The 144179-nt window shown below is 39.2% G+C and overlaps 1 protein-coding gene and 1 pseudogene across 2 annotated transcripts; one reads left to right on the plus strand and one right to left on the minus strand.

Moving 5' to 3' along the window:
• The first annotated feature begins 43502 nt into the window (after positions 1-43502).
• Positions 43503-118764, plus strand: C6 (complement C6). 2 transcript variants are annotated; one of them, XM_008760747.4, is made up of 18 exons: positions 43503-43673; positions 49437-49620; positions 51154-51310; positions 52552-52696; positions 57161-57302; positions 66269-66407; positions 77057-77257; positions 81934-82174; positions 86421-86543; positions 94151-94317; positions 95598-95823; positions 97385-97556; positions 97869-97980; positions 101378-101510; positions 102642-102830; positions 110028-110118; positions 112165-112406; positions 118378-118764. In XM_008760747.4, exons 2-18 carry the CDS (start codon positions 49478-49480, stop codon positions 118557-118559), a joined length of 2805 nt encoding a protein of 934 aa, XP_008758969.2. In that variant the 5' UTR covers positions 43503-43673; positions 49437-49477; the 3' UTR covers positions 118560-118764. The 2 variants fall into 2 exon arrangements, with proteins under 2 accessions (XP_008758969.2, NP_788263.2); NM_176074.4 differs by having other exon boundaries at positions 43540-43673; positions 49452-49620.
• A 12567-nt stretch (positions 118765-131331) lies between these two features.
• Positions 131332-139408, minus strand: Septin7-ps2 (septin 7, pseudogene 2; annotated as a pseudogene).
• Between the last annotated feature and the right edge of the window lie 4771 nt (positions 139409-144179).

Consider the following 144179-nt stretch of genomic DNA (forward strand, 5'->3'; position numbering starts at 1 on the left):
GTCTTTTTAAGTGTGGACTTGGTCTTTTAAAAAGTTAAAAAACCTTCAAATCAACAAGTATATTGCTGCCAACTTCAGTCCAAGGTTTTACATGCCTTCTCAACAGAGACAGTGAGACTCTAAGATTGGAAGTTTCAAGTACATGATCATTACTCTGTTTGTCACATTTAGACTTACCTGTTTATCCTACGGTAAGTATTGGGGAGCTAGTACCATGGAATACCTTCCTAATACATGCTATGGTTTTCATTGTAGACACTTGGCACTACCATGGATGGTCATATTTTAATCTTGACACAACTATAAATCTCAGTGTGAGCTACATGTTCTAGTACATAATACCACAATAACTCTTTTATTATTGAAAATGGATTCTCTCTCATACAATACATCCTGACCAAGTTTCCCCCTCTCCACTCCTTCTAGCTCCCTACTACCACTCTTCCCCACCCCCAGATCCACTCCTCCTCGATTTTCTCCTCAGAAAAGAGCAGGCTCCAAAGAGACAACAGCCAGATAGGATAAAGCAAGATAAATAAGATAAGGCAAGATCCTCTCATATCTAATACTTAGGCTATAAGCAAGAGAAGATAAAAATACTCAAAATGAAGCATAAGCTAGGAATCTGATGTCCATGAATAAAGAATTATGTACATAGAAAAAATTTTTTGAAGGAATGGTGTTCAGAGAGTGAGAAAAACTACTTTACTTTGTAACTTCTACCATTTACTGTCTGATCAGAAACTGATTATTTTCGTGCCATTTTTAGTTACTTTCCTGGTTGATCTGTCAAGATGTCTGACAACGTTTCTTCAAACGATAATAAAGCTTTCCCATGTTTTCTTCCTGTTATTTCATCTGTAGGCAAGTGGGGAAGACCCAGGCTCCTTGAGAGAGCTGTAAAAAAATTTCACATAGAGTTCCTGAGTATTACAGAACATATTTTGTGGTTCGATAATCTGTCATTTATTACACAATACATAATTTCTAGTCAACAATTTCTGAGAGATGAATGGAAATTTCATTTTCAAACTTTAAAAGTTCAGGTCATCATCATCACTTGAAGTGGAGCCTCGTTGATCTAACTTTCTCATATTTTTGGTTGTCTATTTTTTTCTTATTCTTCATGTTCACTAGGTTTCCACACCTATAGAGACTGTCACTTAAAATAAGAGAAATTGAAAAAAATTAAAATATTAAAGAAGCTGTACTCTTCCATTTTATTCTATTTTTAAATTTTTAATTATTTTTTTAACAATTCTGGATTTGTTGAATAAGGAAGCCTGAGACTTTTGAAATTGTGTATTTATAACTCAGCAACTCAAATTTTTGCTGACTTATATCCTTCTACTTCTGCAGAAATTTCAGCAGCCCAAAGATTGTGAAAGATATTCTATTTGTACTTAAAGGGTTATAGTAAGGTTGTGGTAGAAGAGTTAGCCTGTATTATTTGGGGGAACAAAAGTAGACCTAGCTGTAACTTAGAGGTCTAGACACCATCTCCCTATAAATGGTTATAGTCAGTGGATGCATTTGTAAAATTTAGTTCTCCTTCCTCAAAGGCTTGCGTTTCAAGCTGGGAGTGTCTTGTTCCCTTAATGACATTTGAAGAGTATGCAAGACATTTTTATTGTCATAATGTCATGGACAACTTTTGACTCTCTATACACTTCAATTCCTAGGAGGCATTATGAGTTAATAACAGCCTGTCACATCGTAATGCCAATAGCACCCTGTGAAGAGCTGATGGTGTCCTTACCTTTAACAGGAACTACCTATGGGAGATATTAGTAAAAAGAAAGTAAAGTACTTAAGAAACAGGAAGGCCCCATTTCTAAACTTACAGTTAATACCCGCTAAAAGCCATCAATGCCTTAAATTCTCAGACTCTGTACAAAGAGGCTTGCTAGTGGCAATGTGTTCAAAATGTCTAAATTATTATGGCAAGTAATATTATTATTTCATTAAAAACAAAAATTTTATACAAGTTTGAGGGATCCAAAATGGGACAACTACAAAGTTTTGATGGGACAGTGAACCTGACCTGAAAAATGGAATTTGGGAATCAAGATTGATATCAAAAACCTCAAACACCATTATTCACAAGAATGGAATAAACATGAGTCTCTCTAGAAATGCATAAATGTACCAAGGAATGGGAAATAAAAGTAACTTATGTATTGAGCTTACATTTTATCATTTGTCTTCTCCATTAAGACCTATGGTTGACTGGGTATCATTTTTAAATCTCATCAAATGTTTAATGGTTTTTAAATTGAAGAGTTTTCTTTCCAAGTGCATTAGAACAAAACCCCCTAAAGGCAACATCCATTTACTATGTTCTTATTTTGTAAAGCTTTTAAAATATAATTTCTCATCTACATACAAGCATGACCCAGAATCCAGTCCTTTGTTATTAAACTTAAAACCCATGAACATTTAGTATATTTTTCTGTAGACGTATAAGTGTTTCTGGCTACATTCATTCAACATACCTCTAGATTTAAGATCTATTCAATGACAGAGAAAGTGAATCAAAGAGAGAAAGGAATAATGAGGGAAAGGCAGAGATGTAAAGGCAGAAAAATGATGAGGGAAAAGGGGAGAGAGAGGAGGAGTGGAGGGAAGAGAAAGACACAGAGGAGGTAAACCCCCCAAGAAAGGAAGGGATGTGTAGGTCTTAAGTGGGACAATCAACAGTTAAACAGCCACAGAAGAGAGAACAGAATGGAGGCACAGAGCTGCAGGGAGCTGAAGAGGTGTGGAAGTTGTCTGAGAATTGGTAACTTCTATATTCTTGTTTGTTTGTTTGTTTGTTTGTTCGTTTGAGACAAGGTTCTCTGTGTAGCTGTGGATGCCCTGGCACTCCCTCTGTAGAGCAGGCTGGCCCCGAACTCACAAAGGCTCAGAGAATTACCTACCTCTGCCTTCCAAATGATGTGATTAAATGTCACCACCGTTCATACTCTATTCTATTATTATTTTTTTCTATACAACACATTTGACCATGTTTCCCCCTCCCTCAATTGCTTCTAGATCCTCCCCACTTCTCTACTCATACAATTTTATGTTTGTTTTCTCTCTCCCCGTTTCTCTCTCTTAAAAAAAGCAACAAACACCACAAATACAGAAACCAAAATAAGCAAGCAAAAATAAATAAATAAAACAAAGCAAAGCAAAACAAACAAACAAAAACAATAGGAAGACAAAAAATACCCAAAGAAAAATAAGCCAAATAAATAAATAAATAAATAAATATCACAGAAGCTGTTTGGGGGAGGATGGTTTTTGTTTAGGGGTTTTTTGTGTGTTGGGGGTGTTTGTCTGCCAACTATTTCTAGGTATGGGGCTTGCCCCTAAAGGTGATTAATAATACCCATTGCAGAAAACTTACTTTTTTCCTTTGCCAGTGGATTTCAATTGGAGATAGTTTCTTGGTTAAAGGTGGAAGCCTGGGTCCATGATGCCCTCTCAATGCTGGGACCCTATCTGGTTTGCACCTCTGTGGGCCTTGTGTGTGTTGCCCTGGAGTTCGTATGTGCATCAGACCTATTTTGTCTTGAAGATATTGCTTTGTCCTCTCTATTCTTAATATAGTCGGTACCTTAAACTTGAAGCCTGCCCTCTGACTGTCATTCAAAAGGAAGGTATAATAAATAATGAAAGCTCAAGTGTTAACCTCTGTCCAGTTACATTGTAACAAGGATGAAAGCCATTGTTTAAACAATAGAAAGAAAGCCCAGCTCATCTGGACAGGAAATGCAGCTGTTACACTTAGAGTGAGAGATTAGTAGCAGAGCCCCCCTCTGTTATTAAAAATGAGGCAATTGTTCCTCTACTCACTTACAAAGTCTATTCCATTTTATCAAGGAAGTGGTTGTCCTTTAGCAGTTTGAAGAAGTTGATCCTGCAGATGAAGTTCGGCCATTTGAGAAAGAAAGTCTTGTTTGAAATGTGCAACTGTCATTAAGATTATTTTCAGACAAGCATAACATTCTTAAAAGAAGGAAGGAAAGCTTTATGTCATGAAACTTAAATCCAGGATTGAGAAACCACTGTGGGACACAAAAAATAAGCTTTTTGTTTGTTTGTTTGTTTTGCTTTGTTTTATTTATTTATTTATTTTTGCTTGCTTATTTTGGTTTCTGTATTTGTGGTGTTTGTTGCTTTTTTTAAGAGAGAGAAACGGAGAGAGAGAAAACAAACATAAAATTTCCAGTGCAGCGAGCACAGAATGAATAAGGCTGAGCATGGGGTGGGGAGATTGCCGTACATCCCAAAGCCTGCAAAGTCCAGGCTCCAAACCCCTTGAGTCGCATTGAATGGAATATTTCTTCTTATTGCACAGCAACTTTGTGATTTAGAATTTCAAACTAATCAAACAATTTCCCCCTTCTATTAATATGACTCCGCATTGAATGGAATATTTCTTCTTATTGCACAGCAACTTTGTGATTTAGAATTTCAAACTAATCAAGCAATTTCCCCCTTCTATTAATATGACTCCACTCACAGCTATATATTTTTTCTCAATCACTGTCTCTTTTCTAGAAACATTTCCTTGTGCAGAATGCTAACTTTAGGGTTACTCTGTTTCCTCTGCCTTCCTTCTGTGTCCTTACTGAAAAGCACAGAATGTCTTGATCAACTCTTTCACTCCGCCAGCTGCAGTTTTGGCCCCACCCATTGGGTTTGAGCTCAAATGGTCTTCATCATTCCCAAGCATTACTAACAGTTTACCTAAAACACTGAAAGAAACCAGTCTGGGCCTTGAATCAAAGTCCTTAAGCCATCCTGTAAGCTCCATTTCCTGGCTGTCTTACTGAAGACAGACCCAATCAGAGCAATTCTCTCCTCTCACTGCTCACCATAAGAATATATAAACTCCTGTCTGTCAGCACTCCCACTTGACCTTCCTGGTGTCACTGCTTCTTTGACATCCCAACATGGATGTCACTTTGGAGGAATTTTAACTGTGTGTTCAACAGGATGAAACAATAATTCACAAAGATGGTTTCTATGTAAGAATTTCATATTCCCTTTGAACCATGAATGAACAGGACAGACTGGCCACTCATATTCTGTCTTTTGGGTATTAAGACTTAGGTTTTGTTTGTCCTACCTATAAGATTGCAGGAGTAAAGATGAAAGAGAATGTGAAGGGATAGCTAACCAATGACGGAGACCCATGCCATGAGAGGAAGGCCACCCTGACACAGTTAATGACGCTTGCAGACAGATAGCTAGCATAACTGTCATCAGAGACCCTTCACCCAGCAACTCATAGAAACAGATGCAGAGATCCACAGCCAAACAGTAGGCAGAGCTTGGGGAATCCTGTGGAAAAGAAGGAGAAAGGATTGAAGGAGCCAGAGAGGTCAAAGACACCAGGAAAAAAACCTATAGAATCAACTAACCTGGGCTCATAGGGACTCAGAGACTAAGCTTCCACTCAGAAAGCATGCATGGGACAAACCTAGGCCCTCTTCACATATATTTCAGTTATGCATCTTGGTCTTCATGTGTGACTAACAGCTGGAGCAGAAGCTGTCTCTGACTCTAGTGCCTACCTATGTGTTTCCCCCTCTGCTGGACTGCTTCATCTAGTCTTAATAAATACGAGAAGATGTACATGGTCTTACTGTAATTTGATTTGCCAAGGCTTGTTAATACCCAGGGGAAGCCTCCCTTTTCTGAAGATAAGGGGAGGAGGAGTGAATGAAGGAAAGGACTGGGATGAGAGGAGGGAGGCGAAACTGTGGTCTGGATGTAAAGTTAATTAATTAATCGTTAATTAAATAAAATTTGAAAATAAAGAATTAGGTTTGTAGATTTACTGTTATCCAACCTATCGTGTGCAAATTGGGTTTGGGGATGACTACACAGAGAGAGGGCAGGTCAGTGCAGGCTCAGCTTGCCATGATACTTTCCATGACTATATACAATTTCCTTCTCATCAGATATAGTTTCTGTTACTTGTAGCCAAAAAAGGTCAACTTCTACCAAGAATGTCAATGAGAGTGGATCCACTGGAAGCATCCAAGGACACTGATGTTTTAAAAGAGAAATCCCTGGATGGTCCCTCAAAGTACTTGTTCTTTCAGAAGATGATGGGGGATTAGTAAGAATAGAACCTGTGTGTTGAACTTCAGGTCGGTCTCGATTTCCTACATGATTTGGATTTGTACCATGTTTTCTTGATTTAATTTTATATTTATTATTTGATATTTTACAGACAAAACAATAAATTGTGATTCTATCAGTCTCTCAACACCTCCCCAACATCTCTATCTCTCTGTATTTCAAGTTCTATCTTTTTAATCCACTGTACTGGCTGGTTTTGTGTGATAACCTGACACAAGCTGGAGTTATCACAGAGAAAGGAGCCTCCCTTGAAGAAATGTTTCTATTAGATCTGGCTGTAAACATTTTCTCAATTAGTGATCAAGGGTCGGAGGGCCTCTTGTGGGTAGTACCATCCCTGGACTGGTAGTCCTGAGTTCTATGAAAGCAAGCTGAGTCCTTCTGGTTTGAACCTGTTCCTGGAATAGACCTGTGGTGCTGGCTTTGCAACCACTCCTACAACACCCAGAGGAAGCTCAATTCACAGGTTCTCTATCACACCCAGGATCACAGGATTACAGGATCACAGAAGTTTGACTCCTAGGAGATCAGACACACCCTGGATCACGGGAGCCCTGACACACTCAAGATCACAGTTGAGGCCACAACATCTTTCCTAACACCCAGCATAACTGGAACTCCCACACTAACCAGGGAAGCGTAAACCCCTTCCCAGGCAGAGTCACAGTTTTCTTCCAGCTTGAACCTGTACTCAGAGGAGACCCAGGGCTGTGGCTCTCCACTCACTTTTGTAACACCCAGAGAAAGCTTGATTCCTAGGAGCCCTGACAAACCCAGGATTTCAGAATTATAGGATCTCAGAATCACAGGATCGAAGAGACAGCTGGAATCCGAAGAGTTCTGACACAACCAGGATCACAGGAGGGATGGGCTTCAGTCAGAAACAGCAAGGACAGTTAGCACTAGAGATAACCAGATGGCTAGAGGCAAGCACAAGAACATAAGCAACAGAAACCAATGCTGCTTGACAACATCAGAACTCAGTGCTCCCACCACACCAGGTCCCAGAAACCCCAACACACCTGAAAGGAAGATTCATATCTAAAATCCCATCTCATGAATATGGATAGAGGGATTTAAGAAGGACATAAATAACCCACTTAAAGAAATACAGGAGAACATAGGTAAACAAGTAGGAGCTCGTAAAGAGGAAACACATAAGTCTCTTAAAGAAATACAGGAAAAAACAATCAAACAGGTGAATGAATGGAACAGGATCTAAAAATGCAAATAGAAACATTAAAGAAAACACCAAGGTAGACAACCCTAAAGACGGAAAACCTAGGAAAGAGACCCCGTGTGAGCTCCTGTCCTGACTTCCTTTGATGATGAACAGTGATGTGTAAGACAAATAAACCTTTTCCTCTCCAATTTACTTTTTGGTCTTGGTGTTTCATTGCAGCAATAGAAATCCTATCTAAGACAGTACTTCCAATAAAAATTTTTGTTATACTTTTACTGAGTTTATAAAAACAGTATATTTTAAGCTCCTTAAGGTTAGTTAGCCCCTCCAAATCTCTTCTCTGCTTACACTTGCCACCCTTAAAACCTTCCACTCTAAATTAACTGTGCTTTACCACCAACCCCCTTCTCTCTTATACACACACACACACACACACACACACACACACACACACACACACAAGCACACAATTTGCTTCTTGTCAGTTTTATGGCTTCTACAAGTAGATACCTGGCTACTAATTTATAAAATTGCTCAAAGAGATTAAGATGTAGGCATGAGACTCGCAGAGGCAGAAGTGGCTCAGTGATAATGGGAACGGTCAGTGTGTGCTCTTTACAAATCTTGCTTTCCGGGTTGCTGCTACTGTTCAGTAAAATAGTCACAAAAGTTGAATGAATATTCCCAAGGTGCTGAAAATGTACAGCGTTACCGTTTTTATGACTTCTTTACCAAAGGGGACATCTTAAGCTTCGTTGGGAGTAAAAGTACACATGATAAACTCTGATCAACTAGACAGTGATTCAAACCTCTGAACATGCCACTCTCCTAAGAAGCAACAAAGCTGGATGTATATCTGTTTTATCTTAACTAGGCCTAAGAGGATGCGCCCACTGATGTGAGTGCTAACAAACTTCATTGTACTGGTTGGGAAAATATTATTCTTTCTCTCCTATGTAATATATCACATAAAACTAACTTGTAAAATTTGCCCATATTTGTGAATTTTAGGTTTGAGGAGAGCTACAACTACAAAAATTGCAAATTACATATTGCATTTGAACATAATTATTAATTATACATTTTTTCCTGCTCTATATAATGCATCTTCAAAATTCTGAGGAGTCATCTGGAAGAATTGTTGGTTTAATTACAGCTTCTGAGAAAGAACAAAAATGTTTTGATTTACAAATACACATTCTGTTTGTCTATGTTATTGACAACAGCACAAATTATTCACACTCTGGTCCAAGAAGTAGCAACAGATATCACCTAAAATAACTTTAAAATTTTTTTTCTTATTTTTTTGTCTTGAGACATAGGATCTGAGATTACATGGGATGGTAAACCATGGGAAAGGAAAAACAAATTAGATTACTGCTAAAATTGCCCTGGTTTACACCCTAGGCAAAGTTTTACAGAACTCAAGAAGAAACTAATCCATCCTTCGAGTCTCCCAGGGATGAAGAGACAGGAATAAGGCTGGAGATCTCAAACAGAAAACAGAAACAACTGTGGAGGGTCAACCTGCCCAGGCATTCCTCCTCTATGTGGCTAATGATGATCTCTTGTATGAAGAAACCTTGTAAGGGTCGCCAAAGACTCACCCAAGACAGTGAGAGGGTACTAATCAGTTATGACACATGATGATTCTATTTTAATCCATAACTTTATAAGCTTTTTAAAAGTTGTTTGCTAGTAAGTTGCTCTGGTAGAATGAAGGAGAAAATGTAAACTATTTTATTCTGTAGTCTTTATACTCAATTTTTTAACATCCCTACACCAGCTGCTGTGTTTTACTTAAACACTAGTTCAACTGGCAAAACATGAAGTTGAATTTATAACTATGGCAGTGGGGAGGGATTTGTAAGGGTGGGACTGGGAAGAGAGGAGGGAGGGGGTTATGATTAGAATGTGAAGCGAATAAATAATCCTTTTTAAAAATTTATAAATATTAGATAGCCACCCTGAATGAGCAGATTTTAATTGTAGGCTTCAATGTATGTTGAATATTCTGGAACTATGGGAAGAGTGGCTTAGCTGTAGAATAATTATGGCATAGCCAGGGAAAGGCAAGGGCCCTGAGTAAGAGATAAAGGTGGGGTGGGAGGATGAATAGACGGATGGGGGAGGGAAACAGACAGAGAGATAGAAAGACACACAGAGAAAATACAGCCTAGAAAGCAAGCATTCACCACAATGGAGACATGCCCTTGCCATTGGTAGTCAGAAAAAGTGACTACAGAAATTGACTAATTAAAAGAATGTAGACAGAATCTAATATGGAGGTGTCATGAAATGTTGGTGATTTATTCATGAGAACCTTCTCATTTCTGGTTGTTACATTAGATTTTACACAACCACTTCACTCCTATTATGTGACCCTTCAAACCTTGATCCAAATTTAAATGTTATGCTAATTACTCAGATAGAGACTAGTATGACACATTTACAGTGGGTCATCTATCAGTTAAATTCCCCTGCCTCTGATTTACCTTCCTTAAAACCTGTCCTTTAAGATGTTCCCAACGACCTCCAGTTTGAGGAAAATTCTTTTTGGATAAAGAGGCTAGTAATTGTATTATGAAAAGACTTAGGTGTTTGGGCTGTTTGTTTGTTTGTTGTTTGTTTGTTTAACAGTAGAGAAGGCTTAGCCATTCTTGAAGTATTTCAGAATCTAAGAACATCAGAATGAATTATTAGTTGCATATTACATTCACAAAATATCTGTGCAACTTATGGCTTTAATATGAAAACAAGGTCCATTTTCTCATTTCAAATCAGTTAAATATTTTTAGAATAGATAACTTGTTTATGACATTTTAAAATGTTTTTTGAAGATATTGGACTTATGCTTAATACAGACATGTATGCCTTTATGTATTTACAAATGGAACTCTGAAATTAATCTTTTTATTTGCAATTTTATAAAGGGAAAATAAAACACAATTAGGGAAAATTTAGGCTCTGTTTCCAGCTTCTCCACATCTGGTTTTGCAGCTTACCCATTGCCTATCTGAGAGCTATTCTTTTCTTAAATTCCTTTTGGCCTTTTAAGAGCTTGGGTGTAAAACTTTATTCTATGAATAATAACTAAGATGGTTATGTTTGTCATGCAGGAAAAACGATATGTAAGATGAACACAGAGTTTGGATTCAAACACATAGTTACTACATTTGAGCCATAGCTTAACCTTCTCTACTGAGGTGACTTCACACAAGTAGCAAACTTCTGAAACAATTCAGAGGGAAAAAAAATAATGGAATTCCTGAGAGAGTTACATAAAATAAACATGTAATTTTTTTATTTCTTTTTGGTTTTTCGACACAGGATTTTTCTAGGTAGCCTTGGCTGTCCAAGAACTCACTCTGTAGACCAGGCTAGCCTTGAACTCAGACAGATTCTCCCTACTACTGCCTTTCTAATGCTGGCATTAAAGACATGCACCACCACTGCCTGGCCAACATATAATATTTTTATATTATATGAAAATCATTTGTTGGAACATAACCCTTTGCCCACTAGGGTTATGCCCACTTTGTATAATTTAATATATTAGCTTCTATATAACAAAATTCAAACACAAAAATCTCATTTACAGGACTAAGGACTAATAGTGCCCTGGCTAACACAACTGGCCAGCTAATATTTAATGGGCCTTAAAGAGGAGTTAATTGTATTAGTTTGCTTTTCGATTACTTTGATAAAACACCATGATCAAAGGCAACCTAAAGAAGAGAGATTTATTTTAGCTTACAATTTTAGAGGGGATCAGAGTCTATAATGGCAGAAAAAAAGATATAGCAACAAGAGGCAGGGACAGTGGCAGAAACAGATATCTGAGAGCTCACTTCTTGAGCCGCAACCATGACCATGATGCAGTGACCTGATGTGGTGCAATCTTTAAACTCTCCAAGCCCATCTCCAGAAATGCACTCCTCCAACAAGGCCTTACACCCTAAACCACTGGTTCTCAACCTTCCTGATGCCATGACCCTTTAATATAGTTAAACCCTCATGTTGTGATGACCCCCAACCATAAAATTATTTCATTGCTACTTCATAACTGCAATTTTGCTGTTATGAGTCATACAGTAAATATCTGTTATGCAGGATATCTGACATGAGACCTCTGAGAAATAGTCACTAGACTCCAAAAGGGGTCGTGGCCCACAGGTTGAGAACCACTGTCCTAAACCTTCTTAATCATGAACAACAACAGGGGAACAAGCATTCAAATATTTGAGCCCATGAGGGACATTCTCACGCAAAACACTCTACCCATTGTATAGTGGATGGATATGAACAAGAAGCCAAGGGAAGCCTTACCTGCCATGACATTTGAAGCCTGCTCAGATGTGATGTGCTTCAAGTCACTGACTAGGTAGAATGTGCGTTCTTCTTTACACAGAGTGAGCATAGGAAAAGTGGATGTTTGTTTAGCAGGGACATAATTTGACATACTACAGAAAGACAAAGACACTCTTTTTAATCCCAAATGCTCAATATTAAATTAGCATAAATTAAGCATTTAACGGCTATTTTCTCAGTAGTTATGGTGTGCAGACCTATAGATGAATAGACAATCACTGGAGAAGAGTCATTGGAACTCACACTATCATTTTTTAGATTGAAAGTTGAGACTATGACCATCTAGTACCATAACACAACCGATATAATATGATCTCAGAAAACTATATAACAAATAAGATTTCTTAGCTAGTGTCATGACTACTGTCTGTGATCATGATTGAACACCATGAAACTTTAGTCTACTCCTATAACCATTATTCCCAGTTTGGCAGGTAAATTGAAGTGGAAATTGTCCATTTTGTAACGCACAGTTAACTAAGCTAAATAAGGTATGCTGCTTGTTAGGCCAGAACCTTATGCCTCATTTCTTGGTTAAAAGCCATAAAATAAGAATGAAGTGGAAATTTCTGCTTTCGTTAACAACTCAGTTGTGTCACGTGATGTTTTTCTGGACGCTGTCTTTTGAGAAGTCATGTGATATTTGTTGAAAACAAACACCTAAAAGGATGTATAGTGCTTACAAAGAATATAAATGGAAGCCCACAAACAGGGAGAGGATGCTCTTGCACTGTTACACCATGCAACCCTTGGCTGGTCTTTGCTGGTCTTCACTGGCATTCACTACATAGAGAGAAACACACCAAGGAACTTCTTGTGGTATTTTGGCTAATCTGTGGTCACTTCCTCTGACTCATGCCGTTTCAGCAGACTCTTGCTATTTTGCTAGATTGTGCTGCTGCTACTGATTTGTGTTTGGTGTTTGCAATTGAACTGGACTGCTGGTATCCTGACAACAAAGAGTGAAATTGCCCTAAGAAACTACATCTAAACAGGTCAACAACTCCCTTTTCCTATCAACCTTTTCTTCTACTACCTCTGGTCAGAGGATTAAAGTGTTTGGGAACCCTCAATAAAATAGGTTTTGAACAAATCAAACCTACGTGAGAATGACATGACTCCCTGTATAGATGGAGTGGGGAAAATTCAAAATCACCACCACTTAAGGAGCCAAGAACATAATGGTAATATCCTATTGCAAAAGACACTACACATTTTGGTCACAGAACTTGAGAAGATCAAGCTTGTACTGACCTAGCATCTTCATCCCTTGTGATAGTAGAAAGCAGTATGTAGGCTGCTTGCAGAGAGCAGTCATCAGTATACTCAAAAGCCCTACAAGCTGTGATAACAACAAACCTACCAACACATCTCCATTAGTTAGTTAAAAGAGTAACAACAACTCTGAATTTAAGGCCCACTCTACAGAAGTGAATTCATGCCTGACACTGGTTTTTTTTATTTTCGAAATTATTTTTATATGCTCTTTAATATATTACATTTAATACATATATGTGAAGCTCATTATTACGGAATACAATGAGTAAAACTAACCTCTTTGAGACAGCATATTCTTCTCCAGTTTCTTAACAAAAATTCATGCCACTTCACCTTTATTATTCCTTTTCCAAGAGCCTTGGCATCACTTGGAGTTTCTCTTGTAACACTTTGTATTATTTGTTGTTCCAAGTCTTTTTTTTAAGGTTATATGAAACTATTATTTAATTGTAATACAATTTACTCAAAAAACATGATGATTTTGCTTTACATTACTCTAATAATAGTATATACTGGATAATAGAATGATCCTGCTCTGCATACGCATCCTCCATCAGTGTGAGCAAGCAAAGCTTGACAAACCCAAAATACAGAATGGGAGGGAAACAGACATCCTCAACATACAGTTGAAAAACGTAATGCAGTGATGTGCATTCAATTTTGCAGGCACACGTCTGAAACGTGTCATTTTTGCGCAAAAGGGATCACTTAGCTCTGAGCTCCAATGTAAATCCCAACAAATGTAAATGATTCACACAGTATTGACCTTGTTCTCTTGCTTTACTGAAATAAATTTAGAAAAAAAGAAACTAATTACAATTTGAATTCCCAAAGTAAAAGGGAAATAGGAGGCACTCAAAAAGCATCATGCATTTGTACATTTGTGTGGGATTTCTTTCTCTACCACTGATTAAATTGTTTTGGATCAAATTAAGTCCAGAATTTGCTGGCCCATTGCTTACTCGTTCTTTTTTTAATTTTATTTTATTGGATATTTTATGTATTTATATTTCAGATGTTATCCCCTTCTCCCCTCTTCCATACCTCCTCCCCATGTTTCTATAAGGATGCTCCCACTCCCACCCACCCTCTCTAACCTCAATTCCCTGGCATTACACTATATTGGGGAAACAAACCTTCACAGGACCAAGGGCTTTTCTTCCTATTGATGCTGGACAATACCATTCTCTACTACCTATGTGGCTGGAGTCATGGGTCCCTCCAAGTGTATTCATTTGTTGGTGCTTTAGTAGGGAGCTCTGGTGGGGTCTGGTTTGGTTGATATTGTTCTTCCTATAGAATTGCAAACCCCTTCAGTCTTTTCTCTAATGCCTCCATTTGAGTCTCTTTGTTCAGTCCAATGGTTAGCTGCAACCATCCTCATCTGTATCAGGAGGGCTCTGACAGAGCTTCTCAGGAAACACGATAACTGTCAGCAAGCACTTCTTGGCATCAGCAATAGTGACTGAAATTCTTAGGCAAATAGATGGAACTAGAAAATATCATATTGAGTAAGGTAACCCAGTCACAAAAGAACACACATGGTATGCGCTCACTGATAGATATTAGGGCTAAATGGATATTAGCCAAAAAGCTTGGAATACCTAAGAAAAAATTCACAGATCATATGAAGCCCAAGATGAAGGAAGCCCAAAATGTGGATGCTTCATACCTTCTTAGAGGGGAGAACAAAATGCTCACTGGAGGAAATATAAGGACAAAGGGTGGAGCAGGGACTGAAGAAAAGGTCATCCAAAGACTGCTCCACCTGGGGACCCATCCCACAGGCAGCCACCAAACCCAGTCACTATTGCTCATGTCTGATACTGTTATCCTGATCTTGACTCCTAGCCTGGGAGGTCATAGGTCCTATGCAGAGCCTATTACTATCGTTTCACTAAAGGGAAGTAATATGAAACAGCCTTTTGCATACATATCACTATATGATAGATTAGTTCAACTCTCAGCCCTCATCAGAGAAGATTTGTTTTGCAGTAGAAAAGAGTTTTCATGAAGACTCCCAATTGTCCAAAGTTCAGAGAAGTGCAACAATTATGGAATATTCAATCCTAGTTAGACATCTGTACCACACCCTTGGCCCCAAGGCTCAGGAAACACCACAGCAGAAGGACCAAAAGTAGAAGAGGACCACCATGAAACAGTGCCTTCTGGACATCACAGAGCCCAGGCATTCATAAACTCACAGCAGCTGTGGTTGCCTGCACAAGACCTACACAAAACCAAGCTAGGAACAAGATCAATCCTCCAGTATGGATGGAGAAAATGCTCACGAGTCTCGACCATACCCAAGATGCTCTTTGCTGCTGAGAGCTGCTGGGGAAGGAGAGTCAGTTTTCTTCAAGAGTGTGACCCCATTGTGTTGCCATGTGAATACCATTATACCATTCACATTTGGGCAACATAATTGGAATTTCTGTGTTTTAAAAACAAAACCAAATAAAACAATTAAGATATTAACTTTGGGAGGCAATGTGGGATGTGTGGAAGGGAGGTCAGTAGAATGGTGGTATGACCTAAATACATTAAATGCATGTATGAAATTAACAAAGAATAAAGAAAGAACCAAGAGCTTGCAAACATTTTTTTTTGCTTAAGATGTTAACACATGATATAATAGTCTTTATTCTTATCATTTCTTCTTCGAAACACATAGGTTAAAAGCTGTTACCCATAAGACAGGAAAGATATGACTCCAATTTTCTTAGAAGTGTTCTTGTGTGTTCACTGGTACTAACTGCTGAATTTCAGGGCAGCCTATTTGTGTAAAAATTGAATTAACTGGAACATATGATATGCATGACTCTATTCTATCTTAATCGCAGATCTCAGACAAAACATACTTTTTGTTAAAGTAAAACCTCAGGCTGTTAGCAATGAATAAAACACAGGGTGTGATAGATAGCACACTGAAGACAACTGAGCTGGGCTGGGAAGCACATCTGTCTAATCTCTAATCTGACGTCTCATATGCTTTGCTGGAGGGTATGGCAGAGGGGTTATGGATAAAGGTAGTTTTTCCTCTAGTTCTCAATATCTGAGATTTATAGTGCAAAGTGATTTATTATAGCAAAGAAACAGTGATTTGGTAAAAATCTATGCATCAGCAAATACACCAGGGATAGCTCTGTTATCTTCAGTGCTTTCAAAAATCTGATCTTAATAATTATTTCACTGTTGAAAAATAGAATTCAAATATCGTTGCTCCTTTTTTCAAAATTTGAATTTCCTCCTTTAGAAAAGAAGAACCCATCTAAATCCAATCCACAGCCCAGTCAACCAAGTATTTTATTTGGCTTTCAAACACAAATGAGGTAACAAAGTTACTTGCAATTGATTTAAATAAAATTAGAGAATAATATCTCATCAACATTGAATCCTTGGCTGATGTCTGTTATTATTTCATGGACTTAAACACTTTTGAGTCTGGTTATATGTTTATTATCTTAGGACCATTGGTAAATTGGTTTTATTGTTATTTGTCTCTAGAATGTAATGGCGTGTTGTTTTGATTTCTCCTAAATTTTGTTTTTTAAACTCAAACATCTTATCATGACTGTAATACTCATCAACAAACTTGTTTTTCCTAGTCTCTTCTGAACTAAACTAGGGCTGTGTTTAAATTCTTTAGGGGTTCTTTCCCATGACAGATCAGCATAGGGTTAGGTTACTTAGGACAGGTTTGGGGACCCTACAGTATCTCCAGAGTCCTGCAGGAATTTTTTATTCATTTATTTTTTATCTTTTTGAGAGGATCTTACATGAATACTGTCAGTACAAAATTTCCAAACCACTCTTCCCCTCCAACTCCTTCCATGTGGCCCCCAACTCTCTCGGCTTCCCAACCACTTCTTTATTGTTGTACACCTCCATGAGCATGCACACACACAGACACACACACACACACACACACACACACACACATACATGCACACACATACATACATGTACACACATACATACATACACACACATACATGCACACACACATATAAATGCACACACACACGTACACTCATACATCCAACTAAGTTCATTTCATGTTGCTTATATGTACTTCTGTTTATGCTACCCTTGAGACTGGATTACCCATCAGGGACTTATCCCTTGAAAACATGGGTTCTCACTCTCTCAGAAGACTTGGATTACCTGTACCTCTCTAACTGGGGGCAAGGCCTTGTAAACCATCCTCTACCCATATGGGCATGTGGAATCTTTCAAGAATTTATGAATAGAATTCAAGAATGAGCTATGTCTAACGTGTTTGTGAATCTGATATAGAATATATTACTTTAAGGTTGTCAATAAATTATTTCCTCATGAAGATAACATTAGATACTCTTTGCCTACATGTAGCACCAAAAGGGTTTTGTTATACCAATGCCCCCACCGGATATAATGATTACACTTGCTGTCCCTTCAAGAACATTAAGCATAAAACATTAGTGAAGATGTAAAGGACCAGAACCCCAGAACCTCACTTGCAACCCAGCTTTTAGCTAGCAAACTTTTCTTGATCTGAGCAGTGCCCCAAAGATTGAGAACACATCAAAGCAGCCAAGAGACACAGAAAGCAAAACGACCCCGTACTGGCTGGTTTTGTGTGTCAACTTGACACAAGCTGGAGTTATCACAGAGAAATGAGCCTCCCTTAAGGAAATGCTTCTATGAGATCCAGCTATAAGGCATTTTCTCAACTAGTGATCAAGACTGGGAGGACCCAGCCCATTGTGGGCTGGTAATCTTGGGTTCTATAAGAAAGCAAGCTGAGCAAGGCAGGGGAAGCAATCCACTAAGTAACATCCCTCATGGCTCTGCATCAGCTTCTGCTTCCTTTGGTGATGAACAGCAATGTGGAAGTGTAAAATGAATAAACCCTTTCCTCCCCAACTTGTTTCTTCGTCATGATGTTTTGTGCAGGAATACAAACCCTGACTAAGACAAGCCCCAATACCTGAGAGACTGAGATGGGTTTTTAACTGTGAAATGAGGCCAAAGTTCAGGGTTTACCACAAAACACAGTCCTAGTGTAAACATCATAGCATTCAGACTAGTCTGTGCTCCAAACCTCCTGCCCTGCAAAAGCCACAGCTATCTTTCAAACAAGCTGCTGTCTTTGTACTCACACCAGGATGGCAATATAATCCTCACAGCACAATAGCAGTGACTCATTACAAAACTGCAGAACAGCCCCGCCTTCCTCAGAGGCCAAAACACAAACCCCTTAACAAAAACATCACCACACTCTTTTGTAATAGTTGAAAAAAGTAATACCCACAACACAATTCGGTTCGCTTTCAACCATCTGCATTTTGGCATAATGTATGAAAGTCAACCAATGTAATTTGCCACGTTATCGAAAAAGAGAGTTGATGCAATTGATAGAAAAAGGTATTTCATAGAAATTCCTAACCGTCCATAAATTCTTACCCTTTTAAAAATAGAACTGTGAAAATTGAATTCTTAACTAAAAACAATCTCACGTAAAAATAACTTCAAGGTGATCAAGACTGTACTTGGAGTAAAACTTTAAAGAAGAAGTAGGGTTGAAACTATACACGCTTTTCATAAAACTAGATAAGAAGCAGCATTTCCAATTCAGTCCAGTATCAAACTCAAATTCCTTAATTCTAGGATTCACTGTCTTCTCTGAAGTGGCTGGCTGCTTCCACACATTGTGATTTATTTTATCTCCTGTTTGCTCGAAATATTTTCAGTGTTGTGGAAGAAGACATTATATTTGCATTCTGACACAACCAACAACAAGTGCCATCTTGCCAGGTCCAGCTTTTGCATACATTTTCAGATTGATTTTCTTCTATCTTCTTCTCTCATGCTGTCTGAATATTAAGGCTGACCATTATCAGAATATCTGTTCTACCATCAAACTCAAATTCCCTAATTCTAGAATTTGCTATCCAGTCTGAAGTGCCTGGCTACTATCATTTGTGATTTTGAAAGTCCAGTTCCCGTACAGGATTCTTATAATCCCATTATAGCAGTTCTATTTGATTTCCTGTGTTTCGAAGCTCATCTAAACATCCATGGGTAGTATTACAGTGGGACTTCTGGTCTACAGACTGGCCCTTCCCACTCTACTGTCTGCGTGGTGTGCTTTGTCCCAGCAAGTGAGCAAACATTGTTCACAATCAACTGAGCCTCACCATCTGTTCCCATGGGTTTTATAGTAACACTCATGATGAAAGCCAGGTTCTCTGTCACAACATTGAGTTTAGGTCTCTTCTCATCATTTTCTCCTCACCCCATCTGGTCACACAGAGCTTATGGATATGGTAAGAAAGTATCATGTGGTAGATAGAGCTATTCCGGCTACTGCCAGCCTGGCTTCTTTCTTACTCCCAAGCCGTGTCTTTCATAGTGTCGTTCTGAATTTAGGGTTTTTCTAGACAAGTCTGTATCTGTAACCTTCTTAATTTTTATCCAGATAAGGAGAGATTAATCTCTAAGGTTTTATTGATTCTTCCAAACTTAGTTGGATACCTTGTCTTGTTCTAGAAGTTAAACTCTGGAAGAAGAGTGGATCCAGTATCTAACACGGGTGAGTGAGCACCCAGCAGCTGAAAGCTGACTGCTAAAATCTGAGTAGTTTTATCATCCACCTGTGAGACAAAGACATTGTTATCCATAAATAGACTTGGGGCTGGGTAAATGGCTTAGTCATTAAAGTGTTTGCCACACAGTCATGAGTACCTGAGTTCAAAATTTCAAAGCTTCACAAAGAGCCAAGAAAAGTGCCACATGCCTGTGATCATAGCACTGGGGAGACAGAACGGGGATCCTTAGAACTCACAGTCCAGCTGGTCTGGTCACATAGGTCAGCTCAAGGTTCATTCAGTGAATTTCTGTTTCAGAATGTAAGATAGACAATGATAGAGGAAGACACTTGACTTTAGCATTCATACACACCTACACATACAGGTATATATACACATACATACACTATACACCTATACACTGCACATGCACATGCACGCACACACACACACACACACACACACACACACACACACATTAAAACTTTTAAACCATTGAGACCTGAGTTTGGTCACCAGCACTCATGTAAAACCCAAGCATGGTTGTGACTGTTACTTAGCTCTGGATGGGAGTGGAGATAAATAGATTTTTCAATTCAATGGCCATGCCATTTAACCTAGTTAATGAGTTTCAGGATCAGTTAAAGACCTTGTCTCAAAAACAAAGGTAGAAAAACAAAAGGTAGAAAGTCAGTCAAAAGTCAACAGGTACATATATACAAATCACACACACACACACACACACACACACACACACACACACGCACGCATAAACACACACACATTTTCTCTGTCGTGCAGACACTAAAGGAAGGATTGGTGTACAACAAGGATAATGGCCTCCATGTTTTTCATGGCTGTGGAGCCTCTGTGCTGCTTTCTTAATGCTAGTGCTTCTACAGCTCCACTTGCTTGACCATTCTTAAAAGCCATGGTAAGCAGTTAAAAATCCATGAAAAAAATGGACTTGTTTCTTTCAAAATATCCTCTTCTGTTTAACATAATTCTAGTTTTATTTGTGGTCTAATCCACCTTTCTGTTAAAACATAGCAAACTTAATTAATGGGAACTATTCTCCTCATCTTTATCCTGCAGAAGATCTCCCAGACACAGAAATCAAAAGTTTTCACCTCGTTTTCAATGAAATTCATCCTGATTCCTCTTCAGCTAACAACTCGTAAGGTAATAACCTGATTCTTCAGAAATTTTAAGACCTTAGTGCTCTAGCAATGCCCAACTTTGCTTCCACAGAACATACTCTTTCCTTTCCTTATTCCCAGATGTCCCTTCTTCTCTCTCCCAGGACCCTTTGTGATTCATTCTTGCAGGTCTTAAACATCCAACCCAAATACCTATGTTCCACTCTTCAAATCAGTGTCATTAGTGACCACTTTCCTCAAAGCCCTTTGTTCTAGACTCTAGAAAGAACCCTACAAACATAGGTCATAGATCAATTCTAAAATCTGCTCCTAATCTTGACTTCCAAATCTCTTAGAAAGACTGCAATGAGTGGACCAGGGCCACTTCAAGCCAAGAAACTCCTCTTCCATCCCTACATGCTAGCTCTCTGCCCTCACTCCGTCGATGTACTGAAAGTTTTTGCAATGATACATGTGGTGGGAACCTCTTAGGCACCCTAGCTATCACTTATTCCTCTTCATTCAAGATTCTGAAGACAAATTCTTGCTTGATTTAAACTGAAAGAGAGATGTACTGTGCCAACAGATAGAGGGGTAGTTGCATGGCAAGGGTCAACTACACAAAATAAGCAGTACCAGCTGCTCAAATAGAACACAACCCCAGAAACCAAACACAGACTGAAATAAGATTACTGGAAAGTGATTTTAAAAAAAAGTTTTCGTAAGATTCCCAGATGGTTAAATTCCTCACTGTGAGAAACTTGCTTCAGAACACTGGAAGATAACGTAAAGAAAGCATCCGGTGTTAGGTTCTAGGTTCAGATTTCTCTTAAACAATGTAATAGTAAGTGTGAAGTTCTGACCCTGCACCCAAATAACCAAAGGTTCCTGGGTTGGAGAGACAGATTGTCTCACAAGTATGAGGGCCTTGAACCTACAGAAAAAAACCCAGCCATGGTGACGACCAGTGATCCCAGCAGTGGGGAGGCCTAGACAGGCAAACCCCACATATTCACAGTCAGCCTAGCACAACTGTTCAAATATAGGCCACTGAGAGATCCAGTTTCCAGTACAGGCTACTGGAATGACACCTTAAGCCTACATGCTCAACACATAAGGAAAAAAGAATGATTAGGAATTGTGATGTGTCTCGTTAATTTCTCTTTTATACTATGACATAGTATGGACTTCGGATTCACAATGTGAATTGAAGCACCATCATTACTATAATCTTTTTAAAATTAAAATTTTAAATTTTAAAATTTAAAATGATTTAAAACAGTAATGTTATTCTTAAATTAAATAACAAATTTAAAATAGATACCACTTGATGGATAAAAAATGTTGAATTCAAATCATCCTAATTTATTTCGTGCTTCTTTTTGTAGTTGTAGTTGTTGTTGTTTTTGTTGCTGTTGTTATGGTTGTGGTTGTTGTTTTGCTAGTGAAATAGATTCCACTAAGTCCTATGCCATTGGGGTTACTAGTGTTGTGTTTAGTTTTTGTGTTCTCCACAGAATAACATGGACCTGGTAGCTGGAACTATCGAATACACAGGACATTACAGAACAGAAATGAGCAATTGGAAAATTGGTAAACATTTACCAGCACCTTCAGTATATCTGTAGCCATGTGGCAACATTTTTTTATGGTCAAAGACCATTTCTTTGACCATGCTATGCCCTTCCTCCCCTCTCTCTTTTCTTGGTAGTCTTTTCAGTTCTGCTTCATCTTTGAAAACAACTTTCTCCATCTTCTTTACTTAGTCTAAAAAACAATGACAGCATTGGATATTTATTAATAAAGGAGGGCAGCAAAGAGTCCAGACTCCCTAAATTATTCTCATTGTTCAAATACTTTCTTGTTTTTCAAAGCGCATATTCAAAATGAATAGAAGAATAAATCCCAACTAAGACTTTTAGAACACCCCAAACCTCAAATTAATGGAGGTGTGTTAGAGAGGATTTATGAGCACCCACTAGCAATAACTTGTTGGTCCTGAGCTCTGAAGAATTCACAGTAGCAACTGTCTCTCCATACTTGACTTCCTTGGCATTCAGTCTCAACTCATGTAACCATTTTTTTGTTTGAGAGATAGAAATTTGTTTTGCTTTAATTGGTAATTAGTGAACCCAGTCATTGTGTCCCCTTGGTATCTTCTGTAGCTAGAAATATCCTAATGCATAAATCTGGAGTCAAGGAATTTTCTAGCAATTTTCCCCCTCTCTAATCATTTACATGGTAGTACATACCTGTAATCACAGTACTTGCGAAATAGGGATGGGAGGATCATGGGTTAGCGTGGCTACAGAGTTTTAGAGTGGGTATTCAGTGGCATCACGACTTTAAAAGCAACAAAAGGAAACAAAAATGGGAATAAAAATCATACAGAGAAAGGTTTATATGTCTTAAACATTTAATGCAAAAACTATATCCAGTAAGTTATATAAATTATAGAATCTTAAGTGAAAATGTGCATAAAGGGCAGAATTGCTGATGTAAAATGCAATTCACAGATGGCAGGAATGTGCAATACTCTAAGCTGTAGGATTCCTAGATTTACTGAAATGAACAGCCATGGTCCTTCACAGAGGATTTAATAATTTAGTGACAGAGACAAATGCTAATCAAATAAACACAAAGCAAATACATAATTGCACATTGTGAAAAGTATGAGCAAAAACAGGCTGCTATGAATAGCACAAATGACAGCTGATTTGACTTTGTGTCAATTAACTAACACTGAAAAACATTACTACAAGTCCACCTGGTTGAAGATGGTGAAGAAGTTCATGAGTGGTTTTCTGAAGTGCTTTCTTTCCCTTCCTGACTTAACAAATCTCTATGAAATACGTGTTTTGTCTCTAATTACAAGCAAGATAAAGTAGCTGCTTTGTAAAATGACCTTGTCTTATTTCATCTGAATACTTTGTACTGAGACAACCTATTACCGTACATACCATTACAAATGATATTTAAAAAACTATATCCAAGACAAAGAAGAGGAGGAGGAACAAGAAGAGTAGGAAGAGGAAGATCAGAAAAAAAGGAGGAAGAGGAAGAAAATGAAAAGTAGAAGAGGACAAAGTAGGAGGAGTTAAGTCACAAAGAAACACAATGATAGAAAAATCCATCTTTTGGTAAGACAATACCTAGCATTTTCCTTTTTAAAGGAAATCTGTAGCCTTTAGCCTGTGTTAGTATGGAGACCTCACAGGAAATAGCAAGCCCAGGCTTCTGAGTGTCTGTAATGGCAAGAAGACAAGAATAGGGAAGATCCACTGAGGACTCAGACTGGAAGACGGCACAGGAAATGGATAGTAGTGCATCCAGACTCCACTCAGTTCTTTGTATTCAAAGAGTTCCTCCAAGGTTTTAATGGTAAGTGATAGAGAAATCAAACGACTAAGAATTTTCAGAATATAGTTCTTCGGATAGGAAAGGACACATGGCAAGAACAACAGTAAATCTTGAGTCCTCACAAGCAAAATTAGCTTTGAAACTATTATTTGTGTGCATTTGTACAAAATAATGTCTTGGGGACATAGGTAATGCTAGAGCTCTCATCCAGCATGCATGGGGTCATGGGTTCAGTGCCCAGTACAAAGATAAGTAAATAGAACCATGCCCTGGACTACTCATCACCTGATCCCGCCTGCCGTTGGGGCTTCGAGGTGAGGTGGCACAGAGACTCCATGAGCAGGTAGAAACACCACAGCAAGCTCTCTGAACACGGCTGTAAGCTCCTTTGATACCATCCACCTGCGCACCCTGTTGGTCCCAAGAAAGTATCTCTAGGAAATATCAGTCCGTGATTGGCTAGCATTGTTTGCACCAGCGATCCTAGGTCTCTTAGGCAGTCCTCCTGTAGGCGATGCTTTTGCAGCTGTACAGCCCCTGGCATTTCCATAGAGGCACCCCACCATTCCTGCTACATATCAACCCTTTTGATTTTAGATTTTGACAGCCTAGCGGGAGCCCTGGATGCCATTGCCTCTACATTGTTGACCCAACCTCAGAGGATTCCTGGACTGCGTCTGTTCTCAGGTTGCCCTGTCTTCCAGGAACTTACCTATCATTGACTACCACCCCTCAAAGAAATATCACTCTGTAAGCATGTCATACAAGGGGGAGATGAGGAGCAACTCACATGGGGATTTCACAGAAATCTGCCATCCATGCTTTGAGCACTTCCTTAGGGGTTTTGCAATTGGGACTTTTGAAAGCCATTGGCACCAAGAAGGTCTCATTTATGGAATGTTATCTGGATATGTACTGTGTGAGACACTTAAAATAATTATTAGTGTGACCATTCCTCCCATCATAGAATAAGTGGCTATCCATGAGGGGTCAAAAGGCCTCTTAATATTGTTCCCACACTTTCCCAAGAATCTGGCATCTAGGGAAAGCACAGATACCCCTGGTCTCATTGAAGTCAGCTATGGTCTCCCTTAAAAGCACAGAATAAATAGTTAAGGAATTTGTCTGACAGGGTACCTTCAACATATCAAGCCAACTGTTGTCAGACTTCAGTGGCATTATGTATCTGGTAAGGGATTAGGCGGATTGAGTGAAACCTGGGGTCGTGGCCCTAATAAGGGCCAACTCTTCTGCCAGTAAGTCAATCTATTCTTGCAAAATGTGGATGGCTTGATGCCTGCAGCACCTCAGTTGACTTAGAGACAACAGCATTGACAGTCTCCATTGTAGTGGCTTTCTGGGAAAAGGCAACAGCAGCTGTTGTTTCCCCAGCAATGCCTGTGATGATGGCAGCTGTAATAACAAAATATCTCTTTCCCCAGTGTAGGGGTTGTAAGTGAGTCTGGGCCATCAGAGTGACGGCATGAAAGTGGGTGGTATTTACTACACACATCTGAGTAATGGCTGGTTTCCATATCAGGATGGCTATTGTTGAATACCCCATCCAGCACGCAGTTAGGAGTCATTTCTTTTTAAAGCAGTTAAGGCTGTCTCTGACAATGGAGGTATTAGTGACCAGAAAGAAAAAGGGAGGTCAGACACATCCTGGGGTGGCTTTCCCACCAGTCTGGCTGCCAATGGTCACATTCATAAGGCTTGCCCCAGCCACATTTTTGTGGACTGGTTTATGTGGAAATATGTCCCATTAAAGAGATGGCCACATAAATAAAGACAATTAGAGGGGCCACATAAATCACAATAGTTCATAATGGGGTCATATTAGAATCTAATGGGATCTCTGTTAACATAGAAAGAAATGTTGGAAGCATCATATGAGGTAAACTTCCACATACCAAGTGTGAGGTTAGATGACAATATCCGGTAGTTCGTTGTGAATTTTATACCTAGTGCAGACTGGCAGTGCTCCCAAGGAATAAGAAGGCCCACAAAATTGGAAATTTGAGGGACCCTTGGAGAGGGAGGCAAGGGTGGACATGATATACTTGGGGGAATCCTTTGGGGAACATGAAGTTCCATGCTTAACATGGTACCATAGGTTAGATTACCATGAAAGCTCCACTCCCCACATGGTCATATTGTATAGTTCGATACAAGAGCCAAGAGCTGGGGAGTTGCCACGGCAGAAGAACGGTGAGGCAAAGGCTTCAAAGTCCAGAGCTCATAAGCAATTTGCTCTGTGATTGCTTGACCTTGAGGATTATAGGGTATCCCAAAGGAGTGACTGATCCTCCCTCAGGATAGGAAGCCTCTGAACTACTGAGATGAGAAAGCAGTTTCATCGTCAGTTCTGAGTACCCAAGGCTCTCCCATTACCAGCATTGTTGATTTTATGGCCTTAATAGCATGAGAGGCCTTTTCACTTGCCAAGGCCACTGTGTATACAGACTGAGCAAGTATCTACCACAGCATGTACATACCTATGATTACCAAAAGCTGGGTAATGGATGACATCCATTTGCCAGATTGCATTGGGGAGTAGACCTCTCAGGTTAACTCATGATCTGCCAAGGGGAACCAGTGGTGCAAAAGGTGCACAAGTTGCACAGGACCTTGTAAGATGTTTACATTGTGACATAGGCAATTCAGGCAAGAGTTTATGTAAATTCTGAGGAGAAAGGTAAAATTGCTGGTGTAACATTCTGGCTTGTTCTAGCAATTTCATGTCTACAGCCATAATCAGGGCATCAGTTCTCTCATTTCCTTCTGCTGATATGCTGGGCAATTTAGAATGTGATCTTATGTGTGAGATGAACCAGGGATGTGCCCTGTTCTCAACAGCCCTCTGGATAGATCACATGTAAGTATGTATAGGGCTGATTTGCTCTTTAATATAGAAGGACAGGGTAAGAACAACATATACTGCATATTGGCTACTGAGAAAATATTAACTGGCTCCTATTGGCAACACACAAATTTTCCAGGAGTCTAAATAGTTCACCCAGTTGCACTGAGCCATGATTAGGAAGAATATAAGTTGTGTCCTTTCCTCCAGTTGTTGGATAAGAACTCCTTATCTGGCTTTATTGGCATCAGAAAAGGCCATGTTTTTCTTGGGAATGGGTCGAGAGCTAGGTATGCTATGGGGTTTGGCAGCTGGAACAAAGCAGGAAGACACTTGTCTGGTGGCATGTGATTATCCAGTGAGCTTGTGTACCCCACTATAGATTGTTGTCTTTATGCTGGTAAAGGCAGGCACAAGATAAGGCAAGGCCTGTGATTGGGCAGTGAAAAAGTAAGGTCAACACAGAAATTTGAAGAGAGGTGGGAAAGACGAGAAAGACGAAGAAGAACAAGATGGAGGAGGAAGATGTCCCAAATTTGTGTTACCTTAAAGGGCCACAGGTAGTTATGTTTCATAAGGGATAGATAGATCTTTATAGGACAATTTCTCTTATCTGCATGGGCAGTTAATTGGTTTAGAGTTTATTGTGTGGATGTGTTGTGGAGTGAAAACTAAAGATAAAAATCTGATTGACAAATTACAAGCTTACTGAGTTTTGATTTTAACCGGTTACTCGGAGTTGTGACTATAACCAACACTGGTGGATGCTGGGACTGTGAACAGAGTTTACAGCAGAGAGTAGCAAGAGACAGACGGCTGCAGAGCCCAGAAAGTAGCCAGCAACAGTGTGGGATGGAGACTGGGACTTGAGACACTTTGCTGATTGAGGTGAAAATACCCCACATGAAATGTGGCCCTCTGGAGCCAGAACTAGCGAAGATTGGTAGATTCTTTTTTGAATATTTACCACTATACCCTACTACCATTCCTTAAAAGCTGATGGAATCTGCCCATAATGATTAAGAAGATTGTAAGGAGAATAGTAGGATTATTTTGTCTGGTTCCTGTTATAAATTCTCCTTGCTAAACCTCTTGTCTTGAGCGAAAGGTGAAAGGCAATGTCAAATTTTGAGGTAACCTTAAGTAAATCAGAGTGGGCCTGGTACAACCACATGAGGAGCCCATTCTGCCCTAACATTCTAGGACCCCTCAAGGGACCGCGGAATCATGACCAGGAGGGGTTTCCCTGGATCATGCCTTTCCAGAGTTGATACACAAAGGAGTGGCATAACTTTCTGTAGTAGGTTGCTAGTCTCGGGAGTTAGTTTAACCTGGCAGAACCACTACTAGGACCCTCCAGGAAAGTAAAGACGGGCCTCATCTCCGGTCCGGAATAAACAGGAAAGGTTTGAGCCAGTTAACAGTTCCACACAATTATTGTATTTCCACAAGGGAGTAGAATTCTTTCGCCATGATGGAGAAGGCCAGGGGCTTAATCTTGTCAGAAATAGAAAAGCCCAGGAAGGCATGCGGGGGAACTCTCTGATTCTTTTGGGAGCAACCTTTGAGTTGAGTTTTTCTAAGTTAAGCAACAATTGAGAGGACCCCCCACAGCAGGTTCTCTGAACACGGCTGCAAGCTCCTTTAATACCCTCCACCTGTGCCCTCCATTGGTCCCAAGAAAGCATTTCTTCTAAACAGCAGTTCCAGATTGGCTGGCATCGTCTGCACCAGCAATCCCTGGTCTCTCAGGCAGTCCTCAGTTGGGTCTGCTGCTTTTGCTCAGATGCTATTGTGGCTGGCCAGCCCCGGCATTTACATTCAGGAGGCCCCGCAGTTCCTGCTACATAGGACAAAATATATTTTACCAAAAATATTAGAATTTATGGACAATTTTTAAACAGAAAAATAACAGTAGCAATAGATTAGCTGATATATACATACTGATTACATAAAATAACTTTTTAATATACTGTATTAAATTATTTCCCTACTGCTATGATAAAATTGGCCAACAAAAAAAAATCAATATAAAAGAAAAAGCCTGGTATCCCAGAGAAGGGATAACTCTGCCTAGTGGGCAAGGCTCTCCTTCTCGATTAATATATTCTGGGTGACAGCATGTCCAAAGTTCCATCTCCCAGGTAATTCTAGATTCTTACAAGTTAACAATTAACATCATCACAAGAAGCCAAACAAAACTAAGGAGATTTTGTACAACTGAAATTGGGCCGTCATCAGCTGAAAAGCAGTTGATACAATCATAATCTATTGTTGATGGGGATGACTAGAGCTGATGTAGTATTGGATGGGAAGAGAGTCAAAGAATGCACTGAATTAATTAAAGACATCCAATCAGTCAAACAAAATTCAAGATGCTCCTAATTTCAAGAAGAAAACACCGCTGGGCAAAAGTGAAAACAATAAAGCGCACAAGGAAAAAGATTCATTGCCTCTAAAGGAACAACACCAAAGCTGCATTTTTAACCGAAGCTATAGAAGCCAGAAGTAATGACATGATATTTTAGGTGTCAAAAGAGATGAACTGCTAAGCAAGGATTTTATAAACAGATAAAAAATTCTTCAAAGAATATGTTCAAAGAAAGAAAAATGGAATTCCAGGCTATGTACTATCATTAAATATACTGCTAAAATATGTGTTTAGACAAAAGGAAAGTGAGTCACAGAGAAGCACAGAAAGACAGGCTTGGATTGAAATGGTTCATATGTGACTATATTTGAGTAGATATTGACTTGATAAAGCAGTAATAATAATAGTGTGTTATCAAACTCAAAATATATGTAACAATAAGACAGAATACAGCATAGTACAAGTGCTAATTTATGTTCAGTTAGGGAAAGCAAGAGAGTTCATGGTGATTTCTCAGTGAACATTAAAAAATAACAGAAATGTAATTACAACCCTAATAGATAGTCAAATTACTTGACTTATTCCAACTGTTTTTCTAAAAGAAGATTAAAAGTGTATACAATGAGTAAAATAGTACATGGGAGCTAAAATAGAAAATGATGCAATTTATAGGTAAAGGTCTGCTTAAATAAAAATGAACAACTTTATGCTACTTTCAAGAGACATACTATAAAACCTCAAAATAAAAAATATGAAGTGAATAGGTAGAAGGCACCAGTTACTTAAAGAACGAGCAAGGAATTTCTAGCTACTATCACTTCATTGTGATATAAGAGAGTAAGTTTCTCTATGACAACCTCAACTGTGCCAACAGTATAAAAGCCAGAGGACAAAGGGGCAGGAGGAAGGAACAGTGACTAGAGACTGTGGAGGATGGTAAAGCACTTCTCACAGACCTCATGGGAGGGTGTTTTGTACACTGTGTATTCAAATGCTGATTTCTGTACCCAGAAATGTGCTTGCTGTTTGGAACTTCCTATTGTCATTATTATGAAGTACTGACTTAGTATTTTGTAAAGCATTCTTCTCCATCACCTTCTATTGGTTAAATAAAGAGCTGAACAGCTCTAGTTGGGCAGGAGGGGAAAGGTGGGATTTCCTGACAGAAAGAGATGGGGTGGGAGGAGAGAGAGAGTCTCAGGTGTGGACCAGAGGAGTTACCATTAGGACATAGATAAAGAAGGAGGTGCCAGAGAAAAGCTAAAATGGCAGGTAACTGACTATGTGGTTGGGAAGTAGGCCAGGCCAATATTGTTGTGTTAGAACATCTCAGAACCTGCCCAACTATAGTGCCAGAAGCTTTTAATAAATATAAAGGTCTCCGTGTCACCATTCAAAGCAAGGATGTACATAAGAAGCCCATAGTTTTACAAACACACAACTGAATTCATACGGATGCACATACTTGAAGAATACTGTACCCAGACTCAAGAGAAACTAAAATCAATATGAAACTATGACATGAATTCCTCACATATGCTGTAACCAAACATTGTGTCATTGTTTAAGTCTCCATGTACATGGATATATACATAGTCTCACATGCCAGGGAGATTGGCTATGTGTATATATCCTCAAATGTATACAAACTAAAGTTTAAAATATGGATGAATCTATGAAGGGCTAGAAATGAAACTTAGAAATACTTTAATTTGAATAACAAATCAACACTTCAGATATTAGAATAGAGGTAAATTGGTGGTTAGGGGAAATTAAAAACCTAATGTATATGCTAGTGCAAAAGAAGACTAAAAACAAATTATATGAGTATATATTTATTTTTATAACAATTAATTTTAAGATAAACTGGAAAGAAAAGTAAGAACAGAAATTTTAAAAGCAGGAAAAATTCTGAAGAAAAAAATCAACAAAACTGAAAGTTAGATATTTAAAAATACCAACAAAATTGAGACTAAGAGGACAATTAGTAATAATTTAAAATCAAGTAATTATATGAGTATATTTGAATTGTTTTGTACAAAAAGGGTTAAAAGATAAATTTTTGAAAAAACAAAATAGAATTATTGAAATTGACCCAAAAAATAGATTATCTGTTTGGTATTGTTTCTATTATGTGGAACCTACATCTGACTAAGTCTTGAAACTCTTCTAGATAAAGGTATTTAAAAACCTTCTTTAAAAGAAAACAACCACAATCGTATATTAATTGTTGAAAAATATAATTCAAGGGTAAAACATTATAGAACAAAGTTACAAAACTCTTATATACATACTGGGATATTAAAGACAAATAGTACCAAACTGCACTCATTCCCAAAATGTAATGGCTGTTTGAAATTCAAATTTCAATTGATGTGATACTCTCACACAAAGCCAAAGAGAAGGGTTGGTCTAAAAATATCTGACCTTTATTCTTCGAAAATGTCAGATCCTTGAATGAAGACAAAAACTTAGCACACCCCTTCAGAAAAAGAAAAACACAGGCAACCTTTGCAGGAAATGAAACCTGTGTTTTTGAGCTGAGCTTGTGCAGGACAGAAAAAACTCGATAAAAGATGTTATTCCAATCATTAGTTCTAATAAAACATGAATTATACTCTACATGAATGCTTGTTTCTGAATATGTTTATGTGGTTGGACAAATGCAAGGGTCCAAACATTTCTGAAGGAAGACGTCAGACTCAGATAGTACGCAAAGAAGAACCTTTATTCTGTAGAAATAACCAGCATGTAGAACAATCATTCCCCAAAATGGCGACCCCAGATAAAGGCAAGCAGGCCATCTTAGAGAGAACCAGGGGAAATCCCTAGAAGGATTAGGCAATCTAAAATTTCATTGGTGGGTGCTAGGGGATCATAGGTGCTCAGTGCTCCTCATTCTCATGGATGGTTATCCACAGGGAGAGAAATGGCTACCCAGCATAGATGGCCCATTCGAGATAAGGTACTTCCCCATTTTTGTGATTATCCCCAGCCTGTTCTTTGGGAGGGGGTTTTATGTCCTTGTTTCTGGATTTTATGGTCTGTCCCTGGAGCTGGTACCTTACGGCCTTCTTTTCAAAATCAGTCCTGGTCCTTAGATGGAGACAAATGTCATTTATATCGTCCTTTCACAAAGAGTAGACTGGTAAACCGCAATGTTCTAACAGTAGAACATACCTTTGCTATTTTTGACTCATCTATCAAAGGAAAACTTACAAATTTAATTGCGGTCTTGTCAGCTTTTCTTTGCTATAAGAATGGAGCCAACCATATTCTCTAGACCTGAGTGAGAACCCCATAAGTGACAGCTGAATGAGGGCGAGTACAAGGAGAGCGAGGTGAAAACCTGAATGCTCACTTACTCCAGGTTACTCTCAGTAAGAGTTCAAGCCAAAAGGGCTTCATTGTTACCTGAATCATGGGGAACACAATCTGTTTTCAGGAAAGGTTACAGTGGCAAATTGCTTTGTATTGGGATCTGTTTGCTTTCTAAAAGCTTCAGTCTGATTATTTGACATTTAACAAGAATGGGACCGTTTTGTGTGTTGTCTGTTGAACCCTTGTGGAGTTCAATCCAAAACAAAGACCACCAGGAGTGTTTGCTATGACTATGGCTTCCAAGCCTAAGAGAACACAATGATTACAGTAAAGTAAACTATTCACGTCTGCCTTCAGCTCGCCAGTTGGAAAACTGCGAGCCAATCTAATCACATGCTAGTCCATGCTATACATGTTTCATACTGCCAAGAAAAGGAAACTCCAGGCCTCCCTTACCATTTGACAGGGCTATGAATAGACTACATCTAAGCCATCTTGTGAATTTTGCATAATGAGTTGGCTCATGAGCCTTCCCACTCACCTACCCAGTCTATTGTATAATTGTTTTTCCCTGTTGCTTTTCTCTTGAACTATTCCCAAGACAAAAAAAAAATATGTTTATTCAGGGACATTTTCATTCAACTCTCTGGTTCTTGTAGAATAATGAAATCACAGTTCTGTGACTCTAATTTTCTTGTGCTTCCTTCTCTTTCCTGCCTCCTCTGACATATACCTCCCTAGTGCACAATGTGGCAACAGTACCTGCTAATCACTAAATGTTAGCGAGAGAAGAAACCATAGAAACCAAAGCATTTGTTTATTACAGTAGTGCCTGAGGCAAGTTCAGCTTCAGGATAAGTGTGTATCTTTCTCCAACAGAAGCACGAATTTTGTGTGTCTTTTGTGTGTATATATATCTTTTGATCAAAAGAGATTAGAATGGTCAATTCAGAGAAATTCAGGGCCAAAATAATCTAAGCATGTGAAAGTGGTGTAGGATCAGAGAGGGAGACAGGGTATTTCTGCCTAAGTAGACATAGTAAGAGCTTAAATTCATTCCCATTTAAAGGCCGTAAGAATTTCTGGTTGATATGGAAGTTGAAGATATGAGCAATTGTTCATCAATCTCCTGTTATAATAGAACATAAAAAATAGTGTCACAGACCTCTCGGACAAAGAGAATACAGGAAATTCTGTTTACATGGTCCTAAACTTTCAGAGAGTAGAAAGTAAGTGAATAATGCTATCTGGTGGCTTAGGTATGGGAGACATATGTTAAAAGGTGAGCACTGAGGTGAGTCAGTCTTTGGCTGCTGGCTGCTGAGGCAAAGGACCGGGTCACCTGACTAAAACAGGCAATTATCTTCCAATCTTACTCCAGCAGCAAATGCCATGCTTGGAAAATCAGATCTTACCCACATAGAACACCAGAAACAATTTTAAAGTAATCTATAAAAATAAACAATTGCTCTTGTTAATTTTTAACAAACACATAAAATAGCTAAAGTCAACTTTCCACCTTCATTATTTCCCTGAGGAGTCTTTTCAAATGTATTATTTCCTATTTATTCTTTTCCCATTGGGAAGTGAGAGGGGATTGTCTGGGGAAAGAGGCTGACTGTCCATGGAACAGATCATCCTATCTGCTTGATTGTTGAAACCCTCCTCAGCTGAAGTCACTTATGGGCATTTAAATGGGTCATGGGTATCTTCACTCTCTTGACCCATAGAGAGATCTATCCATATATTTCTACCTCAGTTTTCCAATCATGCTCTTTCCAAGACCTTGACCATCCAGACAAGCCATTAGCTACAGCCACGAATCAGTGAACAATCACCTATTTTCCCATTTCTTCTTCCAATTAAAATGTATAACAATGGGTACTGCCCAAAGTTATGACTGCTGTCACTAATTCCCTTTGCCAGAGTCTTTCAGGGCTGGGCAAAAATGGTAATTTGTTATAATGCTGTAGTGGTCTACTTCCGGGTGTTACTGGAATAACATGCAAAATCATCAGTAAACCAGGCCCTACTCTTCTTTTCCTTAGTCAAGTACTCATAAGGAACACCCATAAGGCTGCAGGTTCATGCTTGGTAACAAACAGCATTTTAATGGAAGCAAAAACTATAGGTACTGAGGCAATTTTTTCACTTGCTTATGCCTTCAAGACCTGCTTGGGCTGGATCACAAATACATCACTTCTTTTCTGTTGAGCAGATCCTACTTTTAACCTAGTGGGACACATAACATTCAGCTCATGACAGGAAGCTTGGGTCTCATGGTCGTTGGTGGTCCACAGTCAAGTATTCAGTTTCCACCACTGCCCAATAGCACACATAGAGCTCAAAGGGAAAATGGTTTTTGATTTGGTTTGGTTTGGCTTTTGGTGTTCTTGTTTGTTTGTTTGGATTTTTTGTAGATGATGGTAGAGCCTTCCTCCAAAATCCCAAAAATCCTTGCTGTGATTCATCTATAGGGTCCTGCCATAGACTCCAACAGTGTCCTCATCTGCTGCTGACATATTAAATGCTGATGTGTATGATGGATCATATGATCCAAGTAATATGGCAGCCTACACAGCAGCCTGGGCCTGTTGAAGAGTCTTCTCCTGTTCTAGGTCCTACTCAAAGCTTGCCACCTTCCGAGTCACTTGGTATAAGTGAGAAATATAGTGTCTCTAGACTCTAAACAGGCCCACTAAATATTGTGCTTCTACTTGATGGAATGGCAGGGCAGGTGCCATAACTTTATCCTTTACCTTTGAAGAAATATCTTTGCATGTCTTATACCACTGAACTCCTAAGAATTTCATTGAGGGAGAAGGTCCTTGGATCTTGGTTGAATTCATTTCCCATCCTCTGATGTATGTAGTGTTACCAACAAGTTTGGTGTGGTTGCTACCTCCTGCTCACTTGATTCAATGACCCTAATGTCATCAATAAAATACCAATGTGACATTTTGTGGAAGAAACTGATTATTGAGATCACCTCTAACTAAATTATGACACAGAGAAGGAGAGCTAGAATACCCTTGAGATGAAACTGTAAATGTATACTACTAACCCTGCTAAGTAAAATCAAATTGTTCCTGGTGGTTCTTAGGTACAGATACCATTTGCTAAATCGATAGCTACATACCATGTACAAGGAACTACATTAATCTACTCAAGTAAGGAGATCATATCTAGGACAGGAGGTGCCATCAGACTCACTACTTGACTGAGTTTTTCATATACATGTATAAATGTATGCAGGTATGTAGGTGGCTATGTATGCATGTACGGTTGAATTTTTGGATAGCCAATTGCCATTATCCATTTGTCTTCTGCACTGACCAGGTAGGAGAGTTAAAGGACACTACCATCCTTGCATTTTTTAAGTCCTAGATGGTGACACTAGTTTCTGGAGCACCACACTGTTTTTGATTCACTGTTTTCCCTGGCAAAGACAATTCTAATGGCTTCCATTTAGCCTCTCCAACCATAATAGCCATTACTCTAAGAGTCAGGGAACCAATGTGAAAATTCTGCCAACTACTTATATCTATCCCAATTATAGATTCTGGGACTTGGAAAACATTCATAGAATGAGTTCAGAAATGCAATAGACCTACTGTGAGTCAAACTTCTGTCAAAACTCCATTGGCAACCTGACCTCCATAGGCCCCTAATTTAGCTGGAGGGCCACAAATGTTTCTTGGGGTATAGAGGAATCAGCATCAATTCAGAAACAGTATCAAATAAATCTTGAAAAGTCTGAATGTTTCCTGTCCCCAAGTGTACATTTTCTCTTCTAAAAGGCCTTAGGTCTCTTGGGGGAAGAACTGAAGAAAGGCTAATGGTAAAACTCACATATTTCAGCAAAATTCTTCCTCAGGTTGACCTGAACTTCCCTTTATTCAAGGACTTCTGGATCTGCAAACTGGCTAAAGTCTGGAAATTGGTTCATCAGCCAAGATTCCCTTTTGGCACAATCCAACATAGCCTTTTCTTTTATTTTTTGCGAATTTTACTGCTTACACAGAGCAACAAAAATGAAGTAGGCCTCTTATCATTTCAAGCTTGAATTAAAACATGATTGATTAGCCAGTACCAGAGGTCCATGTGAGTCATGCCACTATAAAAACTACTTTGCCTGTGCTGCCAATTTACAGATCAGGCCATTAAGGACATTGCTTTGTCTATGCTGTTCTCTACGATAACTATGATTACCTTGCCTTGATGATTCAACCCTGCTGCCATCTGTCCCCTGCTACTTAGGAGCTCAATTAAATACATTGTATTTATTTCATCTAACTGAACGGCAGCATCTCCAACCCTAAAATCCTACACAAGGGAAAGTATAGTACAAACAATTTGAACCTATCCCCACTAGCTTACAAGTAAATGAGACCCAGACTATTGTTATTTGGCTTCAACAATTACTGGAGGGTTACCCTTAATCTACTCTCTAACTGCAGGCCTGGCTACCTGCCCAATGGTGTACCCCAGATACTTTCTGTTTCTCCTGGCCATGTTCTCATGGTTCTTCTCCCACGTGGCTGTTTCCTTCTCTTTCCTCATTCCCCTCTTTCCCCCTTCTCTCCAATCAGGTCACTCCAAATCCACCTACCTCTATTCCCTCAAGTAATTGGCTACAGCCAATTTTATTTAACCAATAGTTTTTACTCAAGGAATAAGTTTTGCACAACAAAATCTTGTAATTCCCCTCTTTCCCTCTCCTTCTCCAATCAGGTCACTCCAAATCCACCTACCTCTATTCCCTCAAGTAATTGGCTACGGCCAATTTTATTTAACCAATAGTTTTTACTCAAGGAATAAGTTTTTCACAACAAAATCTTGTAAACATGAGAAGTCACTTGTAGGCCTAGACCTTTTGATACAAGATTTATCATTACAATACATAGCAATAGACTACACCTCAACAATTACCTTTTTGCATCTGAAAAATAAAAGTTATTTCTTTTGTAACAATAAACAACATACCCCAGGCATAATTATGAAATCATTGTGAAAATTATCAAGTAAAAGTTACATTTTAAAAAATCTAGACTGTTCATATTTGGCAACTTCTGAGAAAGTATTTTATTATCTATTCTATCTTGGTGAGTTTAGAGTTCTGTATCTGTACCAATTTCTATCCCAACTTGTGTTGTTCTCCTAAAACTCATTAAGTTCTTCAGTACTTGAGTATACTTCCTTATGGACTACGTGTTCTATCTCCTGTCTAGGATCCTACTTAGCCTTTATACTGGTTATACGTCTAGAGGCAACTATGGATGGGCCATGAGGGATATCGGTACTGTCTTGCCTGGCATTTCCTTCAGGGAATGACACTTCTGGCTTTGCTGACAGAAGAGCCTCTACTCTCTCAGAGGAGAAGGGGAGGGGAATAGGGAGAAGGAATGTGGAAGGGGAGACCAGGAGTGAGTGGGTGAGTGGGGCAGCAATCCAGATGTAAAGTAAAATTAAAATAACAAACAAACAAACAAACAAACAAAATGAAACAACTCACATCAGAATCCATTTTCCTGGTCAAGGAGTAGGATCTTGAGACATGAAGCTGGGTTGACCAGATCCTGAAGGATAAGGTTTTCTAAGTTAAATTGAAAAGATTTTCTGTAAAAATTTATAAATCTATAAGTAAAATATAGGACAAAAGAATGGTTGTGTTATCCATTCCCCAACAGGGCTGACTTGTATGGTCTCAGTGGGAGAGGATGCACCTAATGTTGCAGAGAATTGATGTGCCAGGTGGAGGGAACACCAAGGAGAAAGGGGAGAGGGAGTGAAGGGAGGGACTCTTTGAAGGAGAGACCTGGAGGGGTGGTGGTGATTGGGATGTAAACAAACAAATAAATTTTTGTTTGTTTTTAGAAGACACATCTTTAAATAAATATTTAAAATGCTTCTAAAAGTCATAATTTTCTTTTTTATTTTTTTTCTACTGTAACAGATTGCAATTTCTATGAAGGCAGGATTTTTCACTGAATTTTTTGGTTATTTTGGTTTGTTTTTTATTTTTTGTTTTGTTGTTTTGTGTTTCATACTATTTAAGGGGATGGAATAGGTCCAGAAGTGAACCTGGAAAATCAACTCATTTGCAAAATGAGTTAGTAAAACTATTTAGAAACTGATAATGTTCATAAATATAGTTCCCCGAAGGGTAAGAGAATAAGTGACTGATTACACAGAAAATATACTGTATTTGTTGTTATGATTTTTCACATTTTTTGCTCCTGTTTAATTACCTCTCTATCATTTGGAAATTAAGTTGCTGAGAGAACCAAGCAAAATGATTCACTTTTGAATATTTAGCCCCAGTGTATACCTGGGACCTAATGAAAGAATGTGAATGCATTGGTCAAATGGGTAAATTAAGATGAAGCTATAGAATGTTGCAAGTTACAGATGACTACATGAATGTTGGATGGCATATTCACAAACGTGAAGCTTCAGAGATATGTCCTTGGTAATAGTATTCAAGATACTTGAGACGCTGGAGGCCAAAAATCAAACCTGAAAGCTGACCCCAAGAGTTTACAAAGACCTATCTACCTCAATCAATGTTTTCTTCCCACAGGGTTCTGAGTTAGTTATTATCTAGACCACATTTTTCTAATATACTTGAGGGAATAAAACTACACAACTTTAACTCATTTTTATGTCAATGTAGATTTGTATTAGCTTCTTTTCCTTACTGTAATAAAACACTACGAGCTTTAGTGAGTTCTGGAGACTTTACTTTGGTTTATTATGTCAGAGAGTCTATAACAATGGGAAGGCGTGGCAGTGGATGGCTAGAGTAGGAGGCTGAAAGAGTACATATTTACCCACTGCAAGTTGGGGGGAGGTGGATTCTATAAACTCTCAAAACCTTCCACAGTGACGTACTTCCTTCTGTAAGTTCCTGTGTCCTAAAAGTTGCATAACCTCTCCCCAACTAGTGATCCCCAACTAGAGACCAGTTATTCAAATACATGTGCCTATGGGGAAACAGTCTCATTCAAACAAGCACAGTTGCTATATGAGACCAGTTTTAAATTAGAAGCTTAGATGAATAACATTTCCCAAGAGCCTGTGCGTTAGACGCTTGGATCTAAACTGCAATTATTCGTAAAGATAGGTTCTCTCTCTCTCCCTCTTCCTCCTCCTTCTTTCCTCCTTTCCTCCCCCTCCCTCTCCTTCTGCCTCTCTCTCTCTCTCTCTCTCTCTCTCTCTCTCTCTCTCTCTCTCTCTCTCTCTCATGCTATCTCCTTCCTGGTGTCACCCTTTCTCTCATGCTACCTGTCTCTCATGTTATCTCTCTGTCTCTTATTCTCCCTCTCATGTTATGTCTCTCATAGTCTTACACATACTCTCTCATGCTACCTCTTTCTCATTCTCTCTGCCTCTCTCTCTCTCCTTCTCATTCCTGGTCCATGCAATATCAGTAGTTTTATTTCACTGTACATGCTTCTGCTGAGATGTATCCCTTTACCAGATGCCTGAGATTAGAGGAATAGTCAGTCATAAGTGCATTCAAAATAAGCTTTCTCTTATTATTACTTGCTTCATAAATTTGGTACAGAAAGGAAAAGTTATGTAAAACTGAAAAAACCTATATGATAATATTCTCTTTTTTATTCTAATGAATTATGAAGGCGTTGGCTAATTCCAGTACTATATTATTTATTGTTCAAATTTCAGCAACCATGCAAATAAAATAATTTTCATATTATTTTGTTATAGAAAAGATTGTTGTGTAATACACCAAATTTAAGAAAGCCTTCTTAGTGGAATCTATATGAGAGCATATATGTATACATAAAATGAAAAAGAGAAATTTTTCATAATCTGTTATACTTAATTCAATCAACATTATTAGATTTATTTATTAGTCAAATATAAAAACAATCACTATTCAGACCTGGTTGAGGGACCTAGGCTTTGTTCAGTGGAGTGAAAGAGAGTAGTAAAGCTTCCAGTGGTCATAATAACTCATAATGTTCAGTGTGTTTCATAAGAAATATTCTGAAAAGACATACAAGTTTAAAGGATGAAAAAATGAGATATTTTATCTCTACAGTAATGGTGATTATGAAATACAGACAAGTGTAAGAAAGAAACACATTTGAAATGGTCCATGAAAAAGAAATACATCCGCCTGATAACATGTGCTTACGATGCAATAATGGCATGAATACTGCAGAACTGACCACTTTCTGTTAGGATCCAAGGCTCATTCCATGAGATCCAACCTAGTACCATTGAAAGGACCAAAAGTCTACAGCCAGAAAGATCAGTCTCTATGTGAGAAACGACTACTGTTATTCTGCTAAATGATTGTAGGATTAAAATGACTCCTAGTGACTTACTGCTTTAGCCATAGATCCAAACATCTTTCAACTCTCAGCAGAGAAGTTTCTCCTTGAAGTAGATTACAATTAACAAAGATCTCCAACTGGTCACTGTACAGAGAATAAAAGACTATGAAGTGTTCAGCCCTTTCTGGAGCATCTATGTCATGCTCATCATCACATAGCTCAGGATCTTCTTGGAAGAAGGGGAAGAAACACTCCAAGAGCTAGAGGTGGTGGAAACCATCAAGAAAGCAGTGTTTTCCAGACACAACAGGGCAGTTTGCAAGTATAGATTCACAATGACTGTGAGAACTTATGTAAAACCCGTGCAAACTCTAGCCAAAGTCCAGGCAAAAATCTGTGGAAGGTAAACAGGAAATACATTACTAGTCGAGCAGCTTTTGACATTTCATAGCTGGCGGAAGACAGAGAGTATGCTGTGTTTAGTGATATAACACCTGGTAGATCTACCACATGCCAGGGCATGAAGACTAACTGGTCAACACGAAATAGACTCCATAGTTATAAACAAACAAACAAACAAGTAAGCAAGCAAGCAAACAAAGGAAGGAATCTCAAAGTTGTATGGGAAAATGGGAGGGAGATTATAGAAAGAGTTGTGGAGGTGGTGAAGTTTTTCAAAATATATAAAATTCTCAAGGAATTAATGAAAATGTTTCAAAAAATAAATACAGAATACATTCATGTTTTTCAAGGATGGAACTGGGAAGGAAAACATTCAAGGAAGAGACACAATTACAGGAAAACCTAGAGCAATTATAACAAAGAAGCTGTCCAATTTGGTTAGATGGAAGAGTATGCAAAAGATAAGAGTGAAAATAACGGGCTGATGTAGGACCAAAGTGCTCCAACACTGATGCTCAATGAGAGTTTGCACAGGGCCGTGCTACTTATAGATGAGCTATAAAATGAGCACGTTGGCAGACTTTGGGAATTAAAAGAGTCTGAAGACAGAGAGTAGTTAAGCTATCAAGGTGAACTCCAAAGAGCGAGTCCACAGGAGCTGGAAGTGGAGACGTAGCCATAGATATAGAGGTGAATCAGAAAAGATGGGGAAAGCACATACACTCCAAAGAAAGAATTACAGAACCATCATGTGAAAGGAGAAAATACAATGGAGAGGAAGCGATTGTTGTGATATGTATTTTCTTATGATATTATTAACAGGACCTAGAGTACTGAGACTGGTGAGTTAGGAAACAGCAGAGAAAAACACCGATTAATAAATCTAAGAAATAAGTGATTTTCACAAAGAAATAAAATGAAAGAGAAGAGAACGGAGGAAGGAAAATGGGGTGAAGATAAAACCTCAGGTAATAAAGGAAAGAATCGCGGGAAGGGAATGGGAGCTTCTCAAGTATCCAGCAAAATACAGACATTGTCAGGTCTGGGAAACACAGTAGATTAAAGAGAGGATGCTACAGTTGACAATTTAAATAGTGAAGGCCATTGAAAAACTGGCACACAGGCTAATTGTGTTAATAACCTAGAGCAAAGTGTATGAGCAGGAGGACATTAAATGAAATTAATTTAAATTCAATTTGTAGTAATTTATTTTTCAGAGCCGAGGACCGAACCCAGAGCCTTGTGCTTGCTAGGCAAGCACCTTACCACTGAACAAAATCCCCAGCCCCAAATTTGTAGTAATTCTAAAAGTAACACAAAAAGGAAAAGACAATGATAGTCCAAGACATTCCTATTTCTTCTGTGTCTTCATCTATGGTTTCCTAAAGCAAAACAGTGCAATTTGTCACTCCTCTTTGCCTACTCCCATACTGACTAACTAATTCACTGGGCTTGGGAAGTTGAATGATTAGTATTTTCCCTAATGAGAACTTACAATATTTGTCTGCAATAATGATCAGGTGGCATGTGGATACACGACATGTGGAAGGGTTTCCACTATTGATTGTCTTTGATTTGGGGTTTTCTTGTCAGAATCACTTGACTTTGAATCTATTGTCATTGGGAGAGGGAAAAAAATGGTTTCCAACTGAATAAGTATTCTCTGGGAAAAAAATAACTGTTTATTTTAATTCTTAATTTCCTTTGCTTTCATGCTCTTCCCTTACACTCACATGTTTTCTTATTAATCAATTACCAACACATTATAAAAATACAGAGCATTTTATGTGATGTTGATTCTCAGACCCCTGTCAATACTTTTGAAACCTTATGCTTGCTGAAGCACCTCAGAAAGTTAGCTTCCTAGTACATTGTTTGCTCGGGAGCTAATGTCCATATATGCCTTACAGAGCACTTAAATCCATTGTACACTGAGAAGACCTATGCACAACGTTATACAAGCACTTCACCCTCATCTCTAGAGTAATGCCTCACTCCGCAAGAAAAGTAGAACCACACCTACTTTCCAAAGACTCCTTGCAGCAGCAAGAGCTTTTGCAACAACCCTGAATGTGGAAATCACTGAAAAATAATTCAATACCATAGAAACTGCTATGCTTAGAATTTCAGGGTTTCTGCTTATCTAAGCTAAATATTTCAAAAGTCAGAGTTTCGACACAACGTTTATTCTGTCAACAGTTTAGGTCACTGTTAGGGCTTTCGGACTACACCATCTTGTGTTGCCCAGTAGTATAAAGAAGGGCTCTCTGGGAGTACCACACAAATTGCTTCTTAACGTGTGTGCCTTTTGTTTCTATGGCCATTCAGCTTAGGTTCCTGGACATAGCTAGATCGCTTTAAAGGTAAGTGACCTAATGATTTCTATTTCGATTCTTATACTTCAAAATTGTAGATTATGTGTCCAAAAGACTCTCCATGACAGGAATGAAAGTACATCCCTCAGACTATCAGTATTTCTTTGTCTTTCTTTTGAACTAAGAAATACCAATTATGCTTAAGTCTAAAAACAACATTTGTAGACTTTGAGTCACTTGTGAGTTAAACTGCAGTAAACGGAAGAGCAAACACACTCTTCAGCCAAGGCTAGCTATGTGTGGACTCCCAGCCTACAATTAGCAGTGGTAAATATCTCTTTTAGAGCCTCTGCAGCACCCATAGAAAAAAAATGGGAGCAATGAGAGGTTCAAGAAGTTTGCAAAAAGATGAATGGCCAAGGATAAACTGTAGCATCTGCTGAGATCTGTCAGGTCAAATGCACTGAACTGCCCTGCAGATATATTTTATGTGAGTAATGTGTACCCAAAGGTGACGGAGTACCATGAACTGGTTCTTAACCAGGATTCTCTAATTCTCACAAAGCCATCTTCAATGGTTCAGCAAGACTGCTGACTTCTGGAGAGGTCAAGAGGGGATAGCAATTACCAGAAAACTGCAAAAACAGCTGCTCTTCTATCGTGACCCCAGATTAGAAGTTGTTTCTCAACAAGTCTTTCTCTCTCTCTCTCTCTCTCTCTCTCTCTCTCTCTCTCTTTCTTTCCCTCCCTCCCTCCCCCTCCCTTTCCCCCTCTTTCTCTTTCTCTCTCTCTCTCCAACCAATCCTACTGACCTTTCCTAATTGACATTTCCATAAAAATACATGCCAGTGAGTCAAATATTTGCATTGACTATTAGCTACCCTTAAAGTATTTTTAACAAATTGAGAATCAGCAAATATATGTTGAGGGATGATAACAATAAATTAAAGAAATAGTTCTCTTTGTTTGAGTGAAAATTCCTCTTTTAACATAAAATCATCCTTTTGCCCCTAATTTACTTATCTTAGTGCTTGGGAAACACACCCAGGACCGGGTACATACATGCCAGTCAAGTAGTCAAATGCTGTGCCACTAATCAACACCCAAACTCAATAAGTTTCCATAAAAGCAAAAGTGTTACAAAGGGAGAAGTTGATAGCCACCTCTGTTACTAACATCATCAAATAAGTTTGGAGTCATCGTCTTTTTTATATTGTTGTCCAAATTTCACCTAGCAGAGTTATGACCAAATAACAGATCAGAATATTTTATATTAAAGCTTTGTTTTAGAAATTTTGATGATAATTCTGAAGAAAATCCACCTCTGATTTCAAGCATCTACAAATCAAAGCAGATGGTATTTGCTAAGAACTGAAGCCTGATAATGGGACACATTGCCACTTGTTCCGATCATTCTCATACTAAGTATATAAAATTAAGAGTTTGTTTTCTTTCTAATATGTGTAGGAAGATTCTAGAAGGTGTACAAATCTGCCAAGAATGACTATTTAAGATTTGCAGCATTTACAGGGATAACCACCCAGATTTTCTCTGAACTCTCTCATCCCTGTGCTGTTAAGATGCTGAGGCAAAAAAAAAAAAAAAAAATGATTTCTTACCAGGAAGCAACAGTGAATAGGCAAATTGAGTGGTCTGTAAAGAAGATCCTATTTTACTATCAAAATAGACTAGGGCTACAGAAACTTTTGAGTTGGATTAAAAAAGACTAGACCAAAAGCATGAATAAGATTGTCAACACCTGCCTATCCTTTGCAGACAGTGACGGTGGCTTCCATTTCTTTGTATCATGTTCCCAGCCAAGCAGCAGGTATACAAATGCAGGTAGATTGTCATTTACATTGAAGGGTTATTCAACATGTGGCAGTAGATCTGTTTGCTTTTATTCTAGCCCTTTCCTCTGATCTGTCAGATAAGGAAAAAGAGTTTAACAAGAAAGTCCTCATTTCTGAGTCCATTGGAGAAAGAATTCTGATACCTTCCCTTGGCTTAAAATAAAATCTATTGTCTTGTGTTATCGTTGCTGACATAACCTTTTATCACAACTAAGAAATGTAAGCTCATTACATTAAAATATAATCAGAAAATAAGCTTCTGAGACAGTTAAAAGAACTATAATTCAGTATGATAATTGGGCAATATTAAAACTTGTACGTTTGCACTCCTCCATTGTTGGTGGGATTGCAGACTGGTAAAACCATTCCGGAAATCAGTCTGGAGGTTCCTCAGAAAATTGGACATTGAACTGCCTGAGGATCCAGCTATACTTCTCTTGGGCATATACCCAAAAGATGCCTCAACATATAAAAGAGACACGTGCTCCACTATGTTCATCGCAGCCTTATTTATAATAGCCAGAAAATGGAAAGAACCCAGATGCCCTTCAACAGAGGAATGGATACAGAAAATGTGGTACATCTACACAATGGAATATTACTCAGCTATCAAAAACAACAAGTTTATGAAATTCATAGGCAAATGGATGGAACTGGAAAATATCATCCTGAGGAGCTAACCCAATCACAGAAAGACTATACATGGTATGCACTCATTGATAAGTGGCTATTAGCCCAAATGCTTGAATTACCCTAGATCCCTAGAACAAACGAAACTCAAGACGGATGATCAAAATGTGAATGCTTCACTCCTTCTTTAAATGAGGAAAAAGAATACCCTTGGCAGGGAAGGGAGAGGCAAAGATTAAAACAGAGACTGAAGGAACACCCATTCAGAGCCTGCCCCACATGTGGCCCATACATATACAGCCACCCAATTAGACAAGATGGATGAAGCAAAGAAGTGCAGACCGACAGGAGCCGGATGTAGATCGCTCCTGAGAGACACAGCCAGAATACAGCAAATACAGAGGCGAATGCCAGCAGCAAACCACTGAACTGAGAATAGGTCCCCCGTTGAAGGAATCAGAGAAAGAACTGGAAGAGCTTGAAGGGGCTCGAGACCCCAAAAGTACAACAATGTCAAGCAACCAGAGCTTCCAGGGACTAAGCCACTACCTAAATACTATACATGGACTGACCCTGGACTCTGACCCCATAGGTAGCAATGAATATCCTAGTAAGAGCACCAGTGGAAGGGGAAGCCCTGGGTCCTGCTAAGACTGAACCCCCAGTGAACTAGACTATGGGGGGAGGGTGGCAATGGGGGGAGGGTTGGGAGGGGAACACCCATAAGGAAGGGGAGGGGGGAGGGGGATGTTTGCCCGGAAACCGGGAAAGGGAATAACACTTGAAATGTATATAAGAAATACTCAAGTTAATAAAAAAAAAAAAAAAAAAAAAAAAACTTGTACGTTTGCTAGGACCATACTCGCTATCTTCACGGATATGCATCTAAAGTGTACTAACACCTAATTACAGAGTTACACCAATTGATTATACGGAATTTCCACAATGATCATAATTGTTAAATGCAATTAGTGCATAAAACTATGCAGCCAGCAACAACAAAAAGAAGTGGCCAGCATTGTGGCCCGAGCCTGTAATTCTAGCCATAAGAAGTCTGAAGGTAGAGGATCGTCTGTTCCGGAGCAGTCTGAGCTATTGTTAAATGGGTTCAAGTCTAGAACGGGTGACTTGGTAAGACTTTATCTCTAAATACCATGCCAAAAGAGGTCTGGAGACATAGACAGTGGTAAAATATTTGTTTAACATGCATAAAGCCTTTGGTTGAATTTATAGCACCAGAAAACAAAATGAAAATTAAGGACATAAATATTTCCCTATTAACAGGAAAGATCATTGAAGTGCATTATGTCTTGAAAAAGCTAAGCAGAATCACTTGACTTCTGCTGCTGTACATATTTAGAGCCTGTGCATGCAAATATATGTAGGGTGTGTTCATATATTCTTATTGACGTATAACAAGTTAAACTATTATTTTAGAGATAAATAAACTGAGGCATAGAGAAGATAAGTGAATGTCATTTTTTGTTTTAAGTGAAAGTTACCATATTAGTTTCAAGAGCATTGTATAGATATTGAATGCATTATTAGAACATGTAATATCAACTTACGAATGTCAGTAAGTAGTGGTGACTTTATAAATAACTCCCAGATACTCAAGGCCCAACAACACACCTAGAGAACACACTCATCCTGATTTTTATTCAAGTATTAGTCATGTAAAACTTTCTGGTACTCAGGGTAGTAGAACTCTGCAAATCCCAATGCTCCAGTAATCTGATAATAAGTGTTGCTAGAAAGTTAGCAAAGGGTGCACTTCATTCAAGAGTCAAGAGTTTTGAATGAGCTCTTGTCATGCTACCTCAGTTGTACATCCTTGAACTTCACCGTCAGTGATGTAGAGAATATGGCTTCTTTCGCTCTCATTTTTCCCCTACTTTTTCTTTTATTGAAAATAGATTGTTTATCTAGATTTCCTTTTCCTCTACCCGTTCCAGTTCCTGCCTCCTCTCCCATTCAGATCCACACCCTTTCTGTTTTCCTTTAGAAAACAGTCACCTTTGGAATAATAATGAAATGGAATTAATTAATTAACTAATTAATTAATTAATTAAAATATGACAAAACACACAGGTACAAAACCAAAAGAAGAACAAGAGATGCTGCTGTGACTAGCGCAGAATTTCCTTAGGACTCATTTATTGCTACATTTCTCTCAGACGCTTGGCCATTCAGCAGTGTTAGGTATGGGCTCCATCTCATGGAAAGGCCTTAACTCAAATCATATTTTGGTTGATTTCTCCCACAAGTTTTGAGCCACTGTTTTACTAGTGTACCTTGTAGTCTGGTCAATTTTGTAGATCAAAGTTTAATAGCTATGTTGGTGTTCATGTTTCTTCTTTGGTAGCCTGCAGAGTAACCTTTCAGTATCATGAATGCTAGTCCTTAGGAGTGAAGGCTCTAGGCGCTAGCTCAAGTTCTCCATGCTCAGTGAATGTGTAAGTGCTGTCTGCAGCAGTACTGCTTCATTTTGGGCATTTTGTGGAAAGTCACCAGTAGCCTCGCCTCGGCAACGGCCTGGGTTGTTTAGGGTTTCCTATCGGACCCCTTTAGCCAACAACTCAATTAGATAGAACACTTTTCACATTCTGGAAGTTTCGTTTGGTGATGAGAGATGTCTATTTGGGCTTCTGTTGCCCTCCCTCCCCATTATCGGGCAATTTAATTTACATCACCTTCATCCATTTATACATTTCAGGAAGAGTCTCCTGCATTTGGTTTCCACATGACTTCTCAACTCGCCCTTAGTTTTTCCTCTCCATAATCCTTCCCTTGCCCCCATCCCTTCCCCTCTCTGTTTGATCCTCCTGTTGCTATCTCCCCTCCTCCCCCACCAATAACTATCTATTCTATTCTTATCCTAGAAGTCTCTAAGACATATCACAGCTCTAACTTTCTATGAACTATCTATGAAGGACAAAGGCAGTAAAATCCCTTTAGTACTTCCTAAAGAGTAGCCTAGACTGCTCCCCCAGTCTCTAGAAAGCATAGAAAAGTGAATGTACCCAAAGTAGCACAGCATAAAATGGGTGGCTATTCCGAGAAACATATTATAAAATTTTCAATAATTTGATGAACTAAATGTCTTCCAAATACATACTACATAATTTGTCTTGTTTACTATTACTAGTTATTATAATATAATGAAGGTTATCACTCTGTTAATCTTTAGCCTTCAAATCTTTTTAAAAATTATGCTTACATGAATTCACATATAAATTTATGTGTTAACTTGCCCCATGAAACCTAGAGCAATGAAAATGTTTTCTTTAATCACATGAATCTGTAATTCTCATTATTTATCTATCAGGCCACTCTATTTCAGGGCCTGGGAAAAGGTCCTGTGGAAGCATGACCAGACATCTCCCCTTGTGTTTCATTTTGCTGATCATACTGATTGACAAGAGTGAAGCCTGTTTCTGTGACCACTACCCATGGACTCACTGGTCCAGCTGTTCTAAGTCCTGCAATTCTGGAACCCAGAGCAGACAGAGGTGGGTATGAAATATTCGTAATATTCTGAAGAATCTCAAAGATGGGATAAGTAATATCAAATAGATCGTACTATGCATTGAAGAACAATTATATATCAACCAACAATTTAGTATATCTGACAGAATTTGAGTTCTATTTCACATAAAGTTGAAATGAAGTGTCTACTTTTGTTCTTTCTGCAAAATTAAAGGGCTTCATAAAAATGATTAAGAGACTGCACAGTAAGTTTAGCTTTTTTTCCTTACATCACATAACTCCTACAGTTAGTGAGTTAATTATACAGAAATTTGTAGTCATTAAACAGAGCGGAACTGGACCTCAACTGAACGGCACTGCTAGCTACTTGCTTGATTGTTGGCACAGTTAATGTGGCAAGAAAATTGTGCTTACTTGCAAATATTTAATAATCCAGTCATTTTACAATTCAGACTCCTCACCTACACATCTTGCTTGTATCTGTTAGATTTTTCTGTGCCCTTGATTTGCTCACATGATGCAGAAAACTGTTCTGGACATGACTGTTCTGGAAAGGGATCACAGCCAAAGACTGTGTGATCTTGATGGAATGCAGACAGCTCACACACCTTTAATCCCTCTGGCTGGAATACAGACACACCCTTAGTACACCTTTAAGGTAAAATTAGTTTGTAGAAGGAAGCAGCCATGCTTGAAAGTAGTGTCTAATTGAGGGGCAGACAAAGTGACCAATCAGAGAAGGATTTGACAGAATGAGTCAGAGATAGGATATGTCCATCTCTCATGAGAACAACACAGAATAGAGAAGCTATTGAAGAGTGTCACAGAGAGTCGGGCAGTTAGGAGGCAGTGCAGTGTGCAGTCCAGTGTAGTTGAGTTCATTTATGAGCTCCTGCAGTTCAGGTCAGGTCAGCAGAGGCAGTTGAAGAATAAGAAGAAGCTAGAAGATTAGAAAAAAATGACCAGAATTAGTTTGAGGCCAAGCAGAGCAATTCAGTGAGGAACTGAGAAAAGCCACATTAAATCAATTCACTTGGGGAGGAGTTTTAGGCCAGAACAACTGAGTTGAACTAGTCAGCCAAAGCTCAGAAAAAACTAGAAAGGGTGAACTTATTCATCAGTAAACCTCCAAGATAATTACATCAAGTGAATAAGTTACTTTTACAACATGACCTAAGGAAAAAAAAGCATATTTTACATTTTTACTATTATACTTCTTTTAGAGAATTATTTTTAAAAAGTAGTTTTCTATAGCCCATTAAACTTACCAATTGATTTGAAATATCATGAAGTATGAGAAGAGACTCCATTCTTCAAGAGTCCTTCCATAGCTCTCAACTGCCATCACTGTCTTGAAATTCTCCACTTTGAACTCCCATTTTCATTATGGTCTTGAGCTCTCTTAAGTTGTACAGACTATGCATGCACCACCCTTCTTGATTTCTCTGATAATGTTATATTTTTACTCTTGGTAGGTAATGCCACATATTATTTTTTATTGATATGAAGGCACTGTGAAAACACTGACTCTGAGTAGCATTTTCTCACCATTACAGACAAATCGTAGTGAACGATTACTATCGGGATAACTCATGCGATCAGCTCTGTACCAAGCAGGAGACCAGACAGTGCAACGTGGAGACATGTCCCATCAACTGTGTCCTAGGAGACTATGGAACATGGTCAGACTGTGACCCTTGTATTAGAAAACAGGTACGTGATCCACAGGCACACCCAGATAATCTGAATCCCAAGTCAGTGCCAGTCTCCCATGGTAGATTCAATATCAGAGATTTGCTGAATTTCTGAAAATAAACTGCCTTAATTTTCATTAGAGGAAAATCATGTTTAGTAGTGACAGTCATGGTGGTGACAGTGACAGCTTCACTGGTGGTGATGGTGATAGGGCTCCTTCTTTATTAATTTTGGACATATGAACACCAAAAGGAAAGTCACCTCAGATCCTAACACACTTATCCATATCTGAACTCCACTGACTCTGCCTTCTGACACTTCTGAAAGCAAAAGTAAATGCTAAAATTTTCTACTTTCATCCAGTGCTTAAAACAAAACAGAAATAAGGGAAATGAGTCAAAACCCTGACTCTGTTTTTCCTCTAAACTCTGTCTACTCATGAGAAAATCCCTCAACTTGTTTATCTCTCTCCACTGCAATATTTACCCAGTACATAGTCATTCCGGTAAAGGCCATATCACGTGACGGACATTAACTTCAGTCAGTCCCGTGTTCCCAACAGCTACACATTAGAGAGGAAAATGAAACTTCATTTGTGAAAGGCAAACTGAGAACTGTGCTGGTTCCCTTAAGTAAATCTTGCAAACCACATCCTAGTTTACGTTTATGCACAGTGTGTCTTCCAGCTCCTAGAGGGCTAAGTATTTTAACCAAGAATGTACCATTAATTACTACTATATTTTGAACTGGAGCTTTCCTGCAATTTAAGTCAGCACTGGCTAATTCTGTCATATTTCTACCCTCACTCTCCATCTTCCTCCTTACCAAATTGTGTCAAAGTGTGGAGAATATGTCAAATCAGTTTCCATAGTGACTTTCTTATGCAAAAGAATCTCAAGATCCTTTTCCATTTATCACTTGACACTGTCAGAGATATAAAAAGGCTATTTTATTGCCTGAACACAGGAGACCCTCAGTAAACACTTTTGAATTTACCGTTGGTGTAATTTAGAATTGTTATGATTTCAGCATAAGGAGAAGCCTTCTCATTTTTCACTTTGGGAAATTGAGGCATGCCAAGTGCTGATTTACTAAATATACATACTAGAATGAAATTGAGGGAAAATATTAGTACAGTCCAGGTACTGTCACCCTGGGAAAGATTACAATTAGGACTGACAAGGACATCCTGGAATGGATTTTTACTTTGACATTGGCCTTGCTTTGAAATTATTCACTCACCTCTACTTCTCTTTCAGGTTAAAGTTAGATCTGTTCTGCGCCCAAGTCAGTTTGGGGGACAACCATGCACAGAGCCCCTGGTGACCTTTCAACCATGTGTCCCATCTGAGCTCTGCAAAATTGAAGAGACTGATTGCAAGAATAAATTCCTCTGTGACAGTGGTAATATATTCTGCTAAAATATTCAGTCTTCACTAAAAATACTGACTGCCAGGAAAATCTCAGGGAAAAAAGTCCTTTTCCCATTGTAAGCATGAGGGGGACTGTTGTTAGGTTACAAATTAGCAAAGCACTAGGTGTGAAATTAGCTTTCAAGACATAATAATCTTGACGAGTTACCTGACGCATTTGCTTAAGTAGTAGTGTTCAAAGCTTTCCTTGGTTATAGGGGTGGAAAGGGAAAGAGGAGAACAAAGGAAAAGACGGCAGCAGATTTTATAACAAGTAGACATTAGTACACACAAATCTATAATGAGACTTATCCAAAGGAAGTGATGAAATGGGGGCCAGAAAAATGGCTCCATGGATAAAGTAGCTTTCACTCAGCCTGATAACATGAATTTAACTCCAAGCGCTCCTATGACAGAGAGAACTGACTGCTGAGAGTTGCTCTGGTCTCCTTGTGTTCGCATAGCAAACACAAACACACTAAATTAAATAAATAAATAAATAAATAAATAAATAAATAAATAAATAACCAGAAAACTAGGTTAAATAAGAAGTGGCAGATTTTTTTTGTTGGAACAAGACTGATGAGATATTATGTCTAGTGAACTGTAAATAAATTTTCATAACTGGTCCCCAAAAGCTACTCCCAATACCACACTAATTAGAAATCATATTGGTTTAAATGTTATCAACATTCAAGTATAATGTATGCTGATATCTGTAAGAACTTATATTTAAGTTACATTAGAATAGAGTCAAATCTTAAATCGTTTAATCACAGGTACTCTTCTTCATTCCTGGATCCTACCACTTCAAACAATTGAAATATAATTTCTACAAAGGCTTCAACAAACATCAAAATGGACAATTTTAGCTTTCCAGTCACCTGGTCTATCTTGCTATCAGCCAACTGTCAACCCTCCTACATAAATATATGACCTTATACCAGCAAGCCTTATATATATAAGCAAGGACATGTTCCAGTGAATCATATTTACAAAAATGAATGCAGGTCAATTTCAGCATATGAGCCATAGTTCTTTGAACTTTAACATAAATAACCAATTTGTAGTTATAAAAAAGAAATTTCAGATAGATAAACCCCACATCGCTTCTCTGTACTAGCAACTTTTAAATAGTAAGTAGCAAGTTTTAAATTTCACAGATAATTGACTTAAGACCTTAGAACTAAAATTCTTCCTTTCTCACACATCGCTCTTGACCTTCATCTCCGCCAACTTCTAAATGCAGATGAAAAGGTTAGTGTCAGGGTTTTCCTGACCTAGAAAATGAGGGTAAGTGTTGGGTTCGGAGATACACCTTGTACCTCCATGATAAGGTCACATCATGAATTAACGTAAGAGAAAGGATAATAAAAATCTTGATGGAATGGCTGAGAATAATCCAGACTTGAACATTACATCCAAAATCTTAAAAATCAAAGTTTGCAATCGAAGTGCAGCTATTACAGCTTTTAAATGCAGTTCTTATAGTGAACGACATGAAATGGGTTATAGAAGAGGTCACCGTAGATAAAATGTTCATGAGCCTACAAAAGCGTTAGAGGCACGTAGTGAGAATTAATACACTGTGGCTAATTTCAGGCAAATCTGCAACTGCAGCTGCCGGAATCCAGGTCAACAGCGTTATGTCCACAGCCACTGTTTAAAGACTGGAAGGACAAGATGGTTCAGCATGCTGATGAGCAACCAGAGTTCATTCCTTGAGAGTCACATAATAGAAAGAGAACCAAATCCTATAAATTGTCTTCCGGTCTCTTGAACCTCAACCCCATCCCCTGTGGCTGCTATGCCATCACCCCTCCAATAAAAGCTAATTAAGTTCTGCAATAAAATTAAAAGTTAAAACATCCAAAATATCACAATGTCAGTAATTGTTGATAAGTTGTGTCCCTGAGCTCTGTGCTTCCGGAAACACCTCGGCCCTCAATGTCTCCATGGTCCAGCCCCAGCTACCAACTGATACATCCCTGGCAACAATGCAGTTGCCATCTTTACAGATTGAGTGATTCAATGCCTATTTTGGTTGATAAATTTTCCATTGAAAATGGTATGTTACTGTGCATTTCAAAAACCACCTACTATGAAGAGGAGTAAGACTGCTTGGATGGACATTGTTTGCTTGATTTGAGATGATACTTGGTCCCTGACCTAACAAAGCCATTATCCTGTTCCAAACAGACTGTCTTGCGTTACTCCTTCATATTTACCTTCCAATCTTCTCCGAATCCTCAAGGCTACAATATCATTTTAATATTTGTCTGGAATTTTGAGCCTTATCATGAGATTAGTTGTAATACATTATGCCAGTTTATCTCTCAGGGCTCTAATTTTAAACATTGAATAAAAAATTAACGTGTCCCTCAGGAGTTTATAAAAATAATATGCAATCACAATAACACAGTCAGTCTAACTTAAAAACAAAGGTGTATATGACCACATGGCTCCAACTAGCAGTCAGTTTTATCCACAATTTCAATTTTGTGATTAGTCACTCATAGTCAGCTACAGTCCGATATATTAAAAAAAGAGCCCGGAAATAATTTTATCTTTTAAGTTCTATGTCAGAGTAGAACAAGGAAACCATGTGTCACCCCACCATGTCCTTCCCAGGATACTGATCGCCTCTCTGTATACCATATCCACCACACACACTACTTGCCTGTTGTGCCAGTAATAAGATCACTGCACCAGTCAGCTGTAGCAGCACAGCTGTTCACGAACCTTATTTTACTTATGAGTGGTTCCAGAGTACAAGGGTTGGGGTGGTAGCAATTCACGTGAGCCAAAGAGGAGCATGCAGCATCCAGGCAAAAGTCCTTGACTTAAGGCACATAAGAAAACAGTATGCTGTGGACACAGGTAGGAAAGGAGCTAGTGTCCACGCACTTGTAAAGAAGGAACTATAAACTAGACTAGCATAAGTATCACATCTCAAACTACAAGAGTTTGGGACAAAGAATATGATGGGTGCTTAAGATATGAATTACAGGGCTCTGTGCTCCCTGAAGACTTAGACTTGGGACTGTCTTATGAATTGTCCCCCACAGATAAGGAAGACTATTGCATATGTATGCACTGACCTTAATAAATTCTGCAACATTCAAACTGCTGTTCAACTTCCCACTCCCCACTTTGGTATAGGCTACATTCATGGATTATAACATCACCTCCTTCCTGCTTCTTATTCCATTGAATTGATATTGCCTACAGTCATTCTCAGCTGTGTCCCACCTTACCTATGTAATCCTTGTCCCCTATTACTAAACACTACTCAAAAGATACCTTGTTTCTTTCATCTCAGCACTTGTGGGCAGGTCTCTTTCAATGTCTAGAAGTATCAAAGCCTGCCAAATAACCGTGTGCTCCATGAGTATCCTTAGAGCTATCTAAGAAAATAGAACACCTCTCTAAAAGGAAACACTACACAAAACTGGATTCTTCTTCAATATGTTAGTACCAAGAATAGTATTTTTTAAAAATATCATAAGTTAAAATGGCACTCCCCTCTGTTTAAAGTTAAATAACCTGTTCTGTTCTCTTCTTTACCAAAAAGAAGATTAAAAGTACATAAAAACAAAACTTTATACGTAACATTAGGAAGTACAATTTCCTAAAAGTAAACTCTTTTGGTCTATATCTTAAAACTGACAGAGATCCAAACCCATGTTTTAGTACTGTATGATTGTAATGTTCATAGCCATGAAGATAATAGCTGTCTAAACACAAGATAAGATCTTGAATAATCAAAAGAAGGCAATTAATTTTGAGTATACCCTACCTTCTACATGGAAATTATTTATTAACCAAAAGATGTGAAAGTAAGTGCTTTCACGAGTCTTTGTAGTAACAAATTAAATTCAGCAAATACACAAGTCCCACTGTCAAGCATTTATTTAGTCTAATTAGTTGGTACACACTGTGAGGGAACCACTGATCATAACTTCTCAAGCTGGTATTCTTCAGTAAGAAGCATATGAGATGAAAGGAAGGTGTCTGGCTTCTTTTACACAAGATAAACTTTTAAAGATTTGGAGATGTATTGTTTGCACAAGTAGATTCCAAAGTAGATTTTTGTCTTAAAATGCCATATGTAGAATGCCATAGAAATCAAAACAAAATTCTGAACCTGTTACCAATCGCTATCTTCAGACCAATATCTCTACAGAAAGCTCACTGTAATATAATTTTAAAATTCTCTTTGAAGAAAAACAAAAAAAGGAAGTTCTCTTCTTGAAAACACACCATAAACAACTAAATAGTCTTATGGTGACTCTTAGACTCTCAAGCCCTAAAGGTGACTAACATCAGTTTATCACTTCAGTTTATGCATTCCTGTACCTTACCCTCAACTTTGGAAACATTTGTGTCTCACTTGAATAAATGCTTTCCTGACTGAGAACACATTGGAAATGCTGCGGTGTGCTTTCTTGACCAGGGCGCTGTATTCCCAGCAAGTTAGAATGCAATGGAGAAAATGACTGTGGAGACAATTCAGACGAAAGGAACTGTGGGAGGACAAAGCCAGTATGCTCACGGACATACACTCCTATCCCCAGTGTGCAGCTGATGGGCGCTGGGTATGTAACATCCTTTTATGATTTTGGAAAGAAAGGGTATCTTGGAAATAGTTGGAAGTATATCAACAACAAAACTATAGAAAGTACAAAAATTTGTGGAATGTAAGCAACACATGACTTGAATGATGTTGGGGTCTCTGAAGAAATTGATCAGGAAAAAAGAGAGCATTGCTTATGGTTGTATTTATAAGTCAACATCCCAATAGGAAAATTCATCTTTTTTGGTGTGAAAGAGTAGGAGAGGTTAAATAATGGAAGGAGGAAGGGGAAAGGGGAGGGAGGCAAGAAGGGAGGGGGAGAGAGAGAGAGAGAGAGAGAGAGAGAGAGAGAGAGAGAGAGAGAGGGAGGGAGGGAGGGAGGGAGGGAGAGAGAGAGAGAGAGAGAGAGAGAGAGAGAGGGAGGGAGGGAGGGAGGGAGGGAGGGAGGGAGAGAGAGAGAGAGAGAGAGAGAGAGAGAGAGAGAGAGAGAGAGATCTCATTATTTTCAAGTGGGAGAATCTCATTAGGAACAGCACTGAACTCCTCCAATGCCACTTCATTTTCATCAATACCCAAGCCTCGCTTGATCATGTGGCAAAGAGAGTTCCTACTGAAAAGCCTGTTTCTTCTGTTGTTCCCTACTCCCATGGTTCCTTCTCCCTGCTCACCTAGTTCTCTCTCTCTCTCTCTCTCTCTCTCTCTCTCTCTCTCTCTCTCTCTCTCTCTCTTCCTCTCTCTGTCTCTGTCTCACTCCCTCCCTCCCTCCCTCTCTCCTCCACCTCCTCTCCTGACAACAAGGTTGTGAGGATTGTTTTGTTTTATTTAATTCTAATATTAAAGTATTCAAAACAAAAACAGGAAGAAAGGATGAATGGGAGAAGAAGGAAAGGGAGGAAGAGGAGCAGTCATAAAAATACAGAATGGTTATGACCAAGTGAAGACATAGAATAAGATGTGTGTCAGTGTGGCTTGAGATCCTCTCCCATAAACAGTGTGATTTATGGCTGGCCTTCTGTTGTTATCTGGTCTCACCTTAATAATGAGAAACTGAACCTCAGAAAGTTTAATTAAGTCTGCCAAACCATGAATGGTGGAACTAGAATTCAAGGAGAGATTTATCAACCAAGTCTGTTTCTGTAACTCCACAGCAGCACCCCCTTAGAGAAACAACAGAAAGAAATATGAGACCCAGCAGCCCTTGCTGACAAGAACTCAAAAATCCTCATGTTACTATTTCAGGAGGGCACCTGCAATTTGGCAAGGGGATCTAAATTCATTAGGCCATGCCCAGGTTTTCAAATAGTTTAAAGAATATAAAAGGATTCAAGTAAAAAGGAACTGAACCTCAGCTTGAAACATAAGAGAAAATTTATAATCTTCTGTGTCCTCTATCCCCATAATGAACCCACCCTTTAATTTGGTGTCGGAGGAAGCCAATTAGCTGTCAGGTCTATTGCTTCCTACTGGAATTTTAAAACATTTCACTCTTCTTGGGCTAGAGAGATGACTCGGTGGGTAAAAGTAATTGTTGCACAAGCCTGTCCACCTGAGATTGGATCCCCAGAATACATATAAGAGTCTGGGTATGGTAGTGTATATCTGTCATCACAGCCTTCTCCTGTGGTACAGGCGTGAAAGCAGTTGACTGCCAAATGCTCACAGGCCAGATATTTTGGAGTTTGCATTGCAGAATAAGCAACAAGAAAGACCAAGTCTCAAAAACAGAGGAAGGACAGAAAGGACTCTTAAAATTTGTCCTCTGACTCTCACGTGGGTGAGTCACAACATGCCACTGTGCAGGAGTGCAAAATGAAGTTTAGAAGTCTTCAGGTTTAATTTAAAAGAAAAAAAAAAAAAGAACCTCCTCACTGATGTTTTTAACATTACCGTTGTTGCCACAGTTGCATAACATGAAATCAGGAGATCTGAAAGGCAAACAGCAATGCGACTACAGCTTCATTTGGTTTACAACAAAAACCAGTAACCACTGGACCAGACTCCAGAACACTTGTAAAGTAGACGAGACATTAGCCTGAAGTAAGGGGAGTTGGGTTCCACACATATTTCTGCCTGAACTATCACAGCCAAGTTATTGAATATCATGGGCCTCAGTTTCCCCATATGTGTCCTGTGTGCTACAAACTGATTCGTGATTCTGCTCTAGGACATTCTAACTGCCTCCCACTCCCATGAGAGTGCCTTGATATCTTTTTTTTTAAATCATCATGTAGAAATATCTTCCCTGTTATCCTTTTCCTGGAAGAAAATCCCAGCCCCCAAATGCCCACTGTGTCTCTAAGGCTCTGACTTTTCAAGAGTTTGTTATGTTCCGACTAATGGAGGGGACATTATAACTAGTCTCTTATTCTGTGAATCTTGGCTCCAGGGCTACAGATAAGAAAAACCGCATGCTTTGTTTGTGTTCTTTGGCAGGCAAACTATGTGGCCTTCTGACAACCAGAGCTGTTGTCCTCAGGCTTCTTAGAACAGAGACTGCTGACTCAAGGACAGCCAGTCCTCTCTTTCTCCCCAGGGAGAGAGTCTTGAGATTTACTATAATTTCTTTCTAATCAGCTGGCCTCAGCGTCTCAGCCTCCTCCCTCTGCCTTCTGATAGTTTGCTGCCCACAAAAGATATCTTTTAGAAGCCTGGCTGCTTTTAAAAATTACATCTTTCCGAGAAAAAACAAATTAACAATACTTACAGTCCCAACATCAATCACTGAGCCCCATTCCTACAGCAAGAATCATACAAGATGAACATGTGTGGTTTGTTTTCTTTTCAAGCTCAGCTGAGGTGGATTGTGTAAAAATTTTTGGCCATGTGTATATATGCATACACATGCACATACATCTCTTTTAAGTTATATGTTTTAGCTAGTACAAGGCCATTAGCCCAATATGTGTGAAACTCCAGTTCCTCCAGTACGGAATAAAAAAAGGATGAACTATAAAGCAAATGTGATTAAAAAAAAACAATTTAGAAAGCTAAAGTCAGTATGTATTTGAAACATTAAAATATGGAGTCAATATAAACATTTCAACAGAGACTGAAAATATAGGAGGTAAAACCTTGTGCATAGTTGGTTCAGCTCTGACCAAAAAAGCAACTTTGAGAAGAGAGGGTTTAATCTAGTTTATAGGTGATTTTCCATCACTGAAGGAATCCAGGACAGGAGCTAAAGGCGAAATCCTGGAGTCAAGAACTGAAGCAGCAGTCACAGAGGCTCTGCTCTCTCCACCTCCCTCAGCCGGCAGTGGGCTGGGCCCTCCTATACCAATCAGTAATTAAGAAAATGACACACAGACACCAGCCAACTCGATCTGGAAAAGTTTTCAGTTGAGATTTCCTCTTTCCAGATAATTCTAGGTTTGTGTCACATCTACAGCCAAAGCGAACCACGACAAGCTTCCAAAAGTTTCCTCATCCAAGTTCTGATAGAGTGACCTTCGGACAAACCTTGTCTTTAAACTCTGCAAGCAACTTCAAAGATTCCTTGTGACCAGGGAGTTCGTTTTCTTTTCTGAAGTCCCTTCTTGTTTGCTACAAATATAGGTACACAGACTGAAGCAGTCCTATAAGAACCATTCTTTACCCTTCATCCATCCCTCTTAGGATACTCAAGTATGTGAGTCACAGACACTTGTGCTTCTGTGAATACTTCAGGAAGCTTTCCCCCGATCAACTTATCATAATTCGTCATTCAGATACTCGCTGTTATAAATTCAAATGTGAATGGACATAAAGCCCAAGTTGTACTTGGAGCTATTTGAGTGCGAAATGCTTCTTTTCCTTTCCTTTTCTTTTTATTAATCATTTTGTTTGTTTACATTTCAAAATGTTATCCCCTTCCGGGTCTCCCTTCCATGAACTCCCACCTCACTCTCCTTTGCCTCTAAGAGGGTGCTCCCGCACCCACCCACCGACTCCTGCCTCATTCCTCTAGCATCCCCCTTCTCCGGGGTATCATGTCTCCATGGGACCAAGCACCTCCCCTCCCACTGAGGCCAGACGAAGCAGTCCTCTGCTTCATATGTAGCAGGAGCAACGAAGCAGCCCACATATACTCTTTGGTTGGTAGTTTAGTCCCTGGGAGCTCTGTGGGGTCCAATTAGTTGGTATTTTTGTTCTTCCTGTAGGGTTGTAATCCCCTACAGCCCTTCCCCTAACTCTTCCACTGGGGTCCCGGGTTCAGTCCAATGTTTGGCTGTGAGTATCTGCATCTGTTGTTGGCAGAACCTCTCAGAGGACAGCCATACCAGGCTCCAATCTGCGAAGCACATCTTGGCATCAGCAATAGTGACAGGGTTTGGTGTCTGTGGATGGAAAGGATGGCACAGTGGGGCGGTCTCTGGATGACCTCTGCTCCATTTTTTGTCCCTGCAGTTCCTTTAGACAGGGACAATTCTGGCTTAAAATTTTTAGATGGATGGGTGGCCCCACCTCTCAAATGGGAGTGATGGCTATTTACTGGAGGTGGTCTCTTCAGGTTCTATCTCCCTGCTATTGGGTATTTTGGCTAATGTCATCACCATTGAGTCCTGGGAGTCTCTTGAATCCCTGGTGGCTGGGACTTTCTAGTGGGACTTTCCAAGTCCTCCTGCCCCTACTGCTACTTATTTTTGTTCATTCTCCAGGCCCTCTGGGCTTTTCTATCTCTTCCCATATCTGATCCCGCCCCCATATTTTCCTCCCTCTTCCTTCTCCCACCCTTGTCCCTCCCTCCCGTCTCCTTCCATGACTGTTTTGTTACCCCTTCTAAGTGGGTTTGAAGTATCCACACTTTGGCCTTCCTTTTTATTAAGCTTCATTATGGTTTGAGTTGTATCATGGGTATTCTGAACTTTTGGGCTGATATCCTCTTATCAGCGAGTGCAGAAGGACATACATGGTATGTGCTCACTGATAAATAGATATTAGCCCAAAAGCAGTGCTTCTTAAGGAACTTATCCAAACCACTTCTCAGAACAGTATCTCAGAGCTATATTCATATTCACCATACAATTTGGCCATTTGAAGCAAGCAAGCATACTGGAGGTTGAGCAAAAGGACCATGGTTTGCAGGCTGGGTTGTGCTACATAGTATGGTTCTATTTTAAATCAGTTTGCAAATCTATAATTTCTTGGTATATTCACAGATTTATATAGCCACCACATGAAGATAATTTTAGAACATTTTAAACAGATTTTTCAGAGCAGCTGCAACATTTTATGTTTTCATTGTTATGCTTGATTGAAAAATCAGTCTCCCTTCAGTTTGCCTATAATTTTTTATGGAGCAAACTTTTAATTACTGATAAGTGTTGGAAGTATGTTACTAACAAAATCATATTTTAAATATGATACTCGTTTATTTGAAATTATTAGTTGTATGTTCTGGTTTATAAAATTTTATTTGTTTATATATTTATTTATCATGTGTGTGTTTCTGTGTGTGTGTGTATGTGTGTGTGTGTGTGTGTGTGTATGTGTATCACTTCTGCTGTGTATGCTTTCAGCATCTCATCCGAGAAGACTTTGCCATATATATAAGATCACGAAGATTTACTTGTACAGTTCTACATTGTCTTGATCACTCAAGCTTTAAGCTTCTTTCATAACAAAAACTGTGATTCTTCTGATCTTGTTCTTGTTTCTCAAGATTCTTTTGGCTATTTACAGATGACTTTTGGAATTTACTTGACAATTTTTCATGAATAAAAAGTCAGCTCAGATTTTATGTGGCAATTTTCATTGCTGTAATAGAATGTCTGATAGAAATAACTAAAGGCAGATTTGTTTTCAGATCTTTCCCACAGTTTCTGAAAGATTAATCTATAGTCATTGGCTATTTATCCAAAGCCAATAATGAGAAAGAACACCCTAGTGTTCTGGACATGTTCAGAGGATACTCAGCTCATAGCTGGAAGGCAAAGAGACAAACATTGAGAGACACAAGACAAGCCACAGCTACAATACTCAAATAACCTCCCTCCTGCCAGTCCCTATCTCCTAAATTTTCTAGAAACTTCTAACGTAGAGTTACAACTGGGTACCAACCTTCAACACATGAACCATATGGGAGAACACTTCAAATAAATTCCATAAGAGAATTTGATTGAGTTGGTTCAACATCCACATGTCAATGGGGGAAGTACTGACATCTTAATAAAGGAAGTGCTTCCGGTCCATGAATGTGAATGTCTTTCAATTCGTTGACCCTTTATTTACTCTTCCAACAATTTTTATACCTTTCAGGATTCAGGTCATAGACAACAATTTTCTCAGTGTATTTCTTTTTTTTTTTTTTTTTTGGTTCTTTTTTTTTTTTCGGAGCTGGGGACCGAACCCAGGGCCTTGAGCTTCCTAGGTAAGCGCTCTACCACTGAGCTAAATCCCCAGCCCCTCTCAGTGTATTTCTGAAACATTTTTTAAAATGCTGTTATAAACTGAATTGTTTTCTTAATATTGTTTGGAAAAGAGAATGCATTTTATTTGTACCATTCAAAATTTCAAGTATATTATAATTAGCATGTAATAGTCATGAATATTTGTGAATTACAGTGTGGCATTTAAGTATTTATGTACAGTATGTAATTAACAGATCAGAAAAATTGACATATCTGTCATCCAGACACTTCATTTCTTTTTGTTGAGAACACTCAAAATACTTTCTACTACCTACTTTGAAATATTCAATTAAGTTTGGCCAAGTTTACAAACCCTATTCTGTTATAGACATAGAGATATTTCCTTCTTTATGACTTTACCTCTGTCCCCATTATCCATCCTCTTTCCATTCCGTCCAACACATTGGTAGCCATTTTTCTACATGTCTCTGAAATCACTTAGCTTCCACATCTAAGTGAGAACATGTGGCATTTAACTTTCTGTGCATGCTTGTTCCATTTCCCATTGTATCTTCCATTGTTCATGTTGGTGATGATGTATTTTCTTTGTGTACTCATCTGGGTTAGTTCTATACCTTGACTATTATTACTAGTTCTCCAGTAAAATGAGTATAGATGTTTCTTTGACATACATAATTTCTACTCCCTTGAATGTATATCCTATAGTAGAGATGCTATATCATGGAATGGTGATAGTGTATTTCAGGAGTCTCTATGCTGTTTCCCACAGTGAGTGTACTGCTTAACATTTCCAATGTCCCCTTTTTGTTTTCTGACCATGTGTCTTGTTGTTGTCATTTGAGTAATTGCCATTTGAAATGGAGAAAGATCATTTTTATTTTGCTTTTGGGTTGCCTTAGATTCATAGTTGACATTTGTCTATTGGTCTTGAATACTACAAGAGAAAACTATTGAAGTAAGTATACATCTAATTTAATTGAATAAAATCCACTTTCTCCACTGGAAAATTAGGAAAACTAAAATGTACTATTCCATCATGTAGAGTTAACAGGCTAATCTTGTGCTAACCACTATTAACTCCTCAAACTACCTGAAGGTCGTGGATAATTACCTCCATCTTCTCATGGCAGAAGACAACTGAAGATGGTCTTAAACTGTATGTTCTACATTCATACTGGTAGAAAAGAACAACTATTTCTACTAGTCAAGTATTTGTTATTAATGTTCTAACTTTATTTTCTAACTTTCTAATTATCCCTGTTCTGCTCTTAACTTTCTTCATCATTTTTATTTTGACATTTTCATGTCCATACAGCTGTATTGCTGTACTGTGTTTACAGTTACCTCCTCAGTCCCCATCCCACCCATTTACCCTGTCTTCCTCCTCCTGTTGCTCACATTCCCCTAAGGACCCTGTGCCACCTGGTTAGAGTTAAATGTCCAAATAATTAATTCTATAATCTAAATCCAAATGCCTAACAGCAGAGTACCCAAATTCACATGTTGGACTGCTTTGTGATGCCTTCCCAGAGAAATGATTATGTTTGTCTTTTCATACCTGTGTAGGAAGTTAATAGTGCAGCCTCTGAGAAAGGTGAAGCCATTTAAACACCATGTGTTTTTTAAACTAGCATTATAAGAGTATAACAAAAGCACATGTAAGTGGTCATCCTGAGGATGCACATGTCCACTTGAGCACTCACCACCATCAGAGTGGAAAAATGATTGTGTATCATGAGTGGGACAGGGAAGGGGAGAGCACTTCCTTCTACTACACGGAACTTCTGAATGATATTCCCAAGAACTGAATTCTGTACTAGAGAAGACAAGGTTACCTGGTCGAGCACATGTAGAAACTGACTGTGTTTGTTAAGACTCTAGCATAATCTTTATAAAGACATTTTAATCATCTATATAAATTCGACATAACCAAACTTTTCATTAAAAAAAACCTGCTTTTCTCAGAGAATATGTAATCCGATCTCTAAGAAACTGGAAGACTATATGTTATGAATGAAATTTTCCTCAGGCTGCTTATAATTTCTTGAATATAATATTTCTTTAAACAAGCTAATCTTTGTGCCTCAATTTCTTTATTTATAAAATACACGTAAAAAATTTTTTTCAATAAAATACACCTATTAAATGTTAAATCACTTAACATTTGTAAAGCATTTACTATTGTTTAGTGCATAGGGGGCTAACAAATGATACATAATCATTTAATAAGTAAAATATATTTTAAATGTAACTATATGACAATATAGGACTGTTATTATAATACTATTAAAATGTTGCTATTTCTATTTTGTAATTTACTTTCTATCAATATTCTCTTACCATATCAAAATATGCTTCTGATGTCTATATCAACATTGTAAATAATAAAAATTATAAGTTCAAATTTTATTTCATGTTGGAATCCTAGGTGTTTTTTAGTCAATTGGACTGGGTTTGGGACAGCCTGTCTTTTATGGATGTCTCATCATAGAGAATAAAATAAAAAATGAGCCTTCCCTTGGAGTCATTTGTCAGAAGTCAGGAATGTCTAGAAAAAGGAATGTCTTTCATTTAAGTAAGGTAAATTTTAAAGATTGCTTTATAGCTACTGAATTCTTCAAAATTGCTTTGTTTCCAGGTTTCATTTTCTGGCAGGAGAGCCCAGAGGAGATGTCCTTGATAACTCCTTCACTGGAGGAATATGTAAATCCGTCAGGAGCAGCCGAACGAGTAATCCACACCGAGTTCCAGCCAATCTGGAAAATGTCAACTTTGAGGTACGACACTGTAACATGATGGTCACTTCCACACTGACAATGTTTATAAACTAAGTTTTTTTTCTTTATCTTTTTTTTTATTTCTTTTTTTGTTCCCCCTCCCCCCTCCCCTTCCCTATGGGTGTTCCCCTCCCAACCCTCCCCCCCTTGCCGCCCTCCCCCCAACAGTCTAGTTCACTGGGGGTTCAGTCTTAGCAGGACCAAGGGCTTCCCCTTCCACTGGTGCTCTTACTAGGATATTCATTGCTACCTATGAGGTTAGAGTCCAGGGTCAGTCCATGTATAGTCTTTAGGTAGTGGCTTAGTCCCTGGAAGCTCTGGTTGCTTGGCATTGTTGTACATATGGGGTCTCGAGCCCCTTCAAGCTCTTCCAGTTCTTTCTCTGATTCCTTCAACGGGGGTCCTATTCTCAGTTCAGTGGTTTGCTGCTGGCATTCGCCTCTGTATTTGCTATATTCTGGCTGTGTCTCTCAGGAGCGATCTACATCCGGCTCCTGTCGGTCTGCACTTCTTTGCTTCATCCATCTTGTCTAATTGGGTGGCTATAAACTAAGTTTTTAGTGGAGATTTTGATGCATGAAGGAGCAGAATGGAAGGATAACGAACAATTTGAATCACACATTATATATTTCTATTTAATCCTACCAAAACCCAATGAGGTCAAGATTATTTTCATTTTCTTTTAACTAGAGGAAGGGGAAAAAAGGATAATTAATTTGTCCAGCATCAAACAAGGTAGGAAGTAGTTGTAAGTTACAGACTTAAGCCCACACTTCCTTGACTGTTCATCTTTTCTCCGTGAACATACAACTTTAAAACATATTCATGCCAAAAAAAACCCATTTATTTATTCAGAATGTTCTCTTACTGTAACTTTTCACTCACATAACCATGAGACAGATATGAAATAGTCTCAAGTGTCTACAAAGCAAAACTAAAACAAAAACAAGACAAAGTAAAAACAAACAAAAAGAATTATGATGAGTCTGAATATAAAATAAATACCTTGGCTTACCTCCCTTAATAAAATAAAAATTTTATTATTTGATTTTTTTTCCTGTCTAGTAATGAGCAGTACACTGCAGTGCTGGATAGTAATCTATTAACTGAAAATAAGTTCCCCATCCATGTTGCATTAAAGTGAAAGTGTGGTGATCGGAATGAGATAGGCTCATATACTAGAATGTTCAGTCACAAATTGTTTGGAAACATTAAAAGGATTAGAAGGTGTGGCCTTGTTGAAGGTAGTGTGTCACTGGGGGTAGGCTTTAATGATTAAAAAAGCCCAGGCTAGATCTACTGTTTTGTAGATCAGGATGTAATTCTCAGCGACTTCTGCAGCAATACACTGGCCTGATGATAATGGACTAAGCCTATGAAACTATAAGCAAGCCCCCAATCAAATATTTTTTTATAAGGGCTGCCTTGGCCGTGATGCCTCTTCATAGCAATATAAAAGTGATGAAGACAGTGGAAATCTCTTTCCTTTAATTTTTGATCAGGGAAATACATAGTTTTAGTAGTCATGGTCTTGCTGGCAGACTATACTGCTAAAGAGATTTTTGAAATCTAACAGTTTGTGAGACCCTATTTACAGTAGTTGGTATTCAATAAGAAATCATTCAACACTTTACAGTACTCATAGGTAAATGTGCTTATGGCCAAGTCCAAAGACATAAGTTCAATCCGCAAATTTACATAGTGAGAAGGAGAGAACAGACTTCTGTATGCTGTTCTCAGACATCTAAATGGGCACTATATCACCAGCCTGCCTGCGCATGTAAACACAGAATAAATGAATAAATGAGTAAATGTAAAAATTATTATGACACCTCCATACATGTAAATACAGGCATTTTCCAATTGAATTTACTCCATTTAAAACCATATAAGATATCCTTCTGAGTTTAGAAAGTAACTTGGGAGTCCAATGGCACATTCTAATACCCCTCGAGGACTAATGACAATATTCATAGGATATATGATATTGAATGGACTTTGAAGAAAGAAATGGATCTGTTTACATGTGATATTCTGCTGAGTGGTCTTTTCTAGCTTCCAAACACGCAGTCCACAAGCTTGCTTTCAAAAATACAATTTTCAACAACAGCCACAGCCCCAGTATTCTCAGCAGAAATCTACTTCCCACAGTTTACAGAGAGCATTCCCATGATTCTCCCTTCCATCTCTGATTTCTTAAGTTATCTGTTTTCATAATGAGTGTTGATTTACCTCCTAAATATCCTTAAATATAATCTCAAAATACAAAACTGATCAACATTAAACAGTTTATTCATATACTTGGTATTTATTTATAATGTATTATGAGTAAAATACTGCCTTTATTAAGATCTCATTATTACCAGACCTCATTCCAATTTCTTACTCTAATATAACTTTTGTCATTGATCACTTATGAATCTGTCTCCTTCCCAACTAATACATTTGGCAAGAATCTTCTGTAAGTTTCTGTTCAGGACATCTAAACCCCCTTATCTACATTTTTATTCACATGTATGTGTGTATAAGAGAGAGAGAGAGAGAGAGAGAGAGAGAGAGAGGCCATGTACACACCACAAGTTGTAATCAGAGGACAACCTTCACAGGTCCACCTTCTGGGTTTTTGGAATTGAACCCTGCCTTAGTCAGTGTCCTATTGTTGTTGTGAAGAGACACCATGACTAGGGCAACCCTTCCACAGAACTGGCTCACAGTTCAGAGGTTTAAAACATTGACATCGTAGTGGTAAGTGCGGAGGCATCCAGAGAGACTTGGTGCCCGACAGGTAGCTGAGACATCTATATCTGGATCAGCAGGCCACAGAAGGAGAGAGACCCTGGGTCTGGGTTGAGCATTTGAAACCAAAAAACCCCTCATTCACCCCTTACCCTCACCCCACCCAACCCTCTGTGACATATTTTATCCAACAAAGCCACACCTACTCCAACAATGTCACAGGTCCTAATCCCCTTCAAGAAAAGCAACTCTCTGATGACCAAGCATTCAAATATGAAGCCTTTGGGGGTCATTTCAAACCACCATAAACCTATTAAGTCATCTTGATGGCTCCTAATATCTTATTCTTTAAGCTCATTCAGATTGTAAAAAATTATAGTTTGGGCTTTTTTTTTTTTCTTTTTTCTTTTTTATTAACTTGAGTATTTCTTATATACATTTCGAGTGTTATTCCCTTTCCCGGTTTCCGGGCAAACATCCCCCTCCCCTCTCCCCTTCCTTATGGGTGTTCCCCTCCCAACCCTCCCCCCATTACCGCCCTCCCCCCATAGACTAGTTCACTGGGGGTTCAGTCTTAGCAGGACCCAGGGCTTCCCCTTCCACTGGTGCTCTTACTAGGATATTCATTGCTACCTATGGGGTCAGAGTCCAGGGTCAGTCCATGTATAGTCTTTAGGTAGTGGCTTAGTCCCTGGAAGCTCTGGTTGCTTGGCATTGTTGTACTTTTGGGGTCTCGAGCCCCTTCAAGCTCTTCCAGTTCTTTCTCTGATTCCTTCAATAGGGGACCTATTCTCAGTTCAGTGGTTTGCTGCTGGCATTCGCCTCTATATTTGCTGTATTCTGGCTGTGTCTCTCAGGAGCGATCTACATCCGGCTCCTGTCGGTCTGCACTTCTTTGCTTCATCCATCTTGTCTAATTGGGTGGCTGTATATGTATGGGCCACATGTGGGGCAGGCTCTGAATGGGTGTTCCTTCAGTCTCTGTTTTAATCTTTGCCTCTCCCTTCCATGCCAAGGGTATTCTTTTTCCTCATTTAAAGAAGGAGTGAAGCATTCACATTTTGATCATCCATCTTGAGTTTCGTTTGTTCTAGGGATCTAGGGTAATTCAAGCATTTGGGCTAATAGCCACTTATCAATGAGTGCATACCATGTATGTCTTTCTGTGATTGGGTTAGCTCACTCAGGATGATATTTTCCAGTTCCAACCATTTGCCTACGAATTTCATAAACTCGTTGTTTTTGATAGCTGAGTAATATTCCATTGTGTAGATGTACCACATTTTCTGTATCCATTCCTCTGTTGAAGGGCATCTGGGTTCTTTCCATTTTCTAGCTATTATAAATAAGGCTGCGATGAACATAGTGGAGCACGTGTCTCTTTTATATGTTGAGGCATCTTTTGGGTATATGCCCAAGAGAGGTATAGCTGGATCCTCGGGCAGTTCAATGTCCAATTTTCTGAGGAACCTCCAGACTGATTTCCAGAATGGTTTTACCAGTCTGCAATCCCACCAACAATGGAGGAGTGTTCCTCTTTCTCCACATCCTCGCCAGCATCTGCTGTCACCTGAGTTTTTGATCTTAGCCATTCTCACTGGTGTGAGGTGAAATCTCAGGGTTGTTTTGATTTGCATTTCCCTTATGACTAAAGATGTTGAACATTTCTTTAGGTGTTTCTCAGCCATTCGGCATTCCTCAGCTGTGAATTCTTTGTTTAGCTCTGAACCCCATTTTTTAATAGGGTTATTTGTTTCCCTGCGGTCTAACTTCTTGAGTTCTTTGTATATTTTGGATATAAGGCCTCTATCTGTTGTAGGATTGGTAAAGATCTTTTCCCAATCTGTTGGTTGCCGTTTTGTCCTAACCACAGTGTCCTTTGCCTTACAGAAGCTTTGCAGTTTTATGAGATCCCATTTGTCGATTCTTGATCTTAGAGCATAAGCCATTGGTGTTTTGTTCAGGAAATTTTTTCCAGTGCCCATGTGTTCCAGATGCTTCCCTAGTTTTTCTTCTATTAGTTTGAGTGTGTCTGGTTTGATGTGGAGGTCCTTGATCCACTTGGACTTAAGCTTTGTACAGGGTGATAAGCATGGATCGGTCTGCATTCTTCTACATGTTGCCCTCCAGTTGAACCAGCACCATTTGCTGAAAATGCTAACTTTTTTCCATTGGATGGTTTTGGCTCCTTTGTCAAAAATCAAGTGACCATAGGTGTGTGGGTTCATTTCTGGGTCTTCAATTCTATTCCATTGGTCTATTTGTCTGTCTCTGTACCAATACCATGCAGTTTTTATCACTATTGCTCTGTAATACTGCTTGAGTTCAGGGATAGTGATTCCCCCTGAAGTCCTTTTATTGTTGAGGATAGCTTTAGCTATCCTGGGTTTTTTGTTATTCCAGATGAATTTGCAAATTGTTCTGTCTAACTCTTTGAAGAATTGGATTGGTATTTTGATGAGGATTGCATTGAATCTGTAGATTGCTTTTGGTAAAATGGCCATTTTTACTATATTAATCCTGCCAATCCATGAGCATGGGAGATCTTTCCATCTTCTGAGGTCTTCGTAAATTTCTTTCCTCAGTGTCTTGAAGTTCTTATTGTACAGATCTTTTACTTGCTTGGTTAAAGTCACACCGAGGTACTTTATATTATTTGGGTCTATTATGAAGGGTGTCGTTTCCCTAATTTCTTTCTCGGCTTGTTTCTCTTTTTGTATTGAGTTAATTTTATACCCAGCCACTTTGCTGAAGTTTTTTATCAGCTTTAGTAGTTCTCTGGTGGAACTTTTGGGATCACTTAAATATACTATCATGTCATCTGCAAATAGTGATATTTTGACCTCTTCTTTTCCGATCTGTATCCCCTTGATCTCCTTTTGTTTTCTGATTGCTCTGGCTAGAACTTCAAGAACTATATTGAATAAGTAGGGAGAGAGTGGGCAGCCTTGTCTAGTCCCTGATTTTAGTGGGATTGCTTCAAGTTTCTCTCCATTTAGTTTAATGTTAGCAACTGGTTTGCCGTATATGGCTTTTACTATGTTTAGGTATGGGCCTTGAATTCCTATTCTTTCCAGGACTTTTATCATGAAGGGGTGTTGAATTTTGTCAAATGCTTTCTCAGCATCTAATGAAATGATCATGTGGTTCTGTTCTTTCAGTTTGTTTATATAATGGATCATGTTGATGGTTTTCCGTATATTAAACCATCCCTGCATGCCTGGGATGAAGCCTACTTGATCATGGTGGATGATTGTTTTGATGTGCTCTTGAATTTGGTTTGCCAGAATTTTATTGAGTATTTTTGCGTCGATATTCATAAGGGAAATTGGTCTGAAGTTCTCTTTCTTTGTTGTGTCTTTGTGTGGTTTAGGTATAAGAGTAATTGTGGCTTCGTAGAAGGAATTTGATAGGGCTCCATCTGTTTCAAATTTGTGGAATAGTTTGGATAATATTGGTATGAGGTCTTCTATGAAGGTTTGATAGAATTCTGCACTAAACCCGTCTGGACCTGGGCTCTTTTTGGTTGGGAGACCTTTAATGACTGCTTCTATTTCCTTAGGAGTTATGGGGTTGTTTAACTGGTTTATCTGTTCCTGATTTAACTTCGATACCTGGTATCTGTCTAGGAAATTGTCCATTTCCTGAAGATTTTCAAATTTTGTTGAATATAGGTTTTTATAGTAAGATCTGATGATTTTTTGAATTTCCTCCGAATCTGTAGTTATGTCTCCCTTTTCATTTCTGATTTTGTTAATTTGGACACACTCTCTGTGTCCTCTCGTTAGTCTGGCTAAGGGTTTATCTATCTTGTTGATTTTCTCAAAGAACCAACTTTTGGTTCTGTTGATTCTTTCTATGGTCCTTTTTGTTTCTACTTGGTTGATTTCAGCTCTGAGTTTGATTATTTCCTGCCTTCTACTCCTCCTGGGTGTATTTGCTTCTTTTTGTTCTAGAGCTTTTAGGTGTGCTGTCAAGCTGCTGACATATGCTCTTTCCTGTTTCTTTCTGCAGGCACTCAGCGCTATGAGTTTTCCTCTTAGCACAGCTTTCATTGTGTCCCATAAGTTTGAGTATGTTGTATCTTCATTTTCATTAAATTCTAAAAAGTTTTTAATTTCTTTCTTTATTTCTTCCTTGACCAGGTTATCATTGAGTAGAGCATTGTTCAATTTCCACGTATATGTGGGCATTCTTCCCTTATTGTTATTGAAGACCAGTTTTAGGCCGTGGTGGTCCGATAGCACGCATGGGATTATTTCTATCTTTCTGTACCTGTTGAGGCCCGTTTTTTGACCAATTATATGGTCAATTTTGGAGAAAGTACCATGAGGAGCTGAGAAGAAGGTATATCCTTTTGCTTTAGGATAGAATGTTCTATAAATATCCGTTAAGTCCATTTGGCTCAGGACTTCTCTTAGTCTGTCTACATCACTGCTTAATTTCTGTTTCCATGATCTGTCCATTGATGAGAGTGGGGTGTTGAAATCTCCCACTATTATTGTGTGAGGTGAAATGTGTGTTTTGAGCTTTAGTAAGGTTTCTTTTACGTATGTAGGTGCCCTTGTATTTGGGGCATAGATATTTAGGATTGAGAGTTCATCTTGGTTGATTTTTCCTTTGATGAATATGAAGTGTCCTTCCTTATCTTTTTTGATGACTTTTAGTTGGAAATTGATTTTATTTGATATTAGAATGGCTACTCCAGCTTGCTTCTTCTGACCATTTGCTTGGAAAGTTGTTTTCCAGCCTTTCACTCTGAGGTAGTGTCTGTCTTTGTCTCTGAGGTGTGTTTCCTGTAGGCAGCAGAATGCAGGGTCCTGGTTGCGTATCAAGTTTGTTAATCTATGTCTTTTTATTGGGGAGTTGAGGCCATTGATATTGAGAGATATTAAGGAATAGTGATTATTGCTTCCCGTTATATTCATATTTGGATGTGCGGTTATGTTTGTGTGCTTTCATTCTCTTTGTTTTGTTGCCAAGACGATTAGTTTCTTGCTTCTTCTAGGGTATAGCTTGCCTCCTTATGTTGGGCTTTACCATTTATTATCCTTTGTAGTGCTGGATTTGTAGAAAGATATTGTGTAAATTTGGTTTTGTCATGGAATATCTTTGTTTCTCCATCAATGTTAATTGAGAGTTTTGCTGGATACAGTAACCTGGGCTGGCATTTGTGTTCTCTTAGGGTCTGTATGACATCAGTCCAGGATCTTCTGGCCTTCATAGTTTCTGGCGAGAAGTCTGGTGTGATTCTGATAGGTCTCCCTTTATATGTTACTTGACCTTTTTCCCTTACTGCTTTTAATATTCTTTCTTTATTTTGTGCGTTTGGTGTTTTGACAATTATGTGACGGGAGGTGTTTCTTTTCTGGTCCAATCTATTTGGAGTTCTGTAGGCTTCTTGTATGTCTATGGGTATCTCTTTTTTTAGGTTAGGGAAGTTTTCTTCTATGATTTTGTTGAAGATATTTACTGGTCCTTTGAGCTGGGAGTCTTCACTCTCTTCTATACCTATTATCCTTAGGTTTGATCTTCTCATTGAGTCCTGGATTTCCTGTATGTTTTGGACCAGTAGCTTTTTCCGCTTTACATTATCTTTGACAGTTGAGTCAATGATTTCTATGGAATCTTCTGCTCCTGAGATTCTCTCTTCCATCTCTTGTATTCTGTTGGTGAAGCTTGTATCTACAGCTCCTTGTCTCTTCTTTTGGTTTTCTATATCCAGGGTTGTTTCCATGTGTTCTTTCTTGATTGCTTCTATTTCCATTTTTAATTCCTTCAACTGTTTGATTGTGTTTTCCTGGAATTCTTTCAGGGATTTTTGCGATTCCTCTCTGTAGGCTTTTACTTGTTTATTAATGTTTTCCTGTGCTTCCCTAAGTGTGTTCATGTCTTTCTTGAAGTCCTCCAGCATCATGATCAAATATGATTTTGAAACTAGATCTTGCTTTTCTGGTGTGTTTGGATATTCCATGTTTGTTTTGGTGGGAGAATTGGGCTCCGATGATGGCATGTAGTCTTGGTTTCTGTTGCTTGGGTTCCTGCGCTTGCCTCTCGCCATCAGATTATCTCTAGTGTTACTTTGTTCTGCTATTTCTGACAGTGGCTAGACTGTCCTATAAGCCTGTGTGTCAGGAGTGCTGTAGACCTGTTTTCCTCTCTTTCAGTCAGTTATGGGGACAGAGTGTTCTGCTTTCGGGCGTGTAGTTTTTCCTCTCTACAGGTCTTCAGCTGTTCCTGTGGGCCTGTGTCTTGAGTTCACCAGGCAGCTTTCTTGCAGCAGAAAATTTGGTCTTACCTGTGGTCCCGAGGCTCAGGTTTGCTCGTGGGGTGCTGCCCAGGGGCTCTCTGCAGCAGCAGCAACCAGGAAGACCTGTGCCGCCCCTTCCGGGAGCTTCAGTGCACCAGGGTTCCAGATGGTCTTTGGCTTTTTCCTCTGGCGTCCGAGATGTGTGTGCAGGGAGCAGTCTCTTCTGGTTTCCCAGGCTTGTCTGCCTCTCTGAAGGTTTAACTCTCCCTCCCACGGGATTTGGGTGCAGAGAACTGTTTATCCAGTCTGTTTCCTTCAGGGTCCAGCGGTGTCTCTGGCAGGGGTCCTGCCGCTCCCCCACGGGAGCCTAGAGGCCTTATACAGTTTCCTCTTGGGCCAGGGATGTGGGCAGGGGTGAGCAGTGTTGGTGGTCTCTTCCGCTCTGCAGCCTCAGGAGTGCCCACCTGACCAGGCGGTTGGGTCTCTGGGCTTTTTTTTTTTTTTAAGAACCTGTGAATAAATCTACACAGCTATTTTTATATACATATATTCTTTAATGGCGTGGCCTTTTCATTTTGTAAGCGACTGAGAGGTTCATTATGTAAGCATTTTAGATGCTAACCATCGCATTCTGTGGTATCTGAAAGCAACACTGAGAGGCTGGTTTTGTCACCATCACTGAGCAGTCACCTTTTGCAAGAGCATTAGGTTTCCTTCTTTCGTAGTCTAATTTTGAAAGTTGTTTAATGCAACATGTGATTTGTCTCTCAGTTGTTTTTACTGAGTGTTTAAAATATTTTTTTTTCTATTGCAAGGTAGTCCTCATCCATTTTAAGTGATTTTAACCAACTGTTGTCCTTACAGTTGTGACTGTAGCAGGAGCTTAAGTTCCTGAGACATGACCCACTTTCACTTTTTGCTTCAGTGGATTTCAAAAGTGTCCTGCATCTCAGAGGCATAGCCAATAGATCATAAGAAAAGAGAGTCCAGCTATGGTCACACAGAACCTTTCTCCTTTGTCTCAGTCGTAGATCACTGAAATATAATTGAAATCAAATCTTACAACACACTAAAGTCATAAGTGGTATTAAAAATTGACCTCATCATGGGTGATACCATAAAGAAATGTTTTAGTTTGTATACTTAGAGATGAAAAAGTAGGCACTTTGGAGGCTGAAGAGATGTCGTTAAGGGCTCTAGCTGCTCTTGTAGGGAAGTAAATTTAGTTCCCAGTGCCAGATGATAGCTCATGACTAGTTTCTGCAGGCATCAGGCACACAAGCAGTGTGCAGATATACCCACAAACCAAATGCTCATACACATAACATATTAAAGTTAGCCCTCGCTGCTTATCATCTTTCTAGTCTCTGGTTCTGTGTCCTTTCCTTAGTAGGGAGGCTCAAAATATAGTCTCTCTGCATCTACACTGATCTGTTTTCCCATGAGTACTGCATCCACCACACTGTATTTTCTCCATAACCAAACTTTTAATAGTCTGGGTATAAGGATTAATAGACTCTCTTGCTCTCCAGTGACATGAGATGGGTAATGGCTACTTGTTGACTGCTGAGTGGATGAGTGATCATTGTGTGAGGTGACAGCAAGTAGCTCTGCTGTGTGTTCTCCAAGTTCTGTCTTATTTCATATATACTTTCCTGCTCAGGTACAAACTATAGAAGATGACTTGAAAACAGATTTCTACAAGGATTTAGCCACTATTGGAAAAAATAAAAATGAAGACCGTTCATTGTCTGGTGAGAAGAAAGACTCTTTCTACGTACCAATTTTTTATTCCTCAAAGAAAAGTGAAAATTTCCAACGTAACTCAGGCTTCAAAAACGCCATTGAAGCCTCCCACAAGAAGGTAAGTAAAATAGTTGATGATTCATTCTTCCTTCAAAATTAACACCTAGCAAAGCAACTAAGCAACAAGAAGCTGAACATTTCTGTATCAGTGGGATTTCTAAGAGATGCTTAAATAGACTGTTTTCTTAATTCTCAGTTTAGTATTAAAGAGGTGCTGCATACAGGTGTTCTTGTTTTACTTTCAATTTTCTGTCCTGGTGGTGGTCAATATGGGTTGTTTTCAATAAGTTTTAAGGCTCATTTTTATGTTTGTTTATATGTATATGCATGAATAAGTATATGCCACATGTGTGTGGGTACCCACAGACCCAGAAGAGGGTGTGAGGTCCCCTCAAACTGGAATTAAAAACAATTGTGAGCTGCTTGGATGTGGGTGCTAGGACCAAATTCAGGTCCTTTAGAAGACTAGTCAAGTCTCTTAACTGATCCATCCCCCTGGCCCCAAAAAGGGCTATCTTTTTAAGCATTTGGAAATTATACAGAGTAAAAGGTTTCATTATGATGTTGCCAATGATGGGGATATTTTTTAGACTGCTTGTGATATTAGTGTATTTTCTTCATTTTTAAAAAGTCTTTTGAGACTTTCAAATATGAGCGTTGTATTTATATCATTTCTGCCTTTCCTTCTGTCTCTATAACTCCTTCCTTGCCCCTCCACTCTTTCCCAAATTCAATACCTTTTCTTTATTATTGTTATACACACACACATATTTAACTTACTGAGATCATTTTGTGTTGCTCACATGTACATGTGTTTAGAGCTGGCACCTTGAGATTGTATAATCTATTGGCTGATTTGTCCCTGAAGAAAATTGATTCTTACTTCTTCAGCAGCCATTGATTACCTGTACATCTTCATCTAGGGGTGAAATTTACCCCCTTCATTGTGGCAAGTTTATTGGGAGGTCTTGTTTAGATAATGATATTGTGGAGACTTTTCCTGTCATGTTTAAAGAAACGTTTTAAAAATTATATATTCATTCACTGTATGTGTGTCCATGTGTCCATGTGTGTGGCATTTCATGTGCATACAGGTACACACCCTATAATATGTCTGTGGAGGTCAAAGCATCACTTGTTAGAGTTTATTCTCTTTCTATTATGTGAGTCTCAGGGATCAGCCTCAGGTCATCAGACTTGCCTTAACTAACCATTTTCTTACAAATGACAAAGAATAGCTTTGTCTTTTTATGCAATCTATTTCAGACTTTGTATAGACATAAACACTCCCCTCTTTCAATCTACTAATTCAGACTGTCTTAGGATCTGGTCTTTGATCAAATCCGTAGCTCACCTCGATAAAGCATCCATGTCTATACACAATTGTCTAAAATCATAGTGTAGAGAGGGAAGATGATGAATATGCTGAAAACATGTAGGTGGCCTGCAGATAGTGACCTAACTTTGAGACAGATTGCACAGTGTTCTATATAAACGTTTTAAACATACTAGAGAGCACACATGAGAACCTTTTTCTGTGGATAGAGTGCTAGTTTTTATCTTAATAGCCCTTCCCCAAGACAAAACATTTGGGGCTATTTGCAAATTAAAAGATTTGAAATTGCTACTTTTCAATCATTCCGCCTCAGAATTGTCACCCTTATATGGCTCAAGACGGTATGTAGATGGAAGTAAAATAGAGAGGCCATCTGAATAGAGGATCCTTCATCCTGAGGCCATCTGAATAGAGGATCCTTCATCCTGAGGCCATCTGAATAGAGGATCCTTCATCCTGAGGCCATCTGAATAGAGGATCCTTCATCCTGAGGCCATCTGAATAGAGGATCCTTCATCCTGAGGCCATCTGAATAGAGGATCCTTCATCCTGAGGCCATCTGAATAGAGGATCCTTCATCCTGAGGCCATCTGAATAGAGGATCCTTCATCCTGAGGCCATCTGAATAGAGGAACCTTCATCCTGAGGCCATCTGAATAGAGGATCCTTCATCCTGAGGCCATCTGAATAGAGGATCCTTCATCCTGAGGCCATCTGAATAGAGGATCCTTCATCCTGAGGCCATCTGAATAGAGGATCCTTCATCCTGAGGCCATCTGAATAGAGGATCCTTCATCCTGAGGCCATCTGAATAGAGGATCCTTCATCCTGAGGCCATCTGAATAGAGGATCCTTCATCCTGAGGCCATCTGAATAGAGGATCCTTCATCCTGAGGCCATCTGAATAGAGGATCCTTCATCCTGAGGCCATCTGAATAGAGGATCCTTCATCCTGAGGCCATCTGAATAGAGGATCCTTCATCCTGAGGCCATCTGAATAGAGGATCCTTCATCCTGAGGCCATCTGAATAGAGGATCCTTCATCCTGAGGCCATCTGAATAGAGGATCCTTCATCCTGAGGCCATCTGAATAGAGGATCCTTCATCCTGAGGCCATCTGAATAGAGGATCCTTCATCCTGAGGCCATCTGAATAGAGGATCCTTCATCCTGAGGCCATCTGAATAGAGGATCCTTCATCCTGAGGCCATCTGAATAGAGGATCCTTCATCCTGAGGCCATCTGAATAGAGGATCCTTCATCCTGAGGCCATCTGAATAGAGGATCCTTCATCCTGAGGCCATCTGAATAGAGGATCCTTCATCCTGAGGCCATCTGAATAGAGGATCCTTCATCCTGAGGCCATCTGAATAGAGGATCCTTCATCCTGAGGCCATCTGAATAGAGGATCCTTCATCCTGAGGCCATCTGAATAGAGGAACCTTCATCCTGAGGCCATCTGAATAGAGGATCCTTCATCCTGAGGCCATCTGAATAGAGGATCCTTCATCCTGAGGCCATCTGAATAGAGGATCCTTCATCCTGAGGCCATCTGAATAGAGGATCCTTCATCCTGAGGCCATCTGAATAGAGGATCCTTCATCCTGAGGCCATCTGAATAGAGGATCCTTCATCCTGAGGCCATCTGAATAGAGGATCCTTCATCCTGAGGCCATCTGAATAGAGGATCCTTCATTCTGGTCCATCTATGGAGGAAATGCTACTGCAACCTTTCTTAGTCTGCAAATACTAAAACATAACAAAGACTTGTGAATTGATGCAGGCTTAGTCTAATATGTGTTGTTTTCTTTCGTCAGTCTCAGACCTGAATAAACATTCATTGGGCAGAGAATCTCTTCAGAGCAAAATAATAATCATGTGAAGCTTGGTGGTTACCTCCCTTATGTTACAAAGCTGAATCCATAAAATACCATAAAACAATTCAAGCACAGCAAGATCTCACAAATTGATGAAATGTGCTAATATTGTTCAATACACTTGTGTAATGTAACTTCTTGGTCTGAAATTGCCAGTTCCAACCATTGTACAGTAGTAATGTATCATGTCTGTGCTTCTGGTACGTTGAGCTATCAACATTGTGTGTTGTATGTTTCCAATGATTTAGTCTGTAAGGAAAACTATAAATATTGAACCTCCAAAGTATGACATTAAAGATGCGTGTTTCTTAATAAAAAGCACAGAGATGCTTCAAGTTTGAGGGCTGTCTGACAAAATTCAAGTGTTAAAGTTCAGAAATAGAATTCATAGGCATCCAAAGAAACATAACTCCACAAAGGAACAAACTTTCTCTGCCTTGTTCACTTCTCTAACAAGTGCACCTGACACAAATGAATAAATTTAAATTGAAGTCAAGAACATAGGAAGGCAAGAGAGTGGAGTGGGAGAAGAGAATAAATGATAGCTCCTGTTTAACTTTGCAATGTTTTTGGTTTTTGCATTAGCAGCTTTTTGATTTTGTAATTATAGCATTCAGGAAAATGGCTGTTTTATAATTAACAGTTACAATAAAAACCCTTTTGCTAAAACATGGTAGTTATTCTGTAACCGTTGCTTGTATAACACATTCTTTAGAACCAGGAGAATAGATTAAAACACGTAATTTATAAACACAGCATACCTGAATATGCTCATAAATGCCACTAGTTATGTGGGAGAATGCAAAGGAATGAGATCACAACACAGTATCAACTGTCTGACCTCGAATTAACCTACATAATAAGAAGTGAAAAAAATGAGTACATGTGTTTGCAAAGAAAAGCCAAGAATTAAAGAAAAAAACTTCACACTTCTGCATATGTGTGAAAAAATATAAAGAATTTGTTTAATTTCATTTCTTAGTGAAGGAGAATGTGGTGCTCTTTGGCTTCAAGAGTATGAAATGTCACCTGGTGCACATTGCCTTAATCTGGTGGCAGACAACTAAAGTTTACCAAATTTAATGCGTCTTTGCGGTTAGTGGATATCACCTTAACAGTTCAGCTGAATCTTTACGGATTCTTTTGTTTACTTGCCTTAAGGCATTGCAAAGAAAAACTCACTGGTGGTACGGCAATGCATTGACAGGCAGAAAGACCAGTGTTTCTCATCACTGGTCTCTTCCTTGCTAGAGAATGCATGCCAGAGACACATATTGTACATGGTTGAGATAATCCCATCTGTTTAGTACTTTGAACATCGAAGGGGAAAGATACCAGAGTGCAGCATGAAGAATGTAGTGTGTGTGTGAGAACATGGAATAGAGTTGAATTATTTTCATCCTGTGGTAGGAGTGGGGCTAATGAGAAGTTGGTGACATTTAAAGAATCGCTCCTCAAGTTTCCATTATCTTGTCTCCATTTCATTATTTTTTTTCTTATGCTCTTTGCCTTTTTTATGTAGGATTCGAGCTTTGTTAGGATCCATAAAGTGATAAAAGTCTTAAACTTCACAATGAAAACGACAGACCTGCAGCTTTCAGACGTCTTCCTAAAAGCCCTCATCCACCTGCCTTTAGAATACAACTTTGCTTTGTACAGCCGGATATTTGATGACTTTGGGACCCACTATTTCACCTCAGGCTCCCTTGGGGGCAAGTATGACCTTCTCTACCAATTCAGCCGCCAGGAGCTACAGAACTCAGGTGTGTAGTCTTTGATTAACTTGCCCTGCATCTTTCCTCCTCCTCCCTCATTCTCCTGCTCTACACTTCATCATTCTAATGGCTCTACTCTGACTTCATTTAGACCAGTTGTTGTTGTTGTTGTTGTTGTTGTTGTTGTTGTTGTTAACCAAAACTGAGATGAAGAAAAATCAAAAGCAAGCACACTTAAATAAAATAAAAATAGTAACTAAGAACCAAAAAGAAGAAAGTGTGTTTGACCTCTGTGGCCCAATATCAGTCATGGTCACTAAGCAGATGACCATGTCTAAGAGAGATGCTGGCCAGTACCTAAACAAGGACAGAGTTCCTTAAATTTTATATAATTTACATACAATATCTTATAGAAAATAGCTTATAATGATTTACAGAAAATTCAATATCAATTATTCTCTTCTAATGATTTTAAGTAGAGAGAAATGGTGTAAGACAAAGGAATAATTAGAGATTTGACAAGAGACTAAGGTAGTACAGGCCAAATATTCATAACTGCTGATACTTGCAAACAAGTGCAAAGTATTTTATTTTAAGAAAGTTTTCATCGTTATGTCCTAAGGAACAGAGCAAATATTTGAGCTTATGTACAAAATTGCAATATACACTAAGCATCTTATTTTCCTGAGTTTTATCTAAAATTTCAAATACTGATTACCACTGTTATTATAAGATTATAAGACTAAGACATGCTATTATAAGATCTTGGATTGCTTTGCTTTCAGACACATGTGTGAAATGAAACAGTACCCTTGTCTCTCATGGGCCCCTTGAGACAAAACCTGGGAAATAATGGTAACCAGACAAGGCATAAATTCACCCAAAAAAGACAAACATTGTGCATCACTAAATTTCTGTAAAAAATGATGTAGCCATCCATTTAAGAGACAGTATCAACCAGCACTTGGATTAGTATTCCTCTGTCTCGTTATAGAAAATAGTGATATGTAATATGCCCTGTCACGAGTCCTCCTGAACCACAAGTTCCCTCTTGATCTGCTTCCTAATAAAGGGGATGAAACAAATGCCACTATGGGTTTTCAGTAAAAGAATTTTAAAGATTGATCTGGTGTAAAGATATGGTATGGATAACACATCATGCCGTGCTATCTACAGTACCTGTCCACTGTGTTATATTTTAGTCTTTCTTTCTATTGAAGCAAGGCTTGCATGATGTATTGGGTATATCCCACCACTTAAAATGGCGCCAACATTATCACTGTGCACAAATGGCTAGAAGACACCCCTAGCCCTTGTCTTGATTTCATCTGACCTGCAGATGACATTGTTCTGGACACTGCTGCTGTGCCATAGGCAATGGGTTCCCATTTAATGACTGTTCTTATTATGCATTCAGAGCAAAGCCTCTTAGCTTAGAGACTAGATCAAAAAACTGTGTGAGTCTTCAACCAATTACTCAATATTTCAGGAGTTGAAGATCTGTAACCAAAATGGAGAAGATACAGGCTATGCTTTCCTCCTAAAACATTGTTCTTCAATCTCTTCTTCTGTAAACAGAGGTAGAGATTAACAAATACAGAGTGAAACAAAGAAAGGTTAAGATGTGATAGGAAATGAAAATTAAATATAAAATTAATATGTTCATATTCATATACATATATACATAGACATCATCTACACCAGATATATACAAAGATATTATACCTATTCACTGTATATAGTATTTGCAGCACACATATGCATGTGGATATATCCCATACATTCAATAAGGTTGTGTTCAATATTTATAATTTCAACATTTTTCATTCAGAAACATTTTGAGCTTCACTGGTACTGAGGTGCAATCTTAATTATGATGAAAGTGAAGCACACTGGGACAGAATAAATCTTAAACAAATGGAAATCTCCAAAGGGCAGCCCCTCCTGCTTTCAGAGCCTCCCTAAATAAACCTCTTTTTCTCATGTTCTTTTCCTTTTTTCCATGTCTAGAAATGAGATTAGATGCTAGCAGACTGTAAGTTAGACTGTGTACTGTTAGGCTTTGTTTAATAGCAATTATACCTCTTATCATCATTCTTTAAAATAGCTTGGATGTTCCATAGTGGTTTCTCTCTGTCTCAAGAAGAATGCAATTAAATCAAACCATGTTTGCTTGCACACTTCACAGTCTCATTCCTCTGTTGGTCAGTGCCCCATTGGTATGCTAACACCTTGCTGGAAAGTAGTACACATTGAAAGAATTTCAGAGTTACAGTATGAAGTGCAAACAGTGGCGACATAAGAAGGCAAATTTTAAACCTGTTGTAAGGAAGTCATCGTCTGCTCTGAATTTGAGGAAAACCCAATCACCTCACCATTTCTCAGCAATGGTTTTTCTTTTATTTGTAAGCCTTTACTGTGTATTAGTGAAAAAAATCTCAGTCAAAAAAAACCGAGCATGGTATTTTGACTAGTTCTGCCAATTCACTCATTCTGAACAGGCTGAAATGCTACAGAAATGATCCATCCCTCTACTATAGCATAAAGACAGGCAGGTGTCTAGGAGATCCCCAGTTAATCTGTGCAGAGACAACACAGGGTATATGTATGGGGACAAATGGGAGGCATACATGGAAAGTCACCAGTGAGACCTTGATTCTTTAATCACAGTATTGTCAACTCCATAGGCCAGAGTCATTCTTCACTTCTTGAAGGATTCATACATGGCCCTCAAATATATAAAATTAACTTGGCCCGGAGGTAAATTGTTATGTTATATTCAATTAGTCATGTAAAATTTATTTCTAGCTTATAAACTTTATAAGAAATGTAAGAATAAGGAAAGCAATTGTACACTGTAGTTTCAATAAAGCAGAACAATTGCTTCAAATTTTGACTTATAAAAATGTTATCAGATGTCCATACTTATTCAAGACTGAATGAAATAACCATCCACTCTTTATTTGTTAGAGTTGAATATGTAAATACAGAGACCTCAAAACTAATATTTTACTCCTAATAACGTGTACCTTCAAATGGGTCAAACTTAAAACATAAAAAGTAAAAGAAAATTGAAGAAGATTGACGTAGTTCACATTTGCCCACATCTCCCCTGAGAAACCTGTGCTTTCGTGTCTTCATTTCAGTATCAGATCTGATCTGATATCTGCCTAAACTCTCCTAATACTTGTCCCTGAGCATTCCAACTTGTAACCATAAGTGCCATTATTTGATAAAGTCTTTGCTTTAAAGGGGTTAAGAGTGGGCATCTCGGCCTCTCTCCCATGCATAGCCAGCTGTCTTGGAATGCTGTGAAGAAAGCAGGAAACATCAGCTTCCTTCACATTATCCGAGATAAGTAGTACAGACTCTAACTCTAAGTACACTGGTCCTGTCTGTCTGTGTTGTCCCAGCCTCACAGACTCAGAGGTCAGTGAGCATGCTTACAGTCATTGTGATGGAAGCGATTCAGGTGTTCAGGTGTCAAAAGCTTTAACAATGGATGATGAGAAATTGGTGAAGGGTTGGTGAAGGTCTTCTAATGGAATGGTTTTAGCCACAGAGCATCAGAGTTTTCACATGACCTATAAGATAGAAGAGGGCCCAATGAAATCAGTACTGGCAATCCTGGAAGATGTTAATTCTACCTCCCAACCTGAATAGACAGGAATTAGATAGTGCTGCCTCCCTTGAGCCAACAAATAGAGCTTTGAATTCAGCTAAGGGGACCAAACAGCCAACAAAGAGTCTGAAGAGTTCATTGGTCAAGAATGTAGAATTTCTATTATAATAAAAAGGTTTGGGGAGTGGGAGTGGAATGAGTAACCAAGTGATGGGGAGAAAGCCCAAATAAATAGGAAAGTGATAGACAAGTGGCCAAGACAAGCCAAGTGGCTCTGTCTCCCAAAAGCAGCTATGGGTCCAAAATGTGCGTCACAGTGAGAAGCAGACTTGATGTCCAGGGCAGAAGCAGTGCACAGCAGTAAGGATAACCTGAACGGTCCATTGTGTAGTGCAACAACAAGGGCAGGCTGGAGGAGACAAGATCCCCACGGGATGGGCTACAGTAGTCTCACAGATGCATCAAAAGTGAAGACTCACAGAATCTCTTTCACTTGCAATTTCCTCAGGAGCCACGTGGGGCTGAATCTCGAGCAAAACAGTCTATCAGAGCTGAGCAGGACAAAAGCTGGTGATCATATCCAGCCCCGAGAGCAGCCGGAGCTGCCGGGTTCGCTTCCTTGAATTCTCAACGATGCATTCTCACGGGAGTTTGCTTGTGTTTATTTTCCAGGTTTAACAGAAGAAGAAACTCGAAACTGTGTCCGGTATGAAACAAAGAAACGTTTCTTATTTTTTACGAAAACATACAAGGAAGACCGGTGTACCACAAATAGGCTGTCTGAAAAGTACAAAGGTAACCGTGTTCTGTGGGCACTCTATCCAGGGTGTCCTGAGCCTGCCCGTCATTTAACCATATTTCACATGACTGCTGTGTCTTCATTTGTATTTTTTTGTTGGCCACAAAACACCACGTGCTGTGAGGGAAAGTAAAAAATAAGCACTACTTTTAAAAGTAGACATGGATAAGGTGTTCTTTTTCTTATTCTTAGGCTGTTCGATTCAACAAAGAATATATTGATTTTTCTCATAAGTAGAACTCTTTATCGGGCATTGAAAAGTAAGCATGACTGTAAACTCGACAACCCTACTAAGAAACTTAAAACGCAAGTGTGTGTGTGTGTGTGTGTGTGTGTGTGTGTGTGTGTGTGTGTGTGTGTGTGTGTATTAAAAACAGATTTGTAACCAGGATGCTAGAATTCATGCCATCTGTCACCACAAAGGCGCATGCGCAGAGACAGGAATTGAATCTTTAAGTTCTACTTTACTCAGACCTCAGGTCTGAGAGGCAAAAAGACGGGCATGTTGGAAACTGCATTACGCCTAACCAGCAAAGTTTATAAGGATGAGGGTAATGGATACAGCAACGAGAGTTGTCAATCATGCCAGCATTCAGTCCCATCCTTGGGTCACATGGTCATCCACATCTCCGTCACTTGTGGTGGATGTCTTCTGTTGACATTCTTTGCACTAGTCCCCCGTTTTCCGAATGACTGGACTCAGACCCTTCTAGGAACACTGAATTTAGTTAGTGTTTGCCTGATTAAGCATGGATCCAGGTGTGGTATCTGGGCTGAAAGGAAGAATGGGGAGCTTAACTCAGAACGTACCAGTCATTGACAATGTGATGTTACAAACAAGTGTGTGCTGACTCCTTTTATAATAATCCATCTTACAGAAGCATCTTTATAATGCAACATATGAAAGAGCCCCTGTGGTCTTGTCCCTTGCTACCTCCCATTATTTTGTATTTATAAGATTCGTAATGTACCATGGATAGCATCCTGAAGCTATGCAACTGGTTGAGTTACCATAGCTTCTTACCTGTAATTCTCTGGCCTAATTTTACACATAGGAGCACACGCATACACTTATAACTCAATGTGAATGTTATTAAACACCTCTATGTCTGAAACCTATATCATAAACAGAGTGCAAATAGAAAACAAGATTAGAAGGCACTTAGTTATCGTTAGGTAACCGTGTGTGGAAACCATTTTTCCAGAACTTCTTGGCTTTAGCTTGTTATTAAAAGCCTGCCAGGAAAGACTCCATTCTTGTTTTCAGCCTTTAGCAAAGGTCTCCCTGTGAGCCTCAAGCTGTCTTCCAATTCCTTATCCTACTGTTTTAACTTTCTAAGTTGGAGGACTAGAGACTAGTGTTACTTTTATGCATAGTAAACATTTTGATTCTTGCAATTTCTACTCTTATCCCTGAATAATTTTCTTGAAGTCATTATTGATTTATCAGCAATCATTTGATCTTGATTGCCCCTCTGATAAGGGGAAACATGTCTGGGTTTGTTTGATCTAATTCCATGTCGTAATATCTAAATTATATTCATGACATAGTGCAACAAGTTAAATCACTTGTTCATATATTGTTATTCTATAAAATTTTGTTATGTTTTTATTTAATTTAGGGTGGCTATGGAATTTCATATATAAGTGCTTTATTTACAATATTTCTACCCTCTGTATTCCTCCCAACTCCTCCCATGTCCATCCTCCACCCTCTCTCAAATTTATGACCTCTCTTCCTCTATAATTATTATATACTTGTATATATATATATATGTGTTTACATGTACACAAACATATATATTAATACATGTATATATGCATTTGTATATAAAACCTACTAAGTCCATATAGTGTTGTTCATATAGGCATGTGTTTAGTGCTAATAACTTGGGATTATCCAACTTAGGTGGATACTCAAATCTAAAGAATATTGATTCTCCTTTCTCAGTACCAATTGCCTATAGTTCTTCATCTAGAGATTGAGCCTTGTGAAATGCTCCCACCCCCCAGCATGCTGACTGGTATTATCACTATAAGGTCTTGTTTCCTCAACCATGCTGAGATTTTATGGGTTCCCTGGTGTGTCTAGGAGGTAGTATCCAGCAGCAGGCATACTGGTTCTCTGGCTTTTACAACCTTTGATCTCTTTTCACCAATCTTCCCTCAGCCCTAGTGTAGGATTACATTCAATGTACCAGTTGAGGCTGGGCATGCCATGGCCACTTAATCTCCTTTTGGTCAGCTGTGGAGCTATGTAATTGCCTCTATCTGTTGCAAAAGGAAGCTTCTTTGATGAGGGATGATAGTCAAGTTTCTCTGTGGATAGAAGGATAACTTTTTAGAGGGGGATTTTTTAGATATAAACTATAAAGTGTTTGTTCTAGGATTTAGGCAGGCTTTATTGCTATCAGATTTTTAAAGGTTCTTACAAATTAGTTTTCTTGGCTCATAAGAGTCTGAGAGTTATAGAGAATACTAACTTCTAATAAGAGTTGTCCAAGAAAACAGAGATTTCAATGACCTTGGACAGTGTGCAATCTTGTCTGAGGAAAAAGTTAGGAAGGAAAAGAATATAGGAAAAGCCTCAATTCTTTATATATTCACCTTAATTGAGGTTTGGGATAAAGGGTATCTACTCTCTGTAGAACTGTGGAGAAAGCCAACAGCTAGCTTTTCTTTTCCAGAAAGGTGTAAGGACACTTAGAGCAATTTTTCAGAGCATTCTCCCAAGAGGCCGTTATGAGGAATGAAGCCTGTGCCACCCATTCCAACAGTCACAGCTCTGAAATAAATCAAACTGAACTGACTGCACAAAACTGTGCCCTTAAGAGGCCACAAGGGTCTTGATGGAGAAAAGAGAACAAAACAGGCCTGACAGCATTTGAAAACCAAAAGCAAGTGTGCCCTGGTCCCACCTGGACGGGAGCCTAAGACCTTACCTCTTTCTCTCCAGAGCCAAATGTTTCCAGTCATCTAGACCACTCGTGTTCTCGCCTATGCCTTGAAACTATCACTAACTTCTACTTCATATTAAAATTCTTCTCTTCACTTACCAGCCTCACTGAATGCTACTCATTCTGCTCTCAACACACAAAAGCTAAATCATAGAAACTCCAGAACTTGGAATTTGCATTCTCACAAGGAATACAGATGAGAAGCAAACACAAATGTTTTGCTGCAATAATTAGTAGAAAATCCTAAATATAGTATTAGAACATATCAGGGGTGTGTGTGTGTGTGTGTGTGTGTGTGTGTGTGTGTGTGTGTATTTGTGTTAAGCATAATTAAAATAAAAATAATAAACTTGGCAACTGCATTTATACTATATTCTACCCTCCAAAAAATGAAACATAGAAAATAGTATGTAAAACAGACTGGTCATTTCACAATGTAATTTTTTTTGAAAGTCAATAGTGAGCTGGGTAGTTTTATGTCAACTTGACACAAGCTAGAGTCATTTTGGAATTGGGAGCCTGAGTTGAGAAAATACCCCCATGAGATTGGCCTGTGGTTACAGCTGGGAATTACTTTCCTCCATTGGCTCTACTCCCCACACATGCTCAGATATTACTTTAGTGTGCCACACACAAAAAAAGAAGCCATGAAAATAGGAGAGCAGCACATTAACCAGTGGTCCAGAGAGGGTATAAAAGAGAGAAATGGGAGGTTGAACTAGTAAAATTTATTATGTATGTGTATAAAACAGTCAACCATTTTTCCATTCAAGAAGAAATGGAAAAATCCACACACTCATGGATAGGATTTCTGTCCTAAACAGAACCCAACATATCTTCCAAATTCCCATTACTTCTAAATAGTAGAAAAATAAAAACTTAGCAGTGGAATGTAAATCTGTCACTCTGGCTTTTAATTTTTACTTTTTAGTCAAATATAGGACCCTGACTGTTGCCCTTTGGTGATTCCCAGGGCTAGTTTTGGTATGTAGTTGTCCGTGCACATGAGCACATGCACACTTGTTGAGGAAGCATTGGGGCCCTCTGGCATCAGAGAATGAATTAGATCTTTGTTCGCTTGTTGACATTGCATTTCCGCTCGTGTACTTGCTATGGTCCTTGTTGACGTGCAGAGGACCTGTCTAGTGTTGATGATCATTCCTAGGCCTGTGATTATTGAGCCCAGGGTCTCTGTAGAGACAGTCTGTGTCTACGCAACTTGAAGCTATTGACGATTTCCTCATTTTCTTCTAGGTTCTGCAAAGTCCAAACTATGTGATGCACATAGCAGATAACTATAAATGGCATTTAAAAGAAATCAGCACTAACTTGCAGGCAACATTAGATGAAAATATCCATTCACACACAACTAGAAAAAAATGAGAGACAGATTTATTTCTATCATATTTCTCTAGTACCACTAAGCCCTCCAAAACTCAACTCAGAGTAAAAGAACCCTCATTCTCCATTGTGGAATATATCAAATCCAGATCTCCATCCATCCTACAGCTCAAAGCATTTTGTCCTTTGGAAAGGAAAATGGCACAAGTCATTGTATATTTCTGTATTCTGTAATTAATATTTTAACTTCCAGTTCTGAGTCATAGGAGGCTTGGCTTTTGAATTTTCATTTAAATATTAAGAGCTAGACAATGACTTTTTTCCCTCAGATACTGATCCTACACAGTGAAAATTATTGCCTTCCAATCTATGATTCCTACCAGATTTATAAAAGTGTATTTGAGCATTCAAAACACAATGCTTCCTGTCTTCCCTAAACCAGGGATATTCATATGTAAAGCCCATGATGCAGCTTGAATCAGGAGAAGACTGGGGAATATGGAGGTTAGAAATACAAGCAAAATAATTAATATCAAATGTTTAACCTAGTGAGTATAGAACTTAAGGGTAGAGACAGTGTGCCCAATGAGGCCCTGAGAATACAATCATCTCATATATATAACCACCGAGGAAAGGGAATGAGGAGTATTGAATTGCTTAAATGTTTACTATGCTAACAATATGAGTCTTTACTTTGAGGTCACCCAATCTTGAGATTATAATTTCTAGGAGACAGTCTAGGAGGTTTTTCCCAACTACTATACCCACTGTTATAATTAGGCCAGGTGCTCTCCCACGGGTTCACACTGCACATTGCACCCATGCCATCGCAGCATCCAGCACACTGCTCTGTGTTTACTTCTTATTTTTTACTAACCTTTAAGAGAATCTAGGACATTGTCACTGTCTCTAAGTTCTCTGTACTTAGGGAATTACAAATACACATGACAGGCAAGAAAGAAAGAGAGAATGAGGGAGGAAAAGAAAGGAAAAGGAGGAAGGAAGAGAGGGAAGAGGGAAGAATCAACACTCATCAAGTTCTTACTATATCCCAGGCACTATTTTGTTATGTGTGAGCTGATCTTTTCTTGTGTTTAATCCCCATGGAGTCTGGGAGGCAGGTATAATTATGACTGGCAGTTTAGATCAGGAAATGAAAGCAGAGGGAGACAAAGAAGGAACACACACAAACTAATAATAAGAATGTCAATTTGACTTAGGCATAAATTTGTAAAATAAAGTTGACTTTTGAAAAGAGCTCTGGTAGAAATTAAACAGTTCTTGCATGCCCTGCTAAAATCTTTGAATTTGATCCTAGTAAAAATTTTCACTTTCCTACTTAACAATCAGGAAGCTGTTAATAGGTAGGATAGGAGTCATCACATTTCATCTTTAAACTTGAAAACTGTGGCAGAATTAAAGAAATTTTTTCGGAGTTCTTAAAATTATTAAATTAAAAGAGACTGACTTTTCCAGTAAACTGACATGGTGTGAACCACAAATAAACAAAGAAAAAGACATTACCCAGTCAATATTCACAGACAAAATTGGGCAGTACCTTCTCCAGGAAAACAGGGTCAGGGCTGTAGGGAGAGGAAAAAGAATAAATCAGAAAAGTCAAAATTGTGGTCAGGATGTAAAGTGAATTAACTAATTGGCTAATTAATTATTTGAAAAGAAACATTTGAATGGAGTGTTTTCCTAGTTGTGACATACACTGAACACACTGACTAAGTAGTGCCCTTGCAGGGCCGCTCCCTGCCTAAATTCAAACTTTGTCTCCAGTGTTGATTCACTATGTGACCAACATCAAGAGCTTAATCTTTCCTTTTCTATGGTTTCTCATATGCACACATGAAATGAAAATAATAGTAGTATTTACTTTAAGTGTATATCATGAGAATCCTCATGAAGCGCGAAGAACAATATCTGCCCTATATTAAACACTGAGTTTGTAGTCATTGGGCTTTGTAGTTGACCATGCATAACGTGATAAGAGACTACTAGAGATATAACTTCATGGTAGAATGCTTGCCTTGCAAGCAGAGGGCCCTGAGTATATTGAAATTGAATTCCGTTAAGAACAAGTTAGTAGAATTCTATTAATGATTTCACTCCTTAAGACCCCAATCCTAGTATATATAACTTTTATTGGGATCAATCTGTTTGTGGATTATGTGGTATCAATTCAAATATTAGCGACATGACAGTCACTGTCATGTTAATCAACACATCAACATAACCCCCCCCCCACTCTGTTGATCAACAAAAATAAATACAAAGGCATCTAAAAGAATTTTTCTTATAACCTCTCTTTGAAAGGGTTGAGACTTCTTACTTCATATGAGAGTATTTCTCCTATTCTATATACCATCTCACCTGAGAATATTTTTGACTATAATGGCATGGCTAACTTTTACTGGAAGTCTAGAACAATGGCTATCAGCCTTCCTCATGTTGTGACCCTCTAATATAGTTCTTCATGTTGTGGTGACTCCCAGGTATAAAATAATTTTTTGTCACCACTTCATAACTGCAATTTTGCTACTTTGTGAATTGCAATGTGACTACCTGTGTTTTTCGGTGATCTTAGGTGACCCCTGTGAAAGGGTCATTCGACACCCAAAGGGTCACGACCCATAGGTTGAAAATCTCTAGAGACCAGAGTGACGCTGCTGACTCCCAGCCATATCTCTGGTTGTCATTCCATTCTATTTCTCTTTATTTATTCCTCACCCATATTTAGTTTTAAGTTTAAAAACATTCTATCACCTTTGGGTGGGGGGTGGGGGCGACTGTAATTGCTAAGTTTCTACCATAGCAGTCAGAAGGTACGTGGTTTGTGTTAGTCCACAGTCTCCATACTTGGGGGAGTATAAATCCAAAGCTGGGAAGTTGGCTTCAAATCGTCAAGAGCAGAGAAGTTGGACAATACGGAGCGTGTGCAGTCCACTGCAGCCTGTGGCTAACTATGTGTTTCGAAACAAATTGTTTTCAGCTTCAGTATCTGCAGTGACAGTAATATCTACTTAGCATCGTCATGACAATTATGTAGGGTAATGTGTGTGAACAGCCTGGTATGTACCCTGTGCTGACTAAATGGCAGCATTGGCGTCCTTACTGTAATTTGTATTATTAATCCCCCTGTAGAGATAGGAAATGTTCCCTCACGTTTCCCTCTGAGCTTCCTTCTTGGCAGGACCTGACTGTGCTCTCTACATTGCCCTCCTGAGAAAACTGACTTGTCTTTGAAGTACGAATTTTCGATAAAATCAAATGGATCATTTTCTCGAATCATCTTGCAGGTTCCTTTTTACAGGGATCAGAGAAATCTATATCCCTGGTCCAGGGCGGGAGGAGTCAGCAGGCAGCAGCCTTGGCTTGGGAGAAGGGCAGCTCTGGTCCAGAGGCGAATGTCTTCTCTGAGTGGTTAGAGTCGGTGAAGGAAAACCCTGCTGTGGTTGATTATGAGGTGAGACTGAAGAGGCCTAGACTGCATGCCACACCATTCCCTTTACTGTTTCCTTTTCAGATGATAGACAGAATATCTGTTTTCGATATACACTCGTGATGCACATTTAGAAAGAAATGTTAAATTGTACAGCTATCGCTTCTATAATTTAAGTGAGTGTTCTAGGACAAGATTTAGAATTGTGAGCACACATGAAACACTAGGAGTATTTGGTGAATAAAGTGGTTCACACTTGCCTGAGAATAGCGAACACTCTTTGTCTCACTTGGAACAGTAACTTTCAGGTCGGTGGGTTTCACACAACTCTACCTTGTGAGCACATGAGGAAATTTTTAGATCCATTTGGTTTCCAGCCTCCAGCGCCATCGATTCGGTTTTCCAGTTTCATATTTGTTATAATTAGACAAAAAAGGTGAGTTTTGTCACTCATGGTATTCTTTGTATAATATTATGTCATCTAAAGTCAGGTTTGTCGATGACATAACTGCATTCTAAAAGCTATTCTGTTGATTTTATTTAAATAGAGATAGAACAGTTGGATCATTGCGAGCATGGGACCATTTACAAACAGCAGAAAAATATGTGAGCTCCAAGAGTTAGGGTAGGAATAAGCCAGCTGCCCAGATGAGCCACACTGTCGCACTCACGACCCTGCATGGCTGTTTCTTTGGGCTTTAGAGGAGGCTAAGGCGCAAGCATGCTTTCCCTCTTGCCACTGTTGCCTACTTTCTTTGTTAATACAATCCTCCCACTCTCACCAATGGCATGTTCACCTCTCCATTTGCTCCCACTGTCATTCTCTCATCTCTCTCCAACAAAAGCCAGTGTGCATCAATAGACAGAGAGCAAGGAAACCTCCCCTCATCCTCTCCAGACCTCCTGCCTGAGGCAAAGTTAATGAGCTAACAACAGAGCACTAATGAGCACTGGTAGTTCTTGGTGGCCTAGCTCAGCACTTTCGCTGCTTATGTTTGATGCTTAATAAACAACACCGATGCAAACCTAAATAAGCAGCATGTGCCTTCCTTCACAGCAGACCTGCAGGGGCAGTTAATTCTACACAGTCTGCTCCTGCCCTCAGGCAGCAGGCTTTCCTCTCCTGGCTCAACAGCCAACTGATTATACTGAATTCTCTAATAATTTCTTGGGGATATGAGGGTTTTTTATTTTTGGATTTTTTTTTCTGTTAAGCACTGCTTTGATGAGAACTAGGTAATGCTGGCAAAATATTGGCTGCCTGAGTAGAAGGTACCACAGCCATCTCTGTCACCTGTTTGCAGCTTGCTCCAATCATCGACTTGGTCAGAAACATCCCATGTGCAGTGACAAAACGGAACAACCTCAGGAAAGCCCTTCAAGAATATGCAGCCAAGTTTGACCCTTGCCAATGTGCTCCATGTCCTAATAATGGCCGCCCCAGGCTCTCAGGCACAGAATGTTTGTGTGTGTGCCAGAGTGGTACCTACGGTGAGAACTGTGAAAAACGGTCCCCAGATTATAAATCGAGTAAGTATCGGGAATGGATTGTGAGGTCAGTACCTTATCCCCTTAAAATATATAGTATAGGTTGATGAATTTGACAAAATAAAACTCCTTAGCAACCCTTACATTGTAAACAAGTCTCCAAGTATTAGGTTCCAAAGACAGTGCCAGGCTCCGCTGTAACCTGTGAACTGAATAACCCTGGGAAAATGATCTAACCTCTCCAAGTTACAAGCTTGTCATCTATAAGATGAGGCTAATTCTATTATTACTTGAGGGTTGAGGCATGTGTGTTTGTGTGTGTGTGTGTGTGTGTGTGTGTGTGTTTAATTATGCTCTAAGACATATATAAAGGACTCACAGTATAATGCCTATAACATTAGACATTATAAAATAAACACATGATATTGTGTCGTATTCTTTTATTGCTGTGATAAAACATCATGAACAAGGCAGCAGAGAGAAGAGTTTCCTTGGGGATTGCACTTCCAGAGGGTTGGAATGCTATGGAAACAGGAAGCAAAGAGAGAACAGTGGAAATAGCACACGACTTTTGAAACTTCAAAGTCCACCCCTAGTAGCACACTACTTCCAGCAAAGCCACACCTCCTAAGCCTTCCCAAAACAAGATGGCCAACTGGAAATCAAATATTCAAATGTCAGAAACTAAGGGGAACATTTATTGTTCAAAGCATCATGTTACCACCACATTACTAGAGAAGTGTATTAGTGTGTGTATTGTAATGTATAAGTAGGTTTTATAATAAGGGATGAATTAAGCTGTAATCAAAGCTTTCATACATGGCTACATAAATATACTCAGATATTTCTCAGAGAAGAGATGAGACCTAGGAGTAAGGATATGTTCTACTAACTATAAGAGTTTAATTTGGTATATGCTTCTGTCTTAGTCAATATTCTATTGCTGTGAAGATACCCCATGCCCATGACAAATCTTAGAAAAGAGGCATCTAATTGTAGCTTGCTTATAGTTCCAGAGGTTTTGACCATTATCAGCAGGGTGGGGAGAATAGGGGCATGTGGGCAGACATTGGAGCTAAGAGTTCTACATCCAGATCCAATTGCACCAAAAAGAGATACTGAGCCTGGCTTGGGCTTTTGAAACCTCAGAGCATACTCCCAATGACATACTTCCTTCAATAAGGTCACACTCCTAATCCCGTTCAGGTAGTGCCACTCTCTGATCACCAAGCATCCATATATATGAGACCATGGGGACCATTCCTACTCAAACCCCAATATTGTTCATAAGATTTTCATATTTATATATATAAGCATATAAACAAATATGTGTGGTTTTGTGTGTATGATATATCACTGATATATGTATTAATAATTTAGATGATTTCTATCTGTTGCCATTTTATCCTTGCCTGTGAGAACTGGAAAAGGAATCAGACAATGTACCAGACCCCTTCCCTCAGGGCTTCTTGCAGCCCTCACTGTAAAGCTGTAACACCCAACAAAGCATGTCACACAGCAAACGTAAAGAGACCAGGTTGTCCTAGTCTCAAAGCCCAGGATGGCTTGAACCAGGATGGCTATGGGTCTTTCTCTGTTACAGATGCAGTGGATGGGAACTGGGGCTGCTGGTCTTCCTGGAGCGCATGCAATGCTGCTTATAGGAGGTCAAGGAGCCGGGAGTGTAATAACCCTGAGCCACAGCGAGGAGGGCAGCGCTGTGAGGGCAAGCATTGGCAAGAAGAAGACTGTACATTCTCAATAATGGAAAAAGTGTAAGGTCAGGTGTGAGGGAACAAAGGATGGCTGGTTCGTATTTACTGCTGCTAGTTGAGAATCACTTAGAATTTTAGATGTGCCTACACAATATACTAGCAAAGCACGAAATCTGCTACTACCCTTAGCTCACTAAGTAGCAGGTTCTGTATTTAATCAGTATCGGTATATGATAATATGTAGATGGATTGGCTGTGTAGCTTTAATCTATGCATGCATGAATATATATATGTGTGTGTGTGTGTGTGTGTGTGTGTGTGTGTGTGTGCATGTGTGTGTGTACAGGTACATATTTATTTTTTCCCTTTTAGTGGACAACCGTGCATCAGTGATGATGAAGAAATAAAAGAAGTAGACCTTGCTGAGCCAGAAGCAGATTCAGGGTGTCCTCAGCCACCTCTCCCAGAAAATGCATTTGTCTGGGTGAGTGTCCTGATCATAACTCTTGGTTTGAAGTTCAAAAAGAGAACTTGAAGCGTATGGGTTTTCTTTTAATTGAAGTTGTTATTTTCCTACTTTAATATTATGCTGACTGAAAAGTACAAAGAAATATCCAGAATGCTGGAACAGCCATTTATCTTGAATACCCTGGGGTATCTTCATGCCTGTCAATCAAGGAGCAGTCATTGCAGCCATAAAAAGGTGTCAGACTGTATGAGTGGAGAATGGAGGTTCAGCACAAGGAAGCTTGGGATGGCTGTAACAGTTTGCAACTAAGACCTGACTGTTTCCTTCTGACTCTAAGGCACATTCTCCAAGAGATAAAGGAGACTTGGACAAAAGCATCAGAGTTGTCTGCATTGTCTGCTTAGGTTAGAAATTTGTAGACCCTTGGCCAGTCAAAGCAATTCTAGCATCTTTTCAATCTCATCTTTTTCATTAAGTCGCGATGTGTTTCTATGCTTTTTATTAGATGTGAGTCCTGTCACATGACTCTGTGGCTTTAGATTGAGTCCTTTAACAAATATAACAAATTAAAATTGATCACAAAAGGCATGCTCTCTTGCCCTTGAATAAAACCTTTAAATTCATCCTTTTCCAATAGTGTATTTATTATCAAACCTCAGCTAACATACAAATCTCCAAAATTGCCACCATAGATATCCATGGTGGGTAGCCTATACTGTGTGTTCTAATGTATGTGCTTTGTGGTCAGACGAGGAAGCACTTTGGAAGGAGGTCATTTCATCAGTCTTTATTCCAGGGTAGTGGTCTTGGTCTTACCAGTGCAATAGAGGGCATGTTAAAACACAGAGCAGCCACTTCCATTCCCACAGTCTGGTTCACAAGCTCTCAAGTGGGACCTCAAAAAGACTATATCAACAAATATATGTGAATGCTGCTAGGTTGGAAGTCACAGAGCAGAGAGCAAGCCTTTAGAACAGGTTATGGGCTCAATCTAGTTCGTTACTTTAAAAAAATAAATTTTACAACACAGCCATATTAATTTATTTACATATTACCTTTGACTGCTTCCAGGAAATAATAGAAAATATGAATAACTGTGACAGGCACTCTTATGACCAGCAACTGACGAATGCAAGCCCTTTATAGAGAAACATTTTCTGATACCCGCTTTAGAATATTGATGTCAAAATTACACATTGTCATATCCAGCTGCCTAAATGATGTTTAACATGGTTATGCCAGCTGCATGTGAAAACTGTTAAAATGTTTTGTTATTTAATTTTTAAAAAACCCACTGAGGCTTTAAAGAGGAATTCATCATGCTTATGGATCGTCTTATGAAATTAGATTATGCCCTTGCTCCATTCCCTGCTGGTATAACCGAGTCCCATAGACTAGATTAATTAACGTATTAGGAAGAGTTATTTAAACTGGTTGTGATGGAGCATATCTTTAATCCCAATACTCAGGAGGCAGAGACAAGTGGATCTATGTGAGTTCAAGGCCAGCTTGATATACCCAGCGATTTACAGGCTAGCCAGGACCGTACAGTAAGATCCTATCTCAAAAAATAAAGCCAAGCAAACAAACAAGGTAGTGATTTAGCAAACGGTTGTGGAATTTGGGGTAAAAGTGTTTGAGAATGTCTCTTCCCTCTGAGCTCAATGATTGCAATGTATTTGTATATGTTATTGCTTCGTGAGAGAAATGGAGACAGGAGTTCAAAGCAATGGCTTATTTCGGGAAAAAATGGCAGGATGTAAGGATAGTAGCACAAGTTAGTTTAAACTGATAATTTTAGAAGTGCAAGATCTATTTTTATCTTGAAATTTTTAGTGAGTCCCCATAGGACAATGCCTTATCCATTATATGGGAGAAAAAAAAATATATATATATATAATGACTAGTCAACTTCTAGGAAATGAAAGGTTTTTAACTGATTTCAGTGCATTCCATTCATCATGATATCAAAGGCACATGCTTCTCATAAACATAGGATGGTCATGCAATGAACAGCCATAGCACTGTGAGCATAAAGCTTTTCTTTGCTAGAAACATTAGGTATTTTTGTCACTTCTCATTTGCTGTGACCCATTTTCCAGTAAACATGTGTATGGAGACAAAATGAAGATGATTAAATCCTTGAACAATTACTTACAGAATTAACTCCGGAAAGGATGTGTTTTGGCTCATGGTTTCAGATGGGAATGTTGTAGCTGAACTGGCCACAGCAAGGGAGGCTCCTGTCCATGGTGGTAAGAGCCTGAGGAGGGCTGTTCACATCTGCACAGACTAGGAAGCACACAGAGCCCAGGTAGAAAGTGTGAACTGGCTATAATCTCTAAGGCCTGAACCTCAGGAACACACTCCCTCCCAGTAGACTCTATTTCTTTAAGGTTTCTGAACCTCCCATACTAGCACCACTGTCTATGGAACAAGGGTTCAAACAAATGAATCCGCAAGAAATATTTCACAGTCAACCCTTAACAAGAGCTTGACATCATCACATACAGAGCTTGTTTGGTTGAGTGTGTGTGTGTGTGTGTGTGTGTGTGTGTGTGTGTGTGTGTTGTATGTCTGTGTGCATGTTTGTGCATGTATATATACAGGGTTGCATGGAGGCCCAAGGACAACTTTAAGTGCCCTCCTCTGTTGCTTTCTTCTTTATTATTTTTGAGACAGGCCTCTCACTCAACCAGAAACTAGCTAGAACAAGTGGCCAGCAAGCTCCAGAGAGCCTCCTGTCTCTGCCTACCACCAATGCTGGAGTTACAGATGTTGTTACCACATCTGGATTTTACATTGGTGGAGAAGATTCCAAATCAGGTTGACATGCTTGCACAGCAAGCTCCAAGGAGCAATTTTTGTCATCTGTTTGTTTTGCTTTTGTCCATGGTGGCAAGAGCCTGAGGGACTTGCCCACGTCCCCACAGACTCTGGAAGCACACAAAGCTCAGATAGAAAGTGCAGCCTGTCTATAACCTATAAGGCACGCATGTCCCATTGTGTAGTCCTGGCTGGATTTAAATTCATAGAATTCTACTACCTCTGCCTCCCAGGTACTGTGATTAAAGGCATCATACTCAAAAGCAGAGAGAAATTCAAGTGCAAAAAGTATAATTAGTTTAAGGCAGAAAAATAAATTCAGAGAATGAAGGTGAAAAGTTATCCAAGAACAAAAATGAGGAGGAGAAGAGGAGGACGAGAAGGGGGAGGAGGAGGAGGTGAAAGAGGAGGAAATGGAAGAGGAATCAAAAGACATTTGGACTGAATTTAGGAGTAGATCTTAAAAGGCTGTTAAATGAGTGGATACCAAGAGTATGCACTGGGCAGAATCCAGGGAGACCCTAAGATATCCAGAGATGACAATTCATCACATTCATCACATTTCTGCTTTTCGTTTCAATTCTAGAATGAAAAGAAACTGTACTCAGTCGGGGAGGAAGTTGAAATTTCATGTCTCACTGGATTCAAAGCTGTGGGATACCAGTACTTCAGATGCTTACCAGACAGAACCTGGAGGCAAGGGGATGTCGAATGCCAACGTGAGCATGGGGCAAACAAGAAACAGTGGTGAAAATAATTAATGAAACAGTAAATGGGGTTCATTTGTTAATGTTATATTTCATAACACCAAATTTCAGCTCCCCTGCCCTTGAATATTAGCCTCATACACATAGCACTATGAAGTATGCCTCTAAAAAGAAATTCATAGAACCAGAAAACTTCTCTAACCACAGGCATCTGCCTTGGGTGATGTAAAAATGGAAACAAATGGATAAATACCCAAAAGACAATACGCAGATTTGGAATTTCATATAAGATGCCATAATCTTCAAACCACTATTTTTTTTGGAAGGGTACAATTACATCCTTTACTGGAAAAGACCGAGTAAAATATGTGTTATCTGTGACTACCCATGCTGTAGGAAGGTAAAAACCAAGACTCAAACAAGACTCAGAAAGAGACCTCAAACACCTTCTGGGACCACTCATGTAGAGTTGGGAGCAGTGTCAACTAAAATGATCTGCACCTGTCACTCACGGTGTTATAACTTACCATAAGAAAAAGACAAAAGGAAGATAAAGAGATGATTCTGTAGTTGAGAACACTTGCTACTCATGCAGAGGATACAGATATGATTCCAAGAACCCCGTGGCAGCTTACAACCATCTGTGTAGACAGTTTCAAGAGATGGGCATCCTCCTTTGACTCTTTAGGCATGGCACCAGTCACACCTGTGGTATACACACCACACACACACACACACACACACACACACACACACACTCTCTCTCTCTCTCACACACATGAGCAAGTACACATATAGATAAAATAAACCCTTTAAAAGGATGAAAAACTCAAAAGGTAGAAGAATAGAAGAAATTATTCCTTGAGAGAAAAAATATTCAAAAGATGTGACAAAAGTTGAATGTGGGACTAGCCCCTCAGAAAATAATCCTTTGCTATCAGGATTAAAGGCTTTGTTTTAGTGGAGTTTCTGAGGAGAAGCTAAGGCTCTTTAACAACAAACTTGACTGATTAAAAGAGACACCACAGCTGAGCAAACACAGTAAATCTCACTGGCATCATCTCTTTGGTGACGCATCATCTGGATGTAGTTGTTGTCATTTCTGCTCTGCTGAACACATCTGAGATGTTGTTCTCCCTGCAGGGACCGAGTGCCTCAAACCAGTCGTTCAGGATGTCCTGACCATCTCCCCATTTCAGAGTGTGTACAAGATTGGGGAATCCATTGAGCTGACCTGTCCCAGAGGCTTTGTTGTTGCTGGCCCATCGAGGTATACATGCAAGGGAGACTCCTGGACACCTCCCATTCCAAATTCACTGAGCTGTGAAAAAGGTGAGCAGGGACTCAGGCTTTGCAATTATTGTAAGGTTTGGCTCCAGAGGGTCTGTAATTCAGCATCGCTACTACTCAAGTAGATTTCAGAATGCAGGGAGAAGCATGCTTCACCCTGTGCAGATGATGAGATAATACCTTACTGGCGAAGTGAGTGTTTGCATCTTAGAGAGTGAGTTCAATTTCCCTTTCCAATAGTGAACTTCAACATTGACAGGGAGTCCAAGATAGCTCATTTAACAAGATAGAGCTGATAATTAACTGAAAGTTATGGTTCCAGTAAAGAATAGTGGGAAACATATAATTAGGCATTGCATTAATTACCTATATCTGGGGTTATCTAATTCTTTTAGTCTATCATCTGTTTCTCCTTATATCAGCTTCTCTAAATGATGTCTTTCAGTTCTGCATAGCATTCTTTTAAAATCTGTCCGAGGCCCATCTTCCTAGTGTTCATGTTACTGAACCAGAAGGAAATCAGCGTCTAGTACTTGTCTAAAACACTCCCAGCTGGAGAGAATTTTGAATATTTTTACCACAAAGAGAAGAAATAGATCTTTTAACGTTGATTTGCACACAAATTTGTGCACGTACCAAATCATATGGAATGCCACAACTATAAACACACTTTATGTACCAATTTAAAAGATTTTAGTCAATATAAAATTTTAAGAACCCTTCCCTGATGAATCCTGCATTACTGGAGCTGAAAACAATTGTTTTGAAGAGAAGAAAAATATAGACATATCTTTGAAACAACTGACTAGAGAATATTATGAATTTTCATATTTCCCTAAATCATCATACTGATTTCATCCACAACTAATTTTAAAATGAGTTTTGACTATTTGACTAAAACCTTTGCAAGTTCATTTTTCTTTATTTTGACAGTTTCTATATTGAATCAATTTATATAATAACAAGACTTTGTCAAATAATGTCTAATTACTCTTGAGAGGTGAGGGGCAAATGTGTGTTGTGTGTTACAGGGTATACTTCTACATGCATGTATGTGAGTGGGTGTTCATGCACATGAATGTCCACATATATGGAGGCCAGTGGGATACTGTCACCATCCACCTTATTCTTTTAGAAAGGACTTCTCAGTAAACCTGTACCTCATCTGTTCAGTTACTGTTTGCCTCACTGACCATAGTGGTCCAGGAATCTGCACGTTTCTGCTTCCCAGTGCTGGGAATACAGGAACACCTTGCCACTCTCAGCTCTTTGTAACTGTGCTGGAGATCCCAACTCAGATCCTCCTGCTTGTGTGGCAAGCACCCCACCAACTGAGCGTGTCCCCAACCTTGCTTTTTTCAGCTTTTCTTAAACTGAGTTTTGCATCCAAAATAGTGGGTTTCGTTACAGTATTTTCCTTTGTGTGCATCAATGTTTCTGGCTCACATTTGTTCTCTCTCTCTCTCTCTCTCTCTCTCTCTCTCTCTCTCTCTCTCTCTTTCTCTCTCTCTCTTCCTCCCTCCCTCCCTGCCTCCCCCTCCTCCTCATTCTGCTTTCACATCACACATGTCATATATGTTCATAGACATAGATAAATCTAGGCCCTGCATATGAGAGAAAACACATTATTATTTGTCTTTCATCTGGTCACTGTCCTCCTGTGTGCCCACACTCTCCCACTTAAGTCTCTTCCAATGAGAGAAAGCACCCAGTATTTGTACTTTGGAATAATCAGAGCTCTTGAGGATGCATCTGAGATAAGATATTAGGCTAATTTCACTTTTGAAAAGAACAGAAACACACCCAGGGACAATTAGACCAAGCTCACGCATCGGCTCCGCTAACTCTCTGTGTGCTTTGCTGCTCTGTCCTTCTTCTCGTCTGTGATCTCATAATATTTGATCTTTCAACCTAACCTTAAGTAGATCCTGTGGGAACTGGTGAGGACTTCGGGCGAATGTTGTGTCTTGGATCACAGGCTCCAAATCATAATAACGATAAGTAATATGACTATCAGAAGAGGTGTGGTTGGACATTTCAGGCTTCCAAAGTTAAGATATTCTGAGTAGTGTTCTGTTCATAAGAGCTGATGTGAAATGTATATATATATACACACATACATACATACATATGTATACAATGCATACATACATATGTACATACATGCATACATACATATGTACATATATACATATGTACATACATAAATACATATGTACATGCATGCATGCATACATACATACATACATACATACATACATACATGCATGCATGCATACATACATACACACATACATAGCCAACTCTGTCTTTGGAAACTTAAATTATAAGGGAACAAAATCACATGAGATGGATTACATCTAGATAAAGGAAATAAAATACCCTGATATGCTCTGTCTTCCATGACAGTAATAGAAAGACTCCATTCACAAAGAAGAAATGGATTTTAAAAAAAAAGTCCAAGTAAGGTAAAGACACTTTCAGGATGTTGCTGGCCAAACACTCTTTGGTCTTTCCTTGTGAAAATCTGTTTTCATCATGAAGAAGCAAGGTGCTTACCATTATCCTCTACAGCTGCGTCCTTCCTTCTTTTTAGAACCAACCCCTTACACACACCTCAGGAAATCCTCCTGCTCTCTGCATTTCAAAGATTAAAAAGTATTCTAATTACATTGCTCCTGAGTTTGGCCTTCTATCCTCCTCAGTACCAGCACCAGCTTCCTCCTAAAGGATCAAAAAAGATGGAAAGTTTCTGTGTGGTCAGTGAGCACTGACAGTAACCAGACCATGTTCCACACCACTAGAAAGTTGATTTCTTACTGCAAACAGTGCATAGCTTTGAGCCTTCTCTAGCCTGTGTATGAAGGGATAGAACAAACAATGGAAACCTCTCCCTTATCAGCGTGCATCGACCGAACTGCAGTGGACCTCGCTCATCTCTTCTGACGTTCACACCACTGATCACATGAGAGCTAAAATCCTCCAAGTTTACCTAGGCTCCTGACCACATTTTGGCCAATGAAATGAGGGTTCAAAGAGAGATGATGGTGGGAAGTGGATATAGCAGGGGAAAACAAGGCAGTTGGTTTCATTATTCAATTGTGTCTTTAACAAAAACCTCATTTTATCAAATCTTGTCCATAATAGGCTAAGTGAGAGCCTGTGAGCCCAACCTCCTGGTCCACTACATAACTAAGGAGCAGCAGCTATGGCTCTGTTTGCTCTCTTGACAATTAACTTGTTCACTAAGGCATTCTTGTCCTGCGGATGCTGATGAATCAGATCAGCTCAGGGATGTTGGACTGATCCGACACGATTGGGATGTTAGATTTAGATCCAATACTAAGCATCTTCAGTGTAGCCTTCACTGAAAAGAAACACAACCAAGACTTCTCCTTATGGAGAATGCATTTTAAGTGTTGTCTTTCCATGTTTAGGTGTCGTCTTTCCTTTCTCTACGTAGACACTATTCGATTGTTCATCTTCATTAAAGCATATTACTCTTGGGATCTTTCCTTATTTTTTCAGTTGAGATCAGTATGGTATACAGCCCCCTGAATCCATGCTGCAGTTTTAAGAGATTGCCCCTACTTTAAATGATAAATCCATTGTTATACTATTTTATGCACATGAGATAAGTGTCTTGAATGTAACTATTTCTCTCCAGTTCTGTCTGGGACCTTGGTTCAAATTACTGTCCCCTTTCTCCTGAATTACAAAAAAAAAAAAAAAATCAGAACCCTTTTAGATTCATCAAAGAACCACTGTCTCTTCCTTCCTCTGTTTTCATTGAGATTTCTCCTTCCTTTTACCCAGCTCTCCTTACTCTTTCCCTCCCTCCCTTCCTTTTTCCTTTTTTGTTAACCATGAAATTCTAATATATAATATGTACATGGGTCAACTGCTACATTCATTCATCTTGAAAATCAGACTTTTTTTTTTTGGTTCTTTTTTTCGGAGCTGGGGACCGAACCCAGGGCCTTGCGCTTCCTAGGTAAGCACTCTACCACTGAGCTAAATCCCCAGCCCCGAAAATCAGACTTTTAAGCCATCATTTCCACCACTACCACCAAATTTCTCACTTCTCATAGTTAATGCCCATAGCACTAGATCTCACACATGTCATGTGTGTTTGTAGTTCCTGTATCCTTTGACCTTTCAGTAGATTTTAACTATGTTAACTTTCTCTACATCTGTTCCAAGACTCATCATTATGTTGTTGGTGGTGGTAGCTTTGGTTTTAGTTTTGAGTGGTGTCTTAGGGTTTTCATTCCTGTGACGAGACACGTTGACCAAGGCACCAAAGGATGTCATTTAATTGGGACTGCTCTACAGTTTCAGAGGTTAAGTCCATTATTATTGTAACAGGAAGCATGACAGTGTGCGGTCAGACTTGTGCTGGAGAAGGAGCTGAGAGTTCTACATCTTGTTCCAAATGCAACTGGGAGAGGACTGTCTTCCAGGCAGCTAGGAAAGGGTCTCAAAGTGACACACTTCCTCCAACAAGACCACACCTCCTAATAATGCCATTCCTTGGGCCAAAGATATTTAGACCATCACAGGTGGTTTTTTGTTTGGTTGATTTTTTACTTTGTTCAAGACAGGGTTTCTCTGTAACCCTGGCTGCTCTGGAACTTGCTCTGTAGACCAGGCTGACCCAATCTCAGAGATCTGTCTGGCTCTGCTTCCTGAGTGCTGAGACTAAAGGTGCACACCACTACTACCTGGTAAACAAGTCATTTTGTTTAGTTCCTACCTCACTAGCTGTTTCCTTGTTTTTCACAGGTTCCTGTCTTAGACTAAGGTCTGCCCCATCACCTCATCCTGCAGTCTTATGCTAAGAGATCCTACTCACATTGGCAGCCTTAATAGTTTCTTAACAGATTTAATGAATTTAATCCTTAGCACAAATTTTTTTAATTTATTTAATACTTAATAATAATTCTTTGGTTTCCGGGAAAACATCCCCCTCCCCCCTCCCTTTCCTTATGGGTGTTCCCCTCCCAACCCTACCCCCATTGCCGCCCTCCCCCCACCAGTCTAGTTCACTGGGGGTTCAGTCTTAGCAGGACCCAGGGCTTCCCCTTCCACTGGTGCTCTTACTAGGATATTCATTGCTACCTATGGGGACAGAGTCCAGGGTCAGTCCATGTATAGTCTTTAGGTAGTGGCTTAGTCCCTGGAAGCTCTGGTTGCTTGGCATTGTTGTACATATGGGGTCTCGAGCCCCTTCAAGCTCTTCCAGTTCTTTCTCTGATTCCTTCAACGGGGGTCCTATTCTCAGTTCAGTGGTTTGCTGCTGGCATTCGCCTCTGTATTTGCTGTATTCTGGCTGTGTCTCTCAGGAGCGATCTACATCCAGCTCCTATCGGTCTGCACTTCTTTGCTTCATCCATCTTGTCTAATTGGGTGGCTGTATATGTATGGGCCACATGTGGGGCAGGCTCTGAATGGGTGTTCCTTCAGTCTCTGTTTTAATCTTTGCCTCTCTCTTCCCTGCCAAGGGTATTCTTGTTCCCCTTTTAGAGAAGGAGTGAACCTTAGCACAAATTTAATCTATTAATTGGTGTCATAGGTGCCACAGTAGAGAGAGATGCTCACCAAGATGCTAAGCCTCCATTTCCTGAAGGAGCAAAGGGGTTCAGCTTTCTTGGAAAGACTGACACCCAGCTAGCTCACTCCAGTTACTATATTCAGGTATTATACAAGGTTAAATGGGGCTTGAAAGGCTCCAGCTGACAAAGTTATCTTGCCCTTGCTACCCATACAAATCTCAGTCCCTTCTGACCATGGCTAGCCATAATCAAAAGAACTCCAGGTTTGCCAGGAGTGTCTTAGGATCAAGGTTGATGCAGCTGCACGCTCTCACATAATACCGAGTATATATTCTCTAGAGAGACAGCATTTCTTCAAGGTTCAAACAGTCTCAAAACAATTTCTTAGCCTCTACTGATTGACCCACACATAGCAAAGGTTTTGTTGAAACATTTCACTCAAAGGCCTTACTATGAATTTCCCTTAAAGTCAGACATAAAGGCTTTACTACATATAACACTACAGAGTTCTAAACAGGCATATCCAAATTCCTGTAAGTCTACTTCGCTTGGATATGCCATGGATACCACAAACTCAATATGAGTAGAAAGAGATCCTGATTCATCTTTCCCTGCCTGCAGTGAACCATCCTGATGCTTTCTCTTTCAGAAAAGGCGCCAGTGCCTCTTCTCATGCAAACTAGACAGTAAGAATTAATCTTGATTGATAACATAACTTACCACAATATTAACAGAATTAACACATGTACAAATATATTTCATTCTAGTGTGCCACATACACACACAGAGTTTATATCTCTCTTCTTTCACATCCGGCCCTTGTTCTAAATTAGCATCTCTTTGTACCTGAATCACTATAATAGCGCCATATGGTATTGTGTACCATAGTCCTCTTCCCTATACCTTTGCAAAATGAGTTTTCTACAGAAGATGGAGTCTATCTCGTTTTCAAACTCTAGACCTGCTGTTGCCCCAAGCTTAGAAACCATCAAAGATGTACTGCTTGGGAAATAAACGGGGACAGCCTTTTTAGAGCCCTTAGTTCCCATCATGTGCTACTGTGGCTACATCTCTTTGTATGCTTTTGTTTTTCTGTGCTCAGCCACACTGGCCTCCTCTCAATTCCAGGAAAGCCACAGGCTGTCTCCTTTTAGAATGTTTTCATACTTGATGTTCCCTCTGCTTCCAACAGTCTCCACATCCCCTCCCTGCTACACACAGGTCACTGTTCCCAACCTTCCTAGGAACATCAATTTTTCTGATTGCACGCCTCTCTTTTAATATCACTAATATTGTTAGCAATTCTCTATGTATTATTGTGCTTGTCTGACCAACACTATCTGTCCCCACCAGGTACAGAATGTGAGACAGAGCTCGCTCCATCAGTCTCAGCGCCTAGCAGGGCCCAAGGAGCATAACAATAATCCACACGTTATCTGGGAGTCAAATAAACAAAACTCTCTCCATTTCCAGTTTTTGTTTTAGTTTGGAAACTAGTGAAGGGAACGAGTTGGAAAGGACTTTTCAGATGGAATGTTTCACAATAGCGTATTTAAACAAGCCATGATGAATGAGCTAATCCAGCAGATAAAAGAGAACACTTCACCATTCCCAGTTCTCCAGAGTTCAAGCCTAGCAGTCAGAACTATTAAGGACACTGCTTTTCTCTCTTCTTTTGTTTCAGATATTCTGACAAAGTCAAAGGGCCTTTGTCAACCAGGACAAAAGCAATCAGGATCCGAGTGTGTTTGTATGTCCCCAGAAGAAGACTGTAGGTATGAAACACTCTGAAGTGTGTTTGCAAATTGAGGGAACCAATCTGGTATAGCCAGTTTGATGGAGAAGATGACTTTGATACACAAACAGGCAATACTAATTTTCACATAGCTGAAACTCCTACATTCAACTGAATTAGTCTTTTCCTACTAGGGAGCAAACTCTTTTTAATTATTTTATTTTTGAGATTTCAGTTATATCATTTTCCACTTCACTTTCTCCCTCCAAACCTTCTCATATTCTTCTCCTGGGAGCAAGGATTATTTTTAATCATGTCTTATTCTAGCTCCCTGCGTTCATATTGCATTTGTCTATTTAAACAATCTAGTTTATGTGTTAAAAATTATTCTTGTCCATTTAAAACTGTCAAACTCAACTACGTCAAAGACTGCCCTTCTTACTGAATATATCTGAAAGTAGGAACTCCAATAAGTTGTAGTAAAGAAAGTATTATGGGTATGAAGTACACACACACACACACACACCCCACATGCACAGATATACACACATCACACATGTATACATACACCATCCACAAGCACACACACACACACACACATCATACAGAAACATGTACACATACCCCACCCACAAATATAATATACCACACACAATATACAGACCACAAGTGAAAACATTCTTGTTTTGTTTAGTTCTGTTTTCCTGGAAACCCACCTTTTGCTTCATCATGCTAACTTCTATGAATAAAATTGAATGTTGCAAGAGGAAGTCAACAGGCTACACATGACTGTGAATATGTCACTTTTAACCCTCATTACCCCCCAGACTTTTCTGTGCAAATGTCAACAAACATTTGAAAGCGCTGGGTCCCCATCATCTGGTAAGCACAGTAGGCCTTTTTCTCTAAAACCCTACCAGTATATAACAGACTCCTCAGATGTTTCCACAAATGGTTTCTTCCTTTCGGAGTCTGATCACCAGAAGATTTCTGGGAACTATTCACTGTAGCCACACTGTCCTTTTAACAGAGGAAGCATCTTTCTGGGTCTGAGCAATACCAAATCTTAAACATACACACTACCCTCAGAGAGACCAACACTGCTGTGCTACACCCTCCAGTCCTTCCTCTACTTATCAGTTCCCTTTATAAGGAGTAAATGTGTTGGGAGTAGCTAGCCCACAGCTTATGTCTTCTGAATAGAGAAAGCAGTCTTTTGTTCTAGGGGATAAGCCCTACTTTCTGGAAATAACTTTAAACACTGGTACACTGGCTATTAACTCTGAAGCAGACACCACAGGAAGAACTCAGATTCGAAGTCATCAAAGCAATTTGTCATCTCCATCTAGAGAAAAACCAATCTTGTGTTACATACATAGTAGCAGGATTCATCCTTTTATCTGTGGAGATGAAGCAAGTCAGCCAAGGAATGGGTTAAAGCCTCACGCTCCAAATCACAACACAGGCACACTTAAGACATCGTATGGTGATACAGATACTGTATGGCATTCACTGAACCACTGCAGCAATTAATTCGTGTTTCAGAGTTGCAAAAAGATCCTGTCCTATGTTGAGCAGGAGAAGCCAAAACTACACTTAATATTGGTAGAAAGGAGAAAGGATGCCATGCTGGTGGGTATTAGCAAGAAAATAATTTGATGAGTTTACAGACTTAATTGCCAACAAGAAGGAGGGACTTAATGGAATGGAAAAATAAACAGTTGGTTGCAGTTAATCATAGAAAACCTTGTTTATTCAGTTGATCAAACTCCAACTTGAATTGAGTTGGAAGCAGTTGCAAGATTAAGATGAAAGGGGGCTGGGGATTTAGCTCAGTGGTAGAGCGCTTGCCTAGGAAGCGCAAGGCCCTGGGTTCGATCCCCAGCTCCGAAAAAAAGAACCAAAAAAAAAAAAAAAGATTAAGATGAAAGTTCAAGAGACGAGTCGAAGAGGCACACAGGATGGGATTGGAGGGGTAGATGGAGAGACTGTCAGTGCAAAACCTTGAGTAGCCAGTTACCTGTACATGTTGTCTGCACTTCCTTTATGCGCTCAAACGTAACATTTGTTTCCCGTCCTTCAACAGCAGTTATTCGGAAGATCTCTGTATATTTGATGAGGGATCCAGTCAGTACTTCACTTCATCTGCTTGCAAATTTTTGGCTGAAAAATGTTTAAACAGCAACCAGTTCCACTTTGTCCATGCTGGTTCCTGCCAAGAAGGCCCACAGTTAGAATGGGGTCTTGAGAGGCTAAAACTCGCAATGAAGAGCACAAAGAGAGTGCCCTGTGGATATGATACCTGCTATGACTGGGAAAAATGTTCAGGTAAGCTAGCTTGGTAAATATACCAGAAACGTTCTCACTTGGTTCTACTCAGATGCTGCATTTATGCATATTTACATATATATGAATTATATAACCTGACTTTAATCAAAAATGTTTATTTTTATTAAAATTTTCACGACCTAAACAGAAAAAGCAAAGGATAACCAATTACAAACTAAAAGTAATTATTACCTTAATAATTCAGGTACATATCTTTCCAGTCTTTTTCTATGCCTATGTACTCAGAATTATCCTTAGATTCCAATAAGACAGCGGCTCTCAACATGTGAACAATGACCTTTTTATGGGTCAAACAACCTTTTCACAGGGGTTCCCTAAGACCCCAGAAAACACGGTTATTTCCATTCTGATTGTAACAGTAGCAAATTACGTTTATAAAGTAGCAACAAAAATAATTTTATGGTTGGCGGTCACCACACTGTGAGGAACTATATGAGTCACTGCACTAGGAAGGTTGAGAGTCACTCCAGTAAGAGGAGCACAGTTCTGCTCCTCAGCTTCAAGCAGTGCTTTCCATAACCCCAGATAATTCTTCATGAGAATTATCTAATTTTTTCCCTGTTGTTTATACTCAATTGATCCAAGATTGCTATCTAGGTCAGATTGGAATTCAATTGCCAATTGCCGAAATATTCTCCTTAAATGTCTTTAATTCCTCTATTCGTGATTGGTACTTTCAATCAGTATTATTCAATCAGACATCCTGAGCCCAAGTTCAGGGTCCCATTGGACTTAAGCACTGGTTTTTGCCTATGAAACAATCTTTGATTAGAGTTATCTCTTTCTCACTATTTGTGAGGTCAACCAGATGTACATAAAAAAGCTCTGTGAGCCATGTGTGTACAATGTCATTTGTCATCCAGGGGTAGATTTTCATAATAAGGGCACAGCTTAGGGAGTAAATGATTCCTATTGCCCAGAAAGGACTATTTGCTCAAAGTTGCTTGAAATTGGATTACCAATATTGTACTGATATTATCATTTAGGTCACTAATCAACTCCACTAAAAATTGTCCCTGGTGCCACACATATTTCAGGTATTGCCCTACATACAATAAACATATAAAAAATAAAATAGAAACGTATTTTATATAATGTTTTATAAATTGATGTGTTCATTTAATATAGCATGATATAAATATAACTTCTTTCATGCCCTGATATTATTGTCACATAATGTTAAATGTCTACAAGTTGGAGTGAAAATATTAAATATGATTTATTTATCCAATATTTAATTAGACTAACTTTTCCCTGATACATTTGTATTATAAACAGTGCTATGACAGATAAATTTATCACAAAGGGTTCTGTTAATCTAAAATTATTTCTTTAATATATGCCTTAGAAAATGAAACTCAAAAGTAAATATTATTTAATGATGTCTTCTTTATACAGTCACATTCCCTTACAATATACTTTTATCATATTCTTCCTCTTCTCCAAACTCCTTCCAGATCCTCTCCATAAATACTATTTTTAAAGTATAAAATTTTAGCTGATATGATGATGCATTAGCTTACTTTCCAGAAGTGTTTTTGTGACCATATGTTCAACTTTATCATAAATGCTACTCACCCGCTGACACCCTCACCAAGCCTAGACCTCATCACTTCTTTATAACCTGTCAACCTTTCCTTAAGATGCAGCATTGCATCTTCATCCTCCCTAAGTGGAGTGCTGTTCACATCATCTGTGTGAACTGAAAGGAAGTGGTACTACATCTACACCAGGAAAACATCTGCCCCTGAAGTAGGCTGTTTCATACAATTTACAAAAATGGTTAGAGATTAGGATTTAACAGAAACAAATGGGCATCCAGATTCCCCTTGTGACACATTTTCAATAAGCATTTTTGAAACTTGGAAATAAAGCACCCAGTGGAACCTACCTCAGGTTTGTAGGTATCCCTTTCCAGTTTCTGGCCCAAGGTTCTTCATCTGTGAAAGAAGAAACATCTTACCGAAGTCCATACTCTTCCTGGTCAATTTAAAACTGAGGACCAGAATCATCATCTTTGACAGGCCACAAGCTCTTCCCATGATGGAGGAAAGATGTGACCTCACAGAGCCAGGTCTTCTGATGGAGCCCTCACTCAGAATAATATGCCTGAGTCTTTAACCTCCATGCCACAGGTTAACAGGACAATTCCACAAAAGGGACAGGAAACAGGGGCCTGTTTCATGTGTCACCCAGCTCTAGTAACTATGAAATCATGTATAAATAAAATATTCTACTATCTATATTTTAGCTATTTGGCCAACACCAACCACCTAGCACCTCTTCAGAAGTAGTATTTTGTGGTTAAAAATACCTTAAGTGTTATCTGGATCCTTCCTCTATTTACATATGAACATTTTCACTGGGAATTGTAGTGCCAAAATATTATTGTCAGAAATATAGAGAGAGCCCGACATGGAAACTCAAACCTGAGATTCTAGGACTTGAGAAGCAGATGCAGGAAGATTTTATGAGCTCAAGACCAGCCAGGGCTACAATTGGAAGCTCTGTCTCAAAAATATATCAAACAAAAATCAATCAATCATTCAGTCAATCAATGGAAGGGTTTTGGATAGCCAGATAATTTTTTAAAATGGCCTCTGACTTTACTGGTTAAGTCAGGGTGTACAAAGATGTTTAGAGTTATCTTGCTTTCTTCCTTGAAATAAGGAAGGCCTTTATGGAATTCTTCCTTTTAAAAGATTTTGTTTGACTTTTTCATGAATTATTGTTTTCAAATTTGTATGATTTAGAAATAATTACTGCAACACAACTTCACCAAAGCATCTGTCTTACAAGTATCCTGTCACTAAGTGCCCAAGACTCTACAAAATCAAGTTTATTTTTAAAAGAAATACTAAAAAGTTTTGACAATCAGTATTGCTCAAATTGATGGAACAGTTGGGATTATTAACCTAATGTATAAGCAGTTCTCAATTTTTTTAACTTACATAATTGGTTTTGCACGTAGTCGAGTAACTAGAAGACACTTTTTACAAGAAATGGTCAGCCTCAAACAGTATTATTTTATAATTTTCTTTATTCTTGGGCAACTTTGTAATATATACATGTCATCATGTCCAAGACAAACCTCCCATCTGCATACCCCTTAGATATACTCCCAGCACTTCCCTCTCCTGCCTCCATGTTTTTCTTCTCCTCTTCCACATCATCATCATCATCATCATCATCACCATCACCACCACCACCACCATCACCACCACCACCACCACCACCACCATCATCATCATCATCATCATCATCATCATCATTATCATCATCAATATCCATAAATACTCCCCTGAGTATACTTTCTCTTTCTCTGCATGGCTCTGGGGCCATCCACCTAAGCATGGAGAATGTACCAATAGCCACACCCAGGAAGAAAAATGATTCTATTCCCCCCCAGCAGGTATCACTTTTCATTAGCTCTGTACCTCATAAGCTTCTCTCCCTCTTGACTGGCTTGTTTCACATGGGTACCTACAGCTGTTCTGAGGTCACGAATGCAGTGGCCATGTTATTCTCAGAAGACAGCATCTCACAGCACTGCTCTCCATCCTCCGGCTCTCACATCCTTTCCACCCTCTCCTCTTTGCTGGTCCTGAACCTTCTGGGTAGGAGGGATTCTATAAATGTCCTGTTTAGGGCTGGGGATTCAAAGTCTCCTATTCTCTGCACTTTCACCAACTATTAGTCTCTACATTGATTGGCCATAGCCAAGGGGGAAAATGGTTTTTGAACCAAGGTTGAAAGCAGCATTAATCTATAGGTGTAAACATAAATATTTAAAAGGCAGTTTGACCATCTGTCCACTTAACAAAACAATTAACATCAGGGGTATCACACACACACACACACACACACACACACACACACACACACACACACACACAGCTCCTAGAGCCTATGACCTTCCTGGCTATTGGCTACAAGTTCTAGAACATGAGGCATGAAGTACTGTGGATTAGGACTCAGCTCTAATCAGAAAGTGGCCGATTATGTCTCTGCCAGTCTTTAATCTATCCAAAGTCAGCATCACAGTGAATTATACTAGAAGTGGCACCATAAATAGCACAGACCAATGCAGTTACAAAGAAAGAGATTTGGAAATGTATTTTATACCCAACCCACTCACAGCAAGTTGTGGCCCTAGTAATGTTAGGTTGAGGTGAATGACATCGTGCTTAAACCGTGCTCGTGATTACACCGTGCCCTTTGCTGCTCTTCTCCTTCCCATCGAAAATGAATTTAAGAAAAAAAGAAGCTAAAGTGGAATATCAAGGTAGTAAGATGTTCTCTTTTCAAAACTTAGAAAAGAAATGGCTCCCTTAGGAAGCCTATTTTTATGGATATAAAATGTTCTGTCTGAACTATAGAAATATCTAAAACCAACCAACAGGGGAAATTCATTCAGCAAAAAAACATTTAGCATCCCACTTATGGAAGTTCCCACACAGTCTAGTGAGGGGGTTGGACATAAAGGGCTTATTGTTCCCTTCAGATCATTCAGTCCTTGGAGAACGCACATTAGACAGTTCTTGCATGACTCACTTTAATGCAAAGCTGTGGGAAGAGAACTGTGAGAGAAGACTCGTCTGAGCTGGCTTTTGTAATGGTGAAAGAGTGAGGACTGAGTGTTAAAGGATTCATTGCTAGATGGAGTGGAAACGTCCCTTAGGTGTTGAAAACAAACAGCATAGGTGCACATAGTAATAATAATGCAAAAACAGTGGTGACAGTGCCGTTGTAAACCCTGAGAGAACTGGTTTCTTATGCAAAATGGAACAATGCTTTGGTCTTGAACTGAATCCTTTCTGACAGTGAATGAGATTTTCCCAGTAATACTACCTTCTCCAGTTGGCTACAGACCGGCTAAATTGGGCACATTCCAAGTTCAACAAAACATTCTACCTCCGTAAGATAAGATAGAGAGTAATCCAAGAAGACATCTGATGACAACCTCTGTCACCTATACACACACACACACACACACACACACACACACACAGACACACATGCACACACAAACAGACACAGACACACACACACACAGACACACACACACACACATGCACACACAAACAGACACAAACACACACACACACACACACACACACACATACACACATACACAGGAAATCCTGAAATCAAGATTTGTATGAATTATGCAGTGATTAGGTGCCTCCAAAAGCAGTCCTCACAGGAGAATCAACCAAATTAACTGCTTATTAAAACTACAGGCGCCAGAATATTACAACCAAGTAATATTCTAGTGTAAAATGAGTAAATATGACATGGGATTATGTCAACATGCTGAGGCTTGTGGGTCACTTATTAAGATACCTGTCCTGGGGCTGGGGATTTAGCTCAGTGGTAGAGCGCTTACCTAGGAAGCGCAAGGCCCTGGGTTCGGTCCCCAGCTCCGAAAAAAAGAACCAAAAAAAAAAAAGATACCTGTCCTGAATGTTTACTAGCTGTTAGATCCCAGGGAAGCTCTGCGGGATAGATTATAGACTTGTAAGGATTCAGTAAAGTATGCGAGTGCTTGGCATAATGTATTGCTTCAGCGCTCGTGGCCAATAAATAATAACTGTAATGTTGATAAGAAGGACCCAGAGAAAGGGACAGGACAGAACACAGACCTGGCATAAATGGTGTTAACAGAGTAAGTATGAGAGGTGGCTCACATCTTGGTTGGATGTGGACCATGAGGACCAGCAGTGGGTCACAAGGGTCCAGTTCTGGAATCTGACCTGCTTAGGAGAGAGCAATCTGCAGTCCTAAATTCTTATCTCACCACCCAGCAACTGGTGGGTTTGTTGGGATGTCACTGTGGTTTCAGCTTTCCTTTAATTGCCTTCAAGGAACGGGTTACTGTGGAGAAGGGTTAAGTAACACCAGGCTCCAAAGGATTGTCTGTGGTGACTCACACTGTCTCTCATTGCAGCCCACACCTCCAACTGTGTCTGCCTATTGCCCCCACAATGCCCCAAGGATGAAAACCAACTCCACTGTGTCAAAATGGGATCATCAATGCGTGGGAAAACAGTAAACATCTGTACACTGGGAGCCGTGAGGTGTGCAAACAGGAAGGTGGAAATACTGAATCCTGGGAGGTGCTTGGATTAGCACTGCTAGTGATGAATGAATTTATTATTCAAAAACAACGGACAGGAAGTGAGGAAAGTGAATGGATGGGAGCAAAGTATGATAACACATATCTTCAGGAATGTAATGATAAAAACCCATTACTTTGTATAATAACCTAAACAAACTCTTTTTTAAAAAAAACTCATTATATGTAAACTAACATAGCCATAAATTGCTGACAGAACTCTCTTGTGTCGTTTGTTGTCATACTATTGCTCTCCCTCCCACTCTGCCATTTGATCACCTCCTTTCTAATGCCAGCATCCTGTGTCACATTTCTGAGTCAAATGTATTTATCACTCGAGCAAATTGTCTGACATTGCACTAAGTACACTGGGACATCAGAGGACCTTTGAAGCCTGTGGGAAACATTATTTTCACAATTAAGTATAATAAAAATCCATATCCTTTTCAGTGGATCAATAAACAAAACGCTGCAGAGTCCATAATACACATCACAAATTCCCAAGCTTCATGTATTCATTTCACAAATCATTTCTCCGTTTTCACAGTGTAGCAAGCACTGTTCCAGGTCCTCGGTGGTACTTCTGGCAGCCACCACAGCGTCACTTTTAAGAACACTTAGTTTTGAGATGAACCATGACACAAATGACCCTGATTTTCTACTTGATGTCAAAACCTTAGGGTCTTCCTTCTCCTTACTCACCCTACAAGGGGATGTGTAGACGCAGCTTCTGAACATCTCCAATTCAGTGGGCCTCCCACTTCTGGGAAGGAGGCCATGAGCCACAGCCACCTGGTAGAAATCTTCCTATACTTTGCATATTAAATGAGCCCTTCCTCTTCTCATTAATTTTAAAATCTTGACAACATCCTAAAGATCCTGTAATATAAAATGAGAAAAATGAGCAGGAAAGGCTCTAAGAAAAGATATTTTCCTAGTGTAATTAGAGTTGAGCGGGTCTCCCCTCCTAGGATTCACTGACCCATTCGCCTCCCACTCCAGACGCCCACTGGCTTCTGGCAGTCGAGTTGTGAAGACTTTTATGCCTCCTGCCTTCAGCCCTCCTACAACAATTAAAGAGTAAGAGCTGTTAAATAGGACCACATCCCAAAGTAAGAGTAAAGAACCTTTCTTCAAAGCTGATTTGGCTCTGAGCCGCTCAGCTCTCCTGTGGGTCCCATAACTCTCCCCTATGGAACAGAGCTCAAAGAGGAAAGGAACCCGGGGCAGGGGAGATAGTCCTGCAGGCATATGCATGTAGTGATCAGAGTGGAAGTTTAATCCCTTCCTCTCTGCTGGGTAAAAAAAAGGACGATGCTAAAAAAAATCTCTTCCCCACCCCAGCCGCATAACCAAAGCCAGCAGGAAGTCATTTGTGAGGCAGGGGTCATCTCCAGTTAAATGTAAGCAGGTACAGCAAGAAACCACTGAGCACAGCCATTCTCCATGGCTAGAAAGAACAGTTTTCATAAAAAGAAAACTGGTTGCCTTGGATGGTAAAGAACAGCAACCAGCTGCAAACATTTGTGTCACACAGGGGCCTGTGGTGGGGGACAGCAGCTCAGAGAGTGGAGGTGCTGCAGCTGTGGTCAGAAGTGTTTCAGTGCTGGCTGGCAGCTGTGGTCAGGAGCGTTCAGCTAAACCATTAAAGGCTTCTGAAAAAAGGCTTGGTTTCTGTTTCCTTGAAAAACCAAGCTCAGGTGGGCTCACCTCGTCTATCTGCACTGCTGCTTTCCGAGGCTGCTTCCCTATAACCTAAGTTAAGTAAGGATCTGGCCCACGCCATGGAATGTCAGCTCTGCTGATGGTGGTGGCATTTCTAAGAGGGTCCTAAAAATGCTGATACGTGCCTAAGCATTTCCCCCTTCCTCAAGCTGAGGACACTTCCTGTCTAGTGTTGAAAGCAAGATCCTTACAAGAATGGCTGCGCACTCGGAGAAAGAGGGAGAGAATAGGGAAGTAGTGTAGAGGTAAGACAGAAACGACCCTTTCTGTACCCCAGTCCCTAGGCACACGCAAGGACAGGGGAAAAATGGCAAGTGTCTGGGTTCTAAATAAAGGAACACTGAAAAAGAGGACTGGCTGGTGGTGGCCACAGGTTCGGTTAGGAAATGAACATCAGCTCTGAGAAAGAAGACCAAAAAACAGAACCACCTTTTCAGAACACAAACTGACTGGAAATCTATGTGCTCTGTCCCAGACTTAATTAATGGGAGCAGAAATAAATTTGACAGGACATGGTGAAAGCCTGGGCTGTCATAAGCAAGAGCTACAAACTGGTTGGCTGAAGCAACAAACATATATTCCCTGACAGTTGCGGGCTAGAAACAGGAATTACAAAGTCTTAAGGACCAGCTCATTCTGACACCTAGAATCCTTCCTCCTCTTGTAGCTTCCAGTAATTGCCATCGGTCCTTGACGTTCTTTGTTTTGGGGATGCACAGTTTCCATCATAACCCTGTCCAACTCTTCTTTCTGAAAACGCCTAGATCCAACTTAACCCTCTTCTGGGATTCCTTCGTGTGTCTGCATTGACGTGCACAATCCTGCACAGAGACACACATGCATGCAGATCATTAAAAATAAGGACAAACCTTTTGTTCATAGTATAATCAAAGATGACACCAGCAATAATTATTCTTTTGGTTAAAAATCAGTCATACTCACTTTAAAGTATTTCTCTTTTCCTTGTAACAGTCTTTTCTTTCAATGATGATGAGTTGATCTTCTACCTTTTCAGTTACTTTTGTCTCCAAGAACTTTTTTAGTGAGCTCACCCATTAAGGTCTGCATTAAGCTAATTTGCATACCATTTACCCGTTGAATTCTTCACACTCGGATATTAATATTAATACGGCAATTTAGCACAATAGGTGTTAAGAACTAGTAATAAAATTATCATCAGGAAGCAGAGAGCAGGAGCGGAGCATATTAAATACCTGGAATTTTGATTGGGAGTCTTAGAAGATTAAATAAATTCCAGGTCAAAGGTAAGAGGTTTCTCCTCCAAGTCCAATGGAGACAAGTGCTAGGCATCTGTATGTGTTGGCTGGGTGGCTGAAAATTAAATGAGGTCTTTTTAAATATGTATTTTAAGTTTGTTGACTCTGCAATATGCTGACAAGTGCCTCCCCCACATAAAAAAAAAAAAAACTATGATTTTGCTAGGATCAGGGTCTTTGTAGGAAGATGATCTCAAATTTCCAGTACTCTAGTGGTGTGAGATTTCAGCTTGACTACGGGTTCCCTTTTCAATCTTCAGGAAAGATCACAATGTTTTAGGTAGTTTTTTTTCCCTTCTCCCTTTCTACAAAGGACTTCCACAATAACGCTGCTTAGCTTCGAAGGTTGAAATTCCCTGTTGTTTCCAAGAGATCAGCCACAAGTTACACCTCATCCACATCCTTATCTAAATCCCAATCCTCAGTGAGAAACTGCCAGATGATTCTAGTTGCTCTTGGATGTCAAACTGCCCTGAAGGTTGATTAATTGGATTCCAAATGGCTGGTTTCCTCTAAGGTCACCTTTATTCTTTTGGCATATACTGCAAGCAACCTACTTCTAATCAAACAAATGGACTGCACAACCAGAGTCGTCCCCAGTATGTTTGGGCATGTGAGTCAGGCCACTGCTTCCCTATTTGTCTTGTTGACAAGTTCTGGCTGCACAGCTTTTACTCCACATGTCCACTGTCAGTCAGTGAAGGTAGATGTCACCAATCAAGGGGCTCCGGGGGACAGATGGTACACAGAAAGTCATTCAGAGATTTATATGCAGGATGTTTATCACCACATTATTTATAATAGCAAACTATGACAGATCTTAAATATCCAATAATAAATTATTGTCACGCCAGATGATAGCACAGCCTGAGGTCATGAATATCTTTTTTAATGAACACTTTTAATAAAAACTTAAAAACCATAAGGTGAAATTTCGCTATGTATATAAATGACTTTCAAACAGGCACTGTGGTACATACCTGTAACTCCATCACTTGGGAGATGGAGGCAAAAGAGTTAGAGGTTCGAGATCAGCCTTGGTTATACAGTAAGTTGGAGACCAAACTGGATGCCGTAAGGCCTTTCCTCAAATAAACCAAAAATAAAATAAAATCATGCCTAGAAGAATAATGGCAGGAAAACAAGTGTTGCTAAAAGGTAGAGTGAGTATTGTTTGCCTCTTTGCTTGTGTAGTCTAAACTTTTTTCTTCTAGATTTTATCTAAATAGCAAACCTTTTTAAACTTGATCTGAAGATTCATTTTTGCCTTCTTTGTAATAATAAATTGTTAATTCTGCTGTGTACATAGACTGATAGCTTGGATAGTAAATACCTCCTTGGTCTGGATATACTCATGTGAAAGATGTTTGGCCATTTTTAGCCAAACTTGTGAGACTCACTTGAATCATTCATTATTTCCATGCAAATCCTAAATCCCTTACAAGTCACAAAAGTTAAGTTTGTGATCATACACATATCAAAGATGAATTTGGCAGTTAACGTAGAGATCCCGAGGATATACAGAGACCAGTATATAGTAGGCAGCAGTGAGTGACTGTAGAATGTTATAGATACAAATAATGTCATAAAGAAATAAAAAATTGTGCACTAAACAGTTGAATAAAAAAATCAAACCTAGACTCAAGAAGTTGGACACCAACAACCCAAATAGCACAATTAAAAATGGGACACAGAGCTAAACAGAATTCTCAACAGAGAAGCACTTAAAGAAATGCTCAAGTCCTTAATTATCAGGAAAATGTAAATCAAAACAACTTGGGGGCTCCATCTTACATACATCAGTATGGCTTAGGTCAAAAACTCAAGAGATAGCACATGCTGGTAAGGATGTGGAACAAGGGGAACACGTCTTCATTGCTGGTGAGAGTGTAAACTTGTACAACCACTTTGGAAATCAACTTGGCAGTTTCTCTGAAAACTCAGAATAGATCTACCTCGAGACCCAGGTATACTGTTGGACATATACCCAAAAGATGCTCCAACTTCCCACAAGGACACCTGCTTAACTATGTCAATAACAGCTTTATTCATAATATCCAGAAACTTGGAACCACCTAGATGTCCTCCAACTAAAAACTGGTAAAGAAAATGTGATACATCTGTACAATGGAATATTATCAGGCTATTAAAAACAACGGCATCATGAATGTTGCAGGCAAATGGATGGATCTTGAGACTATCTTCTTGAGTGATGTAACTCGGTCTGAAAAGGACATGCATGATAGTGTATTGACTTAAAAGTGGATATTAGTTATATAATACAGAATACCTGTGCTATACTACACAGACCCAAAGAAGCTAAACAAGAAAAAAGGCACAAGCAAGGATGCTTGAATCTCACTTAGAAGAGGAATAAAACAGTCATAAAAGGCAGATAGAAGGGAGGACCTAGGTGGGAAAGGAGATAGGGAAGGGGGTGGGGTGGGGGTTACAGGATGGGACAGCAGGGATGGCCAGTTATCCATGAGAATGAATGGAAATCTACAACTGACAGGGGTAGGGAAGTAGGGGACATCTCCAGAAAGAGAGAAACCTAGGCTAAGGGAGGCTCCCAAGAATCAATGGGGGTGTCCTTAGCCATGACTCACAGGGGATACGGAACCTGAAGAGGCCACCATCTATAGCCAGGCAGGAACTCCAATGGAGCCATAGGGACACCAACCCACCCACAAAACTTTGGACCCCAAATGTATCCTGTCTACAAGAAATGCAGGGATAGGGGATGGAGCAGAGACTGAGGGAGTGGCCAACAAATAACCGGCCCAACTTAAGACTCATCCCATGGGCAAGCATCAATCCTTGACACTACTAGTGACACTCTGTTATGCTTGCAGACAGGAGTCTAGCATAGCTGTCCTCTGAAAGGCTCCACGCAGCAGCTGACTCAGACAGATACAGACACCCACAGCCCAACAGTGGAGTGGGCTTTGGGACTCTTATGGAAAAATAGGACAAAAGATTTTAGGTCCCAAAAGGAATAGGAACTCCACAAGCAGACCAATAGAGCCAACTAACCTGGACTGGTGAGGCTCTCAGGGTCTGAACCACCAACCAAAGAACATATATAGACTGGCTCTAGGCTTCCCCACTCATATGTAGCAGATGTGCAGCTTGATCTACATGTGAGCCATGAACAATTGGAGTGACAGGGATTGGATGGGCAGATGTCCCAAAACCTGTTACCTGTACATGGGGCATGTTCTTCTAACTGGGCTGCGTTGTCCAGCCTCAGTGAGAGAGGAAGCTCCTAGCCTTTCAAAGACTTGAAGTGCCAGGGTGAAGGGATACCACAGGGGCCCTCACCCACTCAGAGAAGGAGAGGAAGGGATGGGAGGATGATTGTGGGAGGAGGTGACCAGCACGAGGGCAGTAAGTGAGATGTAAAATGGATAAGTAAACAAATTAAATATTTAAAAAGAAACTAAGGACTTCCTGTGTTTACCGGAAGTCCCACACCTGCGGATCCCGGCCCGCAGCAGCTCTCTGCTCCCAAACCCCGTGGGAGAGAGACCTCACCGCCTGGTCAGGTGGGCACTGCTGAGGCTGCAGAGCGGAAGAGACCACCAACACTGCCCACCCCTGCCCACATCCCTGGCCCAAGAGGCAACTGTATAAGGCCTCTGGGTTCCCGTAGGGGAGGGCCCAGGAGCGGCAGGACCCCTGCGCATGAGACACCACCGGAACCTGAAGGAAACAGACCTGATAAACAGTTCTCTGCACCCAAATCCCATGGGAGGGAGAGCTAAACCTTCAGAGAGGCAGACACGCCTGGGAAAACAGAAGAGACTGCACTCTGTGCACATCCTGACGCCAGAGGAAAACACCAAACGTCATCTGGAACCCTGGTGCACGGAGGCTCCCGGAAAGAGCGGCGCAGATCTTCCTGGTTGCTGCCACAGCGGAGAGGACTTAGGCAGTACCCCACGAGCAAACTTGAGCCTTGGAACCACAGGTAGGACCAACTTTTCCCCTGCAAGAAACCTGCGTGGTGAACTCAAGACACAGGCCCACAGGAACAGCTGAAGACCTGTAGAGAGGAAAAACTATACGCCTGAAAGCAGAACACTCTGTCCCCATAACTGGCTGAAAGAAAACAGGAAAACAGGTCTACAGCACTCCTGACACACAGGCTTATAGGACAGTCTAGCCACAGTCAGAAATAGCAGAACAAAGTAACACTAGAGATAATCTGATGGCGAGAGGCAAGCGCAGGAACCCAAGCAACAGAAACCAAGACTACATGGCATCATCGGAGCCCAATTCTCCCACCAAAGCAAACACGGAATATCCAAACACACCAGAAAAGCAAGATCTAGTTTCAAAATCATATTTGATCATGATGCTGGAGGACTTCAAGAAAGACATGAAGAACTCCCTTAGAGAACAAGTAGAAGCCTACAGAGAGGAATCGCAAAAATCCCTGAAAGAATTCCAGGAAAACACAATCAAACAGTTGAAGGAATTAAAAATGGAAATAGAAGCAATCAAGAAAGAACACATGGAAACAACCCTGGACATAGAAAATCAAAAGAAAAGACAAGGAGCTGTAGATACAAGCTTCACCAACAGAATACAAGAGATGGAAGAGAGAATCTCGGGAGCAGAAGATTCCATAGAAATCATTGACTCAACTGTCAAAGATAATGTAAAGCAGAAAAAGCTACTGGTCCAAAACATACAGGAAATCCAGGACTCAATGAGAAGATCAAACCTAAGGATAATAGGTATAGAAGAGAGTGAAGACTCCCAGCTCAAAGGACCAGTAAATATCTTCAACAAAATCATAGAAGAAAACTTCCCTAACCTAAAAAAAGAGATACCCATAGGCATACAAGAAGCCTACAGAACTCCAAATAGATTGGACCAGAAAAGAAACACCTCCCGTCACATAATTGTCAAAACACCAAACGCACAAAATAAAGAAAGAATATTAAAAGCAGTAAGGGAAAAAGGTCAAGTAACATATAAAGGCACACCTATCAGAATCACACCAGACTTTTCACCAGAAACTATGAAGGCCAGAAGATCCTGGACAGATGTCATACAGACCCTAAGAGAACACAAATGCCAGCCCAGGTTACTGTATCCTGCAAAACTCTCAATTAACATAGATGGAGAAACCAAGATATTCCATGACAAAACCAAATTTACACAATACCTTTCTACAAATCCAGCACTACAAAGGATAATAAAGGGTAAAGCCCAACATAAGGAGGCAAGCTATACCCTAGAAGAAGCAAGAAACTAATCGTCTTGGCAACAAAACAAAGAGAATGAAAGCACACAAACATAACCGCACATCCAAATATGAATATAACGGGAAGCAATAATCACTATTCCTTAATATCTCTCAATATCAATGGCCTCAACTCCCCAATAAAAAGACATAGATTAACAAACTGGATACGCAACGAGGACCCTGCATTCTGCTGCCTACAGGAAACACACCTCAGAGACAAAGACAGACATTACCTCAGAGTGAAAGGCTGGAAAACAACTTTCCAAGCAAGTGGTCAGAAGAAGCAAGCTGGAGTAGCCATTCTAATATCAAATAAAATCAATTTTCAATTAAAAGTCATCAAAAAAGATAAGGAAGGACACTTCATATTCATCAAAGGAAAAATCCACCAAGATGAACTCTCAATCCTCATCTTCGGTTGGTTTATATACAAGTGTGCAATTTCTAGGCTTGAAAGTAAAATGATGCTATCTGGTGCTGGATAGAGGAGCCTTATTTTTTATTATGGCAGCTTGCTATTTTTGTAACATGGTGATTTGGTTGAACACAATAAAGTACAGTAGTAACTGATCTCCCCTTCTTCCTGGATGAGTGAGAAGATGATTAAATGTTGATGTCAGCATCCTTGAGCATATTCAGATGAGCTTCTGCTTCTGTTGAAAAGGATGCTGTGTTTGATTGTGGTCCGAAGCTTTGAAGCATTACTTGGCATCTCCTTCCTTGGAGGTCTCACTGTTTAAACATAACAGATTTGATAGCTTGTTGGTAAGGTGAGGTCCAGCTTGTCTCCACTAGGTCATCTTCATGTGAATCCGGTGGCTATACGGTTTTGTTCTAGGGATATTTCATTTTTTTAATAACGGTTTTAGCTGACATTCATGGAGAGAATGAATCCTTAGAACTGTGCCACTAGTGAAAGGAAATCCTGTCTAGAGTATGTTTCTTTACAAAGCTGTGTCACACCATCCTTTGGGCCCTCTGCTGGAAAAGTAGAATCAAGTCTCAAATAATGCCTTTTAAATTGTATCCTCTAGTATTATAGATGTAGGACAGTACTGTATCATACCTCTGTGGATGTAAAATAGCTTGTACCTGCTTTATGATACATAGTAGTGACCGTGCTTTATCAGAGCTGTTTTTAATGATGTTGCTCAGAATGTTTTCTTTCCAGATGATGATTGAGAAGCTAATTTAAAAAAAAATGGTGCCAGGTACCACAAGAGTAACAGAACTGTGCTGTTTTCTCGGGTTTTGTTTTTTTACTTTTTTTTTTTAATGGAGTGTGCTGGATGTCTCTACAGTTTTGTTCAGATGACTGCAAAACCTGGAAAAGCTGTTGCTGCTGTTGATGCATAACACACTGCTATTATTGGTCTTTTTATATAAATATAAATATATATATACAGATATATAATTTGAATTTTTTGAAACTTTAGCTGTGCTGTCAACTTTGGAAAAAAGTATCCCCGTTTACTGTGTTGAGTTGGCACTGTACAGAAATTAACAGCCATATTGGTCTAGAAATGTTGAACTTAAGTTTTTTCCATTTGTACAAGGGTAACACACTGTATTAAATATGTAAGGTCTTATCTACGTGGGTTTGATTACAAAAACTAATAAAGTATTCTCGAAATTTAAAAAAAAAGAAATATTCCAACAAATCTCAGGCATCACTGGGAATTTTCTGGAACTGTATGAAGAAAACACAGCAGAAATTCCACACAAGCTGTTTAAAAAGCCAAGCTTTTGAACTCCTTCTGTTGTCACGTAACTCCATTAAAGCACAAATCCCTGGGCGAGAAAGCAGAGGCAAAGGTGCCTGGGATGGTTTAGGGAATGGTTGGTAGCAAAGGGGCATGGGAGCTCTCTTAAGAATGATAAAACCTTACAACACTAGACCATGGTGGTAGCACTTCAGCTGAAGGAATCCACTAAGGATGAAAACCGTGCACGCCCAATGAATCCTTTTAATTATGTGCAAGCGATACTCCAGGTGCAGTGCCTCACCAGTTTCCATAGATTTTCTCTGATTTAAAAGAGCTGCCAATCTGATACTCAAAATGTTTTTCTTTCATAAGCAGCTTAATTTCTTTGAATGTGTTTGTTCAGTTGTAAAAATGTAGACAGTGATATTGATTTTCATGCTTTGTTGTTTTTTTTAATACAATTGTGATGTAAAAAAAAGAAAGAAAGAAAGAAAGAAAGAAAGAAACTAAGCCCGGGAGCTGAGGAGCTTGCTCAGCCTTCAAGGTGCGTGCCACTCAAACGTGAGTTCCTGAATTTGGATCCTTAGCACTCACATAAAGAAGCCAACTATGGTGGGACTCACATCTGTAATCCAGACAGAAGGATTTCTGGAACTTGTAGCTAGTCATTCTGACCAAACCAGTGAGCTCCAGATTCAGTGAGAGACCCTCATGGAGAGCAACAAAGGAAGACATCCATTGTCCGCCTCCGGCTTTCACACAGATACATGTGCACATGTACTCATACGTGCATTTACACACACACACAGAGAGAGAGAGAGAGACAGAGAGAGAGACAGAGAGAGAGACAGAGAGAGAGACAGAGAGACAGAGACAGAGAGAGAGAGACAGAGAGAGATACACACAGAGAGAGAGACAGAGACAGAGAGAGTCATAAACAGATATACAATGTACACACAAAACTTAACCCTACACCCTTAACATTGATAACAAATTCTGAGTTGCTGTTTAAGCTCAAATAAACCTATCTGACATCCAATTCCTGCAGGAAAAGCAATAATAGTAAGATAAAAAACCAGTTCACTCTTCTGAACTGTGAAGAGTGTGTGTGTGTGTGTGTGTGTGTGTGTGTGTGTGTGTGTGTGTGTGTGTGCTGTAATGCAACTGGACAGAGTTAACAAGAAGATTCACCCATAGTTCTACATCTGTTTTATGTTGAGGTGGCAGATGCCCCTTGGTCACTAACATGAGCCCCTGTTGAATTTCTGTGGGTATGTGGAATGAGCAAAAGAAAATACAACAAACTAAAACAATAAACAAACAAACGGAAGAGTTGCAGTGACCAACAACAGTTTGTTTTCAGCTGCTGAAATGGGATAGTTTGTTATGTCTTCATCTCACTCACCTGTGAGATATTAGCTGTGAGTTTAGCAAATGGTAGGAGGCCATAAAACGGTGATTTGGGTGATCACATCCCCAAATCGTGCTCTAGAATAACTTCTCTTCCCTGGCCTCGTTCAGAATGAAAAATGACGCTTCCTAACATGGCCTACAATCACTAGTGTACTCAGGAGAGAATAGAGAAATTAATTGGAAATACGATAGAGAAAATATGGTATTTCATTTTAAGATATATGTTTTCTATCAATTCATAGATAAATTAGGAGAATTAAAAAGATGAAATAAATCCTTTAATTGAGAATTTACCAGATAGAACTGAAAAAAAATGTAAAAATTTGAATACTTTCCTTGGAAACTATTAGATTGAATATTATTATCAATCTTAGAAATGTTTATTGTTTTTCTAAGCACTGTAAAGTTAATTAAATCTGCTTTATATTTTGATTGCCAAATCATTCCCTAAGCGTATTTTATACTGATTACTTATCAAACTGAACTCTAAAGAACTCTAGAACTCATTCACTGCACCATAGACATGAAGTCTTTGTGTCGGTGCGGTAGAACTTAAAAACTAACGTATCTGCAGTAGGAGGTAGTATTTAGTTTCCTGTCGTCCCTCGAACCCATTCATTCCTCCATCTAAAATCAAACATCTAAAATCCTTGCTAACCTCTGTTTTAGACTCAATGAGTGAGTTTCAATTGGTTCAAGTTAGTGAACAAGGTCCCATCTTCCTGCCCATATGGCTTAGACAAGTGTGTGTGATGCAAGTCCCTAACAGGTGAGGGGCTACATCTTGATGATTTCTAAGAAGAGTTTCCTCATTGTTTTTATAGTGACTAATCGATTATTTACTTATCGATTTTTTTTCTGTTTCATCATACACATTGGTAAATTTTGTTAACAATACAAAGAACACAGGAGTGCAGCAAATGGATATAGCTAAATGTAGAATGGTGACTTTTTCTCTTCCAGAGGCCTGATACCCACTGAGTGTAGATAGGAATGTATTGGTTATTAGCTTCTCAATTTGCCCAGAAATGATCTACAAGTGCATTTCTTCTTCTGTTACTTACCACAAAGAGTAAAAGGGGAATTAAAAACAAGATTCCTCATTGGTTCCTCCCATATAAAAGATGCTATATTCTATTTTAGCAGGGTCAATATATGGGAACTATCTAAATTAAATGGTACTACAAAATAAAACAGTGATGAGATTCTGGCTAAAAAGGTACTAATTTATAATATACATATACACATACATATATATCCTATACATTTGAAGCATTTTAATCTCCTTCAAAAACAACAAAAAAATCATTTCTGTCAGACTATGAAATCTATCATTATGGTCAAATAAATCCAAAAAACACTAATGTCCAAGTTGGTATATTGGTAGCTAATATGTAACTGGTGCTCAATAGAGTTCAAAGACCTTGCCTTTCTCCTTGTTCTTTTTCAAGGTTCTTAAAGAGTTCTGTTGGTCTAAAATACGTTGTTGAGCTTCCCAGTTTGCTTTCTCTTGTTCAGACTTACAACATTTTCCCTCTAATGTTTTGTGACGTACTTCTAAAATCTTGTTCATTTGCTCATGGTGCTGCTGGAGCTCTGTTCCTTCAGTCCTTCAGTTTTTCAATTTTTTCTTGAGCTTCATCTCAGACGCCTGTTGCATATCTGTTTCCCTTGGCTACATGGCCTTTTCTTGATTCTCCCATCTGTGTCAAAGGGCTCTTAGTCAATTGCCCTTTATTCTCGTTTTATCCACTCCACTATAAGTCACTGCTGTTAATTTTCTGCTTCTGTAGTTCTCACAGTATACATCATTAGTAACATATTTCAAGTTCTGCACGTGTGTTCTAACCAACATATTTATTGGAACTATAAAATCCAAATGTTCACCATTTTCAACTTTAGCCACACCCCAAGGATAACCTTCCTCTGACTCATTTGGCATCAATTTCAATAACAGTATTACTTCCAAATGCAGCAAAAGGTAAATGGTCCTTTATCTTCTTAACCAGCTCATTCTCTTCTTCACCATCCACTTATGTAAATTCATATATTTTAATTTTATGTTCTTGGATTTCTTGTATATCTGACTTTTAAGATGCTGGCCTTCCTCTGGTGTGTGTCTGCTTTGACAATTAATGGGATGGTACACACTTATTTAGGTAAGAGTTTCACAAACTCAATACCCAATGGTTGAAGTTCATGTCTTGAGGAACAATGAAATATAAACAAATTATACTTATGTTATCAAGCAACTGACACCTGTTCACTCAAGATTCTGTATTTACCTGATCCTCCAATATACTATCAATGTAATCAATAACAGGCTGCCAGCAACTACTATTACCCACTACATCTCCAAATCCTGATGTATTAACTAGCAGCAGCAGCAGCCGCAGCAGCAGCAGCAGCAGCAGCAACTGAACACTGCATTCCTGGACTAAAATTGGATTGTTGAGCATCCACAGTCTTTTTGATTCTTTAAGAAGGCCCTAAATAGGTGCTGGAGAGATGGCTCTGTGGTTAAGAACACTGACTGCTATTCCAAAGGTCCTGAGTTCAAATCCCAGCAACCACATGATGGCTTGCAACCATCTGTTAACTTATATATAATAAATAAATCTTATTTAAAAAAAAGAAGGCCCTAGATATTCTGGAGAATTCAAATCTGTGAGGAATACTGAGTTGATTAATGATGACGTTGCCAGTCTAGATTCACCTACTACTGTAAGTGTTCAAATCTTCTTTTTACTGATTTTGCATATATGATTTGGGAGGTTGCCAAATCCCAAATAACCCCCCAAGGTTCTTCGTTTGAGCTACCGGGATGCTGCAGTGGATACTCTTTATCCATACTTACTTATATTCAAAGATACCTTCATTCAGAAGTAATTGTGTTATTAGTAGCACACACTTTGTTCTTAAAATGACTGTTAGTTACATGTGACAAGTTATTAATATTCAGAGGCTGTCAATTAATAATAATAATAATAATAGACTGAAGTTCTTGCTTATTCACAGAAAAGCTTGTGCTTGGTGCCCTATGAACCCAATGATACTGAGGCATCTATACCAAGAGAAAGCAAAGATATGTGGAGAAGGTACATGCTCTGACGTAAAGGCAAGATTTAGCCCACGTCTTCGTCCAGACATCAACTATTTGAAGGAAGAAGACCCCAAAGATTCATAAATTCCAGTTGTTTGACATATCTGATGTTGACATCTTTCTCTAGGTAGACATGCAGCTCACTTCAGTGTCTTTATTCCAAATTCCTGATTGAGAGAACTCACAAGAAGTACAAAGTAGCTATTGTTTTATACAGTGAGCTTAAATTGGCTTGCTGTATAACAATAGACAACCAAAGATAGTTCTGTAAGGAATATTTCTAGTTTTAGGATTCATACAATGCAGTCAACACATATAAATAAAGGGAATAGAATGCCAATCTCATGCTGGAGTGGCTCAGAGGGGATATATAATATATATATATTTACAAATACAAAAGGTATATATGTGTTTCTATACACACACACACACACACACACACACACACACACACACACACACACACAGAACTGGTGAATCTGAATCCATCCTATACAGAGCTATTTGAATTATTTTGGAATTTTTTTTGCAAGTTAGAAAGTATCTAGTAGTAAGTTAAAAAGAATCTATGAGTTTTCCACCACAGCATGCATAGAATGCCATATCTGTGGAAAATCATAACTAACAACCTGAACCAATATCCAATTTCTGTTAAGCCAGATGGTATAGACTGCCTAATTCTACCTTTTAAGCACTACTATCATTCTAAAAAGAACATAATCTGAGTAAAATAAGATTTTTTTTATCTCAGAGTAACAGATAAGAATCACAAGGATACTGTGTTTTTATACAGAATATAAGGATGCGGTTTAACATGTACTTTCTTTCTGGGGGAAAAATGGCTTTGCAGCTGCAAGACCCAATCACAGGTCTAGATCACAGCACCTGTTTATATTATTATGTAGAGGTTGATAGGCAACCAATGAACTGGGTAGTGTAAGACCTGGAATCCTCAGCCCGAAATGAGATGTCTCCATCAGATCCCTCCCATTAGGGCTCAGGAAGCCCCATAGAAGAGGAGGCAGAAAGAGTGTAAGAACCATAGGGACTGGAGGACACCATAGCTCTAATCAACAGGATCTCTGTTCATATAAAGTCTCGGAGACTAAGGAAGCAGCACAGGAACTGCACGGATCCAGATGGAGTCCTTTAACTGAGAGGAGAAATGGACACAAGCCCTTATCCCTAGCGCAGAAACTGTCTCCAGTTAAGAAACACTTGCAAATGAAAATTTAATTTTCTCCAAAGGAATCTCATTGGGAAAATAACTACTCTTTTTTTTTTCATTTAAGCCATCATGTATACTTTATTTTTCCATCTTTTTGCTTAAAATTCACACATGTCCAGATGAGAGCTTTTTATCATTTTTCACATGCCAAGTAGAGATCTTTGATATCTAAAAATACATAAAATACCAGATCATTGGGCAATAATATGCATATATTATTATTTATCATCAGCAGAAAAAAATACAATCTTTATATTTTATTACATGTCGATTATCACGAGATATTTTGATGATTTTTAGAGGTTTTCAGTGCTATAGATAATAAACACTGATACATTTCTTCAGAGACATATTTTTTCCATCTTTATTAACTTGAGTATTTCTTATTTACATTTCGATTGTTATTCCCTTTCCCGGTTTCCGGGCCAACATCCCCCTAACCCCTACCCCTCCCCTTCTATATGGGCTTCCCCTCCCTACCCTCCCCCCCATTACCACCCTCCCCCCAACAATCACATTCACTGGGGGTTCAGTCTTGGCAGGACCAAGGGCTTCCCCTTCCACTGGTGCTCTTACTAGGATATTCATTGCTACCTATGAGGTTGGAGCCCAGGGTCAGTCCATGTATAGTCTTTGGGTAGTGGTTTAGTCCCTGGAGAAAATAACTACTCTTAAGGGTGGGCTGTATGTCCAGCTATAGATGGCCAACAGAAAATGAACTCAACGTCTTTGGAGGTTCCTAGCTTCATAATGCTGTGTCTGGCTCTTTTAAAGCTTTACATATATATATATATATATATATATATATATATATATATATATGTGTGTGTGTGTGTGTGTGTGTGTGTGTGTGTGTGTTTGTGTGTGTGTGTGTGTCTATATATATGTGTGTGTATATATATATATGTGTGTGTGTGTGTGTATATATATGTGTGTGTATATGTGTATATATATATTAATTTTTTCTCTCGTTTTAACCTTACAGGTCCTTTGAGTATGTGGGATGATTTCCAGTTTTAGGAGATCTCTGCACTTTTATCTGTTTCCTGTGACTTTTCTTGGTGTCTTATCTGTTTACTTTCTAGTTTTCCAATGCGTTAATTTTTGTTCTATCATCAGAGCAGAGCAGAGCAGAGCATATATTCCCCAAGAAATCTGTTTGATTTCTGATGAGATACAAAAAGTGGTAGATCCAGAGAGGAGAAGGGGAACAACTTGGAGGAATAGAGGGAGGCAAACCATAATCAGGGTATATTATGTGAGAAAAAGTATGATTTCAATAAAAGGAAAAATGTTTTGCGTTCTTTGACTGTACTTCGGGCTGCTGGCACTACACTGAACACTGAGGAACACAGCCCAAATGTGCACAAGCCTAACTTTTGGGATCCTGAGTGGACAGGTTGACAGCAAAGCTATGAGGCTGTTTCCTGTATGAGTCGCTGACTTCTCATGATCTATACGCCCATCTTACACACAGCTGGAAATGTCATTTTCCATATTGCTTTGACATTTTGCTTTTTGTTTCAAAGAACGCCTGTGTTTTATACTGTTTATTTTCCCAAAAAGACTATTGAACAGGAACAAAAAAGGGCTGAGTCTGAACTGGATGGGGGAGGGAAGCATCTTCTGTCAATTTGAGGTCAACTCAAACCAATAATCATCAAACGTGCCTTCAATGGACCATGGACAACTGAAGGGAGGGCAAGGAAGGAAGGTGGCCCGCCAGGCCTCGGCTCCTGAAAGCAAACGTTCATCATCCCAAGATGTGCATCTCATTAGCACTAATAAACTAATAAAATTCTGATTGGCCTTCACTTTTCATACGGTGCACTGGATTTCTATTACTGCAATAACAAAGCAGCTCATAGCAACCCACCTTTTATTACTTTTGGTTTGGTTAAGGGCCAAAGTGTATCTTGTTGGGCTAAAAGCTAGTTGCCAACAACAAATTCATTCTTTGTGGAATCTCCAGAGAATAGACCCTTTGCTCTTGGTCACTCCCATTCAGACACCATCTCCATTTCTTGGTTCATGAGTCTCTTTCTTTGTCCAACCTTAGCATCTGTCATACATCCATCTACTCTACTGTTTTTTTGTTTTTGTTTTAAATTTGTCTCACCAGAACCTGTGTAGCTGTACAAGATCTGGCCAGAGAATCCAGGATAGTTTTTCAAACTTTGATCACCTCTGCAGTTTCTTTTGCCATGAAACAGGTTCTAGAGACAGAAAAGGTGAGCTTGGGGCAGTTTCTGTTTACTGAAAACATCCTCCATTGCGATAGATTATGGATCTTGGAAAGTTTTTAATTAATTATGAGCCATTTCAGAGGCAGAAATGACCAAAGTCATTCCTTGCGAAACTAAAGCTATTCTGAAAGCTTGGCTGCATTGGTCCCTTGATGTGAGATGAGACCACAGCTCCAAGAATCCTCAAAATAGTACTGGAAGGACGACCCCTCTCTGTCTTATATCAATTTTATTATGCATTATTTTTTATTGTCACTCCATAGAGGAAAGCACAGCAGTCAGAAGTTTAAAGCAGAAAAAAATGAAACATAAATCTTCATTGTCTGAGCCTTGGGTTAAAATAACAGGATATACTCATCAGTCTTGTTTCAGTAAAGTGTTCCTCTCCTCCACCAACTGATGAAAAGGCAAGGCCATGTGAGAACGAAGCAGCCTGGGTGCTAACTAGTTAGTTAGGGGTGTGACCACAGTCACAGAGAGGGGTGACATTGATTGCCTTAATCCGAGTACCAAAGTGCAATAGGCACAACCAAGCTTCAAACTTCTCACCACCCTCTCGGCAAATGAAGGGGCTTGAATTAAGATTAACACTGCCTTAGAAAAAAATGACACATTGTAAACACAATAAAGATCTGGCAATGACCCTATATTAAAAAGCTTTCTGTCACGTTAACAAATAACTGAAATAGTGGATACACAGAAAATTTTCATTTTGGCTTTCCTGGAGATTGCAAGCCACACCTGGCTGGCTTGTTGTTTTTGAGCTTGTGAAAACTGGTATATGGAGATTTAAAAGCAAGACAAGTATGAAGGGATGGTATGCTCAATATGTTATATATTTTATTTAAAAAACACAAAAATATGTATGCTTACTCCATAGCTAAGAACTACAAGAAAAGGCGACAAAGCCACAGTCTCCCTTGGAGGCATCTTCTGAAGAACCCATTAAGCACGTCTTAAAAGTTTCCACTACCTCCTAGCCATACCCAAAGCAGGGACCAAGCCTTCACCATAGGGGCAGATAGTTACCCATGTCACTATACTTCCCAAGTCCGGTGATCATGAAAATCATTTGGAAATCTTTTAAAGTATACTGCTTCCAACGTGCCACCCCAGACCTACTAACATAGAACCTGAATATAAACGTATTTGTTTTCACCTGGAATAATTGTGGGCTCAGAGTCTCACTGCCTCCACCTGCTAGCCTAGGACTTGTCCTGGAAGCTTCTAGCCTCCTTAAAATCTAATCTAGGCCTAGAATGCTTTCAGTCTTTGAGACTTACTGCTGAATGAGCTCACCCTTTCTAGTTCTTTCTGAGCTGTTCAGGCTCAAAAATCCTCTCTAAGCTGACTGATTCAATCTGGCTTCTCTCTCGGCCTCTGACTGAATTGCCCTGCTTGGCCTCAAACTAACTCAGGCAATGTGTTCTAATTTTCTGACTCCTGATTCTCTGACTCGTTCTGTCTTCATCTGTGTGGAGCTCGTTCTCTCTCTACAGCCTGTCTCTATCGCTGTCCCTGTAAAACGGCCTCCTCTCTCTGCACCGCCCCTTAAGCAGCTTCCCTTTCCTCTCTTTTCCTGTGAGAGTTGGGCGTATCCTATTGTGTCAAATCGTTCTCTGATTCATTACTTTGTCTGCCACTCAATGAGGCATCATTTCCAAACACTGGTGCTTCCTTCTACAGACTAGCATTGCCCTTATTGTTTGGAATTAAGTGCCATAGAGATTAAAGGTGGGTGCTAAGGGCTGAGCCACACCTCAACTAGAAACGGGGATTTTCAAGAAGTAGCACAATATCAGGTTTTACAGTGTGATCAAATAACCTGCAACTCCTGAATAAGAACGCAATAAAAAACCAATCAATAAAATGAAGGGCGAGTGGCTGGGGATTTAGCTCAGTGGTAGAGCGCTTACCTAGGAAGCGCAAGGCCCTGGGTTCCGGTCCCCAGCTCCGAAAAAAAGAACCAAAAAAAAAAAAAAAAAAAAAAATGAAGGGCGAGCAATTTATATCACAACTCGAGCTGCCCGCCTGCTCTGAATCCATAAACATTGGCCCCAGTCCAGACTCCATCCCTTATCCATCTCCTCCCCACCCACGCTAAAACCTCTATTCCCTTCTGTAGCTTGTACTAATATAGTCAGATCACAAGCTGCCAATACCTTTTTTTTTTTCTGAAAATTTACTACTTTAAAATTCATGTCTGTGCTGGAGAGATGGCTGAGTGGTTAAGAGCATGCCCTGTTCTTTCGGAAGTCCTGAGCGTGGTTCCCACATCAAACATCTCCCAATCATCTGTAACTCCAGCCTTGAGGGATCGAAGCAAACACACAGTTTAAAATAATAAAATAAACCTTAATCAATGCCATGCCCTCGTCCTCTAGCATTGTTAATCGTATTGGCTAACTGTGTCTTGAGCTTTAGATTCAGAAATCACAGACATTCATACCCACTGCTTAGAAGAACTGTTTCAGCCCCACTCAGTAGCTCCGTAATGTTTATTGTTTGATATCACTAAAGAATAGAGGAAAATTAGAAAAAGGAAGTGACAGACAAAGGTGATGATGAGACTGCTATAACAAATGTGTGAAGGTAGAGGTATGCAATTTATAATTCCAGTTAGCATTTCTCCGAAAGGGGAAGCAAGATCATCTGTGGCAAAATAACCTTAATTACTCCTGTGCCACATAAACTCTACATACTTCTCTATGGTTCCCCAAAAGATAAGGAGGTAGCATTTCCCACTTAATTGATGCAATTTAATCAAAACAATTTAAATCAATAAACTACCACTTTGAACAAAAAGCTGAACCAAGCGCTATAATTATTAATAAAGTTTACGTCCGTCCACTGTGACAGGATCAGGACCCATGTAAACCAGCAAAAATGTATTCCTCACAGGCATCGCTACATGAGGTATTATTTAAACAATAGTAACGATATGTTTGCCATTTACTACAAGATAGGCATATAGCAAACTTTGCATGGATTAATATAAATTAAACCTAGCTGTACTTTAGGATAAATATTTTCCATGGTCTTAAACTTGTGAAAACTAAACACTAATAGTCCAAGGGCATACGAAGGTAAGAATATCCTTTGCTATTATTAGAACTCTACTGAATCTGAACCTCTTAACACAGAACTCAGGAATTCTTGTTTTTAACTGAATCTCCAGACTGTCAACTTTGTGAAAGCAGCCTTTGACTACACTAGAACAGGAAATAAGATGATTGTAATTTTCAATTAGACAGCTAACTCTTTGCCTAAGAGAGGAGTCTAGCTTGAGGGAAGAAAACTCAACAATCCTAAGACGAACAAGTGGGCTCTTAGAATAAGTCCATGAAGATAAAGAAGGCCTCACCAAGGCAGAAAATTTTCAAAACAAAAGGACTGGTATCAATATGTGTTAAAAACAAAACAGCAGAATCATTCATCAAGCACTCCCCATTGTCAGGTACTATGTCCATTTCTATATATGACGATCTTGACAGTGAGTAAATTCTATATGGATAATTTGTTATTATCTTAGACGCATCTGAAGCTGAACACTTCACATTATCATACCTCCAGAGAGTATCACTAACTAATACATACTTACAGAGGTGTTATAGATCATGCCTCGATCCACACAGTCTAGGAATGCTCAAAGACAACCCTACATTCTTCAAAGCAAAATCATAGCTGCAGCTCTCACATGGCCACAGCCATGTCCCTGCTTTCAGGTCCTCTAGCACTGTGCTCTGACCCTTCTGTGTCTGTCATGGATACAAAGTAAATACAGCTTGGCAAATCGTTTTTTTCTGAACAACAGACATTCATGTTTCTTTCGTGGGCCCATTATGGCTCTATGTTACTGTTTTATCTAAGCTTTGGAATTTGTTTTTTATAACTGAGATTGATCCACAACTAGAAATTTTTGGGGGACACTGCAGGTATTCATGATTGGCCAGGTTAGACATTCAGGAAAAAAAAAGCTGGAGATGCCAGTAAAACCATAATTGATTTCTGTCCTAAATTGCCAGGGGTTAGCATTGTGCAAAGCAACAAGCAAGACTACCTGCTTAGTGACCACAGAGGATCACACTCTCTGGTTATAGGCTGATCAAGACAGGGGATGCTCATCCTCCCCTGGGAGCCCTCATTTAACTTCACCCAAGAGTGACAGATATTAGCAGGTGGCATCCTCAGATCTGAACCACTGGAGCTCCTGAGCCACTGCTCATGTCTACATACATGATTGTTCTATCAAAGTATAAAGAGATGGGATGGGAAGCTGAAGGGAAGGACAGGAAGATCCTGCTCCTACAACACAACCCACTGGCTAAATGCTTCTTTTACTGAATATTTGCTGGGAAAATTGCCAATAAAATATGTGCATTAATGGCATTATATGGTACATGCATAGCAGCATGTATTACCATGTCATGGTAAAAAACATACTTTTCTCAAAAGTTCTGCATGTTGAGCCATATGTTAAATATAACATGGAAAATCTCCAAATTTCTAGCTAAATATATGAGATAACTTTTCCAAGCACCATAGTGGCCTCTCTAGAATTCTAAAACAGCTCATTTCAATCTATAAAATCAGAGAAAATCTTTGCCAAGCCTTTAACAAAGGGTCGATATCTAGAACACAACGAGGGCTCAAAATTTTAAACAAGAAATCCAACAACTCGATAAATAAATAGGCTAATGACAAAACAGTACTTAAAAGATGAATACATACAAATAATAAACATACGGAAAATGCTCAAGTTCACTAGCCATCAGAGAGGAGCAAAGGAAAACTACGTTGAGAGTGTATCTCAGCCCAGTCAAAATGGCAAGCATTTGGAAAACAAATAGTAACACGTGTTCACACTACTATAGTCACATAAAGCCCTTATAAATTACCCACTAAAAATGTACGATAACCCAGCGACTATGGAAGTCTGTAGAGTAGTATCAAAATGACTAAAGGCAGATCTTGTCAAATGACCCAGTTGCACCACTTGGTTATTTCTCCAAGCATGTATGTCACAAAGGTACTTGCACACTGATGTTTCTTCCAGTCCTGCTCACAACAGATCACTAATGAACTAACCTAGGTATCCAAAGACTAAGGAATGAACAAGGTGAATGTGGCTTATAGACTACAGAATTGTTTTCAGTCAAAAGCAAGATTGAATTTAGCTTGTTTGCAAGAAAATAGATACAACTGGATTTGTCTCACTTGTGAGTCCTAGGTTTTATATATATAAATAAAATTATGTCTGTACTTGGCATAAAGGTAGCAGCAGAACTGATTAGGAGAACAAGGAGTCCCTGTGAGAAGAAGAAAGAACAGAACTAGAAAGCCTGGGTGAGGCACAAGCGAGAGAATAATGTGATAAGCATACAACATGTGCTAGTTTTTAATGGTCCTAAGGTAATACAGTGCCACAGACAATGGAAACGCACAATACAAAAAGAAAACTAAAACAAGTCTCTTAGACTTTGAAGAATGAGGAGAGCTAAGAACAGTTTGGAAGTGTCTTAACCCAGTACCTAGAACAACAATGATTTGAGCCTATAAACAGTAAAGGAGCAAAATATTTTAGAATAGAAACATAAGTTTATTTTGACAAATCTTAAGCACCATTTGTGAAGGAAGACTGTAAGCTTTGCTCATTGTTTCTCTTAAAATAAGTGGCAATAGCAATGGGGTAGGAAGTTTTTTTTTTTTAAGACACACAATTAAAATATTTATTTAAACCACTATGAGAAGCAAATAGACTGAAAACACATTTGGAACATGAAAATTTAAGTCATCCCTGTCAGGACTCACTAAGCCAACTATAAAACTCATCAGAGATGAAGTCTTGTGAAGATGGATGAAAATAATGAAACCTAATGTTGAAGTACTTGGAGACTACTTGGAAACAAAATCACTCCAGACTAAGAGACTTGTTTGGGCTAAACCTACATATGTCTTTCAATATGGAAATTGTATTTACATATTAAATACAAGTATAATATTATAGGTATGTGTAAATGTTTATCCCAATTATTTCATATTGCTCTACTTAAAGTATAAAAATGATAATACTAAACTGCAAAAATACTAAACTGGTTTATATTATACATGTTTATACCAATATAACAAAATTCTATATAAGTATTAAAGCTCCAGAGGGAAACACTAATAGCATAGAAATACTATATTATGAATATTTTGAAGCAAGTTGTGCCATAGAGTATTTGTACTTTCTTATTTCTAGTTTTTGAACTATATTGAGTTATATATTAGGGAAAGGAAGTTTTGATAAAAATGTTCTTGGTATATCTCAAAATAATTTTGCATAAAGTTTTACATGGTAAGTGCTAAAAGTATATTTAATAGACTTGGATTAAAACAAAGAAATATTAAGATAGAAAATAAATTTTGATCATCCACTGATAAATCAAAATTTTTCCAATATATTGAAGTGTGATTTATTTATTTATTATTTATTTATTAATTTATTTATTATTTCACTAATTCATTTCAAAATCTATTCATTCAATAAAAATTTATCAAAAAAATTCTTAAGAACACGTAATTTCCATTGTCAAAAGTGTTAGCTTATCTTGATTGTTGTAGGAGATAAAATGTAAATTAAAGATTATTAATAGTATATTACAACCTACAAACGATGTTATAAAGAGAAACAATGCTGGGTGGGATAGAGAATGTGACTGTTAGGGTTGGGGTTAGCTGTACACTGACCACTCAGACACCAATCTCAGATAGCATGAAAATTTATTGAATGCTTGATTCAGGCTGATCAATCAGGATCTCAAAAAAGCAAAAGGACTCAGAAGCCTAATTGTGGTACCAGTCTTTTCTCAGGGCAGGGGGAAAAAATGATTAAAAAGTTAAAAAGGCAAGGAGGGGGGTGGTACAACATTTTGGCTAACCAGAACAAAGTATTATCAGCTAACCTTTAAGCTGATTGGTCCTCGAGAAACAAGAAGGGTAGTGGACAGGTAGTGAACATGGGAATTTCAGAGCATTGAGATAACAGAGCATAAGTAATACAACCATAACGTCTTGGCTTATATGACAGTTAAAGTAATAACTCCTAAAATGTAAAAAACTTAATTTCACCTTATGAGTAACATAGAGGCTACGTACAAAATGGCTGCAGTTACATCAGACCATGTCAATGGTGAGAATAGAAATCTGCTTTAAACAGGAGTCAGAGACTTCCTTGAGAAGGAGACATTCAAGCTAAGAAAAAGGTTTGGAAGAAGCCAAACTCGGAAGCCTTGGGAAGACAGACAGCATGGAAGAGAGCACATTTGAGAGCACTGGGTGAAAAGCAGTCAGAGACTTTTTCCAAGACAGGAATCTAAATTGCCTTCTGCTGTCACAAAGGTGAGAGACTGATATGGTGCCAAAAACAACAATCCAGACAAATTCTAAAAACATATACTTGGGTTGCAAAACTGCTCCAGAAGCAACAAGGAAAGAAGAGCTAACAGCTCAAAGAACTTTGGAGAGAGGGATTGAGGATCTGCTGCGGACCCCTGAGATAAGGAAGCTGGCATAGCCTAAGAGTTAAGCATCAAGATAGGCATAGGCAGCAGCCACTAGTAGGGAACAGAACCACCAAAGGGATTCCTTGATTTTAAAGCTCTGCTGTGATAAAACTGGAAAAGCAAAGAGGG

Source organism: Rattus norvegicus, chromosome 2 (assembly GCF_036323735.1).
Source record: "Rattus norvegicus strain BN/NHsdMcwi chromosome 2, GRCr8, whole genome shotgun sequence".
Classification (NCBI taxonomy): domain Eukaryota; kingdom Metazoa; phylum Chordata; class Mammalia; order Rodentia; family Muridae; genus Rattus; species Rattus norvegicus.

Coding starts and splice junctions, on each gene's coding strand:
- C6 (XM_008760747.4), top strand. CDS start 49,478: ATGACCAGACATCTCCCCTTGTGTTTCATTTTGCTGATCATACTGATT. Junction 110,119..112,164: donor TCCCCAGAAGAAGACTGTAG/GTATGAAACACT, acceptor GTCCTTCAACAG/CAGTTATTCGGAAGATCTCT. Junction 112,407..118,377: donor TGACTGGGAAAAATGTTCAG/GTAAGCTAGCTT, acceptor CTCTCATTGCAG/CCCACACCTCCAACTGTGTC.